General features: G+C 40.7%; 2 protein-coding genes and 1 long non-coding RNA gene across 8 annotated transcripts; 2 read left to right on the forward strand and 1 right to left on the reverse strand.

The window, feature by feature from the left end:
• Positions 1–5,572: 5,572 nt before the first annotated feature.
• Positions 5,573–52,582, forward strand: RPRD1A (regulation of nuclear pre-mRNA domain containing 1A). Of its 4 annotated transcripts, none has more exons than XM_068396480.1 (7): positions 5,573–5,950; positions 17,231–17,360; positions 18,070–18,176; positions 18,257–18,351; positions 19,329–19,455; positions 19,554–19,729; positions 48,027–52,582. In XM_068396480.1, exons 1-7 carry the CDS (start codon positions 5,800–5,802, stop codon positions 48,174–48,176), a joined length of 936 nt encoding a protein of 311 aa, XP_068252581.1. In that variant the 5' UTR covers positions 5,573–5,799; the 3' UTR covers positions 48,177–52,582. The 4 variants fall into 4 exon arrangements, with proteins under 4 accessions (XP_068252581.1, XP_068252584.1, XP_068252582.1 ...); XM_068396483.1 differs by lacking the exon at positions 48,027–52,582 and adding an exon at positions 20,904–22,941; XM_068396481.1 differs by lacking the exon at positions 48,027–52,582 and adding an exon at positions 22,847–22,941.
• Positions 52,583–54,393: 1,811 nt separating this feature from the next.
• Positions 54,394–59,683, reverse strand: C3H18orf21 (chromosome 3 C18orf21 homolog). Of its 2 annotated transcripts, XM_068397099.1 has the most exons (5): positions 59,558–59,683; positions 59,287–59,309; positions 58,259–58,458; positions 55,015–55,223; positions 54,394–54,587 (listed from the first exon to the last, which is right to left on the reverse strand). In XM_068397099.1, exons 1-5 carry the CDS (start codon positions 59,635–59,637, stop codon positions 54,434–54,436), a joined length of 666 nt encoding a protein of 221 aa, XP_068253200.1. In that variant the 5' UTR covers positions 59,638–59,683; the 3' UTR covers positions 54,394–54,433. The 2 variants fall into 2 exon arrangements, with proteins under 2 accessions (XP_068253200.1, XP_068253201.1); XM_068397100.1 differs by lacking the exons at positions 59,287–59,309; positions 59,558–59,683 and adding an exon at positions 58,747–59,282.
• Positions 59,480–71,826, forward strand: LOC137661522 (uncharacterized). Of its 2 annotated transcripts, none has more exons than XR_011047872.1 (3): positions 59,480–59,678; positions 62,342–62,626; positions 71,440–71,826. It is a non-coding gene; the product is annotated as an uncharacterized lncRNA (long non-coding RNA). The 2 variants fall into 2 exon arrangements; XR_011047873.1 differs by lacking the exon at positions 71,440–71,826 and adding an exon at positions 70,938–71,064.
• The last annotated feature ends 72,353 nt before the right edge of the window (positions 71,827–144,179 follow it).

The raw sequence follows: 144,179 nt of genomic DNA on the forward strand, positions 1-144,179 counted from the left end.
TGCTGAGTAAAGGTGAGTAAGTGCCTCCCTCAACCCTCTGGCTATGCTTTCAGTAGTACAGCACAGTATGCTGGCAGCCGCCATCTCCAAAACCAGTGGCTGAGTACACAGTAACAAAAATACAGTGTCTGCCTCCTACAGTTGAATGGTTTCTGGGACATTGTGTCCTCTACGTGATCACAAAGGTGAATCAGCCCATTTCCTTTGATTTAAAGTCAAATTTAAATTTGCATTTTCAGAAATTTCAAGAAGGTTCTTCACATAGTATATCAACACGTTGCAGAATTTTCCTTTTCCTTGCAAAGATAACATTATTTATTGTTAAGAATGTGCTTTATACTTTTATGCTGTGACTAAGAGCTATATACACTCTAGGGCACATATTAATGATCCATTAATATATTGCTCAGATGTTTAAAATTACTCAGCCTAATGATTCATGCCTTTCTGCACACCTGAGTTAATACATACCCTGGAGTACTTTCTTGCACAGTTACAGCACTCTCTCTGCTAAGGAAAACTGAGACTTGATTGCACCCATATATTAATCACAGTGTATGTTTACATAGTATGACTTCACTTAATAGCATAATGATGAAGAAGCCGGATGTACATAGCTGTCTGGCTGAACGCCTGACTTAGGAAAAAAGGAAGGTTTTCTACAAACATCTTTACATCTCCACAGAGGGCCAAAGAAATCACAGAAATGCTAGAGATATTTTTTTTCAGATTGTACAATCTATCTTTCTCCATAAAATATGGGAATGCCTTGCTGGATCATATACACATATCTCAGTAAGTGGTTTTTGTTAATCTCCTGAGTAGCAAATAATTTCTGCCTTTAATGAATTACATTAAAAGGTGAAGTGCTTAGTGGCGGGAAACCATGCAAAAGAACAATTATTCACCCCGAGGTTCTTGGCTCCAGTAGGCAGCTCCTGTAAGCTACCTCAGCGGGCTTCTTCCTTCCATTTAAGCTTTCTTTTGTTCTCTGCCTGCAGGACTTCACACCAATTCAACTCGATATTTATTTATTTATTTATTTATTTATAATTTCTGCTAGGGATATGCCCCCATGTTATACAGGTAACAAATGAGATTTAATGTTTCTGAAGAAAATACACAGATGAATTACCACCTGTCAGTCAGGAATCATTTTACAGCTATATTTCAGGGTCTTCCATCATTTTTCATGCCCTTATTGTGATACAGAAGTAGGATCATTTACACAGAATCGGGTCATGAGATGCCCAAGCATATTGTGATAGACGGAAAAATATTTTTATGTAAGAAACTTCAGAAACTGTTATACTGGGTGGACTAGACACTTGGAAAAATAAAAAAGAACTGATATGCCAGTGTTGTATTTTTGAGATCCAGGTAGCAATTGGTATGCTGACTAACACAAATTCTCGGAGAGGAAACAAGACTGGAGAAACCTCACTTCTCCTTTAGTATTATTGCGTCTCCTGGGTGGGACTACTTGAGAAAGAGCCACAAAACAAAGATAAAAATGACAAAAGGCCAGGCTCATACAGAGAAAGATCTGGTCTGTTCTGATGCAAGAGCTGGTTTCAGCTCAAATCTCACGTAGCTGATGAGCAATGTTTAGTCAATCAGTAAACCAGTATATATATACATTGTTTTGCTGCTCTATGTAATGGTGTAAAATAAGGGTTCCTAATCAATTCCAGTGAAGCATAGAATATTACTAAGGAAAAATAAATAATACAGTTACATCTCTGGACTTCAAGAGAAAACGACTTCTAAAGGTGACAGCTGTTTGGGGGGAGTACCAGACTGCAGTACCCTGGAGGAAATAATTAAAGTTAAAATTGACGCTGAGACTAAGACACGTTCATATCAACAAACCATGCAACGAGATACGTAGGCTCAGTGGACAGCAAAGTAGTCAGGTGGTGCATATTTTTAATATAGTCTGTACCTCTTGGATTTGGCAGGTAGAGTGCTGTTCTGTAGAGCAATAGTAGCCAATTCGCACTGAACTACGTGATCACTGGAGTACAGACAATGGCCAGTTTCACTGGGGCTTTGCCCATTTTACCTCTCTGGGCACTCTGTTAACCAACACAAACTGCCACTCTTGCCATTCCTTTGCCCTATCTGAAAGATGAGAGATAGAGACTCAGTATAGACAATCTGCCTTATCTGTCTTAATGCTAACCTCATTTTAAATTTTGCCTTTTCTTGCTCGTTTCAGAGAAAATATCTAAACCTGTATTATCTTTTGTTATCTTACTTTTAAAATGCTTAGTAATAAAAAATCATGCTCCTGTCTTATGGCAGTTTCATTTTGATCATGCCTTCAAGAGTACCAGGAGTTAATAATCCCAGCTTGACTCGCTGAAAGGCGGAACAAGAAACGGGGTTCAATGTTCTGACGATCAGCTGGAGTGGTTCAGGCAGAGAAAGAGCGCACATACAGGTCTGTGGCTTGCAACAGTTGCCTTTGAGAGAGCCCTACAGTACAGTCAAGATGGTGTGTGCCCCAGCACCTCAGTAGAAGCAAGCTTTCTCTTTGAATTAAGACTGGATAATAGAAATGCTCTGATATTTGGCAAAAAAAAAAAAGTAAAAGGCAAAGATGCGGACTGATGTGTTTTGGTTTTTTTTATCCTTCCCACAATGCACCATAAGCACTTCTATTTTAAACACAGATGAGCCCTTCTAGTGCTTAAACACTTCCTAGGATTCCCTCAAGGGGAACAGAACTTAAAACTCCCAATTGTTACTAGGGTTAAATTCCCCTGTTACGAAAGGTTTTATGTGGATGTCCTTGGGTGAGGGGAAAAGAGAAACAAAAAAACTGCGACCAGCACATGAAGTGTAAGGATGCTGTACGGCCTCTTGCTGACTGCAGTCTGAAATGTAATTACATCTTGGAACTACCTAGAGCTTCCCAGTCCCATGTTCTACAAAAACATCAACCAAGTAATTTATTCACAGTCATTGTCTGACACTTGCATGGGGCTCCTTTCTCCAGGAGTGGAAGAACACAGCGGACTACCACTAACCCACAGCGCTCAGACAGAAGGGAAGCAGTGCAGAATTTTGTTCTTAGGAAATTAGAGGAAAGATGTTGTTATGATTTGAACACAGGAATGGGTGGAAGAAAACTTGCCATCTGTTGGCAACTCTGCTCCTGTGGATGTGGGTGAATTTTTTTAAAGGCAGGTGAATAATGTATAAATTGCTTCTGAATGAAAGCTGAGGTTTTCAAAGCTCCACAGCAAATGAACGCTCCGTTGTGCATACCTCCTGTCTGAGAGTCACTTCATTTTGAGTAAGTCTCATGGTAAATTTCCATTCACAGACTGGATAAGCATAGCTTTTAAATTTAGATTACTGATGTAAACATTTACGATTACAAATTTAAAATGTGCTATAAAGATTTATGGGGAAAGTAAAATCTCAGTTTGGCTGTGTATTATATTATACACTATATTATACACAGATGATAAATCACTCTCTTGGTATTTAAATATATTTATTTACAGAACAAATACCTATCTCAAAGGATTTATTCTTGTTTGTGAAATGTTCTAATAATCTGGGATGAAAGATGCAGAGGAAGCAGTACTAAACATTTCTACAATCATTACTAAAATTCTCTACCAATTTCCTGCTCTTTTTCCTTATCTTTTTTGCTTTAACATCTAAATTGCACTGTTTGTTGCTAGATACTTTTTAATCCAGTCTTGTATGTGAGAAAAACGTTTCTTTTTCCATAGTTGCCCACAAGTTTCTCCTGCTAACACCAGAATAAATGCCTTCAGAAAATGGTATTTTAATGTTACTTACTAGATTGCCATTCGTATTTCATTTTTCTAATGCTTCCATCTGTATTAGCTGTGTCTTTATTTTACTTCACTGGCAGGTTCTACTTAATGCCAGAGTGTCCTCTGCTGTACATAGCAAAAATAGCAATACATTACAGGCTCTTTCATTAGTGATGACCAAAATGGAGTGAATTGGTAGAAAAAGAGACTCTATAGGGATCTGTGAAGCTTCTCACTTAAATTTCTCTGTCAAAAGCATTTTTGCAAAATCCTTTCAAGTTCCCCAAAAATCATTCATGCTACAGATGATTTTGTAAATAGAATTCACATTAAAACCTCCTAACACTCCCACCTCACCCTCACCAATGTTTTATGTTTAAAGGCAAGATTTCACTAAGAAACAATATTAGGAAAATCATCTGAAAACAATCCTCTGGGACATCTCTGAATGTCAGACATGAAATCAGGAGAAAACTTTGTAAAGCTCTAAAAATACTCTACAGAATTTTTTTTTTCATAACTAGCTTCTGCTGTTTGGTGAGGACAAACTGGATGTGTGAAAGGTTATAGGAATACCCCATTTTAAGGTTGGATACCTAACCCTTGCCAGGATGTCGCAAGAGTAAGGTATATGCATATTTTTCTAATTAATACACACACAATTTTATAGAAATATTAAAAATACTATCTGAGAAAGATATTAACTGCAGTCATAATTATTTGCTACAGAAAGAGGATTCAGGGTAGACCTGTAGGAGTTAAGGTGGACCATTCTCTGCAAATGTCAGTTAGTTGGTAACGTTTAAAGTAAGAAGTGATGTCAGGTGTTTTTTAGAAGAGAAGCAGGAAGGCTAGAAATGCTCACATTAAGACTAGAAATGCTACTCATGTTCAGCAGCATAGAGCACCTGCCACATAATGAGAACTGACTTGGATCCTTCAGCTTGAAAAATGACTGAAGATGATACAACGCAAAATCTATGAAAGAACGCAAAGGTGAATAGAAAACCATTTTTATTCACTATTTCCAAAACAGCAGCAGTAGCAAGGATTCAATAAAAGCTTTAAGGGAACAAGTTTTGAAACAATTAAGAAGAAACACTTTTGCACATAATCTTGTCATTGAACAGCAGAATTCTGTCACGTGATATGGTCAATGCCAGGAATTTAAAAAAAAAAAAAAAAAAGAGGCAGCTTTCAGGAATGAGGCCAGACACATTTGTGGAGTACGTGTCCACCTGCAAGTACGAAACACCATGCACCCTGTGTCACAGTAAGTTCCCTAACCTGCTAGGCAAAATAAACCCGTAGGCTTGGCTTGCCTTGGGGCCTTATTTGTGTCTGGCTTTTTATGTTATTTCCCAGGGCAAAACGTTTATGTATCCGGCCTTTTGTAGTGACGGCCCCTAACTCTGCTTCTGCTCGCCACATCCTGCGGCCTCCCAGAGATCGTTAGGAAACCTTTCCAAAGCCGCTGTGTAAGCCACGGGTGGCGCACGCAGACCTTGGGCGTGTGCGTACCAGCAGCGAGCTTAGCCGCCGAGAGACGGCTGACGGTACCCGCCGCTGACGGTCCCCACTGCCGCCGCCAACACCGCCGCCGCCGCCAGCCCCGCCCCCCGGCCCTGATGGCCGCGCGAAGGCTGCTGGGAAAGACAGGAGAAGGGAGCGCGCTCGAGGGAGCAAGAACCGCTTCAGCATCCGCCCCCCCCCCCACCTCCCTGCCCCGCCTCGTTGTGGGCCTCTGCCGGAAGTGAGGGAAGGAGGAGAAGGGGGGCGGGGCCGGGCGGCTCTCCGGGAGGGTCGGCAGCCGCCATTTTGTTAGCGCCGGGCTGCCGCGGCGCGCGGAAGTGGCGGCCGGCGAGGCGGGAAGGGACAGGGCTCGCCCGGCTCCTCCCCCGCTGGGGCGGAGAGGCGGGGACTGCGCGCGGCCGAGCCGAGCCGAGCCGAGCCGAGCCGGGCCGGTGGGGGCGGCGGCAGGGCCCAGCGCGGCCCGGCTATGTCGGCGTTCTCGGAGACGGCGCTGGAGCGGAAGCTGTCGGAGCTGAGCAACTCGCAGCAGAGCGTGCAGACCCTGAGCCTGTGGCTCATCCACCACCGCAAGCACTCCGCGCTCATCGTCAGCGTGTGGGAGCGGGAGCTGCGAAAAGGTGAGGCTGGCACGGCCGCTACCGCGCCGCCGCTGCTCCCGGGCCTTTTCCCGCCCTTGGGTGCCGGTGGGGCCTACCTCAGGGGCGGCGGGCTTGGGCGAGGCGGCGGCCGCGCTAGGAGGAGGCCGGCGTCGGGTATGCGGCTGCTGAGGGGAGGGTGGCAGGGCTCCTCGGCCTGTCGAGATGGGGAAGGAGGGAGAGAGGGGGAGGGCGGCCCGCCCCGCCCCGGCGCCTGGGGAGAACAGAGCTACTGGGGCAAGTGTTGAACCCCAGATCTCGATTTCTTGATGGCTGTGGGCTGGGAGGTGCTTCTCTTCCCTCTTTTTTTATCCCTTTCCCTGGCTCCTCTCTTGTCCCTCCCCCATTCCCCTTTCGTCCCTCAGTGCGATGCCTCTGAGGAGGCTACTTCTCATGTTTTACTACCCTTCTTTGTGGAAGGAGAGGAGAAAGTGGGAAAATGGAAGGAAGGCGGCAGGCACGAGGTTTAGGGCTTTTTGTTTTAATGTTGGTAGTTACGGCTCTTCCAAGACGACCCTTTTTAGGCACTTTCATCATCTATAGCTAGAGTTAACTGTGATACTGTTTGAATTTCCTGGCACGGGGGCTTTGTCCATTTATGCCAGCAACTATTATTTTAGTGCAACTGAGGATGGGAATACGCTGAAGGAGGAGCAATTTAAAGTGTCCAAAGTGTTGTTTACTTCCCGTTTTTGCCAGATGGCTAATACTGATGTTAGCATAATAAAGATGTGTGTTTCTTCAGGTGTACTGAGTATTTGATGTTGAGTGTGCAGACTTAAATTCTTATGTGGCTTGCCTTTTAACAGGAAAGAACTTGCAGTTATAGGCAGTGGTTCAGGGACTGAAAGGAAGAAATGGCATGTGAAGATTTCTTTGACCTGACTGGAAAATAACTTGATCTTAAGTTGACTCATTTAAGAAAAAGAAAAATCACTTGCTAGAACTGTGCCTTGCTTTAGGATATGTTCCTGTGTTGCAGTAGCTTCCTTTGGAGTCCCATTAATAAGTGGATCTTTATTGGAAAAAGTAGGAGGCTAGATTTTTAAGAGGAGAGGAAAAATAGCACTAAGTCATTACAGGACTTAAGACAGAGAAACCAATACCTTAGTTTCGTGCAACTAAGAGGAATAGTTGGCTTTCAGAAATGATGTGTAATGGAATACAGAGTGCATGGCTGGCTCACAACTGCCTCTTGGTTAGGGGGCATGACTTCATAGCAAATGGATTGAACCACCCTTAAAATAGAAAATTTTGACTATAAAGTAATACTAAACTGTACAGTATACCATGGAAATATGTTCCTATGGACTGTGTAGGTCTTCACATGACTACTGTGTTTCTGTTTAAAATATGCTTTTTGCATGAAATGTTATCTTTAGAACTTTCAAGTATAAGTTAGATTCTTTTTTTCTGCTGCCTAAAGACAGACTTATTTGGTGGCATATTTCACCTTCTGAAATAAACATATTTTCACTATATGTTTGTTGCAAGCTTTCTTTCTTGTTCTGAGAACAAATGAATGGATCTCCCATCTGCATCTGATGCATTTCATGTTTCTGGGCCTTCTAAACAAACAACTTGAATGTTTGGTGTTCTGAATGATATCAGAAAGGTATCTTAAACTAAGTGGCACACAGCCAGAGTTTTGGTTGCTTGTCTTAACATGCACAATAGCAGTTCATAATAATCTATAATATTAATGGTCAGTCCTTAACTTTAGTATTAGCATAACTTTCCTGTTGTGCTGTTTGACTAATTGGAAAAATGAAATGTTTGAAACATGGACTACATGTTTGAAGAGATGATGATAATGATCTTAAAAACTCATGGGAATGCTTTGCTTTTTCTCAGCTTTCAATGTCTGGCTTCCACTTTTAAGCCTCTTTTGAGGATGTAGCTCAGAAGCTTTGGATGAACATAGCTGCTATAATTGGTTTTATCTTCAGTTTGTTGTTATCCAGCTTTTGCTGCTTCAAAGTAAGGTTTTTCTTGTGACCTGTTTTTGGAAGCCAGCCTTCAAGGGTCTGTGGAAAGCGTGTGGTGGTCTACCTCCGGTAGGAGTAGGTTACTTGCTTTTAAGGTCCTGCACCTTTTCTTCTGGGCTTTTAAGCCTTATGTGAAGTGTTTCTTCTTTTGTATGTTCCTCTACCACTTCATTTGAAGCTGACATAGAAAAGATACAGAGGATGTAGTTTTCTGTCTCTGATAATAACACCTGAGTCTCATAAATGTTAGCTTACATTTGCCCAGTACTAACTTTTTGCTAATTGCAGCACAGAATTGTAAGACGGTCCCTAATCCCCAAAGGGTGGATTTAGTGGTCTAAGCAGACGGCATGTGGAAGATGAGAAGGAAAACCAGTATGCTGTGGTGAAGTGACTTGCATAAAATTACATCACAAAACATAATGCTGGCAATGAGGTTATACATAGAGTAAGTTTAAGGCTCCTGACTTGCCCACCAATCAAGCTGTAAAAACACTATTTCCTCTACCTGAGAGGAAAATTATCTCTATTTGGGGAACAGGGACACAAAAATATTGGCACTGTCTGCTGCTATTGCTAGCCAGTAGTGTCCTGAAACTAAAAATTGAACCTTGCCTTTCTAAATCTTATTTCCTTTCATTGTATCCCTTTTTTATTGTCACCTTCCTCTCCAGGCCTTCCTTCCAGCCTGCTCCCTTTCAGGCTCATGGAACATTGTATAACCAACTGAGTTGAACGCAACACAGTGTGATGCTACATTTTTTCTGGATGCTTTCAGTTTTGGTAAAAGATCCCTTGTGTCGGATCAGCTTGCATGAACCTTTCTGAAGATGTCTTTAGTTATTCATGAGAACGAGTGCTAGGATAACAGCTCTTTTGTTCCTAAATGTTTAGTTCTGATTCTTTTATTTTTAAAATAGTAATTGTCTGTCTTTCATGTTGGAGTAGAAGCGAAGAGGCAGCTTTTCAAATGTGCATATAACTTAGGCAACAAAATCTTAGTCCCTTTCTGTTTACTTGGATTCATTGGTAGTGTTCAGGTCCCATATTAAGGCATCTCTACAGACAATCTGTTCCATACACCTTCATCTACGGGTTTTCTACAGTTGAACTTTCATTGTTTCTCTTGGTGAATTCTTGCAGTTGGATGTAGACTCAGGGAATGGGCAAAACTTGCACGTCTTTGTCATAACTTGGAGCACTTACCTAATGTTGGATTTGTCTTGCTGAACTCCAATGTTGCTCAAGTTGTATCAAGACAGTTGATATAACTGATTACTGAAGGAGTATGCATATATGCTTTTTCCCTAATACTAGCATAACTTTTATATGTAGTTCTTAAAATACTGGCATGAAGAATTCATAGGGTCATTCTTAGAATTAATAAACAATTGGAGGAAAGCTAGTACAACGTGTTCTAGAATTGACTGTATTGTGAATGTACTGATAGCTCTGAATTGTCCAGACACTCCTGGTAACTGTCACAAATATTTAAGGAAAGGATATCTTCTTATACAACCAGTAGTTTGATGAAATTATGATAAGGAGTTGCATATTATATATTTCAAGAGACTGTGTAGAGACAGGCTGTTTAATGACTGACCTTAAATATGTGCTAATGGATGAGTTGTGCCACTGGGGTGGGGCTGTGCCAGAGCTGGTGCTCTGCCTGGGGTATTAAGTATTCATGATTCTACATCTGTGCAAAACCGCTCAGGTGGCACTCCATGTACTCTGCATCTTAGTGTATATAGTGTTTTTTCTCACTGTTACTATGATTAGTGGAGAACAGATTCTGTAGTTCATTGATCTTTTATTCATTGATAAGTAAAATGATGAGAAAGGATTAATAGAATGCCTTTAACTTAAATGACAGCTGTAATGAAATAACAAAGATTTCTCCTGTTTTGACAGATAAGCAGACATCTGCAATGACAACAGAACAGCTCCTTTTCCAGTCTTCTGTTGGTTAAATATGTCTTTAAATATTTCTGATTTTTTTTTTTTTTTTTTTTGCTGGCAGTGTCTTGTGCTGTGCTGCTGCTGAAAATCCAGCAAAACAAATAATTAGTTTTGAAATAGATGAGTTCCCTGATGGAAGGCTGGTGCTGGCACAAAGGAGACTGAGGATAGTGTCACCCCTTCAGGCCCCAGCCTGTGTTAGCGCTGGCTTATGCTGATAATGAGTCTGCATTCTTTTGAATTTCATAGTTGATTTGTGGAATAAATAATTCGGTAGGGAGGCTACTCTTTCAGTACTTCATTTGTAGTAAATGTCTTACTAACATGAGAATCTCATGCATTTTGGATTTTTATTCTAGAAAAGTGTGGCTTTTTTTCTGTGGTACTTGTGATATGGCAGCTTCATGATTGGTTCGAAGTAATTGTGTGGATTAACTTTTGTGATAATGTTGCCACATAACCTAATTATTTTACAGAGACCTTTTAAGTGGGGGTTAGGGAGAATTTTGTAAAGGCTTGAGAAGTGTGCACTGAGGAAAATGATCCTGCTTCAGACAGACTTCAGATATATGAAATGTAACACTCAAAGTTAAATAGTTAATTACTTAGTAGTCTTAAGCTTACTCAGTATTTAAGTAGTAGTAATTAATTAAGTGTAATGTGAATACATCAGTCATTCCCAAAATGCAACTGGTGAGCTTGTTAAAACTATTTAATTTTGTGTATCCATAAAGGGATTGACTTACAGGGTTTTTTTAAACTAAGTAGTGGCATTATACATACCACTTTGTTGTGTAAGCCTGCAGCCACTGAGTGGCTGCTGAGAAAACCCTTAGGAACCCTCTTGAAGAGGCTCTTCTGAGATGGAGGCTGTTGAGACTTATTTTTTATTTGCAAATTAGGTATGTTCTCTTGCATACATCTCTTGCTCCCTGACTTCAGGATTCTCTGCAACTGTAGGGGTTTGTTGTTTATTTGTGTGTTTTGTTTTGAAATGAAAAATATCAATTCCATAATTCAAAGCATCAGCCTTCAAGGGTGAATAGTAAGCTCTTGTTCAGTAGGCTCCATGTGTATTTGCTATACTGTGTTAAAATGTGTTCTGTTTAAAAGGGGGAAAAATAAAATTGCTAAATGTTTGAGTTTGGTAACGTGGGACTTTTTATTTCACGCTCCAATTAGTTGTCTGTAATATATTCTTTTCCTGTCAACTCACTTTCTGTTAGCTTTTCCATGTCCAGCTCTGTCACTTGTTAGGTATTTACATCTTAGTGATATTTTAATAGTTGTCATGTTGTATCTTTAAACCTAATTCAGATTCATGTGTCTATTTCCTTAGAGCCTAACATGGCGTCTTATAGATTAGTCAGTCTCAGAAACTGATACTGAACACTGGCCCCCACCCCCTGCCCTTTAATCACTTAACCTCTTGTTTTGGCTTTCATCTGTCACCCCACCCGTGTCACCCTGATCATTGTCTTCACTGCAAAGCTTATCCCAGTTAGCAGAGCCATTGTATATAGTATTTAAGACAGCCACAATTGTGTAAGTACATCTGGACTGCTCCAGAGGGACATATTTTTAGCACTCAATTCTGCCAGTTTACCTGCTGTGCCAATTTATTATGCTTGAACTTTTTTTTTTTTTTTGTTTTGGGGTGTTGAAGTCATTCACTGGTATAAGAAGCAACTTTTTTTTGCTAATTTATGACTGTCTACAGATTCTGCTGCTGGGACATATGCTAGTGTTTGGGTGCTCACTCGTTATAGCTGTTAGCATTACTGCAATACATTTTTCTGAAGCTAGTGGCAGTTTTTCAATGCCTCTGAAAATTGGAAGATTGTGGATTTTAGTAGGCAAATTGAGAAGGCCTAGCAACGTTGAACCCAGATTTGAAAGTTGTACTACATCTGAATTATACTGATATTCACTCAACTGCTTTGGAGCAGAACTACAGCCAAAAGTGGAGGAAATAGATTGCCCTGCAGATGTGAAGTGGATTTTAGGAAACAAGTTCCTGATTTAAAGCAAGTATTTTCTGTACTATGTAGTGTAGTTTTTCTGCCAAGAGAAGGAATTTTTCACTACTGGTGGCTGTAAGACTATTTTACTTAATGGTGATATAGTGTCATTGGCCAAAGTGGTACACTTGAGGGAATAAATAGATTTTGTTTTATTTAAAAGAAATAAAACTACGGCTTACAGATTTCACTGGCTAGTAGGTCTTCTTCAGGAGGCCAGTAAGATACTTAAGATGGAGGTGCTTGTGAGTACCTTCCTGCTTATTCACATGAATCTTCTCATGTATGCAAAAAGGTTTGGAGATCAACAAACAGCAGACAAAACTTCAAGTGAATGTGAGTTGTTGAGTCAAGTTAGAGAAACATGCTACATATATGACTTACAAAATAACTAACAGGAGCAACAGATTAGCAATATAAGAATCTTTCACTTAAAATAGTCACATTGGGATTGTGTAATCCAGCCTGACTAGTAAAATAGTCACATTTGGATTGTGTAATCCAGCCTGACTAGTTGACTCTAATATTAGTCTTGAAAGTAGGCAGTGTGTACAAATTCAGTAATTGTTGTACCTCTCATGACCTGGTATCTTCCCTGTACCTGCCTGTCTTTCATAATTTGGTTCGGAACACTGAAGTTCAGTGTCTTTTTCTTATCCTAAAGCTGTTATTGCTGTCGATTCATACCTGTCTTGGCATTGTACCAGCCAGGCCATGAAAGGAATTTGTTTCATGTGATCAGTTAATTCCAGGTATGCTAAGTGCAGTGGGAAGCTTCTGCAGAGTAATTATGTTGGAATGGTTTCCTTGGTTTGTGACCAACTTTCTCACATCCCCATGGTAATATGATGCTGATGGCCTCTTTGCCAGCACTGGCTGTGTGCTGTGTTCCCTTTGTCTACTAGCCTTCAAAGTCAAGATACTTGAACTCTCAAACCTTGAACACGCATTCTGTGGGCAGTCTCATTCCCCTCTTTGAAAATGAAACACTTGGTAAAATTCACCAGGAGAATCAGGTGAGGTAAAATTCACCAGGAGAATCAGGTGAGGTAAAATTCACCAGGAGAATCAGGTGACTGTGTAATGTTGAACACTTAGTTTAACTTTTTCATAACAGAACGGTAATTGATTTTAAGATCAAGTGCTCATTGTACAACATGCCTTTTATGGATTATATTATCGTTAAATGGTCCTTTCTGGTGGTAGCCTTTCAAGTGACTTTTTGCAGATATACTTTCAGTCATATTACCAAAGATGCTGTACTTACTCAGCTTTCATAAAAACTCAGGTTAGCTCTCAGTGTGAAGGGTCAGTGATTGTGCACTCAAGTTTGTGCTGTTTGACTGAAAAAAGATGAGTTTGGTCTTGTAATAAAAAGCTTGAAAGCTTGTCAGATGTGTACAAAGATGCCATGTAACTTCTCGTGCAAAGGTATGAGGCATGCTATAACACAGGAAGTGTCCCAGGGATTTTGGGAGAAGTGCTGACACTCAGATACTCCGCTGCATGTATGTAGACTAATGTAATTCAAAAGCAGCTGAGTCAAATCTTTATTTGAATCCATATTAAGGAGCTTTAGTAAAAAAGAGTTTTTAGTGGTGATAACTCTTGTGGGATTTTAACCTACTGATGCTCGCTTTCTCAAAACTTGTTGTTAAATGACATTTTCATTCAAGGTCAGTGGGCATAGCAGAGCCAGCCTGTAGAAGGGTAAAGCCTGATGTAACGTTTTCAGATGGGTCAATAGTCTATATACGCTTGTAGTGAGATGTGAGTGAAATCCCGTATGCATGAAACATGAACAGCGTGAAACTAGTGGGCCTGTTTCTAGCAATCTTCATAGCAGCTCAATTTCCAATGCCAGGAGGTAAACCTGGAGAAGACGAATATGGGTGATCATGCTGGCTTTGATTACAAGAGTTATCCTCAGTGAAAATAACATGCTTACTGCCTTCCGATGTAAAGTACTAGAGTTTCTTGCACAAAACTGGTGGCTCTTCAGTGTTAGAGTTCTCTTAGTATTACGTACTCGAGCATACAATGTCAGGGTGTCTATATTGGACTGGTAGAGAACCAGGAATACCCAGGTCAGACTAACAAGTATGTGTTCCTAAGTAGTATAGATTGCTGAAAACTAAGACTTGATAATGAGGATGCTAAGTCTCTCTGCCGTAGATGCCTGATTACGCTAGTTGCAGGTAAAATACAGTTAATACCTGCAGAATACTCATTGGGATTTAAATATGTCAGATACATTTTTTGGACAGACTTTGTTTCAGTTGTAAGGTGCCAATCCCAGTTAGTCTCATTGTGAATGCTTTAAGAGCAATCTGCTTAATATGGCCCGTATACCAGCCAACACCGTTAACCTGTTAAAATATTTCAGAAACCAGCACTTCAGGGAGTTGCTTTGGTGAGTAAATTTTAAATCTTACTGAAACAAGCAGGAGCGTTACATGAACACCACACAGAGCTTCTTAAAAGATGACTCAGTCCAACATGGATGCTTTCTTAGCAGTTTTGTGTTCACAGACTGTACTGTTAGTGTACCAGAGATACTGTGAGCTAGCTGCTTCTAACACTACACACTCTGGCAGTATGTGCATTTCGGATCCTTCTTTAACCTAAGATCATACCTTTTTTCTTTCATTTTCTTCTGCCAGTAAGAGTGCTTTTTGCTAATAGTCTTGCCAAGCATTGAGGGCACGTTTTTGTTTAAATAGTCTAATTGTTCTTTGACCCATTTTGGTGTTCTGAGGTATATCAAAGCCTAGGGCTCTAAAATTAGTGTCACTGCTACTGAAGAGAGATGCTTTAAACAGATGATTTTTTTCAGAACAGATCTATCTGGTCTGGAATTTAATTTTGTATTTCAGACTTCAGTAGGTAATTTGCAGTCATAGTAGCAATAGAACACTGGGTTTTTTCAGCTCAGAGTTGCTGAGAGTTTCAACCTGAGTTGCTAAAGGTTACATTGCATTTCAGTCTTGTGTGTAAGGCAGAGTGGTAGTAGGCCAGTATATAAATCCTGACGATCTGTGAAGTGAAAGGGAACGCTTCGCGAGATTAGGCATAATTTTTAGCTTTGGAATTTTGCTCAGAGCATTCTTACAGCAAGAGGGATTAAATTTTCCTTCACAATATATGTTCTTCTACTTCACAATATGTTCTTTGTGAACATAAGGGTAGAATATTAGTTGAATTTCTAACCAAAGCCACAGATAGCTTAATAGCATTTTGAGGATTTTTGTTCATTAAATGCAGCTTTGATTCTGTTGAATCGTAGTGGTAAGCTGAAAAGGTAATACTAGAGGAAATAAGCTTGAATGTGACTTTCTGGGTTTTAGCTTTTTCCAAATATGGTATATTGATCTGTTTACTGTAGTGAATAAATAAAGTCTAGGCTTGTGAGAGTCAACATCACCTGACTTCACTTTTTTTCCTGTGAAATGGATGGACAAGGACCTATCCTGCATGCAGTTCGGAGGATGTAGTACAGGGAACAGTCTGCTTCATTAAATTTTGAGTCCTAATTCTGGGTTCCTTTAAGAAATGGGGGTGGGGGGTGGGTCAGCTTTGGTAAATGCTAGCTAGTTTTGCTGCACACATGAGACAAGATGTGTTTTCTAAGATTCTATCTCTTTGAATAATTCAAAGCTTTCTATGTGCCAGAACTATGATTTACCTGAAACATAGGTGGGAGATGTGTTGCTGTATTGTCAGCCAGTTTTTAAGATAGAAATTAAGTAACGTAAGTCTATAAAAATCTACCTTTTAGACCAGATTTTGACCCAAATAGATGAATTTCCTGGGTTTTTGCATGTGGTGACTTCACTGTTTGGAGCAGGCTTCTGATAGATCCACCTTGTGTCCAGCACTTCCAAACTAGCTCTTTTTTGTCACTCCTTAGTTTGCTGTGATTCTAAGAGATGCATTTTTACTTTTAATACAGGGTTTTTTTTTCCCCACTTAATCCAGAACTCTCTTAAGTTGTTGCATATGTCTGTCCGAGAAGATTGGAAAAATTCAGTACTCCAAAGATAAATCCTTCAGAGGAGTCTTTCTGTAGTGCAAAATTTATTTTCAAAAACATTTCCTTAGAATTGAAGCGTATCAACATTGAATTTTCTGATTGTATGTGAGAGTGGTGGTTTTGCATATTTGAGATGTTGGAGTGGAAATTAACAAAATCAAATCATATTGGGATCTAAGCATGAGTTTTAAGAAATCCTGGATTGGCTTTACCACAGTGCTGCTTTCCTCGAGAGGGTAGAAAAAACTTAAATCTTGTCTTTCAAGAGAAACTTCTTTTTAAAGTCAGAGCATACATACTGAGTCTGTGTGGTGGTAATGGATATTGAAAGTTTTTCTGGTGTTAAGGTTAGAAGTGTTATAGTAAGAGTTGCAGCTCTGAGAAGTCTGTAGACTAATGAAGATTAGATGAAGTGTGATGGTAAATGAAAATACCTGAATAGGAACACTTAGAAAACATGGAATAGATTTTCAAAAGCAGTTTGTAAATTGGAAGCTTGTAATCTACTGCACGTTAATGATAATGGGGTAAAATACTTAAGATGCTTGGAGAAGAGAGACACCACAGCAGCCTGAAAGTGATTTTTGAAAATGTTTTCTTGATATTACAGCTGTAGGCACATGAGTGTGTTAATGATGAGGAGATGAGGGAGGGGAGTATCACAGTGATACAGAGAGGTTGACTAGGGATTGACTCTTCAGTTTGCTCAAATAGAAGAATGGAGGATGGTTATATAAGACTGAGTGAAATTCAAACTGAAAGGAGGAGGTTCTTCACATGAATGATTGTGGATCTGTGAAGCTCCTTGTCAGAAGAGTTCATGGGTGTAAGAAATTAATGCAGGCTCAAAGGGAAGCTGAAGTATGTGAAAGAAATCCATGAAGGCTACCGAACAGACAGATAGCACCAGGCTCAGGAAAATACCTGAAAATAGTGGAGAGCTGAAGAACACTTTGGAATATCATGGGGTTTTCTATTTATTTTTGGAGATGGCACTAGAGGGAACTTGTGTCATATTATGAAGGAAGAAGAATCTGAGCAAAGAGTTACAGCAGGAAACAGAGAAAAGCCAATGGGTGACCAAAGTCTTTTCACATTTTTAAATACAAAATTAGAGTGAAATGTTGTAAGCAGTAATGAGAATAGGAAAAACACATTTGATTTGTTTTTTTTGTGTTTAGTATAAATGTTGATAAATAGGTATTAGTTGGAGGAACTAAAATTTCTAATTATTCTTGTTTATCACTCTTTCTATTAGCAAAACCAAATAGGAAGCTGACATTCCTGTACTTGGCCAATGATGTCATACAGAACAGCAAAAGGAAAGGACCAGAATTTACGAAAGACTTTGCTCCAGTAATAGTGGAGGCTTTTAAGCATGTTTCAAGGTACAGTAAACTTAAGTGCAGTGTCCATCATACTGTATTTGAGGGGGATTTAGAGAAGTCCTCAGTTCATCTCTTCTGACCCAGCTAGTCTTTGTGTGCTATTTCTGTACTTGAAGTCCTGTTAATTTAATTTATTCAATGTTCTTTTGATCTTGGATAGTCTTAACGCTGTTGGATGAAGTTACATTGTAAATTCATCTGCATTCAGTCCCTTTTGCATTAGAAAGCTGGTAACTATGCCTCAGATTAAGACTCGCTTTCAGTCTGTGTTTATATGCTACAACAGTTTGATATGTTTCATTACTAGTGTTGCATGATTTGTTTTTTCCCAGCAGCCATTCATCTCATTGCGTGAGGATCCTAGAGTCTTGATACAGAATTATTTTTACACGGTGCACAGCTGTTGAAGCAACACAAACCTAATTGCAGTGTTTGCATAATAGGGTTACAGACCTACAGATCTATGGGTTGAGCAAGCAAACAGAAAGAGGGAATTGGGCGTTGGCTTTTTTTTATGTGCTTGCTAAGACATCCTGAGCTGGTCTTTGCTTTCTTTTCTTTAAAACATGATTTTATTATTTTCTGAGATTATTGGACTTCTGATACTTTGATATTGATAAAGTATGCCAAGGTCCTTCTGTGAAAGATGATCATACAGCAATGCTGTACTTTTACCTAGTGCTGATTTTTGCTTTTTTTCTTGTACCAGTGAATCTGATGAGAGTTGTAAGAAACACCTTGGCCGAGTGCTCTCTATCTGGGAAGAAAGGTCTGTTTATGAAAATGATGTATTAGAACAACTTAGGCAAGCTTTGTGTAAGTATTTTGTGTGTGTATGAAGATTCAGTCTCTTGTTTGAAATATTATTTCTCTGACTCCTCTGTGTTTTCTTTTAGATGGAGACCGAAAGGTGAGGAAGCGCACATATGAACAGATAAAAGTTGATGAAAATAACTGTTCACCTCGAAGTTCTCCCACTGACCCTCCACAGGTAAAAGCATGTTTATAAAATTCTTTATTTGCATATGGTTTGATATAGATTTTTTCAGTTACTCTTGTTTTTGAATGGTCTCTGTTTTTCTTTTTAATGAGGTGCTGTTTCTGAGCAAGGGTGAGTACACCTGAAACTTTTCTTCACAGTACTTTAGGTTACAAGCGGAGCTAAGAAGTTGAGTACGCTGTAACTTTAGTCAGTTTGACACTAAACCAGAATGTATGAACTATATATCCAGCTTTGTTCAGATCAGGATTTCAGCATTAGTTTCTACAGTGTTTTAGTTTCTCATTTGGTTTCCAGGGCGGTAACCAGTAATATATGTATTAGAATAAGTTTATTATCAGTTTGTCAATAAAATATTTCTCAATGTTGCAATTGTGATGGTCGGGAAAAGTTCTTGTCTACCTTGCATTGTTATGGCTTTTATAATTCTTGTGGATTTTTAGTTATGGTACTGCCCCATCTCAAAAGGCTTTTTGTTGTGGCAAGGAAAGACTGTCCTCAAATAATCACAGTGTAGTATGTTTCTCTGTAGCAGACATCTGGGCTTCTATGAACATCAGCCCTACTTCCAAAAGAAGCGCACTGATGTAGTCTGATGTAATAGTGAAACAAAACTACAAGAAAAATAATTTCACAAATGTATAGTAAAATGAAAGGTACTGTAAAATAATCACTACTGTCAAAAATAAAAGATTTGTAAGTAGTCCTATGCCAAGAATTTAAATGAAAAATCTGTTTTAGGAAGGTGATGTTTAAAACTAGCAACACTGCAATGTTGTTCTGAGAATTAATGTCCTAGTTTTGTTTTGTTTTCAGTCTGAGAGAGGATAGAATGTTGCTGTAATGCTGATATCATAAATGCTTTTAAAATTACCATCACATTGATTCCATAAGCTTATTGTGAAATACTGTTTTGTACTAGGATCTGTTTATTTAAACTAGTTCTCAATCTTGCATGCCTTTTTCAGACCACAGATCTCATTAGAGCATTACAAGAACTAGAAAATGCTGCCTCTGGGGATGCAGCAGTTCATCAGAGAATAGCTTCTTTGCCTCTAGAGGTCCAAGATGTGTCCCTGTTAGACAGAATAACAGGTGAGGGTTGGGGATCCAGTAACTGAAATGCTGTTCTGAGAATGTAACAGTGTATAATGAAATCATGCTTTACTTGTTTTTCTCTGCTTGCTTTTTAGATAAGGAATCTGGAGAGCAACTTTCCAAAATGGTAGATGATGCATGTATGTTGCTGGCGGATTACAATGGCAGGTTGGCAGCTGAAATAGATGATAGAAAACAGCTAACTCGAATGTTGTCGGACTTTCTCCGATGTCAAAAAGAATTCCTTGCAGAGAAAGAACATAAGCTGGAAGTGCGTAATGTTTTGTTTTAGTCCATTCTTCACTAAAGCTTGTTCTTGCAAATGTTTTTAGTTTGTCTAAACAAATTTTCTCTCCAAAGGTAAATGTTTAATCGCCACTGTTAGGTCTTTGCTTCCAGCACATTTTTAACAAGATTTGGTTCTCGTGTTCTAAATCTATTAAACCAGCTCAACATTAGGTAATGTTACAACTGTAATCACTTCAGTGTTTGTCTTTCTTGTTTTTAGCCTATTCAGTCTTCATTGTATGTACAGACTTAGTTTTAGTAGTGTGGATAGAAAGTCTTATCCTGAATGGTACAAACTTAATTCATCATAGAGTAATTTTTTTCCTGTTCTTTTCATTCATTGTTGTCAGTCTTAGTTATGTGTTACATTGTTTAATAATATCCTCTTTGTGAATAGAATAATCTTTCTGGTAGTTGTAGGTTTGTGAAGCCACTTAAAGGATAAGAATTTAATTACTGGTTTCAGCACAACTTTTTAACATGACTCAAGCATCTGTTAAACCCAGTAAAATGTAGTTTTAGGTTCTACAGCCTCTAACACAGCTAGTTAGCAGCATTTGTAGCACGAGCACCATTAGGACAGGACAAGTCACTAATAAAAGAAGGATGCAGAGTGAACAGCTCATTATGAGCAAATGATCCCCTAAGTTATTCCGTTCTTTGCTATTACCAGTCATCTGTTTTCCTTTCCTACCGCATAATACTGTCAAGCCTCCTGTTGAACATCCCCCGTATCCTAAATAGGTCCATAATTTCATGTCCATTGCTTCCCAAATCCCTTGTCTCAGCTTTGAGACATAGGTTCCAGCGCTGACTTGGGTATTACAGTAATAGAACTGAAGCTGCATTCTTTTGCAAGGGGAGATAGCTGAACAGTTGTGGTGTCCTGTAACCGCAGCATATGCGTGTAGTCCTTACATGGTGCACAAATTAATTGCTGTTCAGGTTTCATGTCATACAGGCCTGTCAAGAACATTTTTTTCACTCTGTGGTTTCTTTACCCTTTTATAACTTCATAACTTGATTTCAGATTTTGTAGTGTCTTTGTGCAGGAAAATGCTGTTCACAGTGTATCTGAAGTGATCATTCAGATCAGTTCTGTCATTCCTAGATTACTGTTATTTCCTGACTTCCTTCCGTTGCTCTGTGCCTCACAGAAAAGCAATTGATGAAGGTTCTTCCGGTCAACTTTGCTGTGTTTATCCTGTGGGAAGAGTATCGACCAACTTCACATAAGATAGATGGTACGCACGGTAGTGCTGATTGCAGTAGCAACTGATCCAGCTGCACAATGGGACTTGGAAGAGTAAACAACAAGAAGCCTTAAGCTTTTAATCACCTGCCCTACCTTCCCTCTGTGTGTGTGATGTGTTTGAAGGACAAGTTCCCACAGTACCAGTGTGGGACTGATTGTCTTGAGACACTCCTTTTTGTAGATCATCACCAGCAATTAGACCCTGTTTAGTTATAGTAGACCACTGGGATACTGAGTTGCTCAAAAGGCAGTGACTTAGTCCTTCAGACAGATTTATACTTCTGTAAAAACAAAAGAGCTCAATTAATCAGAAATTACAAATGGAGTGCAGCTATGAACAGATTCCACTCTTGTTGGTTGTTTTCAACAAATACAAAACAGTTTAATTTCCCAATATAAATAGATCAAAGAGTTCATAGCTGTAAGAGAAAGCAGTATCTTGTTGCCAGGCTGTCATCATCCTTAAAACTGGGTTTCTTGGCTGAATTATTTAAACTATTAAAGAACCTCATTCTAATACAGCACACTCCCAGTTTCAGACTGGTTTCAGAGGTCTTTTTTCAGAAAGCAGGAACCAGTCTTCAGTATCTGTAGCACTCTCTTTTTAAACAGATGAACTCCTAGGATGTTGAGGCATACTGTAAGAATGTTTTTAGGTTGAGTAGTGTGGTATAAATGCAGGTTAGTAAGAAAGAACTGTGAGCCAAGATGGTGTCAACCCAAAGTACTAACAAAGCTATGAACCAAGAGATTATGAAGAACAAGAACCTTAAAATCAAGCTTCTAAACTTGTGTTAAGATGAGTGAAGTGACTTTATGCTCACTACCAGTAGTGCCTTTTGGTTTGGGAAGTGCAGGCTGATAAACATTCTGAAGTTTTGAAATGTAAGATCAAGATATCTTCATGATACTGTTTATAGGGCCAGCTGACTTAGTTTCTGTTTTCTTTCTTTTTTTCTTTTTATTTTTAAGAAATGGCTATCTTCTGATGTAAATACCAAATACATGTAGCCAGATGCATTTGTTTTCTGAAGCAAGGACTCTGTTTGTACAGTCTTGGGAAATACCATACCTCAGATTGAGCCTTGCTTCTTGGTTTCTCATTTTGAAATAACATTGGGAAAGGGCCTGACACCTAATTCTTTGAGAATGTATTTCCTGAACTGTCTGTCCCTAGGTTTTGCTGCTCAGGTTTAATTTCTGGTGAAATTAATTTGTTTTAGACAAGCTTGTTTCCTGTGTTAAGACTTCTGACTATTGACTTTTTTTGAGTATAACATGGTCTCTGGGTTGTAACATACCAAGTCTTCATTTCTTTGTGAATTAGTATCACCCATCTGTGAGTATATTGCTGAGATTCTACCTTATTGCTTTGTCAAACACACAGGTATGGTCAGAAACAAGTGGTTGTATTCTCAGTGGAATCTGGAAATGTTACCTGCTGTTGATCTGGTTTAACAGTATTATAATTTGAATTCCCAGTGAATTCTTGCTAACTTCAAACTTTAGATGGGAGCTTTAGACCTAAATTTGCAGATCTTTTATCTTCTGAAGAAAATTTACAGGTAAGTAACTTTGAATAACCAATATTTCCATGAGTACTTTCTTAAAAATAAGAGTTTCTCTGATAGTTATTTCTAAACAGAAATCCATGATTCCCATCAAAGTCAAGGTAATGTATGCATTAAATCTTGACAGGAAATTTTGACAACAGATAAATAATATGAGCTATCATGTTTGCATCAAAAGCTAACTGTGCTGCTTAGTACGTGACTTTCTTAAGTCTGCTTTGGGTAAGTAGTGTCGTCTTTAACTCTTAAATTGGTTTCTTTAACATCTGTCTAGCTTCTGTTGCAGGTGGTGGACATGGACCTATCTTCTAATGATGTCACCATCCATTAGTACACACATCCTGCTAAAAATAAATTTAAGAATCAAAATCTTGTATTGTCTGTTGTTTTTGAAAACTGAAGAGGAGGAATTCTGTAACTACTCATACCCAAACTCTGCTATTTTCATCTATATTCTCACAAACATTACTGAATTTATGCCTGAGGTGGATAAGTACTTATCCAGTGTCATTCCTTTTTCTTGAAGATTAAATCTTTCACATGGTTGTTCCTAAAACTCACAAGTCCTTTTGGTTAAATCAGTTGAAATTCTGAATGCAGAAGTTTTGGTGTCACTTGCTTTGAAACTGCCATTACCAAAAGAGCTGTGAAAACAAGAATTTTTCAGACTTTTCACTTTTTAACTTACACTCTAGTTCTTGGGTTTACATGAACATCAGAAATGAGAAGTGATGGATGTAGAACTTCTCCATCACAAGCACAATAAAGAACTTTCATTTTATTAATGTACATCTATCTTAAATTGTATATAGGTGACAGATGTATAACTGCTCTTATGCCCCTTTAGAGCCCCCCTCAAATTTAGGATTGTCCTAAACAGCATTTTCCCTTAACTTTTGTAAGTTTTACAGTAGTATAAATATTTAAGGTTCAGTGTACTGTAGCTGTATCTGGAAACTTGTATAGGATTTATAGGTAGATGTGATTATATCTGTTAGAGAAAATGCAGGTTTTTGCAGAAATGTTTTTGTAGGAACCCTTTTTTCCTCAGAACTTTGAGAACTATTACGATTTCCTGGTCTACTATGGCTGACTCTTCCCTCTCTGCTTCCTCACTGTGTCCCCCTCCTACCTCCCTGCCCATCCCCTAGTTTTTCAACAGAAATGTTGATTGGCCTGTTGATCTCACTGAAGGCAGATAAAAAGAGCTTTTTATGTGATGCAGGAACAGAGAATTAGGTATACATAAATTAATAGCCAGGTGTGCTCATCTCCTTGTGATAGACTGTCCTGTAGACTTTCTAGAACTAACGTGGCCTTAAAAATACACGGATGACATGAACAAGAGGAGTACTTGATTTACTGTTTTTTCATATTGCTTTGCTTTTGCCTTTTCCACAATCTCATTGATTACAGAGTAAATAGACTCTTACTAAATTTTAAATAAATTCTTTGATAGTTCAAAATCTTACACGACTTATTAACCAGTGTGGGCAGGGGATCGTATGACCTTTTTCTAGAAAAACAAGACAGCCTTCTCTCACCTTCATTTTCATGTTATGGGAAAATATGGCATTGCTACATTTAGTGTGTACTGGATGACCCAGTTTCTTACATAGTGTTTCTGTCAAGTTACCACTTTAAATTGGGGAACATTCTTGTCACTAAATCCAAATTTTTATGAAGGAAATGCTACTCTGGGAAGCCTGCTGTGTTTTAGCAGCTTGCATTTAATTAAGATACTTTTATTGATGGTGTTGCCATCTTGCATTCCTTATTTTCTTCAGCTTTATAAACAATACTCATATCCTTACACTCACATCTGGTTATAATTTTGTGGTTTCTTAGCATGTTGAGAGAATATTATATGTTCAATACACTTTTGTTTCATGATTGAGCTTTATAGCTCAATATAGCTTAACTTGTCTTCCTAAAGGGTTTAATTTTGTTGTGGCATTTTACAGGTAAACAGCAAGCAGTTAGTCATCCTAGTCTGTAGCTCTGGAGTCAAAGGCTTTTTTTTTTTTTCCCCTGTTCTGTTCCAAGCTTAATCGTTTTAAATGCAGACATATGTTAAGTAAAGAATTTAGGGATGGCAGTGATATAACAGGCCTCTTGTGTTTAGGTTTGGTTTCTCAGCACAAGACTGGATTGATACTGTTGTCTGCTGTTTCCCTCCACCATGGCCTTCATGTTATCACAGGGTGTAGTGCTTTCCTTGCTTTTTTTTTTTTCCTTTAGACCCCTTATACTTACCTAGTACCTTAGAATGCTAGCTTATTTGAGTGACAGATGAACTAAGAGTAATACATTCAGTCATGCTTCATACTTTTCAAGTCCACTTAAAATAATTGGGATTAATTTCTTCATAACCTTGCAGCTGAGCAGCTAAAGTATTTTGCTGAGCTTTGGTTGAAGTTGAGGAAGACTGATTTGTAGTGTGAATCCTGCACTGCTTTTTATTATAGGGTGGAGTTCGCAGCATTGTAGGTGATCTACAACTCCCTAAATGTGGCAGCAGCACAGTAACTCAAGTTAATCTTGAATTAGAACTGAGTTGTGCTGTACCAGCTGCTAACAGTCCAAGGATTACAGAACTGGTAGCTGGGAAATATCAGGAAGTGGGCAATAAGGTTCATCCATACTCGTCAGGATTGTTTTGAGTCTTTAAGATCTTCTGATACATGCTAGGCAGCAGAAGACTCCCTGTAAGTAGTGATACCAAACAGACCATGTTGTGTGGTCTCTTTAGACATTATGAACCATTGCATTCATTTCTATTCCAGATTATAGCTTCGGAAATTGAAGCTGGGTTTTGACAGTACTTCCAGTTCAGAGTAGTATATGACTTCTACTGAAAGAGGTGTTTGAATTGATCCAGATATTCTTGGGCTGAGGGGAGCATGACTGTGGATCCCTTTGTAATAAAAAAGGGAGGAGAACCTTTGCCAGAATTATTTTCTTTTGTGGGCCAATTTTAAGTAACTTTCACTGTTTTTCAGAGAAATGTATGTAGCTCTTAACCATCAGGAGGGAAAGGTAGGCTAAGGATCTGTAATGGACGGATTCTCTTAATTCTAGTTCTCCCCATCCAACCCTGTACAAAAGGGAATAGGATTCAGAAACAGGCCCCTACGCTTAGAGATTTATATAGATTGGTTCAAAGCCTTTGCCTGTAGGTTGGCTTCGAATGGCCATTTGAGGTGCTTTGTGTAGTATAAATGCTCTGTTGATCTTAAAGTTCAATTCCACAGTGCAAGTCCTTTAGTGAATACAGTCACTGGGGTTTTTCTGTTTGTGTGGTGTTTCTTTTTTTTTAAAGAAAAATAACAAAACCAAAACCCCTGAAAAACCTACCAACCAAAGTTCAGTAAACTCAGTAGTTTGGATTATCTCCCTGAAGGTGACTGGGGAGAATTAAGCAATGACTACAATACTCATCTCTCCTTAAGGTTTATTAGATTAGAAGTTAAAGAATGTGAGGGGATCTTTCAAATGAGACACAGGTTGCACCTCTTACCTGTAATAGAAGTAGGCTTGCTAAGCATGCTTACAGTTTGGTAGCCTATCTTTTAAATGTAGTTGTTCTTCTGTTTCCATGAGTGGTTTTTTTTTTTTTCAATACCAAAAAGTGGCAGGAGATACAGTTGTATAGGTTAAGTTATATAGAAGTAATTTGCTGGACTGGAGTGGAGAACAGCAGCCCTTACGTCAAACACAGCAAAGCAAAGTCAACTGGTCAGTGCATTTTGTTCCTCTGTGCTGTACCCATTTTATGAGAATAATGCTTATTTGCCCCATTTCTTATGACAAACTTATAACCTCTCTGTACTTGACCAATAAATATCCCTTTTTCATATTGTGTCTTAAGAACTGCTGCCTCAGATACCATGGTATGTAGTTTCTCAATCTGTACTTGAAAGAGTAGTAGACATCTTTCAGAGCTCTATGTTGTCATTCAGAGCAACAGAAATGCTTGGAGACTCCCACTTTCTAAATTGAATTACCAGATATTTTGAGTATAAATCCTAGCTTTTCTAATAGAGCAGGTAGGTTGTAGGTTATACTTTGCTCATCCTTGTAAAGTAAGGATAACCTTTTGCTTCAGTTGAATGTTTTAAAGCATTGCTTGTCACATTGAAGATTCTCTGTTTTTGAAACAGGGTAATAAAAATGTTACAACTTTTGTGTTTATAAAACTTTTTACCAATTTCACCCTTAATATTTGTGAAGAGTTCTTTTCAACCTTCACTCTGCAGCTTACGTGTTACTTTTTATTTGAAAGGAGGAAAAAAAAAAAGATACCACGTACTTTAATATAATACCCTTGAGGTACCTTTTGAATTCCTCATTATAAAAGTACCAAGAGAAGATGCTGGTCTTATCTAGGTAGGACTTGCTGTTCGTGAGACTTTTAGATAGAATGTTCCTGGCTGTTGCAAGCCATCACTTGATACTGTTAACCAAAATGAATGGATCTATTTATGTCATCCTCAGAAGAACAAGTTTTGCAGGTATGTAATGGATTCAGGTTTTGCGCAAACATCTGAGAGGAATAATCAGTGCTCTGTCTAGAACTTAAGTTTTTGAAGGACCACTGTAGACTGGCAAGTGACTTAGTCTGGTGCTTTCTGCAGCAAATGTACCCTTTGCTTTGATCAGATGTTTGCTGGAAGGAAAAAAGTCGCAACTGGATGGAAGATATATTGATGCTGTAGCAACTCTTTATGTCAGTAGTAGCAATCTAGTTTTGCAAGTTAAGACTACACCTTTGCTACAAACCTTAATTTCCCACAGTAATGCTGTTGCTGTTTAGACTTTTTTAAAATCCTGGTTTTCGTGTCACTAGACCTATTGCATTTTAAGAATGTATTTTTTTAGTCTTTATTGTGAATACAAAGTCATCAGAACTGTAAACCCTGCTTGTATCCCTCCTGCAACTAGAAACTTGCCTTTGAATTGTTATTTGTTGAAGCAACTATAAACTCTACATAGAAACAAGACTACACTGGAATGACAAGCAGCTGTTGGGTAAAACTCACTGCAAAATGTAACTACACAGACTAGACACTGGGCTTTCTCACTCAGTTTGAGAGTTACAAAGGAAACAATCTAGTTTCAAAAAAGAAATTGAACATTGTGGATGGAAAGGAAGAGGGAAGGGAAGCTATCGGAAAACTGCTCCACAACTTGAGATGACTTGTATAAACAAACTGAATAGAAATCTGTTGCTTTAGCTAATGTCTTCTGATACTTTTGTTTACAGGAAAATAAGCCCATGTGTATTGGAAGATAATTGTGTTCACCTCAAATGCTGGGCTCCTTATTGTTCTCTTTAAATTGTGCCGTAATTAAAGCCTGTGTCTGATTAGGCTGATACTCAGAAGTTACACTTGGAAAATTTTTCTGCCATCATTAAGATCTAGAAACTTTATTATAATTTTTTTTTGTCTAACATGCTTCTGTGTGAAGTTCAAAGGAAGCACCACACAAGTTACTCTTTACTATGACCTATATCTGTAGTTGGATTTTTTTTTTTTTTTTTTTTTTGCTGCACTTCTGATATGATTTGACTGCTTGGTTGGAAGGGCTGACAAGGAGTGCTTCTTAGGAATCTCTGACTGAAGAAAGATGAGAAATGGCTAGAACATCAGCTTTCTTTTTTCCTCAGCCTTGCTGAAACAACACAGCGTAGATTTCGTTCCATCTTAGTTACAAACTTTTGATGTTTCCACTTAAAACCAGCATAGTGTTAGAAAAAGTGATATGTGTAAAATCTGATGCAGAGTGTAGTAGCACTCATGCATTTGTGGACAGGGCTGATACCTTTTTGAAGAATTTGAATGTGCAGAGCAAGGAAATAGTCTACAAGTGGACAACAACTAGTTGTTTATGAGACAGCATTGGAAGAAAATTTAAATCCAGTGTAGTTACTGTAGATCTTGGGCAGAGTGCTCGTATTTACCTATGTCCTCACATATACATAGGAAAATAATTTATCTGCTTGTGGGATAGTCTGAGCTGGCGAATAGTTTCAGAGCCTGTTAATGAAATAATATATTACCTTTTGTTATTAGTTGTACTTTAATATCAGCATAGGGGAAGGTGAAGTTCTTACTGGAAGAAACGTTAATTGGTGCAAACTAATTAGTAAGTATAGGTGATGTCTTTGTGACAGAAACCTATTTGCATTTTAAAAAGCTCTATTAGGAGTTGAAATATTCTTGTTTCAGAATACTTCAACGTTTTGTGATATGTAAGGACAGTGCACATTGCATGTTGGTTGTTTTTTTTTTTTTTGAAACCTGGAGCTGGACTTGAAATTTATCTGTTACTAAGTCCATCAATTATGGGTAAAATATCACTGAAAATAAAAAGAATACTGAAGAATTCATATGAAACTTGCATGACCAAGATAAGGATCATTTTTAATAATTCCATTGTCAAAATTATTTGAGTTCGTATGAATCAAAATGAATGAGCTCATAGTTGAGCTGCTTTAATCAGGCACCAAAACTATTTTGTTTCCCTAGTTTAAATTCATGATAATCTTATGCAGTGGTACTACTAAACCAGTCACAAGGTTTATTGTGACCATTTCAGATATCTTTTATGGTCTGTATGCTCTTTTCAAATAGCTACTGATGGTCTGAAGAACACTTTCATCTTTTCTGTTAATTATAAATTCTCCATGTGAACTTCTTAATAAAGGTACAAGTAAGTAGACGAACACTAGCCAACAGGTAGAGTTTTAACACGTCATGGTAGTGAGGTCTTTTTGTTTGACCAGTAGCTCTCCAATGTGCTTTTTTTAAGTAACCTCTGCTTAAGTAGCACATCATGGAAGTTATGAACTTCCATATCTTTTCAGCTAAGGCTAAATGTAGAGGGCAGAAATACTGTTCAGTAGGACTCAAAGTGAAACTGAATTTTATAGATCAAAAACATCACACACCAATGTCTAAGTCAGTATAGTAAACCTGGGGAATTTTACTTCAAAAAATAAAATCAAATCCAGACATTTTATAAAATCAGCTACTCCTGGTTTTAAAGAGCTCAAAGAATAGTAGGCCACTTCATGGAGCAATAGAGCCCCAGATGCGAAGAGATGTAAACCGTTAGGGAAAATAATGCTTCTCTTAGCTGGGCTGTTGCTGGAAAATTCAGTTCTTAAAAATGGTCTTTATGCTTCTGTTAAAGCATGCAGAGGAAATGCAGAGTTTTTAAGAATGTTTCTTTTCAGGTAGTAGCAACTGCAGTTTAATTAATACTGGCCTGGTTCTGAAGACTAATCTCCAAGAATAATTATAGTCTTTTTCCCTGGAGAAGCCAATCTGGAAGGCTTACCTCCATACCGAAACACATGCAATGTATGTACTCTGAATCAAAATGCTGAGGAGGGGAATGAGGAGGAGAACTGCAGGGCTTTTACATGGTGCTGCAGCTACCTGGTAGAAGTGTTCTTTCATGCTTTGATTGGAATTAGAAGCTGAGATTTATGATCGTGTCTATGTTTATACACACACAAACTTATTTATTTTTTCTAGCACCTTATTTCAAAATTTCTTGTCTAAGAAGCTGGATTATTTTCTTCATACCTAGATTTCCCTGATTGAGAGGAGTATGGTACAGATGTCTGCAGGGCGGAACAGCTTGGAAGCTATGAATTAAAACGTGGTTGAGGACAATGTGAAAACACCAGCACTCATTACTGGCTGTCTCTTGAAGCTGTATGCATTAGTTATTCTGGGGGGTGTAATGGAAAAGTGAGAGCGCAACTGGGAGACCTATTTCAGCAGCAATAAGGAAACAACACATTCCACATCTGTTGTGCTTGCTGAGAAGTAGTTTCTTAGCTGTGGAAGGGGAGACATGGAAGAAGTTCTTTGTCACAGGAGTGCTCACCATCACCTGGTAGAGGGGTGTAAAGTGGTCCTTACCCTTGCCCTAAAATTTAATTGTAGACCAAAGGAATGGCCAGAGTACATTTATTCCTGCATTCAGGCTGAAACAGTTGTGATGTTTTTCAGTTCTGCTAAAAGTAAAAGAATACTGGATTAGTCATCTTCAGAGTTGTTGGTAAAGTTTTTCCACTGCCAAAATCTGGAATGCTGTGGTCTAAAAATGGTGGAAATAAGGAGAAACAATACAGGGAAACAATTCAGGATGATGTATACATCCTGTAAATGAACTCTGTTTTGTCTTGGAATTTCATTCTACTAATACAGTATGAAGATGCAGCTCTGAGATAAAAAGTGCATTAAGTTGACTTGATCAGAGAGGGCCAAACATTTTTCTAACACTTCTCAGCTACTGCTGGCAGTGATTCACAGAAGAGGGGAGAGTGAATTGCTATTATAGAAGGCTTATAGGTATTGTGCTAGTCTAATTTCTCAGGAGACTTGACTATTGCAGTCGTGCTGCTAGTCTATCAATTCTTCTTTCACTTGACAGGGAAACAATCTTAAAAATAATTCAGTTTTTTAAGTTTGATAAAATTAGTTTTCTAAATAAGTGGATAGAAGAGAGGCCCAAAGGAATGCTTCAGTAGCTCTTCTCCCCTCAGTCTGCTATCCAGTCAGCCTGTGTAGCGTGCAACCAGCCGTGACCTCTGCTGCTCTTTGCCAAAACAATAGTTGGGCAACATAGAAGACGTCAAGGGATATTGGGATGGGGAGGGGAGAGTTGGAGGGGCCACACTGGGTGGGAGTTACTGCGGGGTGGAGAATTGCGCTAATTGTGGGATGGTGTTAGGAGATTTAGCTGTTTCTTTACAGGAATTAAATAGCATCACCATTCTCTGAACATCCTTTTACCACTGTGCTGCCTCATCTTGAATAAATGGTACTACTGAGGGTGTAAAATATTTGCATATGATAATATGATTGAAACAGTATTTCTCTGAAAGTATTAGGCTGAAGAGCCAGTGTTTTGAGTTGCTCTGTCCAACATCACTAACTGCTTTATTTTCTTGCCTGATTCACTATTAGACTAAATTCTTGTTTGTTTTTCATAAAAGAACATTTCTGTTTAATTTTCTTCATCTGTGAAATTGACCTCATGGCAGGTTATTAATTCTCAGTGGTTTGGTAATTTAGAAATATATTATTAATTCAAATTGATTTTAAAAACCCTTTTGCACGGTTATGAAATAAAGTACACTGCTCCATCAAGAAAATGAAGAAAAATCTACTGTCATAACTTTTTCAAATTGAAGAAGAGCTTCAGTATTTGAAATGGGATGGTACATATTTAAATGGGGATATTTGGAACACTTTGTTTTCTAAGTGTCAAAAAGGAATTTTAGTTACTTGTTTTTCCACACTTTTACACTAACAAAAAAAAAAACCAAAATTTTTAAGCCAATGAGAATAGTATTTTTGAGAGGCATAGGCAGGAGAAAAATATACTGTGACTTTTTAGGCAGAAAATTTAGTGAATGTAAGAGGCAAATATGTTTTGTGGTTTTATTAGTGGGCAAAATAAGGACTCTGAGGAAATAAATTACTGTTAATAGCATTATCTGGCCCCAGCCTTATCTCCCTGCATCAGACTGGTTTCTTGGTGCAAAAGATATCAGTTCTCTCTCCATAGCTGGGTTTGCCATAGCATACACATCATTGGGAAGCGGGGGTGAGGGAGAAGGCTAAGTAGGAAGAATGCCACATGCTTTTTAAAATAATTGTAGAAGTTACAGTATATGTGGACCAGAGGGCTGGAATATTAATAAGTATTTTGTGATTTAGCACAAGTCCTGAAGTATTTGAAGCTGTTCTGAGAGTCTTTGATTCAAGTGTAGGCCAGTGTTAACTAATAGATAGAAATCACTGTAAAATTAAGCCTTTGATCTGCCAGCGAGTTTTCCTTCTCCCCATGCATCCAAACCAGACTTCTGTATGCTGCTGCATCTTTGAGGCCCTGTAAACCAGATGTGGAGATTCAGTTTTGCAGTCAGCACATGCAATGGTTTTAACGCTCTGCTGCATGCAGAGTTTGGGGGTAGGAAATGTGTAGTGGCTGCTCTGTTACTACATTGCAAGAGGGAGAGTGTCAAGGTTTGAAAGACACAGAATTGAAAGCTGGAGATAAGCATTTGAGATTTTGAGTTCCACCATTCAGAAGATTTTTGTTTTGAAGTCACTTCTGAAAATAGCACATTAACGACATGTCAAAAATAGCAATAAAACAATGTGAAGAAGGCTGGGGAAGCAAGATTTACATCTGACTGTGGTCCTAGAGGTCAAGCAGATACTTACTTTGCTCTAGTTCCTCAAATGTTAGGTTATCATTACCCCTTTCCATTCCTAATTATGTGTTTCTTTTCATGCTTTGTTTCTCTTAAGTCAATAGCATTCAGATAAGGTTCATTTTACTCTAGCCCAAATATTTCATTCATCAGACAGCAAAGGAGGTAGAGGGACAACATCAGTTGTTTGTTCCAGAGTTGTGCCTGTAAACAAGTTACTGAATTTTATGTGGAGCGCTGAGCTCCTTGTAACTTCTTCAAAAACAAGCCTCAGAGCTATCCTTATCTTAATAAATGTGAACCCTTTGATCGTGAAGACAGTAGAAGGCAGAAGACTGAGCAGATGGTATAACTCCCTCGTGTTACCCTTGGCAATGTTTCAAACACACAAAGTTTTAATGTGATTTATTTCTAGGTTGCTAGTAACTACCAAAGTAGGAGGAATGACTCTGCAAGGGCAGGAGATAGGAAATCAGTCATTTCCTGCGTCACATCCTAATTCACTGTTTGTAATCTGACCCATTGCTTTATCTCATCTTTTCTGCACTATCACTTTCTCCTCAAACCATGGTCACTAAGAAAACACTGAGAACGTTGCACTTGTATAGAATCTCTTCTTCCTTTTCCTCTCTCCACTGCATCTTTGCTATCCTACACATCAAGACTCAACAGTAAAGCTGAAGCTGAATCTGGTGCTATTCGTTGCCTAAGAGTTCAGAGTATCAAGGTGAAACCTGGTTGAATTCTAGATGTATTCTAGAAACATCATAAAATCTCCCATTTTAAGTTACCTGTTTTCTGATGGAGATAATTGATATCCATGAGCCATAGTGAACTGTGGTCAAAAGGTGGTGGCTCCTTTATAAGGTCAGTATATTGATAGATAAGTTGAGCAAGTTGTGCCATCATTGCACCAGCTTTATTCTGGAGGACTTGGCCTCCCAGATACTGATAATAATTTGGCATCCAGAAAAAATCAGGAGTTTAGTTAAACTGATATTTGATGGGTAGTATCCAGCCATATCTTTTCAGTCTTTCACTCATCTATGATTCCATAATAACCAATGTAAGCGACAGATACTTCATGGGTGCCAGTAAATTGTTTTCCTCTTTCCCCATTTTCTGCCTTCTGCCCTAGGAAAACTTCCTTTTGGTGGTGGTGGTGTTGATTTTTGTTGCTGCTGCTGTTTTTAAACCAGTGGTACATTAAACAACCTTTAGTTTTAAATGATTTAGATCTAGAAGCTGTAACACTGTCATTTTTTTGCAATGTTTTGCTAAATACTGACTGTTCAGCAAAACAATTTAGCATGCCATCGTGAAAGCCAGGTGTTTCTTGTGCTTGCTGTCACAGGTCACGTAGCGAATTGAGTGCCATTTTCAGTAGAGAAACCCATCATTTGGCATAGGATGATAGTAGATGCAACCTCTGGGGAGAGAATTAAATTCTGTTCATGTCTATACCTATTAATTTGCCCTCTTGACCATAAAACAATTACCGTGCTTAGCTACGGCATTATCTGAAGATGTAGGAGTAGAAAGTCCCTATTTTTAATATTCTTATCTGTAAAAGAAATCAGGTGTCCTTGCTCAGCAATGTTACCTCAAAGCCTTTTTACCCTAAGGCTGAAAGATTGTGGTATAAACCACAAACAGTGATGCAGGTACAAACCAAAAGCAGAAAGTACAGTCACTGCACACTGGTTTGGTTCTGGCAAACCTGCATGAACTTTTTTAGACAGGTTCCTCTCAAGAACTAATAATTCCTGATTTTTCTGGATTTCTTCTTGTGCCATAGTGCTGACTTAGAACACAGCAACGAGAAATTTAACGTGACTAGGCTATCCTCTGGAAAGTAATCTTTAAAACCCTTCTCCTTTTGTTTCCTAGCTAGCTTCTCACCTGTAATTTATGTGGGTTGTCAATGTATTCTCTTGCTGCAATGCCTGTAAGTGAAAGTCATCCCAATGCCATTGAAAATGTAATGGGCTGTTTCTTCTGCAGCCATTCTGTACCCCTGTTCTCAGCATTTCTAGAACAAAAAGCACCTTGAAACTTCTTTTTTTTTTACCTCCTGGCTGATTAGTATCCTTTGTCTTATGTGGAGAGAAGAATCCAGGCCAGTTTTGTGGAACACCGAGACCTTCCTTTATTCCCAACCCACACTCCAGTAGAGCTGTTACACTTAGTGCTAATCCTTGAGTTCTAGAGGGGTGCTGCTTTATTATCAGGCTAATCAGTGTTACTAAGATTGGACTCCAAAGGATCACGAAACTGCTTTCAAGCCAGGTAGTTGAAAATCTGTTGGTTTGATGTATGTGCAAAACATAAAATGATTATTAGCATAACTTTTTTCAAATCTTACATTTCAAGATAGAGAAGTTTCCTGTCACTGTGCTGACTAGGAGCATCTCATTTATTCCATTCGTGTCCTTTGCGCTCTGTGTATGCATGTACAACTTGGCAGATATCCTAGCCTCAAATCCTTGAAGCCATGCTGGATAACAGCCACCATAGTCTGTGGAAAATTAATGTTCTTTTCATGCAACATGATTAGAAAAATTGTACACACCTAATAGCAGCTGTAGGTTTTAACTTTATGCTTCTGTTAAATGGTAAGCGATATTTCTTGGGCTTCTGAAGGTAATTCCCTATGTGGGCTGTAGAATAATCCTGATCACTTGAACTTCAGTTTTGAAGTTACCTGTGAGTATTCATTGTCTTCTGGTGCCAGATTAGCTGACATCCAGTTAGGTAATAAGAGCAAGAGAGTTTACAGAAGCTACTCTTAAAAATACCAAAAGTAATAAAGACAGAGATGTATAATCTAGGTTTTAGCTATCTTCAATTATGAAGTGCTGAGCACAAACTCCAGATTTGCATCTTTCAATGTAATTGATAAAGGCTTAGCATTTAATTTAAGAAATCATAATTGTATTATATGGTTTAAGATTTAGAGCAAATTTATGTCCTGCATGTGAGCCAGTGCCCAAGTTTCAGTAGGAGAAAGTTGCTGGAAAATACTGAATTTCATTGGAGCTCCAATAAAAACAAAGCTGTTGGTGAAAAACACACAGATGAACTGTTGTGAGGGACAGCAGGCAGGCTCTCCATGCTGCACTCCGAGGGAGGGATACTGTACAGTTCTGACAACTCTGCAAGGTCCACACTTGCATTAAAACAATTTCCACAGGAGACATGTTCTACACAGTCTGCAGAAAGTTTAATGGCAGAAAAGCTTTCTCTTATGCTGCTGCATACAGACTTATATGTTAAAGCATGTTGCCCCCTCTTTTCATGGCACGTATGTGTTTAACAACACTTGTTCTTCCAGTAGTTGAGTACCTAGCATGCTTTATGCTACGTCACACAGCTTTTGCCACGTTGCACAATGAACTTTCTCCTCCAAAGTTCAGTTCATCTGGAAATGTAATGAAATATGCCTGACGCAGTTGCAGATTTCAACCTGTGTATGAATGACTGTGGGGAGGGGTTTTTTTTCTGTTTTTACTTGGCCCTGTTGTGTTGACTCTTGATAATGTAGCTGCGAGTAAGTCGCTTTCCCTGAACAGTGGCAAAAGCAGGGTTTGTAGTTTGTTCTTTTTAGTTGTGAAGGGGGATGGGGGGGGGGGGGGGGCGGGAGCAGGCAGGTGTGCTCTCTCTGCACCATCAGCAGTTACTTGCCCTCTCAGTGGAGGCTCTTCTTGCTATGTTGCTCCCCTTGCTATATCGAGGACATGCTAGAGCTGGCTGGGAGTCACTGAGGGACTCATTTGGGCTACTAAGGCCCCTCAGTTTGTGGTGCCTGGCTAGCTTGATTTTTTTACTCGCAGATCATAGAATCATAGAATGGTTTGGGTTGGAAGGGACCTTAATCTAGTTCCAACTCCCCTCCCACGGGCAGGGACACCTTCCACTAGACCAGGTTGCTCAAAGCCCCATCCAACCTGGCCTTGAACAGTTCCCAGAGAGGGGAGATCCACAACTTCTCTGGGCAACTTGTTCCGGTGTCTCGCCACCCTCACATTAAAGAATTTCTTCGTAATAGCTAATCTAAACCTTCCCTCTTTCAGTTTAAAACCGTTACCCCTTGTCTGCAGGGTGCCAGTAGAGAAATTACTTTTTGCTTTACAAGGCGAGCCCTGTAAAAAAATTTTTTTTAAAAATTTGAATGTATGATTACTTTTACGGTCACTCTTTAAGATGGTATCTTAAGTTTGGGTGCAAGTCTTTATATTTTATTATAAGTCATGGTTAAATCATAAATCGTTTAACATAAGTGTACTTTGGATTTAGTGCTGTTCATTATCATATGTTTCCCCTCCTACATGGGGGAAATGTTGCCCCTTTTGCATGACAGTTGCACTGCAGAGTGAAAGCGAAGTGGCATACCTAGGCCTGATACTTGAGCCTTCTACCTCATAGCAGGCTGGAAAAACATACCCAGAGGGCATTTTACTTGTTCTGTATAAACACTTGCTCTGCCCCACAACTGATCACGTTCAGCAGACTAGAAACATTAAAACATGTCCTGGCAGGCTAGTTTTGCTGTGCCAGCCCGTCGATCCAGTTCTTGCCTGAACTTCAACTGCAGGTTTAGACTTGCTGGTTTTGTTTCCCTCGATGGAAGACGCAGTCGTCAGATGCTAGGTGTAGTTTATTTTTATTTTTTCTTTCAAACTTCATGTTTATGAGAGATCTGGAAGCATGAGCTTATGGACACACCAGTCTTAACAGTTTACAGAACAAGTAGGGAAGAGATGGACAAGTATTTTAAAAGTTCTTAAATTGCCCTACAGGCCACGTATATTCAATTTTTATTCAATTCAGTTTGCCACAATGGTAAGACCTTTTCTGCAGCAAGAGTACAGTCTCCATTGCTACTTCAGGTCTTGTTTTCTCAGGGAATTTGAAGCAGCTCACCAACAGAATGAGACATATATAATTATTTTGCAATTTGGACATCAAATCTGGTAAAACCCACATACCCACATACTTCCCTGCTTTCCTGAGGTATTCTAAGGAAAAACAATATTTTAAAAGATGTTAGGTTCTTATTTTAGGCTGTACAAATGGAAGTAGAGCCCAAGTTTTTCTCTGGAACCTTTGATGCAAATTTAAAACAGTATCAAGTTTGTGAGAGTGAGGTGTATGAATAAAAGAGAAATTCGGAATGTCTGTCATACAGAAAAACCCAGGGTAATGTACCTGGTGAAAATGTACCTAAGTGACTTGCATACTGAGATGCAAGAAGCACATGGCAAAACAGGGAATTTAAGTGATTTACTGCTTTGTATAATTCCATTTTTTTTCAACACTGGAAACCCAAATAACTAGTTTAAGACATACAGTAAAGGAACTGATGAAGAAGAGTAACTGTGTTTAGATATTTTGTTACTACCTCCTGATTAGTCAGAAATCTCAGTCATTAGAATCTCTATAAGGAATATCTTAAATGCTGTACTTTGCAAACAATGATTCTTCCCTGTATTCCCCTCCATTCCAAAATTACACATTTATTAAAAATTGAATGAAAATTGAAAGAATGAAAGAATTTTTTACATTATTTGCATTTTTCCTCTGTAACACATCTACTGAATTACTCGTGATTTCATTTGTAAGTATCTTAGTAATAAATTACTTTAACAACATTTAACTTACTATGTTCTCCTGATGACCTGATCTTCCAAGGTCACTTCATCCACAACTGGATAGAAATATAGACCTACAAAACAAGAAACCCCACAGATTCTCTTAGAGCTTCTATATAAACCAGGATAATCATTTTAAAGACCTTTTAATGAAATATAGGTGGCTTGAATGGATGAAAGATGCTTTAAAAAGCTAAGACATTTCAGATAGAAATGATTGCTAACCTCTGATACATGTGTTCTTTTATCAGTAGATCACAGAAAGATGTGTGTTAGTGGGGTTATTGCAAGCTGTAGGCTTTTGGGAGGAAAATAGTTCATAATGGGAAAGAAAACTTCAGGAAAAACACTGTAAATGTCTTCCCTTGTTCTTTTTAATGTTGTTTACTTGTTCTGTGTTCTGCTTTCTCTCTATAGTTTTTCTTCTCTGGTTGCTCATCATTTCTGCCCTGACAACCTCTCTTTACACCCTTTTTATTATAAAATAAAACTAGCTATTTGAGCAATTCAGAATTGGGTAAATAATGTCAAAAATGGGTGGGTCTGCCAAATTTGCTGCCTGAAATTGGTTGTTTGATAAGAGGCTTTTACATTCTGAATTTCTCTTGTAATTGCTCTGTGCTCTCTATTGGTATCACTTCCCTTATGCAAAACATTCTCATCATAATATTTTAATACTAAAGCTTGAGGGTAAGCACTGTTTTTTTTAAATGATAGAACTTGTATCTATGTGCATTGTTAGGAAATTAAGATACTGCTCCTTGTTGGCTGTCGAAGGGGTGCGGTTGTTTGCTTGCTTCATGAATGGTAGAGTTTTCATTGGAGATACTCCCACAGGACATATGAGGGGCAGTTTCAAGAAGTAAGTCAGAATATCTAAGACTGCTGTGTAGTTCCCCCTTTCCAGCTTTTCCTTTCTCACACTCCCATCCCCATCACTGAACACTGCATTTGAAGTATCTATTTCACACTCATGAAAGGAGAGAAAAACAAAATTACCATGCAGCATATAAACAGTTTGTCTTACACAGATAATTATTCTCATTAGTCACGTAAACTATAGTTTCAATTCTCCAGTGACACTTAGCACTTTCAGCAATCATTAAAGCAAAGCAGGCTTGTGAATGCTTATCTTTGAGCTGTAAATAAAGCCTGTTCTTTAGAATCCATGTCTCTAAAATGGATGTTTCAACCTACTTGATGAAATTGTGAGAATAAGCTGACAAGTGTAATATGAAACTGTCTAGCTGATAAAATTTATTACGAGTGTGCACACATTGGATGACCCCCTGGCATTTCTTGGCTTATTTTGAGAACCATTCTTTTAAAATCTCCTTAAGAAATAGCCACGTGCTCTTCAGGTAACACTGTTCTGGAATTGTAAGGTAGTTGTCCTCACAGCTGTTTCTTCAGGTTGGATAGGACTAATTTATGAACCAAAAAATTAGTTTTAAGAGCTTGTTCAAAATGTCCAAGACCATTTTTGCACAGATAGACCTGCATGGATAGCTCACTTAAATGAACAAGGTCAACAGCCTGGGCTCACCTGTAGCAGAAAGTTGAGGTCCTCTATCTGTATTACTTTTATTTATTTCACTTGAAATATAGCTAATACCCAATCTGAGGTCAATAAAACACTTTTGATTCAAACACTTCTCATTTATTTTCTTTCTTGCTCACAGGTTAATAGTGAGTGGCTCTATACTGCAGTTGCAAAAGCTGTATACATTAGCCTGCTTTAAGCTCTCTGCTGCTTGGATTAGACAGCTACTAGTACTTAGCCTTGCTACAATAAAACTAGGTCTCACGCTTCTACTCAGTGTAGACCTGTCTTTGACAAAAGGATGTGAAACAGTTGTCTCTTGGCTAGCTATAAGTAAATCCCCTACCTAGTGACCTACAGTGTCACTTTCATTCTCAGATTTGCTTTTCATCTTCAAAATAGTTGCATGTAGTCTTGGCTTTACAGAATTTTCATACTTTCAGATGTCCATTTATCTCTGTTAAATAATGAACATCAAAGTCCACGTTTTTGTGGTTTGACACCCACGGCATTAGCTTTAGAAAGATGAGTTCCACATGTGGAATCTGAAGTTGGAACTGAGACCATTGTAATGACCTGCAGGCAAGGGTTGCGTGAATGAGGAATGTGCGTCTGACATACACACTTTTTACAGTTCAGCTGTTAGGTAGTCAGTATTTGAGCCTGAAGACTTTACACGAAACTGTTCTTAAATGCATTGCTAAAGGCATGTTTTTTCTAATAGACCATCAAAAATTTTCATTCATATATTCCTTTACAGTTGAACCCTGATATCCTTTAATTTGGATTTCCTTCAGATCATTTCTGAGTAGGTGAAACTTTAAGAAGCTATTGCTAAGCCTGCAGCCACTTAATTTTTTAATTTTCTTATTTTCAAAACTGTTCTGCTTTATCCTTTCTATCTGTATAGAGTATCAACTTGAATATTTGTTTGAGCACATTTGCTCAGGATTGTTCTGAAGTGCCTGATTGCTTGTCATCAGAAGTTCTCCAAAACTTCATTGTCAGCCAAGATTTTAATCTTAAGAATTAGGTGTAATTTAAGCATCTCTTGGAAATGTGTATCTTTGAGTTTATTGTAATGCCTAAATTTTCAACCAGTTAAAAATGCTGTATCAGATAATAAAACACAAGGAGACCAAATTTAACCTCGAGCAGGCATTTTTCATTCGAGCTGCTGCTCATATCTGCCATCCTGAAATGCTTTAAATTAAATCATTGTCCCGTAGAGATTCTCTAATTAAATCAGTCTTTTAATAGTAATTTATTTTATAAATTAATATTCACCGCTGTGGACCTTAATGATTTAATGGAGGTAAATATAAACTAAGTAAGCCTCGTAATACTGCTGGTAATTAAGCTTATAAGTCCCTGTTTTCTTTTCTTTAACTTTCCCAAACACAGACCAACTTTTTGCCAACACAATCTTGAAGAATAAAGCTAAGGACAAGTTTGTAATAAAACGGTCTTTAAAAATGACCTTTTCTTTGACATGAGGTAATTCATGTTCTTTCTCCAAAGTATTATGGAATGAGGAAATCCTTCTTTCTGTCAGGGGTATGCATTTTGATATACTGATGAAAATCAACCTGAAATTAATGAAATTACAAGCCTTTGGAAAAAATGTTACTTTATATATGCTCATCAGAGATTTCTTAAAACGTTACTAACTTCCGTGAAGAGCTTCTCTGCCACAGAGTTTTCCAGCTTGGGCTGAAGAAGACTTCTCCTGCAATTGCAACTGTATACAGTTGTTCTCTGGGCTGACCATAGGCCAAGCACCTGATGTGAGAGCAGAGAACTTCCATGGGTGTGTTGTCCATGGCTCCCATGAGTCTAAGTAATGGGGAGGTGGAAGGCAATGGGTTTGAATGCAGAACTTGGACAAGTGCCCATGGAACTTGGCACCAGAGGCTGCAGAGATTAAGAAGGGTTCCAGCACTAGACATTACAGTAAAGAATTGAATAGGAGATCAGCTGGCTGAGAAGAAAGGGAGTGACTGGCCAGAAAAGCATAACATCATATAGGGCTGAAATGAGAGGAACTGGGATTCCTTTGGACTAAGAATGGAAGCAAAAACTGGTATAAGGTGATAGAGAAATCTGATGGTCATACTATATAGGCAGAGAACAAGGACAGGCTGAGTATAGGACTGGGTAGAAATAGGTGAAACTGGAACCAGACGCAGCCAAAACTATAGACAAAGTGATAAGTTCAGACCAGGATTGGAGAGGGAGGAATTCAGATATGGAGCCAGAAAAATGCTTTGTTCCTATTTACTACTGCTGCACTCAGGAATTTATCATTTGAAGATCTGCAGTGTATTCCTGTCTGTACCACAGCATAACAGTTGAGGTAGACAAAGTCACTTAATCAAGCTTTCCCTAGAGGGCCACTAACTTAGTTTGTGAGTTTCAAACTTCTGAGTTCGTTGCTTCCTGTTGCTTCATTTGCAGATAAGCTGAGGAGTCCCTAATGTTTTAACTTAATTTAGAAAATTTGCTTTGAAGCATTAAATTCTTGGTAACGTTAAGTACTAAGAAAAATAGGATACTCAAAATTAGAGGATGCGTTTCATTTTGATCTGTCAGCTCAGAGAAGTTTTCTGAAGAATAAATTATGTTTTGTAATGGTGAAGTATGCCTTTAGAAAACCTATGAGAATATTAATAAATCTGCATATAGAGTAATGCATACAGTAAGTAATGCGTGGGGCAATGCATAGAACAACGAGGAATAAACAAAGCAGTTACTAGGTAGGTGCTCATTGCTTCGGTGCTATTCTGCCCTAAATGTGGTAAGACCTAATGGAAAACTGATGGATGCTAACATACTGGAAAGCTGAAGCTTTCTTCCAAAAATCTGTTTTCTAGTAAACAGGCAAAATGTGTAATGGAAGGTTAGCCAAGTCAGTCCTTTCCTAAGCTTCTCATAACTGTCCTTGATTTTTCAACCTTGTGTGCATGTGTGATGCATATAGATGTGTTCAGACTCTGTTCAGTGTCTTAAACGAAAGTTATTTCACGGTTTTGTTCTTCCTTAACACTGGTAAATAGGTTGAGCCTTTTAATCATGCTGGTGAAGAACATGAGCCATGCCAAATTTTTAAAGGCAGCACAAAATGTAACCATGCTCATCTGTTTTCCAGAGTGATCGTGAGGCTTATCTGACTCCTTCAAGTCTAGTTGTCAGTCTTCCTTGCAGAAAAATACCCAGACTGGGTGACCCATTAGATTTTAACAAGGTGGAGTCTATAAACAAATACTGTGTTTCTGAACTTCAAAATCTAGAAATCAGGGTATCACATGCCATTTGCCTTCATCTGAGCCTTTGAAGCTTTCTAGTGGTTTCTGTCCTGTTGGATGTAGCGTGTGAGAAGCCTTTGCTCTGTGACACAGCCTGGATGTGTGCATCTGAAACTGGAAGCTTGGAATGGACCTAGAAAGTCAGAGATCTCGGTTTTAAGTACAGTGTACATACAGGCCATGGATGCTGATGTACACACATGCCCTCAACACTTTAAAAGCGTTTTAAGCCTTCTGGGTTTTGTTTTTCTGTATTGAAAGTACCTTACCTTTCTTTCTGTAGCTAACAAGGATGCAGACAAAATATTTGAGTTTTCTGCAAACCTTTTATTCTTGCTTTGGAATCAGACTTTGTTTCTTTTGCTTTGCTATACATTTTCTGCCACACAGTATTTTGATGCATGCCATAGCCTTAGTGATCAGATGAGGGTTCAAAGTCATATTAACGTTGTAAAGGGAAGGCATATCCGTGAAGTTCAAAGTTGTTTTAGCTGTAGCACCTCTCTACAATAATTGCAGAAACTCTATATTAAGATCTATTTCAGCCTATTTCAGTTGGAAGGGAAAATATCCTCTGTAGTGCACAGCCTGTTTGGCCTGCCCACATTTTTGTTATTTGTGATGATTGTAGTGTCTAATCAAAAATGATTTGGCTTTCTTTGCCTGGTACTTATTTGATAGAGAGTTACTGTTAATCTAGGAGGTGTGGAATCCATATGTTGTTAGCATTGCTTTCACAAAATATCCATATTCTACACTGTTGAGTAATGGAAACTGGAGTAATCAGTGGGATTCTAATGAGCAAAATAAGTTCTTCTAATTATATCATAAATCTACTTTTATGACTGGAAGTACAAAAAATTATTGCTTGAAAGTAGTGTTATCTTAGACCACTGAAGAAATTGAAGAGACTTTAATTCCATACATCAGGTTGCCCATAGATCCCAAGAGTAAGGTTCTCCATAGGAAGCAAGCAATGCAAATTATGCTCAATGTAGCAAAACTAAACATGATACTTCTCCCTTTCCTGGACTATTTGAAGTAAATAGCTTGAATCTTGCCTTGTTTACATGGGGGTAATTTGAAGTATATCTTAAAATCGAAATAATGAAAAGGAAATTGAAATTTGCCGTGAGAATTTCTGCAGTTAGACGTGTCAAAAATATGGGTAAATTGTTACTCGGTTGTATAGTATACAGCATTTCTAATAGGGCAACAATACCAGAAATAACACCTAGAGATCCCCATTCCTGCTCCTCTGCTTTAATGAAGTCACACTCTCAACGTATAGAGAGGAGAAAGGTTGTAGGTACATGTGCATGCTATTATGATAAAATAATAAAGGCTGTACATATAACGAATATTGTTGATAATGAGTATTTCACACTTGTATTCCAACAGTCCAGGACTACTTAGGTAATGCCAGGACTATATTAGCAGCCTTAAAAATACATAAGCAAACCCTTTCAGAAGTGACTAGTGATTGTACATAGAATCAAACTGTGAAAAGCAGCCCCTTTGAAAGTGCCTCAAAACTGCTAAGCCACTGTACTTGAAAATCTGCCCTCTTTTGAACTTGCTAACCAGACATGAAAAGTAGACATTTCCAGTGATTTCTAGAATGGTTTTGGGAGTGTCATGGAAAATGAGGTGCTCTGGGTAAGGTGAATAATATTTCTACTTGTGGGGAAGGATTGTCATGGACATCTAACCTGTAGTTGCAGATCTCGCATATGCTTTGGATTACCAAAATTGTATTAAAATTGCATTCTGTAGCTTATACTGCATCAATAATATAATGAACTATAAAACCTTCTGTAATTTTTTATTTACTCTAGTTTCATATAAAAACCTTGAGCAAACTTTCTCAGAGGTCTCTATTTCTGGAAGGGCACAAGGAACAAGTTTTGACTCCCTGGGCGTGTGCATTATGCTAAAGGTGTTGGCAAGAGGAAGAAGACTGTATTATATGAGAGACCAAATTTATGAGAACATTTTCCTTAGTGAGAAAAAGGAATCTACTGTCAGTCATATTGATCAAGCTGATATTCACTAGGCAACAAGTCCCAGGCAAAATTTATGTGGAAAATGCTGGGTGTCAGAAATGTGATGTTACTATGGAAATGATTTACTGTCAGTGAAAAGGAATCTTAATGAGTCAAGCAACTGGCAATCTAATTCAAGGCACATTTCAGGTTTTGGAGTAAAGTCTTGAGAGAATATAGCTGCTAAGTGTGATCTGTGCTTATTTGCCTAGCATCACGCTTCAAGCTTATGAAAGGATACTGATTTGCTACTTCACATTCTTCATTGACAGAGAATAAACTTAGTCAGGATTCAGCTGATTCAAACAGCACTTACAAGAATTAACTGCTAGAATGATTTTATAGTTAATTTCTTTTACTAATTTGGGACCTTTTGAGTGTTTTGATTCTGCTTACAGTTCTACTCATCCTCTTCTGTACAGCAGTACGTCTCTCACAATGGAGGCCAGGTCTCCTAGCTTCAAGCTTGCTCAAAGCCCTTGTTGCCCAATGCTCAATTTCCAGCCAGCCTTCTTCTAAAATAGTGATTCTGATTAACTAGTGTTCTATATATTGCCAAATTTTTTGTTTCACTAAACAATGAAACCTATCTTTTCCTCTGACATTAGAATCTATTCCCTAAAATAATAGTCAGGAGTGTATCTCTGCAATCTGGACTAAAATAGATAGTGTAAAGGGCAGGAAGTATTCTGTTACTGGCTTTTTACATGCTGACAAAGGACTATGACTCTTGCACAGAATCAGCTCACTGAGGCCTCTGAATGCTGCTGTGATATTAGAGATGAAACAGTAGAGTATTTGTGGCCTTTGGGCATTACTGTAAGGATACCGTATCAGGACACAGCCCTTCATTTCCACAGCCACGTCCTGAAGCCACTTGCACCAGAGAGAATGTTTTGGGCAAGTGCGAGCAAGTGACAGTTTTCCTAGGACGAAGGGACTTGCAGTTGTAAGACTTTTTTGGTCGTCTGTATCATAAAAGAAATGCTGCTTTGCCCTGTGTACCGTCACCAAGTGTTTACAGTTCTGCTGACTAGGCATCTTTAGTATTTTTACTGTGTTTAGTATCTCATAAGACTCTGAACCATATATGATATTTAATTTTTAAATATAAATTATATCAAGGAATTGGTGATCCTAATTCAGGGACACTTTTTTCTCTCTTTCTATGTAAAGATTTAATTATCATATTTTTAGCTATGAATTACCTTCTCATTAAGAATTTAAGATTTCTTGTGGTTCTCCTACTGCCCTTGGTAAGAAGGCCACACTGCCACTAATAGTCAAACTTTGTTTTTATGTGTGTTGGACCTTGTTCAATAATCTAGATCATGCCCCAGGTATTTAACATTTGTACTACTGTATTTGGTTCTACTACTAAAAGGTCTTTTCTTTAGCCTTCCTTTTTACTCCATGCTAACAGTATAGAAAAATGTTTAAAATTATGTTTAGACCTTGTAAATAGCATGATTGTTGCCTTTTATAGACATTTGCACAGTGTTTTTATACTCGTTGGAACTTTCAAGTGTTTATATTTGGCACTTTTACAGGATGTTGTAGATTTTTTTCCCCACTATTATTTAGAAGTGGTTATAATCATGAGATCTTGATTATCCGTGGGCTGATTATCCAAGTTGTAGGTTAACTATTTCTTATTTCCAGCCATTCCCAGGCTGCAGCAAAACCTGCAGCTGCACTAGAAAGCATCTGCATTTGATGTGTTGTGAATTACAGTATATTTTAATGAAGCACTGCTTTGCCTGCTAATGCTTAATCTCTTCTGCTCTCGAAAGAAATGTGTTTCCAAGCTTTTGAAATGTAAATATTCCTGTAAATTGTACCTGAATCTCCTTACATTTTGGAATAACTGTTTTTATTTTATACAAGCTGATATTCTTCTCCATTATGTCTCGTATTCTTAATAGGTGAGCTCTAACTGTATTCTAGTGCACTGGTTTAAAATGTTAAATACTTTATCTTGTATAATGATGTTTCATGTGAAAAGTGTCTCATAATCATTAAATATATGAGTTGTTTGACCTGTATTCCAAGACAATGTGAAATCCTAAAAGTCCACAATTCAAAAAGTTTCTGAAAACTCTGGGTTAGATCCATAAATGTATTGATGCAATATGGTTTTTATTATAAAAGTTAATACAAAATACTTATTGGTCAGCTTGGTGAGGCTGATCAGGAGGCCTTGTTAGGTGGTATTTGTTTGGTTTTTATCCTTTCATCAGTATGAGCTGAAAGTAACTTCTTTGAGATCAGTAAGTTTATCCTCCTGTACTCTGTGAGTGGTACTTGAGTATGTGTATCGACTATCCTTAATACAGTTTCTAAGAATAACCCCATTCTACTAGTCACATGGAGAAATGTGTATAGTTGTGTTAACTGAGATTGCCTTCCTTGTTTAGCATTTATGTACTTACAATTCAAAGCAAAATAATCCCATGGCTCTGCTTCTGAAGTCAGATGCTGAGAAAATGCTAGAACTGATGCCTCTACCTCCAAAATAGCCAGTTCTCTGTGTTCTCACCTATTAAATGATGTTTAGTCATCTAACTCACAGAAGGAATACTTTCTTTAGAAAACGTCAAGTGCAGTAGATAGTAGGGATGATACTAGCAAAAGAGTCTCACGTTGAATTCTTCTGCGTTACAGGAGTACAAACACAAGCTAGCCAGAGTGTCCCAAGTACGGAAAGAACTCAGGTCACGCATCCAGAACCTGCCTGATCTCTCTCGACTTCCCAACGTCACGGGCAGCCATGTACACCTGCCGTTTGCAGGAGACATCTACAGCGATGACTGATTAAAAGAACATCCTTCCATAACCTCTACTTTTCTGTGAAATGAGGGGTAGGTCAGACAGATTGGTACTCTTGTAGTATTATTTTTGTATATTCTTGGAGATTGTCAGTAAAAATACTCTAATAATTTATAAAAATGGTTTAAAAAGTTGATTTGTTTACTATTTTATTGGCGAGTGAACATAAGGGTACATTTATAAAAGTGGCATCTGTGTCTCTTACATTGAAGAATCGATAATTATCTTATCTTTTGTAAAGATTTTAGTTGGGTACCCTGTAAAAAAACATGCTAAGATTTTTCTTATGTACCCTATATTTAATGTAGATCAACATATAATCAATGCATACTTCTAACTTGTTTCAGTTGCTAGTGAGGAAGTGAAATGTGGAAATCACAAGCTTATGTTTGCAAGGAGGCTGATGCAATTTAATGCAAAGTTAAAAGTGATCTTACTGTCCATTACATTTAAATTACCCACTCTCAAAACAAGTCAGGTGTTTTTTTGGTTTTTTTTTAGTAAATGTTAGGAACGATTTTGTATTGGAAAACATAAATCATTTTACACTGAGCTGATCTTTAAATGACTCAAAATACAGCTGCTTAGTTTCTAAATTGAGGGACCATTCATTTGTACTCTAATCCCTTTCTGGTACATCTGTCTCCATGTAAAAAGGTTAATCCAGGAAATGTGAAGCCATTTTACAGCTTTAATTAAATTGAAAGGTCATTCTTTAAACTGTCCCAATTGTTAAATGTCCATTATTAAAATTTGACGATGCTATGTACCATCCATACATGCAGCAACACAATGATACAGCCACACTGTATATCCTCTTCCACTGAGAACCCCAGAGGCCAGCATGGGCTTCCAGCCCCACACCTCCACCCACTCCAGCAAATATTTCTAGGTCTTGATCGTCTTTTTCTCACAGAACAGGAGGACACAGTTCAGTCCTGTGTATAAGTTAAATGGTGGAAAATTATTGCTGAGTGTCTGTTTTTAAAAAAGTCCTTTGCATGGCACAAATGTGGTATTTGTCTAAAAGTAGCTGAATTGGTGAAAAGTCCTTGTTACCATACTGTGCACCAGCTTTTAAGTTCACTTAAAAACTTAAAGATACAGATGGGCATCTAGCAGATTGCCAGAAAGTTTAGGCTTTTCAGTCAATCTGAAGTAGGCCATGTAATTGTTGAGGAGTGATTTAAAAAATGCCTGCCTGTACCTTTGGCATTTAGATGACCTTTAAAACCTGAGGTTTGAGTGTTTGAGTTGGATAGGACATCGGAGTATTTAATGATAGCATTTCGTTCATGGGTTTGCACTTGTCAGGCGTTGTTTTGCATCAGTTAAGTTCGCAGTTTACAAGTTTAACACTCTTTCTCACGTGAAAGCGTGTTAAAAACTCTGGTCTTCCTTTTCAAAAACCACAATGATTCAAAATAATCCTGGAGTGAAGTTGTTGAAGATAGTGATCTGTCACTTGTTATTGACTTCTACAAGGTTAATCACTACAATACTTGTTGGATGTTAATTGAGAATAATCTTTCTCTTTAAAATAGGTACACTTGGACATAAGCACCTTAGTCCAATTATCTTTTCTTATGGAAGTTGCCATGAATTAGACCTCAGTTAAGTAGGGAAAAACTCCCAAAAGATAAAAATACAAGCTGTTGACATAGCATTCCATAGCATGCAATGTAGAATATTAGTTTCATCAAAAATTTGGACTGACAGGTAAGAATCCTGAAAATAGTTCATCAGAGCTCACTAGCTGTCCAAAGATTTGTAAGTTTTGAGTGGCAATTTTCCACTCCATAGGAAAAAAGAGCTAACTATAATGAATCCAGAGGAATGTTTCTTTACTTTAAGTCTAATATGTAAAATTAAATAACACTTATTGATATCTTTTCAGTGTAGATTCTTGGTAAGGAAATGAATGTTCAGGTACAATTTTGATATTTTAAATATTTCTGTTCTAGTACATTAAACAGCTCATAAATTCATATATGCATGTATGTGCATTACAGTGACAGTTTATGTTCAGTCTTGAAAGAATAGCACCAAATTTCTGATAAATATTTAAACAGCTTAATCCATTAAGAATTATAAAACAATAGTAAAACAAGAAGTATAATCAGTGAGTTCATGGTTGAAACCCATCTATGGAAAACTTAATTTGTACCCAGAGGTGATTGTAAGTGTGGCGGCGTGGCTTGAATTGAAGGATCTAAGTCTTGGATACTCGAAGCCATAGGGAATTAAGCTTGAACAGTCTTTTGCTTCCTTAATTATAAATAATTATAATAGTAAAGTTGAATGCTGACTTTCCTTGATCTCAAGAGTATTAAAAAAGACACACTACTAGACTTGTTTTTCCTGTTCATGATTCTTAGTGATAATGTTGCTTATCTACAGATAATGTAGAACTGATAAAAGAATGAGGAAAAATCTCAACAACTTCTTGATGTATATAAGTTTTAATTTTGAGAGACTGCTATTTTCTGGATATATTTTTCTTTATTTACTGTGAAATAGTTTACTTCAAGGTATATTTCGTAGCTGGGTTTTTGGAAATGATCCCTCAACATTTATTTGGAAAAGAGGACTCGTGGAAGGTAAAGGTCACTCCTATAGGAAGTGTCATATATTAGTGGCTGAATGGTATACTGTTTTTTATTTATATGGGAAAGGCATCAGGTATCAACTAGTTAGGAGATTTATATTGTAACTGTAATAGTATAGCAGGAAATAACATGGTACAATACAAATGCAGCCCTGTAGTATCAAAAAAATACCTCCAAATTCTCAGGTTCCAAAACTTAACATACATACTTCTGACGTCTCAGGAAGAAAAGAGGCTGGGTGGGGAAGGGAAAGGTGCCTAGGAGCTAAAAGGGAGAACATGCCCAAGTGGAAATGAAAAGCAAAACAAATGTCAACTTTTGCCAAAACAGAAATAACAGTGTGAAAGTCTGGGCAGCACAATGTTTTAGCTGCAGACAGGATTACACAATAGAACTGCTTTGGGGTGTTACCACCGTGGGAAGGAAAGTGCATGGGTGTACCCTGCCTGGTCTGACTCTACTCGAACCAGAATGCCCACCCTACAAAAGGCACAATTATAAAATATCTGAACATTTTTCATCTAATAATAAAAGCATAATCAGATTATTTGCTTCCCTATATTGCACTTTTATTGAGCATTCTTTGAAAAAAAGCAAAGACAATCCTGCAGCTCTTTGCCATATCAGAATGCTTAACTTGGAGATCACTGGGACTGCTTGTATGTTCTAGTTTTTGCAGGCTCAGGCTGTGTTTTTGCAGAATGTTTTGAAAGATATCAGGAATATTACCCCACTTCTCTGGTTTTAAAAATGAACGGGAAGACCTTAGTTACAAAAATTACCATTCTTGGAAATTGTGTTTCATTACTCCTTTTGAAAATTAAACTGCAGCCTGCAGTAATATTAGCTTGTCTGTTTCACTCAGTTAATGTTCGTATTAATATATTAAAACACCTCAGTTAATCCCTAGGAACACAGCCCAAACTACATGCTTATTATGCATTTTATCTGAGTAGTTTTCTGAATGTCAAACTGAGGGCTTTCATTGTGATCAAATTACATTCTGGTTTTCCTGAAGTTTAAAAAGGCAGTGTGTTAGGACTTCCACAGACTAATTAATAGTGCTCTCACAAGTCAGTGGTAACTCAGTCTGGTACTTCAACGATGACTCAAAATGCAGCCGTACGATGCAGCAGCCCCCTGCGCAGGTGACTGTGGAAGACATGGAAGTCATACACAGGCTACAGAAGAGCTGGATTTCAACTTTTTGAAATGTAAGCAAGTAGATTCATGGGTGTGGGTTTTTTCAGTGGAAAAATTAGTGAACTAGAAAAGCAGCATGTCTAAAATAGGATGGTTACATTTATAAATATTTAGGGCCAGTTCTGCTCGTTACTCATGCATATAATCACAGTGACTATTCCTGCAAGTAAAGAAAGCAGATTCAAATGTAGTGTCTGAAGTGGAATTTTTTTTAATGAATGACCAATTTTGTCTCGGCTCCTATTTCAGTGTGTCATTTATCTTGATTAAGTAGTAAATCTCTTCCATCTTGTTATTTAGAAATCTAATTCTGATTTCATCTTTACAATATTTAAAGTATCCTACTAAGCATGATGTTTTTGTGGGAATTTGCAAAAGTTCAATAGCACTCGTTACTTGTTTGCAACAGAAATATGCTCATTTGTTAAAAGCTAACAAGAAAACTTTGAAATGTAAAGATGTTTCATTATTGTGCTTTTTCTGACAGAACGTGTAATCCGTGTGTAATTTATGTCCTCAAAAATAACACCTGTATGTACGCTCTTTCATATTTAATAGAATAAAACATTGTTGTAAAAACATCTTTGAAATAATTGTTTATTGCTTGCCTACTCAATCTCACGGTGTGAAATGGCTTTAATGTAAACTGCTCCCTATACTTAGGAGGCAACCAAAATCTCATAGCGATGCTGAGGAAATGAGCAATGCTAATTTTGAAGTTTACTACTCTCTGTATTTGTATTTTGTGAGACAATTTTCAGTGAGGAAGCAGTGCATTAAAAAGTCTGCGGACATATATCTCTAGAACTGTAAATTTCTTAAAAAGAAATACTGTCGATACACCATCTAGTTTGGACTAAGTTCATGTTTCTTCAGAGGTGGGGCTGGGTGTGAGGGAACCAGTTGTAACGTGCCAGCTTGAGGTTCCCAGTACTCAAAAATGGGAAAATGGCTCAAACTGATATTTCAAAATGAAACAACACTTTAGCTGAGCTGGTTATATTAAGACATGCTTTGTAACATTTTCAGTATGTCAAAGATATACGCACCATTGTGTAAGTAGAGCTGGGAAATAACTCTTAATCTATAATTAAACAAACACCTCTACGCAGGGGTGTGTGCTTAACAGAGAACCTTCTTGGTCTTGATTTATGCAGTCTGGGTGAAATTCTGGCCTCACTGAAATCAGTGAAGCAATTTCCTCTCTCGAGTTCTTTCAGCTCTTCAAAGGCAAACCAGGAATGCTGCATGGCAGGGATTTGGCAGGGAGGCTCAGCAACAGTCTGCTGCAGCCAACAATTAACCTTCAGTGTTTCATCGAGTACAGGAATGGAATATATTCTGAAGGGAAGAGTGCATCAGATGCGTGCATGCGTGTGTATGGTGCAACAACTTAACTACTATCCAGGGCAAACCTGGTTTTCCACATTTGAAGTCCAGGAATAAAGCAACTGTGAAGCCTCACTGATGCCTGACAAAACATTTAAGAGACATTTAAGAAAGAGGTTCTCAGCCATTTTTGAACGACAGAAGTGACCCACTTTGATAGCACCAGAGCAATTAGAAAGGAAGCATCCTGTATTCTTTATGACTGTGCCACTCTCATAGCAGTAACAAACTGGGGTGGTGACAGTAGTCTAGCATGGAGCTGTTGGTCAGTATTGAGAGCACCCTGCATTAGAGCACAGTCTTACAAGGTTCTCTGTTATCCCAGGAGCAGTATCGTCTGTGCTCCAACTGAGAGAGAACATCAAGAAAATTAAGAAACTTAATCTGGTGATACACTGTTTTATCTCTCTTTGTATATGAGCACTGTCTTAAAGAGTAAGTTATTTTGGAACCTTTGCAAAGGCTGTGGGAAGGGCTGTGCTTAAATTACCACAGGTATCAAAAGACAGTGACACTACAGGACACTACATTAGACCCTTGAAAATAGTGTACCTGCAGAAAGTGCCAGTGAAAGTCTCTTTGTTTTACTCAAACATGCAAAGCAGGGATGAGATCTTTTAAATTCTGTTGTGATGCATTGTCTTAAAAATAGTGTGAGAGTGAGGTGGAACAAACTGCAACCTCCCCACCCCCAAACTGCTTTCAGGTCTGCCAGCCTATCTGTTGGTCCTGCTGGACCCGCTGATGCGCCCAGTATTGATGATCCCTCAAAGGACAGATCCTGGCTTTTAATTCTTGGGCCATTAAAGACTGCAAAACATGTTCAAGATTCCCAAGCGTATTAGACTGGCTCTTTTCTCATCTCCCTCTTGAGGACAATCAGTCCCCTTACAAACAGAGCTTGCTTCTAAAAAATACGGTTTATGCTTTCTCAGGGTACATGCTGTTAGCTTGAGTTTTAAAGAAATCACTTTGTTGATTTACTAAAACCGGAACAGTACTTATTGCTGTAATCTTTTATTACTTTGAAATAATGAATAACTAAAGTAAAGTCAAGAAGGTTTCCAAATCTGCCTTCTGGCTTTTCTCTTTTTCTTCTAGGTTAAGCATACGTTTTAGCTTAGAAAAGTGCAATTTGGCATTTCGGGGAGTCTTGGAAGCAGAGCTGGTTGTTGCCTGGCTGGGTACACGTGTTCTGAAAAACAAAAGACTCAAATGTCTTAAAGGTAAGGAAGGAGAATTAACATAAGTAACTATGAAAGTGCACATATATATAATTTGAGTGAAAAATTTTGAACATAAATAGTGTATTTTCATGTGAAAGTGAGCAGTCAGAAGTATAACTTTATTATGCAAATTTTAAGCCAGACATTTCACATTGATGACAAAAACATAATTGTGCATTCTTTGCACATAGTTGCTTTTCATTAGAATCTTTGATTTTAAAGGTTGGAAAGTTAAAATTGATCTCCTCAATCAGACCACTAAAGAAAAACACTTAGTTGTGAATTTAAAGTTTATTAAGTAAGTGATCTGAAATCAGTACATGACGCTCTTTCCCAACAAGATGTAATACACTCTACTCAGCAAAGTGCCTCTTCAAATAGGAGAGAAACAGGTACCTGGGAAATGATGAGGGACTGTTCCCTTTAGATCCCAACCTACTGCAGCTTACAGGTGTCACTTTGTTTGCAGACTGCATTTTTACATCGGGTGTCCTCAGGCTAGATTTAATACTTGGAGTGCCAGAATTGTGTGTCTTGGTAGCCAGAAAATCCCTGCTTTTACCATAATGTCTTGTTGTTTTGTTGCATGAGTTGCAAGTAACCAGCTATGGAGAGAAGAAAGGAAATACCAACCATTCTTTCAGTCTTTCCACCTTTTTGTTATAAAGCCTTTGTAAGAATTATCCAAGCTATTCTCCAAATATCATGACATAAATTAAATATTTGCTTAAATTAAACATGAGATATTAAAAAGCAACATATACTTTACACGTAGTATTTTCATTCAGACTTCTTAAGCCAAAGACATCCTATGAGTTTATCTAGAAATGACTCCAGTCCCCTAGCAACTAATTTCAGGAGACCTGTAACTCTGAATGTAACATTGTACAGTGAAATATGGAAAACAACCCTGTCAAAACAAAAAGATGAAACAGCACCTGAGCTGGATGTGTGTTATCTTGAGTATACATTAGAGGTATTCATATTTTGCTAAAAAACATGACCTACAGTGTGATCTAAATTCATTAGCACATTCTACCCCTGATGAAGTTATATTACACACTTTCCACGGAGCCTTGAGACAAAATGTTTAAATTACCAAACTCTCAAAAATTGTCATCCATAACTAATAATAGCAAGTCTTGGTGAACAAAGAAGAGGCTTTCTATTAGTGCAAAAATACTTATTACAATACGGAGGAGGTTGTAGACAAAGGGCACTTTCTTTTCTATCTGTTTACTTCTAGGCTGCAGGGAACTTCCAGCAGCACAGGATGTTGCAGAGGTGGATCAGAACAGATAATGTCAGACAGTCACAGAGACTCTCAGATATTCCTAATATCCCTGACTGGCATGGCAACTACTCTCATTAAGAGACATGACAGTAATACAGCCACACAACTTTTTAAGGCACACAACTGCACTGACTGAAAAACACAGTTACGTGATGTTTCTGGTTAAAAAAAAACATACTCAAAAGAATGTCACAAAAATGTCTAAGCAGTTTTGAAAACATCTATACCAAATCATTCTTCATTTCAAACTGTAAATTTACCTAAATTCAGATTACTTAGAAAAAATTACATTTAGAAATGCCGAAATAAAACATTTTCAGTTAAGTGTTTTGACTATCTCTAGACATTATTTTGTCAGCCTAACAAACTAAAAAAAAAAGAGAAAGATCATTAACTTCTACAGCTCAGGTACTGATGTATTTTTAGTTCTTCTAAACGAAATTCAGATGGGAAAAAAAAATAGCATGACAAGTTCTACTTGCTAAGAAAGGTATCAAAGGCACACCCTGTCACATTGTTGCTTGGTTTAATTTTCAACCACACAGATTTATGAAAATTAATTTTCATTTTCACAAGTCTCAGGTATTAGATTACAGGGATCTACATTGCTAATTCTGAAAGCTGTCAGTTCCTGACAGTATTTTAAAAACTTAAGACCAGAAATACTTAAATCATAATCCACAGCACAAATGCAAACAGAACTGAGCAGAACACAAGTGCAGCAAACTCTAATTACATCCCAAGATTAGAATATTACCCAGAGTTCAAACTGAACCTATTTAAAACTGCATTTTATACTACTGATATGAATGCACAGTGCATCCTATGAACCTCTCCAGCTACAGAATAAACGTAAGAATCCATCAAAATTCCCTAGGACACTGTTCACTGGTCATCTACACAGACAGTTCTTAACATACACTAAAAGTTTGTGATCCTATAGCAGAAAAATAAAGCAAAGATTCCAGCTTCTCAGATGCTTTTTCTCCTGGTGTTTTTTGCTGCTCAACTATGATCTACAATTTGGAGAGAGTAATAGCAAGTGTGCCTTTCTGGAGTGCCTTTTTCTGCCCTGACAGCTGACAACCTGTGATACTTCCTCAGTTTAATTTTCTGTTATTGACTCTTTAATAATTTTTGGTTTTGCAAATTTTACTCCCCAAACCAGCAGACTCTCATCTAAGAAAACACCAAGTGTGCCAGGAACTGCTGGGCACAATAGGGTGCTGTCTCATTTATTAAAACATGCATTCACATAACCTGTTTTAGTAGTAGTGCCTGCCTTGTCAACACTAGATTAAATGTATACTATTATTCTTTAAATAATAGTAATTAGTATAAAAATAGTAATTAAATCTTATATTCCCGAGTAATTTTAGGAAAAAGAACTGAAGCCCCAAGAGCAGCATTAACTTGTTTAAATTACGTATGTGGTTTAGTTTTGAAAGACTTCCTATAAACAGTAATATTCATACAAATGTAAAAAATTCGATTTTTACAGAAGGTAACAATAATCTGATACAGCCGTGACAGTCTACTGAGATAAATGAAGTAATGCTTGTAAGTTGCAAATATATCTATTTTTAGACAACTGATTAAACTGAAAAAAACACGACAATCTATCAGTCACTCAAGCCCTTCTTCAGAGCTGAAACAAAGGCAGTAAATGTCAAGCTATGCATATGGGCAAAACAGCCTGACTTCAGTCAATGGCATGTTTTTCTTCTTAGGTATGTTTTGGGGTGTTCTTAGCAATGGATTTCTGAGGATTCCAATGGATTTTAGCATCTACACAGCTGTATTAAGGCTCTGCATCTAGTAGAGCTGCCTGGTCCTAGTTCTGCCACATTCGTAAGAAAAAAGGAACAGACAAAAATCTGCCACTCTGGCCATTTTTTGCAAAGTGACGCAAAAGATAGAGTAGCTGACAGTGGAAATGCCAGAGCTTCCTGGCAGGAAGAAATTACTTAATTTTCAGCAAGATCTTAAGACATCTGCAGAGTCTACCCAGACTGCTGCTAAAGAGATGAGAGGGAGAGTAGAACTATTTGTGCAGCTTCTCTGACATGTGGGGTTGTTTTTTTTTTTTGCGGGGGGCGGGGAGGGCGCTTACTATTCTTGTCATGGTGCTCATGATTTCTCTATTGCGGAAGGTAGATTTTAAAAATTTTGATTACAAATAGAAGTTATCCCAAAACAAAGGAAGAGTTATATGCTCATGAAAAAAGAAATGTGTAGGTGTAAGCTCCACTTCTAAGAGAAAGATGTCCGTATCTTCTTTTTTATGCCACTGAAAGGTTTCAGGGAAATATCAGGTATTTGGCAGTTCCAAGTAAATATCCTTACCAGAACACTTCTTGACTCCCTGTACTTTTTCAAAAGCTTTGTCTGTTTCATATTAAGTTTATGGTTCTTCGCCTCTCGTTTAAGAACTTTCTCTATCTGTGGAGTAACTTTCATCTTTGGTTTGAGACGCACCCGGTGGCTATCAGGAACCAGGAACTGGAAGCAGTAAGGACATATCCTTTCTAATCCACATTCATTATCTACAGATTAATAAAGGTAAAAGAGTAAAACTTAAATGACATAATTATGTTTTAGAGGCAAACATTAAAATGGTGTGTTTCTATTTTAACATTATCTAGGTAGATCTGTTTTTATTGAATGTTTCAGATACATCTAGAACACAAGAGGAAGCGGAGCACCAGTATGTGCTCAGCTGAGTGCAATTCATGCCAAGTTTGTGCACAGCAGAAGTCTGCACAATAGGTAACTGTAAATTTTGCTGGAAAAATGCAATTCCTTCCTAAAAATCTTTAACGACGGAGGCTCACAATTCTGCAAGGAGATCCATGCGGTCACACTCTTTTGCCAGATTAGTGACACCAAAGCCTGGTAAAGCTCTTTGCCCATTTAAAGTGCAAGACGATGGTAAGTGTCTCAGCCTGGGATGAAGACATGCTTTGAGATAAATTTCAGACCTAATAATAAGAGGCGTGCTCCTGCATCTGCCTTATTACTTCCTTCTGCCAGGGCCGGACTCGGGCGTCTCTATCTAAACCCCCGCGGAAGCACCCGGACCCTGCTGTCGCGCAAGCACGTCATTTCTGCCAGCAGCCCCGAAGCACACCCTGGCACGTTTTTGTGGAGGCAGCGCGGGGGAATGGGGAAAACAGAGGCAAAGGGAAAGCCTGCCCCCACTGCTGGGGTCACGCCTCTGCCCCTCAGCTGCCCGGGCAACCCCTGTGCGCCGCTCTCCCACCGCAGGAGCCCCCGCCGGGCTGCGCCGGGCTCACGGCGGGAGCCCCTCTCCTCCGCCGCCTCCTGCTGCAGGGCCGCGGCACCACCGCCTGCGCCCGGGCCCCCTCACTCGCCTCGGCAGTTGCGGAGCGTCCACCTGCGTGGAAGAAGGGCACAGCGTCACAGCGCGTCACCCCCACCGGCCCCGGCCACGCGGCGGCGCCCCGCGGCAGGCGCGAGGACGGGGGGCGGGGCTACCCACGCGCGTCACCGGCTAGCTCGCTCCCTCCCCCCGCCCCCGCCAGCCAGCGCGCGCCGTCCCTCGCCGCTTCGCTTCCCGCCGCCGCCGCCCGCCCCGTCCCGCTTCGCCGTGAGGGCCGCCCCGTCCCGCCGCGGGGCGCTTACAGCAGGAACCGCGCCTGGCCCGGGCAGGCGCCCACGAGCCCCTCCGCTGCCGCCTCCAGGAACCGCCGCTCCCGCCCCATGGCGCTGAACGCCCGCCCCGCCGGAAGCCGCCGCCAGCCAGGTCCGGCGGCCGGGGGCGGGGAGGGGAAGGGGGGCATATGCAGCGTTTCGCCGAAGCTCGGCGGGTACCCGCGGCCGCAGCACCATGGTTCCGGGCTCGGACGGGCCGGCCGTGCCCCGTTAAGGGCCGCGCGGCGGCTTCTCCCGGGCCGTTCGGTCGGGTGAGGGGGAACGGGCGCGGCCCTTGCCGCGGGGCGAGCGGGGTGGCAGTCGGTGGAACAGCTCTTGTTTTATCCCTGGCCGGCCCGTCGCCGCCGGGGTGGGTTGCGTTGCCCAGGGTTTCGCGCCCGGCCGGCGGCGGCCGGTCGTAACCGGCGTGTTGCCGCCGCCGCCGCCTGCCTTCCCCGGGACGCCGCGGGCCGGGGATGCGTTGGGGCGGCAGCGACGGCTGTGCGCGGGCGTTGGCGGGGGCCGCTGTGGGGGCGCGCGGGCGGCGGGGCCCCGCTGCCGGCCCCGGTGGGCTGAGGGGACGGGGGCCCTGGGGGGACCGGAGAGCACTCCCCCCCCGCCCCCTCCTGCGTTGCCGCCCGTTGGAAAGCGGCAGGGAGGGATACAGCCGTGCGCAGGAGCTGCCGGTGTGTTCGGCGGCGTTAGAAGTTTTTGTCTATAGGAAATAAACTTTTACCTCAGGGAGAAAAAAAAAAAAAAAAAAAGATGCGTCTGTCAGGAGTTGTCACCGGAAAAATTTCAGTCAGCAGCTCCCGAAAGCTGCTGGGTGTTGGGAAGTGCTGAACATCAGCCACCTCCCGCTCTTATTTAGATGCCTCTCATGAATTTTGGCAGCTGCGTACTTTGCTTTATCGCTCTGCAAATGTGCTCCTATTAAAAAGAAAAAAAAACCCTCGGGTTTTCAACGTTTGATGTGTGTTTTATTAATTCCCTCGGCCCCATTCATTTGCTAGACATTCTTCTTCTTTGATCTGTTGGTAATGGTGTTCATTTAGGAGAGGTATTCATGTGAGCAGGCTTCAAAATTCTATCAAGGAATTTGAATAAATATAATTATTTCTTATTTTCTAACATGGAGTAGCCAAGGGCTTTAGAAGTATAAAAGCATGGGAAGAATTGCATTTCTAGGCTTCCTTTAATAGGAGAGCTGTACAGTGCAGTCAGTAAATCAGGGCTTGTTAATGAAATCTTCATAATAGCTACAATTAGGACCTCTGCTGACTTTTTTTTGTATTAAAAACACATTTTTCAGTGGACCGTTCAGTATGACATTTTTTGTTGCCGAAACAAAGTTGCTGGCTTTGTTGGTGATACTTTTTGTGGAAACTCTACCTTTCATGAGTGGAAGAGCAGGGATGTCACACAACATCTATTTAAAACACAAGCAGCATTCATCAGTCAACAGATTTTTGGCAAATGAAATATTCCCATTTATTAATAGTGGTGGAAAACGAGTGAAAGTATTTTTCAAACACAAGCAAAAATGATTTCAACACTTTTTTGGGAGCTGGGCTTGGTTTTATGATTTTTAACACTGCGAGTCTGTTTTCCCCTTAGGGGACTGGGTTGCAGAGGAGGAATGGCGAGGCGAGGCAGTGCTGTGTTCTCTCCCATCCCATGCCTAGCAAACAGGGTGTGTGCTGGGGAGCTGCCTGTTGCCTGGAGCTGGGACCCGGCTCCTACCTTTCCCTGGAGTGCTGCAAGTGGGCCAGGGCACTGGCACCAGCACCTCGAGGTAACTTTTTTTGGTGAGAAAAGTGCTTGAGTGACTCAGTTAACAAGCACTGTACTAATGAAGCAGTGAGTAATACAATACAAAGGATTCATTTTTATTCCCTTCCCCTCACCCTGCTCTTACACTCTTCTTATCCTTTTTTTTTTTTTCCCCTCAGTCTCTTCCAGTCTGTCTGAAATGCTTATAAATTTTTTTCTTCTACTCCTGAAAGTAGGCTGGGCCATTCCCTTTTTTATGTTAGTTCGCTGGTTTCTCTTTGCATTATAGTCCAAAAAGCCGTACAAACGGCACTGCCCAGTGCCATTCATACACGGTGTATCATGTGTCTTGTCCCAGTAGCTGTCTCACAAGGCAGAAACTATGTTTCTCATGTTAGGTGTGGTGCTGTATGTGCTAAACAAGTAAAACTATAGAGACAAGGGGAAAATGACCAGAAACTATGGCCTCCGATTAATGGCTCTCCATGAGCCCCTTTCTGCAGAATTCCCATCAAAAGTCAGTATTCCTGTGCATCCGGTGCTGGCAGGACCAGACCCTTAAAACCAGATAACCCTCAGCTCCCTGGTACGGTATTTATGGCATCAGTGGGGTAAATTCACCCGCATTTCAAAGCAGAATGCATTCATCTCTACTTTTCCCTGGCTTTTGTTCACAAAAAAAAAAATGCATTAGCAGACCCACGTTACTAACTGCTTCCTGCTTCTGTTGTTTAGTGTTTTGTAGCTACCACGGCTGACCAGTGAGCTGTAAATCTCGCCTGGTGTTTTGTAACAAAGGAAAAAATAGAATGATTTGTTTTGACTTTTGGTCATCGTGTATCATTATTGATTTGAGGGAGGGCGGCAGAGGAAAGCGTACTGGGTATCTGTTGCTTGCCTTTTCTCAAGGAAGGCAGTGGTCGCTAGCAGTCAGTAGAGGGCAATAGAGAAATACAGTTTGTGATACCTAAAGGATTTTAAGCACTGATTATGTGTTTACAGAAAAGAAAAAGAAGAGCCAGGAGGATAGGTTGTTCAGTTTACTACTGGAGACCTGACTGTGACAGACCACTAAGAAGACAAAATTTTCAAAGAGAGCAAAGAAGACCTTCTGCAGCATCTGCGAGTCTCTCCTTTTTTTCTTCAGAGTTACGTAGGATAACTTAGCCAGAACTTATTGATGACTGCATGTTCAGTGGGACTCGGGAATGGACTGGGCGATGCGGGAAGGCACTCTTTGGAAGGAACGGAAGAGGAGGCATTTCAAAGATCCTGCAGGTGACTGAGGTGAGCAAACTCACAGCTTCTCTTTCAGGTGAGATAATAGGTGTTCAGTCAGCTGTATAAAAGTCATGAGCAAACTGAGTGATTGAAATTATATGAGAATTTTGCTTTTTCGGGCATGCTGGTGCAAGACTAATTTTATCTTGGAAAAAAAGGATAATGATGCTACAAGGATAAGCATTTCTAAGCATACGTTATTTTGGAGACATGCTAAAATTGGTGACTTGTTTTATGTGTAATATACTGTATTATAACTGTTTGAAACATGCTCATCATTTTACAAGGTTTATGTGTTATAGTTCCTAGACTCTAGTTTACAGAGAAATATATAAAGAAAATGTGACTATTGTTGTTCCTTTTAGAGGGTTTTTTTGCTAAGCTTTTGGACAAATATGACTTGGAGAAATTTATTAAGAGATTTTGGATGCATGGTGGGAATGCCCTCAGATTCTTCAAAGGCTTTATTATCAGAAAGATACTGAGAAGTGATAACAAAGACTATAGCAATAACAAAAGGAGTTAAGCCACAGAAATCAAGGGGCTGACAGAGGGTTGGGAAAGCAGAAAAAAACAAGGGACTAAGTTAGTAAATAAGCATATGAAACACTTTTCTCTTGCCAAGATCTCAGCTGGTGTCACCATAACACTTGGAAAATACCCTCAGGATGCCGGGAACCATTAAAGCAGTACAGATTATCAGAGGATAAACTTCCACTTCAGCTGCTGCTGGTGCCAGAAGTGACCAATAAGAAACGTTTGGGAAATGAAAGATGAAGAATTGAAGCATTGACATTCTGGGGATATCACAGAGCAAGTGCAAGGGTATCTAGAGGTCAGTCAGACAGTACCCATATGAAACAAGGCAGGCTGATAAATAAAACAAATAAATCATATTCTAAAAAATACTATCAGCTTTGAAAAGCTAATTAAAGGAAAAGTTATTTAGTGTTCCTCCTGAGCCTGGATTTATTTTCTAAGTGGTATGATAGGTAAGGCTACAGCACAGTGATTTATCTGTGCTTTGAGTGCCAAAATATGTAAAAGATTAATATGATGATTTTTTCTTTCAACCTTGTTTAGAACAAAGCTTTGTTGCAGTATGTACCTGAGGCAAGTGAAAGATAACCTGTATAAAACATGTCACTGTTTTCCATGGGCTGGCAACATCCATCTGACAGGGAAGAGACTCAATGAATATCAGAATCCCCCTGATCTTGAAAGCTACAAGTTCCAGTTCCAGTCTCTAATTCTTTCTTCCTTTCGTTCCATTTCCAGTGCTCTAGATTTTGTTGTATACCTGCAAATCCATACTCTCAAAAGATAATAGAAATTAAAGATGGTGACATCCCTTGACAGGACAAGGGGCAATGGGTGCAAGCTGGAACACAGGAGGTTCCGCATAAATATGAGGAAAAACTTCTTTACGGTGAGGGTGACCGAACACTGGAACAGGCTGCCCAGAGAGGTTGTGGAGTCTCCTTCTCTGGGGACGTTCAAAACCCGCCTGGACGCGTTCCTGTGTGATATGGTCTAGGTAATCCTGCTCCGGCAGGGGGATTGGACTAGATGATCTTTCGAGGTCCCTTCCAATCCCTGACATTCTGTGATTCTGTGTATCGAACAAAAACCTCGGAGACAAACATACCTGCAGTTTAAGGAAATCCATACTTGTGTACCAACTCTTCTTTAAAGTAGTCTCTTGTACAAATTATTAGTTCTTTGTCTAAACTGTGAAGCTCTAGGGCAATAAACATTCTCTTACAGCTGATACTTATTTTCCATCAAATTAGCATGACTGCTTGTTGGTGTTTGCTGAAGAGTTTTCTCATATCTCTACAGGTATAATCAAAGGGAATTTTGTAGTGGGGAGCCACACAGGTCAGCGGCTGGGGCTGAGAAATGGGAGGTACTGCCTGTTCAAGTCCAAACTTTGCTTTGCCTCTGTGTGACTTTGTGGTATGTTAGGCCTTTTTATGGTCAGTTTATGAAGTGTCCAGCCTGGCGTCTTGCCCGTGCTAAGGGCTAGGCTTTGAATGGCAGGCTGCAGATGTACAAGGAGGCCCTCCTTGCATAGAAGTTATGGGAAAGGCCATCGTTTGGTTGCTGTGTCCTTCTGTACATAGACAAATACACTCCTATGCCAGTTCTGGATATGAGTCCTTGTCACCTTGAGTGATAAGAAACTGTTCCTTAATTTTCAGTCACAAAACAGTTGTCTAAAAATGTTGAAATCTGAAGCTGAAGTTCCACCTGTGAAACAGACGCTGCTAATTAATGTGTTAATTGTCATGTAAACCTTTTGCTTAATGAGATGTGAAATAGCCGCTACTGTTAGGAATATCAGTGTGCACAGGAGTTTGTCCCAAGCGCTCAGGGTCATTTATTGCTCTGCTGCAGCACAACCCAGGGCTGCTATTTGAGCCTCTTGCCAAAATAGGAATATTTTACTTTCTGATGAGTCATCTGGGTTTCGCTCAGACCTCATAAGGTTCCCCCACCCTGTTCTTCTTTGCTGTACAGTCCAGCCCCTGCCCTAGAGGCCTTGCTTTCCCAGCTGAAAGATGGGGTGGAACCCTCTTCAGCAGCTGTTGGCTCCGTTCCTTAGTTAACTTGGAGGGGACTGCTAATGAATGATACAGAGCATTTTCTGTCACTGGAGCTGAACGTCCCACATTCCTAGCCTTTTCTGGCCTGGAGTGTGGCAGAGCAGTGCTGGCAACTGAGTCGGAGTTTGCCACATGCTGTGCTAAATGTTACCTGTATCAAGACAGAAAGGGAACTATGTCAACCAGAGGAGGCAGCTGTAGGTATTTTCCATATTGGTCATGTTTACTTATGAACAACACAGAAGAGCTAGATGTTTCAGGAAAACATTTCTTGCCTTTTTTTTTCTTTCTGTTGTAAAAAGGGGATAGGGGAAGTCTTAATTTTTTATTTCTTTTTGCTTTAAATTATTTTATTTTCCTTTTAATTCTGAGTGACCTGTTCTAAGGTGGCACTGGTTTGAGCATGAGGTTGGACTAGATGACCTCTAGATGTTTCCAACCTTACTCTGTAATTTTCAACATTCAGGCTCTTATTTTGGATCCTTCCTGACTCCAGATTACCTGGGAGAAGAAAAAAACCATGACTATTTTAAGATAATTCTCTTTCCCCCCTAAGTTATTATTTTAATTCATTTGAAAATGGACCAGAGAGACTAAAAACCAGGTGCCTCCAATAAATAACTGTGTCATGGAATAGTTCTTTGCATTTGTTGGTTTCTGGGCTTTGCGTTTCTGGGTTTTGTAATAAATGCTTCGGCTATCACGTTTAGGCTGCTAAACAGAATTGCTGTTATGCAGAAATTTAGTCAGCTGAGGGCTAAACCGTTTGAGGGCTGTACTTCCTGCTGCAATCGAAAAGTGGCTTCTCACAACCGTTTATAGTATCCAAAGTTGGTCTCATGTCTGAGAAGCTGGCATCATTGCTGATTCTTCCAGTTTTATGCTTGGTGAGTCAGATGGCAAGAAGGGGTGGAATATTTACTGCTAAATTATGGGAAATAATATGAACTTGAAAAATTCATATCAGTTTTTAAGTAATCAATTATGGCTAAATTCATTCAAAATTAAACTGTTTGCCCAGCTGACATCCTTAATTCGTCACCCTTGCTAAGACTGAGGTCTTCAAAACCATTTACAATAGCTAAACAAACATATCTTCCATTAGATTTGATTATAAAGCCTGATAAAGTGCACTGAAGATCTGAATCTTTAGAGATGGCAGTGATGGATATAATTTAGACACAGGTGAGGTAACAGAATCAGTCTGATGCTTAGAGTGAACTTTAAGCCAGAGTTTCACAGTTAAATGTGGGTGGGTGGAGCAGCACTCATCTGCTTCAAAACTGCTGCTGAGGAACGGTGGTAGCACAGTGTATTTTATCTGCATTGGGAAGAGAGCACTTGAGTCTTCATTGGCTCGTGATGTGGCATTGCCCCCAAAACGTACTCCTCTTTTAAAAGAAAAACTGGAATGGAGAGGATATAACTACTTCATAAGACTGAAGCAGCTACTGTAAAGAGGAAAAACTTCACATGACAGTAATTTAATTAGACTGCAGTATTATTGTCCCGACTAGTGATGGAAAACAGGAAACTTCTTCAGTGAGGTTTGTATTATAGCTGCATAATTCCCCAATGCTGAAAGGAGCTAGCCTTTCTAAAGTTGGCCTGCATGTAAGGCCCTCTGCTTTCCTGTGCTCCTCAGAGATTTTGTACAGGAAACAAAACAGCAAGGGGTAGATGATTCAATAACATGTTTTTTTCTAAAACCCCAGAGGTCTCTGCTTAAGCATCCCAAGTCAGAAAAAGCTCCGAGTAGTTATATGCACATATGTTAAACAAACATCATCAGAGTTGTTGTTAACTTGCTACTTGTTTGAAGTGTGGGGAGGGGTTGATGCAATCTCCAGACTTCTCCAAGAAGGCCCATAGGCATGTGTTTTTATGTATTCTTTTCATTATTATTAGATAATGCCAACAGTAGTGTTCATGTATGGTCTGCATCAGTGTCCTGAAAGGTCATTTTGGCCCTCAGGGAGGGAAAGGCTTGTTTACCCTCTTTAGAAAAGTCATTTTAAAGTAGCCAGGCTGATGGCATGGCAGGCATAACAAATTTTGTCAATTCATAACTTGCCTTAGTTTGTGCAAATTAAAAGTATTTTTTTTCTTTTCTGTGTCCTTAAGCAAAGTTTCCCTGATTAAAATATATGTATTTTGAGTTTTTTTATTAATCTCACCCGTCCTTCTAAGCCAGTCTGAGATCTCTGCAATCCTTAGCACTGTTTGGAAAAAAAAAGATCTGGTTATTAAGAGAGCGTGGGTAAAAGATAGGACAGTGGAAAGCCTGAAGAAATAAAGGTCCAGATAGAGATGTACTGGCAGGTCTATGAAGAGCTTGTCACAGTGCCTGTTGGCTCTCTGCTTCTGTTTCATTTGCTCTGCTGGTTAATCATTTGCTTGAGTGCTCAGGTACCATGGTGATGGACACACTACCAGTGCCACAGACCCAGCATGCTGCATATTCATTAAAACACTATTTTTGAAAGGAAACCCAAAATAAAGATAACTTTTGAAAATCCTCAGCATAGCTAACATTGCTGTTGACTTTCCTCTCTAACAGTAATTAGCAGTATAGGCTTCTTCCTCCCATGTAGGTTTTTCATTCTGCTGTTGATATCCACAGCTTTTTCAGGAAAACATAAGTGGTTTGAAAGGCTACAAACTTCTTCCATATGTTGAGTATAGCACATTTGTGCATTGGCCTTTCTGTGCAGCTGTTGAGATGCTTGTTCCATTGTCATCAATATTAAAATCAGGGAAAGGGCCTTGAAATAAGAGCCAAATGCATCCTTGGTCTATAAAGCCCCACCAGTTTACTAGTGTGACCTTGGTGAAACTAGGGGTATAAAGTGCAACTTTGAAAATCCTGGCCAGCAACTAACTGCTGGAATGCCAGTTGGCAAGCTGTTCTTCCTTCTCCAAATACGAAGCCTTCTGCCTGAATAGCTCCTATGCAGCGTCTCTTCTGCAGTGTCACATTTTGAGGGCTGATCCTCACAGGGACCTCTCTTGCTATTGTTACTTTTTATTGTGCAGTGCTATTTATATCTCTGAATATTTATAGTGGCCACCACTGGAAAGTTAGCACTGAGCAATAGTTTCCCACAGAGGGCATTACTGTGCTAGCATGCCTCCAAGATAACTGCACAGAACTTAGAAACAAATGTTACCTCTTTATCATGAGTACCTTATGAGTTTGCTCCTGGTTTGATATCTTGAATTGCTTCACAATGCTGCGCTCTGAACGCTGGTGCCTGGAGCAGATTGAACTAGCGTACTGGCAGTCTGTGAACCTCCAGCACATAATGTGCCCAGGAGGCAAACTAAACCACAGAGGAAGGAATCAAATAGAGCTAGGTGTAAGGTATGTATCCACTGGAGCTGGATAATTGTTCTTCAGACTCCACTGATTATAAAAGCTTGCTTTAACTTTTGTTGCAACCCTCAGGAAAAGACATCCTTTCCCTCTTACATTTCCCTCACATGATAAAAAAGTACCAAATATTTTTTTCAGGCCTATCTTACCATCTGCTCAGACAGCAATTGGCTTACCAATTGGTGTGGGCCAATTACCATTAATGTATGGTAAAAGCGTGCAGAAGAGCTCAAAACTCAGACAGTGATGCAGGGATGCTGTTTATGTCTCCCTGGCATGAGGTAGGAAGGGCCTGTGATGCACTGCTTGCCAGAAGCTGGAGACACTTACAAGCAGTGTGAAGACAAAGCAACACCATTTGAATCTCCCATATTACTGATACAAAAAAACCCCCATAGTAAAGACACTAAATATGACAATCCTGTTAACATGTCTGAGCAAAGGGTGAGTGAGATTTGTGGGGACTTTGTGTGTCAGGACAGTGGTCTCCTCCCAAGCCTAGTTCCTGTAAGATCTGAGCTGATGTTGTTGCAGGGGTGGTGGGAGAGAATGCAGGACTTAGCCTTTAAGGATTTAATTTGGAAGGCATTGGAAGTGGGTTCTCCTCCTCTCTGTCCTTCTGCAGTATGGGACTTTCCACCTTGGCACCATCCAGTTCTTGAACTCTCTAGGATCCACAAAACCTTGTAAAATGTACAGGTACAGCAACTCTGCCCTGCTCTGCTCTGGTGTTTTCCTGTGGAGAAAGACCAGCCCTTGAGGCAAGTGGAAAATGAGCACTGTTTGCCTCTTGTGCCTCTCCTGACTCCAGGAGCCAGTGCAGGTAGAGTCACACCCCTCTCCCAGGTGGAAGTTGGGCCAGACTGCCCAGGGAGGCACCAAACAGGGTGCAGGCTAGTATTGTGGGGCATCAAGGTAATACTTCAACAATCCTGGTGACCGTAGTGCATTTGCAAAACTGGGCTGTGGCATCAGAATATAGACTACTACTATTGAGATGGCAAACATGTACAGTGCAGAATCTGTGAGTTGTCCTGTAAAACGCCTTTGTTGCTGTGATCCTGCCAGTCATGCAGGCAACCCTTCCTGCCAACCGTTTCCTCTGTTTCATTAATCTGCAGCAATTTCTTTGGTGTTCCTTTGAATTAAATCTGAGAGGTATTCATGACATTCACAGGTACGGCTCAGTTAACTCCCTCTTCCTTCCCTTCCCAAGGGTGTTCCATTTTTGAGAACCACCGTAGGAACACCTGAGAGTTGAGCATGGATAGAGGCATTTCCTGCCAGCAGATCTGTGCAATTGTGGGTTGTATTTTTTTCATGGACTGTTTTCTGGAGCTTGGCAAGCCTTTGGAATCTTTCCTGGATGTGTAGTTCTGGATTATTCACCAAATTTTATGAGCTGAAGTGAGAATAAACATGAGCTTAGGACTCCGAGCTCAAACTCAAACCCAGGCTTTCCCAATGTGAGCCCAGAACTGAGAGTTTTAATTTGGCCCTTTATGGATTATGATCCAGCAGCAGAATTAGGTTGTGAACCTGAACGCATCCAGGTTCTGTGATACTCATGTAAATGTACTTAGCTTAGTGCTTGCAGTATGTTTACAGGCCTGCTATTCATTTCTAACTAGTGGCGTTTTCCTTTTCGGGGCTACGGTGGGAGAAGCTGTGGGCTTTACCATTGGTATCGGTTTGGTACCTTATGATGGTAACAAAATCTGCAGATGTAGAAACATGATAATGCTCAGATATGAGGGGTCAGAAGTGAGTCCATTTTTAAACAATCTTAATGTCTGTTGGAATGGGCAGAGAAAGAGTTTATGTTGCACAACAGCAGCCATTGACTGTTTACTTTCAGAAAAGCAGATCTGTGATTTTTCTGTCCTCAAACACTTGGTAATTTTGGTTTAGAACAGTAGGCCCAAATCCAAACTGAGTTCAAGTTTTCCAAATGTCTAATTAATAACAGGTATTGGTATACCTGGAATTAAAAGTATGTAAGGAAAGGAAAGCAATTACCTGGTCTAGTGCTGAAAGGGTTAATGAGGAATTAAGCAGGAAACAGAAAAGGCTACTAGAGTTATGTTTAGTTTTTTCAGTTTTGTTGCCGTCTGCCAGTCCTTTACATGAGTGCTAAAAATGTCATTAAAAAATTAAAAATATATTTTAAAGACCAATTTAAGAAACTGAACATGTAATACTAACTTTGGAAAATTGCAGCTCTATTTTCTGACACAGTCTTACATTTGTGACTAAGGGAAAACTTGATTATTTCAGTGGATTTCTGGAGAAGTAGATGTGAATCTCAATTTATCCATTCTCATTTTAACAGATTGACTTGGAAACCTTCAGTTTCAAAGAAGGTAAAGGTGTCAGAGTGAGTTCATATGGAACAGATGGGTTTTCTGGAAAAAGCCTCCAATTTGATAAACTTCCAGAAAAAAATTACATGACTGGCAGGAGACAAAGTACCTTCGTTGTGAATGTTTGCTGGTCCCACTGAAGTTGATGCTGCTTTGGGAATTGACTTCAGCTGAGATTAGGGATGAAGATGCTGATCATTAAAGCTGTGTCAGCTTCTCAACAATGAACTGATGTTCTTTTTGACTTAAGTTCAATGCTCTTTGAATGAGAACCCTTGATTTACATTAAGTGTTTCTCAGCTGTTCTTGTGGGGGTATTAAGCTGATGTCTTGCTACTGTTTGTGGAGCTGCCACAGAAACAAGCAAAAAGAAAAAAAAAAAAAACAAAAACCAAACAACACCTCCCTCCAGAAAATATTGATTTAAGTTTGGTGGCTGGGGTTGAATGTGCTTGTCCTTCCCTCTTGCAGCTGCAGAACATACTGGCATTGTCGGTGGGTCTTCCGACAGCTCCCTTTTGGACCATTGCCAATCCTGCTTCATGGATCAGCCAACAACTGCCTCCTGAATTATGCTTGCACCTGTTTCCTCTTCTTCTGGAATAAACAGTTTTGTCTGAAAAGAGCATTGACAAAGGCTGAAGTTGCGCACCCAGCCTAGTCTACTGATATAAAGGAAATCACATTTTCTTGATGCTTGTAGAATGGAAGTGGCAGCTGTTACCATGGAAATAGTCAATTTACAAAAGAAGAAGTTTTGAGAAGGCTGAACATCACTACTAATCTAAGAGACTGCAGTGAAGACAAAAGGTTAAAGTTGAAGATGTGCTAATTAGGAGATAGCTGTGTTTCTGATAATGTGAGGATGGATACAAATGAATTCTACTTGATAAAAATACTGTTGTCCTGGCTAATCCCTTGAACCTATTAGTTTGAATACAGAACATGGATTAGATTCATCCCTAGTATAAATCCACTGATTTGTGTTCAAATAGGTGTAAACTTAATGGGTATAAATAGTCACTGTGTCCTGGAAAGGTGCTTTCAAATACTTCCTTAAAACGTATTTTAAGAGTTATTTTTTCACATTGCCTTTTTGGAGACATTTTCCTGGGTTTTGTTTCATATTTTGCAAATACTGATGTCCTCTCTGTCCTTTTCTCTCTGCTCAACACATTTTCTGAGGTGCAGAAATTACTGTGGTTCTTCAGATTTCTCCTTAGATGTGCTAAAAATGTTATCAGCAAATAGAGAAAAGGCTTTGTTATTTCCACTGCACTTCCTCTGTTGATTGACTCTGCCAAGACAAATGAATAATAGAGTAAAATCATCATCTGCAAACAGGAACGTTTGGGCTGCTCATACAAAGTGCCAAATCTTCACTCTCTTCAGGAGAGGTGCATCTCTCCACAAGTTCTGAAAATACAGCAACATACTATTTCTGTTAAATCTTTCAGTTTTAAAGCACTGAAAACCCATCTGACAAACTCCATCTGAGCAGTTAATAACAATTTTAAAAAAATTCCACAGTTTGCCCTGGATTATTTCCCAAAAGACATGTTCTTAATTAAAGGTCCTGTTGATTATATTTGTGTGGGCCCTAACTATTCAAATAATTGGGCCCTATATTCTTCTGTTTATTTATTTTCACTTACAAGTAGCCGGCATTATCGCAAAAGGCTTTATCTGTATAATTAGCTTTACATGGATTTTGTAATGAAGACTGTATGTGAAAAACGGAATGGTAAATGTTGTTGGATATGTCCCCCAAAATGACACCAGTAACATCAGAGCAGTAAAAATATCACTGCTGCACCATTCATGGAAGAGCTAAAGAACATTCTGTGACCAGTGAACGCAAGCAATGGGTCTTTATAAGCAATTGTAAAGGGCGTTATAGCACGTGATACTTCCAACTGTATCTCAAGCTCCAACTTGAAGGCTGTAATTTTGCCCTAACTCTTCTCTCTGGGAGATGATTTGAGAAACTCATAGGCTTATTGCAAGGTCCTTTCTTTACAGCCTAGATGAATGTGTGGCATGTATACTGCCTTCCCCCCCACCCCATGCTATTGTTGCTCTTTAATTTAAATAACACTTCTCCCACCTGGAGGTGTCTTCCTCAAGGCATTTCTAGGCAGCAGTTTTATCCTTAGCACTTTTATTGCTAGGCTAAACAACTTAGTTAGTATCTTTGGATAGAGAATCTCCATTCCTTCACTCATTTTATAAGCTATTGTCTGAACTTTTTCCCCATTTGAGTTCATCTTTCTTAAACGTGCATAGGATTTCAGGAGGAGGTACCACCCGCACTTTGGACATGATCACAGATGTCTCCCAGGTTCTGCTGAAAATCTCTGTCCTCATGTCCTACAGTTTCACTTGCCCTTTTCATCATGTTATCCATTTAGTCATCCTCTCATTGGCCACTATGGTTCTCCTTTGTCTCTACCTAGTCATCTCCCACGTTACATTTTAATTTTCTGCACATGACCTTGCTGTTTAGCCCATTTCTATGGCTCCCATCTTCAAGCTGCTCCATTTGTGTAGTTTCACCACTTTTCTGTATTGACAGTGCAAGACTGCCCAGGTACTCTTCTTTGGGGGTCACAATGATCAAGAGCTATGAAAGGACAGCAGAAGCCCCAGGATGGTTCGTGAAGACCCTCACTGCTAATCTCAATTGACTTGATGCATCCCTTCTTAATGGCACTTACCTGTTACTACTTCTCCTTTAGCTGTTTTTTAACCACCAAAAAAGTCTTCTCCTGAGTCCTCAGATTCCTTAATAATGTATAACATGGTGTCAAATGCATTCCTAAAGTCCTGGAAGATGACATTTATTACACTTCATCTGTTCAGAAAATCGCTTACCTCATCTAAGAAAATTATATGGATAGTTTGTATGGTGTCCTGTTGGTAAATTGCTGTTGCATTTTATCTTATTTTTCATTTATCTCTGTGTCTTTATATATTGTCACTCTCAAAATGTATTTTAAGGCCTTTCATACTAACGAGTTCAAAGAAATAGTTTGTAAATTCCCAACTGCATTCTCCTCTCGTTTTTCTTCACATATTTTTTTAAGTAAAGAAACCATATTTACTGTTTTTCAGTTTCACTTCCAACTTGATGGTGCTATTAAAAATATTTGTCACTGGACCAGCATTACACGTGTCAGAAATTTTTAGAAGTCAGAGAGAGTGATTAACCAGACTTCAAGCTTGATGTATGTAACTTTTTGAGTCGAGCTTTTGTGTTAGCTGTGGTAGTTTCTATTTGCATACTCACGTTCTCATTATTCACCCTATCTTTCTCTCTAAATTCAACTTAAAACTTCTTATTGAAAACTGTGGCAAAATTCAGGGCTTTTCCTTGTGTTGTCTTTAGTCTCTGCTCCATCCTTCTTCCACAGTGGCACAGCACTTTTCCTTTTTTTTTTTTTTTTTTATTTATGCTGCCAAGGAGCCTTTTACTATTTGTTTTCATATTCTTTGCAAGATACAGCTCAGTTGGGTTCTTGGCAGTTCAGACTTTATCTTTGTACTTCCTGACTTCTCAGATGTTTTTAGTTTGTGGACAGTACCTTTGGCATTCTGTGTGGACTCTGCTTATTTCCAGTAACCTTCTTTTTGACATGGTTATTCGTTCAGGTTAGACCTGGGATCTCTTCTTACAAAGTCCCGCTAGTTGCTGGCTGCAGCTTTGTAAAAGCTGCTTGTTCAGTTTACTGTCCTTCTTCTGTTCTACAGAACAGGCATAACTTGAGAGGGCTTAAATGCTATTTTTATTGTCATTTTACAATGCTTTACTATGCTAGTGCAATTCTTAAGTTCCTGTGCCTACCTTGCTTCTCTTACATAAATAATCCTACTCATGTCATAATCAAAGCTATGAAGATTATTTGAGTGAGAAAAGGCTTGCAGATCAGGGTTGGCATTCCTTAAAGTACTTGCACCAGGTGCAGCATTTTCTCACAGTGATGGCTTTTTTAGCTGGACTGTGAAAGCTGTTTAACAGATAGCGTGCCGTATCAAAAGAAGAGCAGAATATTTTGGAAGATGAAATTGCTTGGAAACCAAAGGATGCAGGGATTTGTCCAGGTGCCCAGTATTTCTCTAATAGCCTTTTTGCCACTTCACTCAGGTTTTATTTCTGTCTTTTTAAGTATCATCAGATTTTCTTTTGGCACCCTGGTGATTTGCAAATGTACGAGTACTGTTCTGAGTGCTCAGGAAAACGGTCTTTCACAGAACTAAATTGTTGCATGGAGAAAGTTCCTTGGTAACTACTTATTACTGGCATTTTTGTCAGGTCTCAAAATATATCATGGCTGTGTTACATTAACAATGGAAAAGCATATTCAGCATCAGACTCTGCCCCAAAGAGCTTGCAACTGAAATATGTAAAATACATTCTGGGCCAAAGGAAGCAAACGTTTTTTTACGGTCACTGTGAAATGTGGGAAATAAGCCAGAGTCACTCATCTAGGGCATGACCAGCTGAACCCAGTCTCCTTGACTTGTCCCTCTCTCTCCCAGTTGCAGGAAGATTTTTCCTATTTTCATCCACTACAATCATTAATAGGAGCAGGAAATTTCAGTAGGATACTGGGAATGGAAAGAGACAAAATTTCATTTATTTTCCTGCTGTTTCACTTACTTTAATAATTGTCACTATATGACAAAGTAGTTGGTAGAAGGAGAAAGCATGCTATGTTCTCTTCTGGCGCCATTGCATTTTTTAGCCAGTCCAGTAGGGGAATACATATTAGCTATTAATCTGTTACAGGCAGAAGGCAGAGTGTGGGTCAAAACACGATTTGGCTGTTAATTTACAAATTTTGAGCAATAAGCATGAAATGACTGAACAAAGAATTAGATGACAATGCAGAAAATATTTTTTGGTATATAAAATCTTCCTTCTAGATTGAGCCTATTCATAAGTAATATTACACACAATTCTGAGAAGATACTAGGAAGTCTCCGTGCATTTAGATTTTCAGATTAGCTGGTGAGCTGCACAACTGTGATCTGAATTATGACTCTCCTGTGGCTTCTACTTATAAATCCTGTTTCCACGACAAATAAATTACAAAATACATTTAAAAACATGAGTTAGTGAATAAGGATTTTTTTTTAAATCTAATGGACACAGCTAATTTGAATAGTGTTATGTTTTGCTGTGGGAATGAAAAAAAAATGCTCCAAATTTCTTCTGTGTATGAATACATCCATTTACTTCAGCAGCATCTCAGTGAATCGAAGTATGACCAATAAAACCTAGCTGGAATGTCACTCATCTTTGTGTCAGAAGGATTCAGGAGAGATTAATGAGGAATCTGTGTGTGATTCAGTACTTACTGATGTGTTAACTTCACAGCAATGCAGGATCCTGGGTCATAGGAAAGAAAAGGAAACAGAATTTTGTTTTGAAGGGTGTCATCTCATATACATACAAAGCTGTTACGTCCCTCTCTGGCAGCGAAACTACATATTCTATTTACCAAAAGAACAGCAACAAATCTCATAGAAGTGCTCACATAATGTTATATTAAGGAATTTCAAAGAAATTCTGATCAAGATGTTACTCAGGCTATGAATGCCTACAGAATTGTCAGGTACCAGCAGAGTGCTGCGAAGAGCACTGCAAGAGGGCTTCTGCTGGCACCAGTGTCACCCAACAACTCTTGTGCTCAGTAATTAATCTCAACAAAAAAACAAATCCAAATAATTTTACCACGGGAAATGTTTTTTCCCCAGTCTCTTCTAAAATAGCCAACACAAATCTTTGTTTTGTGCTCTTGTTCTGGTTTTTTTTTTCAGGGAAGAGGGAGGTATTCAAACATTTAGAAACTTTTTCATCAAGAATGTGGAGGGAATAGGTTAAACAGGGATGATAAATCATGGTAATGGAAAGCTGCCCCTTCCAGTATATGTGCTGGCTTTCTGAGCAATATTTTCAGAGAACGGGATCTTAGCCTTAGGATTTGTACTCCTGCATGAACTTTTCAGGAAACAATTCTACTATGTACATCAAGGACACTCCCTCTGTTAACAGCCTGTTAGAGCGATGGGTGTTGATTTAAAATCCAGAGAGATAAAAATAACCTGTTTAATTTTCAGACATATGAAATGTACAGATCACTAGTTGAAAAAATGTATAATTTCTTTTAATGTTTATTTGTTAAAAATTATGCATATTTTTGCGTTCACTTATACGTCTGTGTTGATTTTTCTTAGCTTTGGAGAAAGAGCTACAATACAAATAATGTGGCATAGGTATTTACTCAGCAGTCTGTCCAAACAAACTGGCCTGATTAAGGTGAAAATTTTTCATTGCAGCAGTTTTCTGTCAGTGCATTAGGAGATTTGTAGTGAAAGGCATGTTGTTTTTGCAGGTTTATGTTAATAAAAAACAAAACCACCTCAAAACCCAAATATTCAACCACAAAATCATATTCTTTTTAATTCCAAAAAGGCTCCATAATACCTTTCGAGTATTACAAGTTAGATGCTTATTGCTCCTGTTCTACTTAGGGGCCTGTTTTCCTGTCTGGACCTAATCTTCCATGACATGCCACTATCTCTGCTTTATGACTATGGACATAGCCTATTCTCTGATGAATCAAGGGAAATACAGTCTAATAATGTACCTACATGAGGGAATGAGAATATGAGTCACTCATACTTTAATATCTGTGAGGCCCAAAAGCTTGTATTTAAAGCTTCCCAGGAAAATGGAATTCTTCTCCACAAAGGAAAAAAACACAAATATTTTTAATTACCTCTAGACACCTAGTTCTCATTAACTGTTGAATACGTATGGTGACTTCAGTGAAATTAGTTCACAGGAAATGAGTTTAGGATTTGAGCTGTGCAAAAACCTAGCGATGCACATGAAAGGCTCAGTCTGAATTTATACACAAATGTCTTCATCTGATAGGAGGAAGAGTGGGGTGATGGTGAGTTAAGAGCATGTTGTGCTATTGGTATTCTTCAGCCATACTCTCTTTGTACAGAGAACTTTTTTGTTGATGGCCCTATTAATTCTTTCTCTCAGTTCGTAGCATATGAGACAAAAAGCATTTTTTACACAAACATTGTGCATGTGGCATGGCCCACACAACTGAAATCCATCTGTGAACTACAGTGTCAGCTTGACATCAATTACTGTCTGTGGCTCTAGGATAGGTATCTTTAAGCGTCGAACAACAAGCAGAAGTAGTATTTCAGAGCCTTGAAACCAGCTGCTGGTCTGAAAACTCTCCAATTTGGATCGAATATTCTCAGCTTGGATTGCTTAATCAATGCTGTGTTTTCACTTCATCGGCAAAAACTAATATAAAAATAAAGCTTCTCTATTAACAAATTGTTTGTCATTTCCAAGCTGGCTGCAGAGGTCTATGCAGTCATTTCTACTGAGTCGCTAAATCTTTATGCCTTCTCCTCTTTGGAGGGTCATTAAGCTTAGAAGCATTAGCCTCTACAGGGCTGATCAGGATGGCTTGTTTTAAAACATGTCAAAACTGTTGGACAGCAACTTATTAAAAACTTCCACATTCTGACTGACTGGGCATAAATTAGTGCTGGTTCTGTTGTTATTATTTTTAACATAAGTTGCAAAGATACTTATACATCAAAATAGAGCCTTTAGGCTGGGGTTGGCACAGGTATTTAGTGCATCTGAGCTCTGCCAATTTTTCTTTTTATTAACCCAAAATCTTTTATATGGTCTGCCTATTAATTAGAAATCTGAGTAACTGTTACTCAGTGCTGCTACAAGACTGTTGAGACACTGATTTTCAGAAAGGCTGTTTGCCCACATCTTCATTGGCTTTAGCTCAAGTCGACAGTGTCACTGCTTCTGAAGCGTGGATTTGTACAGTGCACACCACAGCTCTGCACTTAACCTATAGCTCTGCAAGAGACTGTTAACTACAAGCCAGCTCTGCAGATTAACTTCAGACCAAACAGGTTTGCCAGTGGTTCATGTCCACACACACAGCAAATGATGAGTGTGCGTATACCTACGCCCACCATGACTTCCATCAGGTGACCTTCAGTGTATCCCATTTGTACCCTTGTGTTTCATCTGCTCTAAGATAGTGAGTGACCTGTGACTTGGAGGGGGTATGAAGATGCATGTTTCAGCTGACATGGCCTCTGTCAAAGGGGCAGGTGGGGGCAGCCTCTTGAAAACATCTGTGCCAGAATTCACTTGAGCTTGTTCCTTTGGTGAGTACAAGGAGGGCAGGAGATGGAGGAGAGGGGAGCAACCATCCTCCTTTCCCCCCTTGTATTTCAGGGGCATTAGTCCCTATCAGGGAGAAAGAAGGGAACAGTCCCTGCCCACAGGGAGAGCTTTTCGCGCGCTGCCTTTGTATGCCTTTGTATGTGGGGGTGTGAGCTATGTCTTTCCTCTCGTCACCTCCATTATACCACAGAGACAGACTCTCCTCCTCTCCTATAACTAGGTTTTCAGAGCTCAGCAGCAAAGATGCAGGCCCATGTTCTGCCAGAATATGACTTGACATTTTGTTAGTGCCAGAGAGAATTGGACTCTATAGTATCCAAAGGCAGATTTTAGGTCTTTTTTTGAAGACTACACTCCAATTTAAATCTTTGTGTCATCTGACCAATTCATAAGGAAGAATTACATCTCTATTTCCTGTCTTGTACGCTATAAATACAATTTGAGTATATTATATTTGTTACACTTTGAACTTTTAAGTATTTCCTGCAATTTCCAGGAAAACTTCCTTTAAAAAAGCAATAAGCTACTGACCAATATGTAGAAATGATTTAGCAATTTATTTTTAGTAATGGAGAAAGTCCAAAGAAAAAAAATCATGGTCTACTAGGACAATTTATAAAGAAGAAAAAATAAGAGGAAAATCATCAGATAAATGACATAATATAATTCACGATGGTCTAATTTGTGACTTTCAGATTTTGAGCATTTCTTAATTTGATTTGCAGGTGATGATCTTCTGCCAGAATAAATAAATCTTGAAAAGTGCCGAGACTGCTCAGCCATTTGCTGTGGTATCATTCCCACATGAGGAACCTGTACCATCATCTTTCTTCAAGTATCTTGTCTCCTGTGGTAAGTTTTTCAGACGTACAATCTTCTTCTGTGTCAGGAGTTTTAAGAATAAGGAGTAAGGTGAGTTCTGAAAAGTTCAGCTCTGGTCCTGGACTTTGTTGGCAGAACTGGAAGCTATAGTCAGCAAACCTAGTTGTACTCATGTTGAACACCTGTAAGGTTTGGTAAAGCTGTGGAGTATAGTAAATACCAGAGAACTAAATTACAGGTATCACTAACCGTGGTTTGTATTTCCCTCGTCCCCATGAACTGGACCACATTTGCACAGTGTGTAAAATTTCTCTATTTGTCTTGTTATCTGAAATGAATTTTTTAAATACTGGCATCTTTATTTGCAACTTATGACTTTCAAAGTGATGTCAGTCCCTCTAAATAATTAAAAAAAAGAGCCTCTCATCCAATACTAAAAACAAACAAACAAAAATCCATTAATAATTCTGACAACTAACTTTTGCAATGGAGACCTAATTAGTACTTATTGAGCTTGGTCCAAAGATCATTGAAGTAATTTGGAGTCTTTCCATTAAAGTTAATTGACTTTAGAGCAAAGTTCTTTCTCAGATACACTGGTTTAGCAACATAGGGTAGCAAACAGTCACCCTGTCACCCTCCAGCAACATCACCCACAGACGGGGTGTGTTAGCTGTTCTATTTGACATTGTTTCTGGTAAAGATGTTGCCTAACTTGATGATGCCCCTGTGGGCATGTAGAGGACATGGAAAAAACTTTGTGCCCTGAGTACCTGTTTATTTGGCAGTCACCAAAGCCTGCAGGTTTCACTTGTTCCAGCTTCACTGTGGAGCTTTCATCAGAAGTGTCAACATTAACAAGATTTTAAAGTGCAGGCGAATATAGAACATCATTTGATCCTGGCAAAGAACTGTTTGCCTCAGCACTTGTGGGATAATGTAGAGTAAGCAGCAAATCATTGATGAATCTGTAATGCAACACCAGTCCCAGGAGTGCTCAGGCAAAATTGCTGCAAAGAAGAAGGAAAGACACCAAAAGTGATTAAATGCAGCGATAGATTCAGACTTCGGGAGACCTCTAGGGAGACTCCTCTTAAAAAAAAAAAAAGAAAAACATAAAGGAAAAAATAAAAAGGGGTACAGAATTATGTGCTTAGCCCTTTCATTCTGGCTTAGTAAAAACCATAAGGAACCCATGGATGCAGAATGTTTACTGAACCTTAACTGGCCTGGAATCATCCTTGCAGTTACTGTAGTTTTATGCTTGTGGTAGTGTTGACTTCTGGCCATTATCTACGGGTTTTCAGTGAAACTTTTGCATGTTCTGTCATGCCATTAATTCTCATCACTGTTAAATACCTTATTTGCTTTTGCTGTCCATAGAGATAATTAATAAACATAGGATAAAATTTGTATAATGTTAATAGAGCAAGGTATTTAATCTTTCTTTTACATTTTTAAAATGTGGCAAATTCACTAACGACATCCAGCAATAGTTAAATGGTGATTAGAGAACTTCAGTGGAATTGCATTGTCAAAATGGTACAACACATCTGTCAACACAGACAGTTAGTTCTTAGACTAGCATTTCAGTGGATGCTTACTTGCTCCCCATCTCTGATTATTTTGTATCTGGCTGCCATAGTTCAAATATAGATCCAGTGGGGTCAATGCAGGTTCTTCCATAGTGATGGCTGGGACTTGTACTTAAGACCTTGGCACTTGAGAGATCCCTGCTCAGTTTTCATCTCTGTTATGCATTTGCTCTGGGAACACAGGTGAGTCACTCTTGGGCCAGTCATAATAGTGTTGACAGAGTTTCTTTCTTGTGCTCCGGCTGCTTGGATAGTCTGTGTCAGGACTTTCTTTCCTACTATATTTCTGTACCTAGGAAGTAGGGTTCCAATTCCATTTGGTGCCCCAGGTTACTTAACATAACTAATTTAATTTAGTCAGTTTCAAATAATGGCATCAACATAAAAAACCCCTCCCTAGCACATTAATTATCCTCAGAGTATTTCACTCCCTTTGCAAATTTATTTTGGAGACTAAGCAAGGTTATACTGCAGTATTAAATACAGTCATCTGTTTGGATGAAAGCAGTTGCAGAGCTCCGGCTAATACTCATGTGAAGTTTAGATTAAAGCATACATTCCACCTACTGAAACCAAAAATACCGAGTTCATGTACCAAAAATAAACATTTATTTAAAGAAAACAAAAAAGCTTTTAAGTGATCATTCTGAAAATTTCAATGGCATTTTGCAGTCATTTGCACTGCATGATTTATGCCTGAAATATTGTTTCCTACTTTCTCTTAAATATACTTCTCTGTTATTTAAAAACTAAGATGCCTTTTACTTTGCACTGGCTGTTGATTTAGGCAGTAGAAGGGATGGTTGTTAGTCTTTTATCATTTGCAGCAGTGGGGATGTCACTTCAGAATATATTGGCCTAAGATGATGTAAGGATCTTTAGCTTCATGTTTATATCCAGGCCAGTGGACATCCAAAAGAATTTTAGTCTCCAAGGTACCATCAGCGTAGTGGTGGGCAGCGTAGATGGGCAAAGAAGCCAATATGTGGGCAGTGAAGTCCTTCCTGTTCCATGACAAAAGGGCCCCATGAGGCTTCTCAAATCTGTAATAAAGCACATGCTCAAGGGATTAGGCAGGAGGGAAGAAGAGAATCTACTATTTTTTTTTTCTGATCTCACAAAAAAAAAAGAAACGTTCTCTCTCAGGCATAACGAAGATGGAAGGCAGTGTCTTCCTGATGGAGAAATATATATTTAACACCATGATTTGTTGGGAGTGTTTGTACTTGTTTCCTGAGAAATACGTGAAGCCTCTTGATAATGCTAGATGATAGCAATCTGCCCTGTGGGCAGATGTGCACATAGTAGATGATTCCTGAGGCATAGTTGCCCGCATCTGGTGAATTCTCCTTTTGCTTATGTTACTATATGGTTTAGTTTTATTATATTAACTGTTGAGAACAGTATCTCCTTAATGTCAGACATCAATGCCTTATTTATAAGTATGCAGATTTTAATAATGCAGTAACAGTAATGATTTTTTCTAAGTGTATGGTAAAAATAGTGTGTCACTGTTTTCCTGTGGTTGAAGATACTTTAAAATTGGTGGACTGGTCATAGTTATTTTGAAATAATCTATTTTTGCTGTTGTTCCAGATGATGTAAAATCTGATGATGGAAAAGGTCTCAGAATCTGGCTAGACAATGCTTTTGCTTGTTTGAGAGACCATGCACTATGTATAAGAGTTTTGCTGTGTTCTCTCAGCTGAGATTGAGATGAGGTCATTTTCCTTGAAGTTTCGTTGTTAAGGTTCTGGACCAATACAGGACTTATGTTTGCATGTATTCAAGTACACAAGTAGTCCTTCTGGAATCAGTGAATAAAGTTCTGACTTCATTGATGTCAATGCCAAAACTCCCACTCACTTCAGTGAGGCCAGAACTAATCACGTTTTTCAATGGAATAGTTTTGGGGAAGGGGAAGGAAGGGTTGTTTTGGTTTTTACCAGTGAATGAAGGGTAGTCAGTATTTTAAGATTTTATAACAGATGTGGTGCATATATCCATGAAGAACTGTCAGAAATAATTTCAGTTTTGTAAAAATCTTCTGGTTTAATAATGCCAGTTCCTGATTTTGTTCTGACTTTTACATTATATATTAATGTTAACCATATTACTATGACGACATGAAATGTAATCTAAAGTGGTTTAGATAGCATTTAGATACAATTGATGTAAAGGTTATTACTACATCAAGCTAAAACAAATTAATCATATAAAAATAAATTGTTTTGTCATTACCAAAATGCTTTTGTTTTAGATTCCTGAATATCTTTTTTTCAAGACATTTGTTTAATGGGAAAATCTGAGCTAGTGACATTCATTCTGGTTTGGAGAAGAATCAAATTCTGAAGGGTCAGGATTTCCTGCAGAATAGAAATTCCAATTTTGACCATCTCTCAGTGCAGCGAGTACTTAATTCACTGTGACTGTTTACCAACTCAATGAAAAGCTGGGTACTAAAGTGCTGTACAAATTTGGAGCTTAGCAGGCTAATGTTATTCCTGATCAAAATGACATGAACATATGGTCATACCGCTGGTCAAATACATTGTCTGTGGTGTCTTGATTTTTCAGAAGATGGTGACTATTCTTATAGTTGCTCTTACTCAGACATTCCTCCCCATTTCTGGTTGATGAGATTTTTTAAATAGAACCCAAGCTTTCATAGAAAGTAGCATATTTGTTTTACCTTCCTTCTGCACTCAGAAAACAACTTTATGACCTACAGTTAGAAATGCCATAGTCACAAGTCGTAGTTTTACTATTAAAAGCTTTTGCAATAGACTGACGTGCAGTATAACCTCTTTTATTGACCCTTTTATTTGCTTCTACTTATTTCTTAATTTCTTGGTAGTCTTAATTTCTTGGCAGAGCACAATATACTAACAACGACTCTTTATCCACTTGGTAACTTCATCTACAGAATAACAGTGTTGCTTTTATTTTACTGTAATGGTGATTGGCTGGGATTGACTCTGTCTTTACACTATCATACAAATGTAGTGTCCCTTAGTTTAAGCGGAATGCATCCCAATTTATACATGTGGCTGCGAAAAAGGACTTTTGGACATTTCATCACATATTGAAAGTGCTGAACTCTTGGGTAAATACAATGCCTGGCTGGTGGTAATATCCTCGAAAGGTTTCTGTTTGTTTCCTAAAATATCTGCATTATCAGAAGTTTTGTTCATGGAAAGTCATGGGAGTCCTTTGTTCAAACAGGGCTGACTATGGTGTAATAAGTATCCTCAGATGTTTGATGGGAACCTTTCACATACAGACAGAGTGACAAGTAGCCGCATAAATCTTCCTCCACTGTTGTAACGGACCTTGAAAATCTGCTAAGCCAGGGGGACAAGGGAGGTCAAGGAGAGGCAGGATGTAAAAAAATAATATTAACACATCATAAGCGGAAGCAAACATAGTGAGAGTTTTGCATTTAAATGAAATTTTATATACTCACAGGAAGCATAGTCCAGTGGTTAAAGTATAGAATTGGGAGCTGAGTAATGCCGCTTCTATTCTTGAACATGCTGCTGCAGGTTTTGTTCCAAATAGAGAAGAGCAGAGGTCAAAAATATACCTGTATAAAAGAGCTTTCAGTTTTTAATAATAGCATGAGATAAGGCCATATCCCAGAGTATTAAAGAGAATCAGAACTTTGATTGTAGATAAGATTTTTATGAAAACCAGCTCAGAATTTCAAAAAAATGGAAAAATGAGAGTTAAATGAGAATGGGTATGAGAGGAAAGTCATATTCAGTCTGAAATCATGTGAAGAGAGGTATGTAAGTATAGTCTGGGGTCAGCAAACGTAGAAAGCACCAAGGGTAGCAATGGCACAATAATTAGTTAAGGGGTCATAAAATGCGTCCATCTCATACACCCATGAAATTTCAATAGCTGCCTAGCATAGGATATTAAAAGCCTCCTTTTGTATGAGTGTAAAATTACTTATATAGAGAGATTTGTGCAAAATTCATGGTAGAGTTCATGGTCTCCACAGGGTTTGTGCCTGCAGTTGAATGGGAATGGATTCAGACAAGCTCGTGCCCAGCTATGCTCATCTGCCCAGGTGGTGTACACATGTGAAACTGCCATATGAAAAAAACAGAACTTCAACTGAGACAGCTTGGAAAGTTTGACCCCAGATACGCAGAGCTTTGTCCTCCTTTTCTATCTCCTAGCACGCCTTCATGCCATCACCAGCTTCTCCATGTATCTGTAGTGTCCAGGATCTTATTGAACAGTTAACTATTAATTTACAAAGCCCAAATCAATGTATGCTAGATTTCTTTTCTGTTTACAGCCTGTTGCTCTGTGTTCTAGATTTGGAAGCTGATGGTGCTTGGACATGCTGAAAGTGTGAATGTATATATTTCCAAGATCAGAAAATATATAGGTCTTTGCAATCACTTATGTGCAGAACCACTTGTCTCTGAATATCAGGTATAGTCTAAGTGTCTAATGTTAAGATGTTCCTGATGTGCCTTAAGTCTTGCTCCTCCTCATGCCCAGAATGTCTCCAGCCTTGACATTGCTGAGCAGTTCAGCATCTGTATTGCACCTCAGACCTGTCAGGATTTCAAACTTAGAAATGGATGGCTAACCTGCAGGATCCAATGTTATAGATATTCTTTGAGCATGGCCTTGACACCCTCAGTCTGGTCTAGTGGCATTTATCCAGTAATTGGGAGATCCCACTTCAAATCCCACCTTTGCCTGAGTAGATATGAATTTGCATTTTCTGCCTCACAGCTTAAACACCAGGCTATAGAGTAAGCTTTGAGAAAAGGTGATGGGACATGGAGCCAAGATTGTCCTTCCCTCAGTTGAAGCTCTTCCAGTTTCTAGGAAGTCATTAAATGTTCATTGGATTGGGGGCGGGGGAGGAGCATGAATGAACTGTACCAAGGGACAGAGGAGAAGTGGCCAAACACCTTCAGACATTTGAGGATTTGAAGCTGGGATTTGAGATCCCAAGTGAAAACTCCAATGAGGTTGGAGAGGATCTTGTCTGTATTTTGTGAGAAAGGGATGGCTTAAGTGTCCATCTTCAGGAGAGGGTTCATAACTATGAATTGCAGGAGAAGAGAAGTGCCAGCTGCAGCTCAGGATAGCAGCTATGATGGGGAGGAGGGGGAAAAGAAAGGGGCACCTCCATCTCCAGCAGTGCCACTTGGCCAGCCTCAGCAGGTTGGCCTTCCGTGTATCCCATGCTGAGGCACATAACTGTCCCCGTGCTCTGTCTAATAGCGTATCAGTATCTAAGTCAGGATATGGATTATAAAGCATCAAAGCATGAAGGGATATTTGTCTTTCTGAGGATATAGTCCATCATACTTTATACATCAATAATCCCAGTGATATCTAAACCTCTTTGTAAAGCTCTTTAAAATCTCCAAATGAAAAATGAAATGGCAGTAGTTTTCCTATTCAGAATGGATTAAAAAATATAAGAGATGCAAGGTTTTAGAGGAGAGATTAGCTATTATTACATCATCTGCTATACTTGGAAGAAGCAAGCCAGCTTTCAGGCATGAGTGTTTTCATTGTAATCTTGATCACCGCTCATTACCACCAGGTGTTGCAAAGTCAACCTCCTAGTTTGTCTCTATCTTTGTATCTCTTTCAAATTTTATTGCAGGAAGTTATTTTTTCCTTTCTGTTGTTGGTTTCGTGATTATTCTAGTTAGTCATCTTGCCTGAAGTGTAATTTTCAGAAGCTGGACTGTATTACCTTTTACAGCTCCAGGGACTTCTTTGCAGCAGCAGAATACCCATCTGCTGTGTTCCATCTGGTTTCCACTTCTGCCTCTGCCACCTGAATTCAGAGAGACAGAGAAGTGAGCCCAGCATTTTGCATTTTAGCATGCACACATGCAGGGAGTATATTTAATGATTAAATATTGAATAGTTAATAACTTTTTTTAAAATGGAACTCTAAAAAGAACAGCTGGTGCTTAATTTATTGAAATGAAGTTACTTACCTCAATGCACTTGGGTTCATGGTTAAAAAAAGTTAGTTCCTTGAGAATTAGAAAGAAGAAAGAAGCTGGGGATAGAGGGGACATATAATGACATTATTTTTTTCTGTATTTCCAAAATGACTGTCACCTTTCTGTGGAAAGTCGATCTGCAGTGTCAATCTTTGTGTCCATTCACCTGCCTTTCTTTGACTTCAGAGATTCTAGTCCAGCGTCCACTAGTTTCTGTAAATGCTCTGCGGAGATGACTGAACTTGTTTTCTATTTTCTCTTTAAAATCTTCATTAAGCTTTCAGAATTTATACATGGATATGCATTCATGAGAAATCAGAAGATGGGTGAAAAAATGAACTAATTTTTCAGTGAAGTTTGGCTCTAGCATTTGCCCCCAGTAAACTGAACACTCTGTTGTGCTCTATTTAAAGATGTCCCTGGAACCCAGTTCAGTTTTCCATCTGTCCAAATTCAAGGGGTTCTGAGAGAAGCTTTTGTCTCCAGCTGAGTCCTCAGGCTGGGGTTCAGCTACTGAAGCACTAACGTATCTCTGTATTTTTTCCTTGTAAACAGTTTTCCTAAAATTTTGGTTGATTTTTTTTTTTATTTTCAGCTTCGAAAGACAAGTAAGTCTTCTCCCAGTCCCCAAGGGTTCATGAATATACTGGTTATATCCATATGAGGCTAAACTGTGACAAGCTAACACCTGTACCTTATGCTATGAGGAGTTCAGGGAATTATTATGGAGCAAAGCATTATTCACACATATGAATAAGGGTACTGACACCCTGGCCTTTTGTTTTCCCCTTTTCTTCCTGGTCCTTCTAATAAACATATAAAATATAAGGAGGACTTCAGGAAACTTTACTTTATGGGAGGAGTCAAAATTAAGAATTGTGATGATACAACCTGAAAATTGCCAGTGAGAATAACAGGGCATAAAAAGTCAATTACTTGCAAGGCGTTGGGAGCTTGGGAAGAAAGTATCATAATGATATCACATAATGGCTACATTATAAAACTATAGATGCTTTGCAGAGCAGCATTAATGAGCTCCTCTAAAACTTTGGGGAAGGTTAAACCAGTCTAAACTCGCTAGCTGCCTTGGTCTAATTTAGGCATACATTAATGTCTCTACAGTCACTTGATGCTGAGTAGTGGAAGGAAACCTGCTATAATCCACTAAATATGCAGTCCTGTTAACAAAACTATCAGAATTAATAAAACACTTTAAATATGTCACAAAAATTAGTTAAAATTGCAAAATAAATTATAATACATTAAAACAAAATAATAGCAAATGCAAAATAATGGCAAATGCAAATAAGTAAATAATAAAGTGAAATATTACATTTAAGAGTAAAAGGTACTGAAGCAACATTTTATATTGTTTCGCTTTTTAGAAATTACTAAAATGATGATTTAGGATTTGATGCAAAATTTATTGACAAAGAATTGTTTCTGGAGCAAGGCACCACTGTTTGTTCTAACATCAGTAAATTCATTACAAAGAAGCATGAGTGTACAAAATTTCTTGGTATTACTGGGTGCTCTGAGCTCAGATAGTGTTATTAGTGGAGTCCTCTTTACCCATTCTTCCATCTCCACCCCTTTCAGCATTGTAGATATGCTTCTGCATGTCACCAGGGCACATTAAAATGTAGCACATTTCTTAAAAGCTATTCTGTTCCTTCTCTTTTATGCAGGTGCATGAAAAATGCTTTTGTTGGCTCAGGCATTGATAAAGTAATAGCAATTTTTGCAAGCTTGACTATTCAATTTCATTATTTATTTGGAGAAATTTTATGGAATAGGGCAGGGGGTGTGAAATTGAGGGAAATTTATTGCAATTTAGAGTTGAAAGAATGTGGTAATTAGCATGAAATAAGAACTTTCCTGGATTTAGTTACTGGTAAGGTTTTGGGTTTTTTTATGAAAATGTTCTTTCCTTCCCCTTAGCAGATGTTTTCACTGTATGACCCATACCTATCTGAGAGTGTGAGCACCAGTCCTAAGGTATCTGTAGAACTTTGCTAAGAAAATCAAGTTTATTGAGTAAATTTTAAGGAGCTGCAAGCAAAAAAGGTTGAAAACTAGTGCTATATGATAGTACCAGTACAGAGGTAGGTATTTTCTTTCTAATATCATTATTAAGCTCCTAAGGTCTTATCCTAAAAACCTTGAAGTCAACAGGAAAACTGTTACTGACTCCCAGGTACTTAGGATCAGCATCTCAGTTTATTGGAGTTTTGTTCATCTTTAATGTCTAAAATGCAGGTAAGAAGATGCTGGAATGGCAGTGATTGCAATTTCCTAACTTGGTCATTCAGCAGACAAGTGTAGGATGCTAGAGTTTGGCACTACTTGTGTTTTATTGATGCTTTTCCATTGACTGGCTGTATGGCTTTTGCACGCTGACTTGCCCCTTCAGCTCACAGTTAATTTATTGTGAAGAGTCAGAAAACATGAAAAATCCATGTTTTTTTCCTTTCAGAATCCAGCAGCTATGAAATTTAAAGTAAAGTATCTTCTGGGATTCTTGGACAGGGAAGGAGACAGAATGCTTGAAGGCAGCAAAGCAGAGGTTTCTATGGCTGCAGACAGATCCACAGTGGCTGGTAGCCAAAAAGAGGAAAAAAAATTGCATGTGAAGATACCTGCACAAAAAGATTTTTCCTCATAATAATAATATATTCTTCCAGGTACAATGGAGTATAGAATAACGCCACTGAAGATGATACTGTTACTGCAAGAACAGAGCTGAGTCTGGCCCATGAGAAGCAGAGATCTTTCCCCTTTTCCCTTGTGGAAACTGCCATTCACAGGAAGACACAGGGAGGAAAGAAGAATGATGTTAAGGAAAAAGGAAGTTACAGGAGTGGGAGGCTACCATGGTGATGACCAACCTTCCACTGCTTTAAGTCCTGATGTATATTATGTTGTACGTTCTGGGTTTAATTATGGTGCTGGAATGTAGTGCTAATAAGGCTGCACAGTTTTGTCTTCTCCCTCTCTCCGAGGCAGAGCTAATTAAAATAGGCATTAATTAATATGTGCTTTGAGGTCCCTGAACTTTAGGTGATTAAAATATTATAAATAATATATTATAACTTATAGCACATGGATCACTATGAAATGTCACTGACTGTAAAATGTGACTAATCTTTAATGCCCTGCATGGTAGGGAACAGAGCAGTTTGAAGTGACCACCTACATCTCCATGTCCCTGGAAGAGGTCAGTTTAGCTGTCAGTCCCTGAGCTCCCTTCTCAAGCCAGCCATGAGGGACATTAATGACAGAAACTTTCCATCTTTGATCTCGCTACTTTTTTCTGATGCAAAGACTTTACCTTTTAGTCAGGTGCTTAACAGGCTGTTAATGGTTTTATATCTGCTCTAGATAAGTTGCAGGGTTTGAGTAAGGCATTTTTTTATGGCTTTGTGCTTTTAGTTCTCTAATTATCCCACAACATCTTTGTCCTCTTGTTGTGAGTGCTACATAGGAGATAATTAATTAAATATTTAAAACATTTTTGCTAGCTTCACAGTGGCTCTTGTAAGTTTCCTTTTTGCATCCATTGCTGCATTTTTATGATGGTTATGATCAAGCACGTGCACTGTCAGCAAAATAGACCTCTTGGTCTAGAATACTTATTTAGAATGTAAATTCAGTGGGCAGTAAATGTGGCAATGAATGTTAATAAACTCTGTTAGTGCTTCATATATGCAAGAGTCAAGACTACCTTATTGCTAGATAGGGAAGGTCCTGGTCAAACAGGACAGCTTTTAAATGATCAGCACTGTGGTGCCACCCTTACAGCCACCTCAGGGATGACGATGCCTTCTCCTTCAAACCCCCGCTGAGAGGATGAGGTTCACCTCCCTGCTGGGACTGACCTGCTTCAGATCTCCTTCAGACAAATCAGTAAGTTAGACAGTCCTCTCTCTTTCAGGAAAAGGGTTAAAGATCTGCTTTTCAAAATGACCTCTCTGCTCCAGCCTTCCACCCCCTCCATATACACAGTAAAAGCCTCCTGTTAGAAAGGACTCAAATCAAATACCCTGGCTACTGAGGATTTTGACTCTGTATCGAGATTTCTAGGCTGCTGTTTGGTGCTGATTTCTTCTTATAATCACCATGGCAGCAATACTTAACTCATTCTGTTAAAAAAAGAAGCTTTTTAGACACTTTGTCTATGAAGCACCATGCCAAAAAGAAAAAAAAAGGAAGATAATTTTTGTAATTTATTACATGACAACACAAAATTGGAAGCCTGCAATCAGTGGGAAGTAAAAGCTTTCAAAAATAAAGCTCCAAGGTGATAAGTTAAAATTGCTGGTTGTCACATCTATCCTACTGCTTTTATCCATAACTGCCCTGTTCCTTGTATAAAAGCCTGGCTTTATTAGCATCCACTTGGAGGTCTTCAGACACCATAAGTCCTTGTGGCTGCCAGGTTAATGACTGGTATTAATTACTACCAATGTGTAAATTTCTACGTCTGCATACCAGTTGCTGTGCTTTATCTCAGGTGCATGTAAAAATCCAGTCTCTTACTTGATTTAATGTCACTGGCTCCAGCACTGAGCATTACTCTAACACAAGGCCACTTAGAGGGGCTAAGAATAACTGGATTTGTATTTGAGTGTAAAAAAGGTCAGAGTTTATTGCAGCAGAATGAGCCTTCACACAGGTTTCAAGGGGAAAAAGGGAGCTGCTGCTTTGGTCTAACCTCCTCTCTGAATGCACAGTCATTCCAGATCTTGGTTGATCACTTATAGAAAGGATAAGGAACAAAGATACAACTTTTCAGATTTCTTCCTAGTGGTATTTGTCTTGTCTTGTGTTTAAAATACAGCCTGACTCTATATTGCTCTTCCTGAGCCGTCTGCAGTGCTGTGTTCACAGAACCGCCCATTGCTGGGAAGGTCTGACACAGCCGTGGATACCATCTCCCTGCAGGTAACCCAATAGGTCGGTCCAGCCTACAGGCCATCTTCCACGGTCTCTAAGGTTTGCAGACAGACACCTCCATGCTTTCTCCTCTGACGTTCCTCATGCTGGAGGACTATGCTCTGCAAATAACCATCAACATCTACTTCATCATCAAACTTCAAAACTATTTTCCTCTGTAGTTCCATTTATGAGTTACCAACAAAGTACATGATAACATTGACAGCCAGTGGGCTGACACCAGAACTTCCCACTAGCTAGGGCTGTCTCATTCTGTTCTTCCCATGACAGGTAGATGACTTGTGAAACTCCTTGCCAAAGGATATGGTAGATACTAAAAATTTACAACGGGTGACTGAAGCTCATGAAAATAAATCCACTGAGCATTGCAAAATACATAAAGCTCACATTCAGAGAAAAATAGTCCTGAGCTAAAATTAAAGGCAGAAAGAGTATTAGCAAGAAGTTTTGTATATGGTTGTCCTGTTCTTACTGTTCCATAACCATCCACTTATGGTGATCATCTGGGGTTTTTGTTTTTTTATCAAGACACCAGAACAAGAGATTGTCAACAGTCCCAGGAGCAAAACTGTGTTCAGAGATCACTTAATGTCAGTTCTATTAAAAAAGGGTGCTCTCCTGGAGTGGACAGACCTTTGGTCTAGCCCACTGCAACCATTGTTAGGTTTTGCTTTTATGTGTCTAAAATGGGAATCAAAATCAGAGTATTTAACTCTCTGTTACCCTTTTTATTGTTTTTCCTGTAACACAACTAAATTAATCACACACACACACGAAATATTAAAACATTGGCACCCAGGGCAAAAAATCCCAAACCTTAAGCTTTAACCCCACATCACAATGACAACAGAGATGCTCTGATAAGATGTGAGTTGAAGGCCAGTGACATCTTGAGCCACAATCTTGTCTTGGAGAGCTGTTGTTTCCATCAGAAGAGGGTGAAGCAGGCTCTAGTGCATCTTTCACAAAGAATTTTGTGATAGTTTCACTGTAATTTCTTCAGTAGCACAGTGTGAGAAGCTAAAACCCTCTGTGGGTTTTAGGTGTTTTGTCCAGTGCATTTTCTACCAGTAGAAATTTAATAGAATCATTTCCTGCCTTTGAAATAGCAGATGCCATATTGATCTTTCTCTTATAAATGCTGTTATTATGGATTTTGATGCCTCCCTGCTTATAACAAGACACAGAGATTTGTTGTAGAGCATGTTTCTGTATAAGTTTTGTAAATTAGCATAATTTTGAGTGATGGAGATTGCTTTTCTTTTTTACTTAGGTTTGAGCTAGAAAAACAATATTTACAGGAGAAAGAATTTTTGAACATTTGAACCCCAGGGAACGTTTTTTTCAATAGCTAATTTCTCCTTTACCTGCATTCTTTTATGTGGGACTACAAAGGTAAACTGTCTGTCTGAATACTAGAACAGCTACAGGAGCTAATTTTACCTGTCTATGGCCTCTTAAGGAGAAATAAAAGTCCTCATTTACTGAATACTAGTATTCCCTTTGTTGTAATTTTTTTTTGTTGCTTATACAAATATGTTATTTTGCAAATTTCCCAGACCTCCACCTTCTCCCACCTCTACAAGCAGTATTTCCCAAGCTGGAGATGAAGACTTCCCCGGGTGGATTGACAGGTGACAGCAGTAATACCATTATATACACAAATCCTCGAAGATTATTTAAGCACATATTCTTCTGTTGAAGCTGACAGGAAGTTGGTGCCTGGCAGATTTTAGTCCTGCTGCACCAGAGTGCTGACAAAAACCAAAGCAGTATGGCTCACCACCAGCTCCATCACAAGAGTCGCCTCTCAGCATCACATTCCCCTGCTGTATCATACGCACCCACAATCTGCGCTGGTCACCTCATGCTACTTCTCACGCACAGACAGTCCAGACTACTGCAAACGTCCCACTGAAAACTACCAGTTACTCTCGCTGTCTCTTGTGTATGCATAGCTGTAAACCTTCTCCAGCTCTGTCCTCTCATCTGACTGACTGTAGAAAATACACAGAGCTCCAAGTTCCTGTCATGTCCCACCAAAAATTTCTCTGCTGTCCCTTGGCATCCAACTCAACTGTATTTGCTGTCACCGGACAGCCTCTGCTCTGGAGCTCAGCCCACACTGAACCAAGCATTCTTAGCATGCTCTGGTCATCATTTACTGTATTTAAATTAATTTACAGCCAATTCACTTGAATTAAAAGTGGACCACAAACTCTAATCTAGATTTACTTCAGAGGCGCTTTACACAGATGGCACATGCACTTGGTGTAAATGCATGATGCAGGTTAATCTAAGCCATTTTAATTAACTTAAATACAAAGTCCAACCAAAGTCTTTTTTGTTGCTGCTGTTTTTTATTAGCAAAGTTGCACAAGAGCTAGTGACACCTGTAGCGACCAACGACTATACTGCTGAATGATTCCCGTAAGGAATGTATAGACACTTGATTCCTTTGGGTTTTGTTTCCCTTTTACCATTTTCACTCCCACAGCTATCTTTGGGAACCTTCTGTTCTGTCATCTGTTCATTTCATTCCCAGTATTGAACACAATGCCCTCAAAGTTGCCCAAAATTTGAAGTTTTCCACTCAAAGCACCTTTGACCCTGGGAAATGGGGAAAGCATTAAATAATATTAAAGAGAATCAGTTCAGTGTCTTTGATCTATCTGCAGCACTTTGAAAGGGTTGTCTCCAGAGCAGGTGGAAGTGTAATGTCCTTTGCCTCCTCCTCACCTCCTGCCATGCGGCTGCCTTGGAGGCAAGCAGTGGATGATGTGTGTGAGCAGGCTGTGAAAGCCATGCACTAATGTGCTGGTCTTGCTAGGGCACATGATCTGGAGGGCATTTTCCAGCTGTACCAGCGAATGTGCTTTCAGGATCACCCCTGTACTGAGGATATGCTTAGTTTTGAGGATATTTAAGCTTTGGCACTGCCTTTGCCAGACATTGTAGCCACGGTCTTTGTGACCTCGGACTAGTTAGTTACTTACTATTTTTGTGTGTCTGTTCTTCTTCTTTTGCAGCTAGCTGCAAGAATAGTCATTGAAGTATATGAACTGCTTAAATACTGTACTTCAGTAGTCTGAACTTCAAAAAATGCCTTGTATGTTATTCCTTCCTTAAGTGAATGCTTTTGTTCTCCGAGAGGGCTGGGTACAGAAGGGCATCTATGGACAGGATGGTAGTATAGTCTTTTATGTTCTTAAGAACTGGAACAGACATACTTGTGCTCGTTCGGAGTCAGAAGGACTTTGTACGAAAATTTCACTGAATTAAAGAGTAATCAAAGACATGGAGAATACTCCAGGATGATTCTCTGGTAGCTGGTTTCATCAGGCTGTATCTGCCTACATCCTTCACTACCAAACAAAAGCAATAAAACAGGAGGTCTGTGCTGAGCAGAGAAGGTACCAGACACGTCCAGTGCAATTTCTTACTGACTTTACCCCTTCACCAACGTGGTACAGTGGGACCTGTTCAAAAGCAAATGCTGTAGGCAGCTGTAGTGTAGACGCTGTAGTAAATGGTTGAGTCCATCACTTACTACAGTCACAGTTACAGCCTAACATGCCTAAGCAGCAACTAAGCTAGAGCTAACATGTGCCCTGTGGGTGGAATTCTAGGTGCAATACTTGTATAGTGTAATAATTTAGTATAATTTTGTATGTTCCATAATTTGATATGTTCCCACACAGTTCAGCATAGCTAGCACTAATGGAGAACAGAGGGACATGAGCTAATGGTGTTAGAAGGTGTGGCATGGGATTTGGTAGCAGGTATCTACACGGGTTTGCCCTTGCGTTGCTGGCAAGTCATTGTGGAAGCAAAAATTTCCAGTGGGGTGTTGTTCTTAAACGTATAGATTGATCCATGGGTAAACACACAGCCACAGTCTGAGATGTCACTGTATTGCTGCAGTGGAAGACGTGACTGGGAACATGTACACAGCAGACCACCGCCTTGGCGGGACATTTCCAGCTGATACACATTTCACAGTCCCAATCACACTTTCCAGACTGGTGATGGAAGCAGAGCTTAGAGAAGGGAATAAGCTTTTTTTTTTTTTTTTTAATCTTGTCTTTTCCTCTTATTTGTGAATTTCTGCAAGAAAAGTGACTGCAGTCCCAAGTTCTGGAATGGATCCAGCTATCAAAGTTCAATGGTGTAGTGGCAACTAACTACTTTAATTCAGTTTGAAGTCGGAGTAATTTAGCAAAAAGGGAATGTATCGCAAAGAGCTATTCAATCCCACACATACATTAGACAGCAAATGGACTGTATATTATTATTATATCATTTCAAATTTCTGTCAGTTGTGCTCTGGGGACAATTTTTTCATATAGAGTATTTAATTCTGGAAGCAATAGTCAGTGCTTAGTACTGGAAGGAAGTAGCAGTGGACAAAACCACCTACGGACTGGCAAATTTAGAGCATCTCTAAATCCATCATCGGCTCCATTATTCACCATGTTTCAAATACGTACCACAGGCAGTACCGACAGGGGCTTAACAGTGAATATGGAAATCAGTTTCTGGGGAGGTGAAGTTTACAGGCTGTATTTGCACTTGGGGTCTGGAGGCTGTCTGGGAGGAGCTATGTGGCAAGTGCTGCTCGTGGCTGACGGCACCTGGGAGGCTTGTTTGTGCACGTCAGCGTGGCATGCCAGGCACGCTGTCTCCAACCCTATTTTCTGGTGCCCTCTGGACACCAGCTCAAAACCTGCAGAGGATTTTTACATACATCAGCAGATGCCTGTTCAGTCACAGCTTTAAGATCTTATTTTCATTGCTGGTTCTGCCCCGCACTTTCCGTATAACCATAGATAAGCTAGTGAGCGGCAGCACTCCCAGACACAAAATGTCTGTCACAGCTGCTCAGTTCCCGAGGAAGCAATATTCAGTGGCATGTCTCCAGCCCATGGAGACGTTTGTCTGAGGGTCACTGTATCAGTGAAGAGTACCACTAGATGAGACTTTTCTGTCAGACCACGGGTATAGCCACGTGCCTTCCCTCCGTGCTGTTTCATTTAATTAATTAGGTCAGTTTTAATAACGGGCTGCCTAACTGCTTTGTAAATTGGAACCCAGAAAGCAGTGGAAAGACGGTGTTAAGTGCGCACAAGCAGGACGCAGATGCTGTTACGCAAGTGCATTTCTGTGGGAGAAGGACAGCTGAGTAAGAAGTGGGAAAAAAAATTACGGCCTGTCATAATGACAATGACAGTCTCCTCGTGCGTCCTCACCCCACAGGAGCAGGGAGGCAAAGGAGCCTGAACTGAGCAAGTCGCAGCATCCCCGTCGGAGGCTGCGCACACGCGGCAGCAGGCATGTGCTGGTGGCTTCCCAGCAAGGAGAGCACGGCCACACAGAGCAACCCCACGGGAGGACAGCACTGCCTGGCGAGACAGAGCTTGTGGCAACAGCCTTTCTCCCAAACTGATGCTGATCCTGGTGTGAGAGATTTCTTCAGCGGTGAGTAGAAGTGCTGGGCCAGCTTCCCCTCTCTTTTCCTTGGTTTAGGAAAGAGACACTTTTTGTTAAGGAACTAATGCGTGGCTCAGTTTTGGTTTTGTCTGTGGAGATGGGCTTTCTCTGTGCTACCCAAGCTGCTGGATAATGAACTACAGCCCCTTCACAGCGTAAACCAGCTCTGCCTAAGGAGGGAATGCTTGCACAGGGGCAGGTTTGCTAAATACTGATGCTGGAGAATCTCTAGCACATTTTCACCTTGACCCAGTGCTCCACCCTTCTGGGCTCCTGAAATAGGTTGTGATCTTGATTGATCCATGCATTTTATGCATGTTTGCTGTACAGCTGGAAAGTGAGCAACAGAGCTTTTGACTTTCAGATTTCCTTTGGAGATTGATGCAGAATTTGGACAGATTGTCTGGAAACACAGTGGCCAGGGTGATTGAATCCGTCAAGCATAACAACACGAAGAGATATCATGGGGATATGATGCAAACTTTCTCAGTTCAGTGGTGAGGGCTGTCAGCAGAAGCCTCAAAATAAATGCTCCATTTGTTGAGACTGTGGGCTTATTTTGGGCCTCTTTCCAGAACTGAACATATACAATGGAAATAGTCAAGCAACCTCTAAAACTTTGCAAAGTCACAATGTATGAACTGATGGTAAAAAATGTGAAGGCTGACTTAATAGAAGACAAAAGACAGATTAAAATATTTGGAAAAATCATAATGGACACAGGAAAGAAAAAGTCTTTCCCAGAAGGGAAGACGTCTAAATCGGCATAAAACCAGCAGTAGCCTTTAGTATGTCTGGTAGTGCAACACCAGCTCAACGGAATGTGAAGCATGACAACCCATCTGTGGCAACTGCAGGCCATCTCCATACCACAGTCTGTATGCTCTAGTAAGAACAAGACTTGGTATCTCCCAAGTTACTGTTGTGCCACAACTCTAGAGTAACCTCACTGTCCAACAAGACATATCGAGTATGAAGCATGAAGGGAAGCTCCTTAAAATAAAGGCCAGAAGAGACACTTACCCTAAAGCTTCAAGAGCCATTGAAATAATTGCTAGCTCCTTAACCTTTCAAGAAAAAATTAGCTGAATTGTAAAAAATGAAGTATTAAAAAGTGAGGTGGGGGGGGAGAGAGAGAAAACTAGGAAGAGAAAGACACTTTTAATTTGCAACCTGCTCTCTTCATCAGAATTACTTTAGGTTAATCAGGCAGCCGCGGATGTTTTCTGGAAGGTAATGCTTGAGTGGTGAAGGTAGAATGCGACGGTTGGATAAAACATGCTTGCAAATTTGACAAGTTACATTATCTTTTATTGACATCCTAACAGAACTGCCAGACTCTGGAGGCTTTATTTTTGCATCAGCCTCTTTTTTTTTATGACATCTGCCACCTTTAGAAATTAAACAAAGTTTTTATTGCTGAGTTTTAGCAGATTATCTCAAGCAGTCTTGACTGCTTCTTGGTAAATTGTGTGATATGTGATGTGCTTCTGACTTTAACTTGCATTTTTTTCTCCTTTTTTTTTCTGTAAAATCATTCAAAATAATTTATGAAATTCACTCTGTGTTGTAATCTAACTTTGATCTGGAGAGACAATACCAAGGCGAAAAAGAAAAAGATGGATTATAGTTCCTACATTAATAGACTTGCACCAAAAAAAAACCTTCCAGTTTATGAAATGAGAAAGATAAGAACATGAATTAATAATGCTTTAACAGCAGTGGCACAAAATCCTTGAACGGTAATGCTCCAAAACTACACATATTGATTTAAAATCTATATTTAAGACAGTTAGGTCTAGAAGTCCCCCTTCAGCCACATCAGATATAGACTTTCAATTTACAGGATTATTTTAAATCGCAGTCTTTAATTCAGAAAATATCGTATAAAGCTTTCCATGTTTAAAAGTAATTCCTTCCTTTCGCTCTCTCAAATCATGCTAGTTAAAGTTTAACAGTCACCATTGATAAATGCTTGTGCACGGCCATGTCAAAGCAGAACTGCCACATATCCCGCAGAGGCCTTTTCCCAAGTTGCACGGTTATAAGGCTTTGGAGTCTGAAATGAGGGAAATCCCACAGTGAATACAGATTAGAAGAAGATTGGGATCATGGAGAGCTTAAGGTCACCGAGGGCCAAATCCTGCCTGAGGTGATGTGTACCTATTGAGTACAACAAGGGTTTGTGTTCATGCAAGGGCAGAGTTCATCAAAAATGTTTTACTAAAAATAAAGAGAGATTGATGTTCTTAAAAATAAAGTTAGGCAATTTTTTGCTTTATATTGAAGTAGCAGCAACAAGAGAATTGTTTATTGCTTTCTTGCATTCCAAAACAGTTCTTGAGGACTTTTCTGGAAGTGTGCACTGTTCATTCAAAGCGAAATGATTACAGCCTGCAGCTACATTAATGTGCTAATATGTAATTAGTACAGTGTCACCTTAAACAACAAATTAATTCACAGTGGTTAGGTAAATTGTAACACATACTCACATTTATTTTTCTATAAAATGACTGAAATCTTTAGTGTGCCCCAGCAAGACTGTCCTCTCCAAAGAAAAAGGTGAACTGGTGTGGAACAGATGTGAAATTTAATTAGAAGAACAAAAGGGTATTTGTCACAAACTCAAAAATAGTAACAAAGAATGGGGGCTCGGAAAGAAAATTGATTCCAACTGTGGCAAGAAATGTCTCCCTTAACTAATAATAGTAATGGGCAGAGAAGGCAGTATCCAGATCCAAAGGAAAGTGCTAGTTTACATTTAACGGCTTGAAGATGAGAACAAATCACCCTGGCTTGAGTTCAAATTCACATTCTGTGGCTTCAGTATCCCTGTGATGTGTTTCTGGAACAGGAAAATAACCCCCTTCCCATTTTGGGAGCAGCCACATCACCAAATTTTAAAGGTGGGTTTGGTGGTGGAAGTTAGAATTCCTCTCAGACCTACAGTTTAGAGGTTTGATTTGATGGCTGGGGCTGGAATGGTAGCTCCTCACCCTGGGGAAGGACCCCTTGGGCACCTCTGTAGTCATATGAGCACATTATATCTGTTCTTGCTCCTTATGCAAACCATAGAGGTAATGACTGTCTGGCTAATGATATTGCCACTGATTGTTCTCGAATGGCTCACTGTGAAGATCACGCTGACCAGCTCAGCTGAGAGGCCAAATTTCAATGATCATTCGCTGCAGCTTGCTGTACCAGCTTCCCACACATGTTGCGCGAGAGGGGAGCGAAACACCATGCAAGAGGTGATTTGCAAATCTCTCCTGTGTTCGTGCAAGCTGGAACACAGGAGGTTCCACATAAATATGAGGAAAAACTTCTTTACAGTGAGGGTGACTGAACACTGGAACAGGCTGCCCAGAGAGGTTGTGGAGTCTCCTTCTCTGGAGACATTCAAAACCCGCCTGGACGCGTTCCTGTGTGATATGATCTAGGCAATCCTGCTCCATCAGGGGGATTGGACTAGATGATCTTTCGAGGTCCCTTCCAATCCCTAACATTCTGTGATTCTGTGATTCTGTGATTCCCTCACCCTTCATCACATCAGTATTCTTCATGACTCAAAGTTTATAGCCATGGAGTGAAAGATGATTGTACTGTTAGACTAGGGAAATGAATCCTGAGGAATGAGCAGGTTTTGCATTATCTATAAATCTTCTTACCCCTGTTGGTAGTATAAAACAGGTAAAAAGATGCGTTGTATAGAGCCTGCTGCAGTGCTAATGCATCCTGCTTCCTACTTGAGAAGCAAGTGGAGCCTGCATGGAGCAGGCAACGGGACCGTTCCAGAGAGGCTTGTGAACTCAGAGTAACTTCTCTTGGAAATGCCTTCAGTGAACAAAAATGAGGAGACACAAAATAAGGAAATATATACTAATTAAGCAGAACCTTCTCTAACCCCAATGATTTTCATGCTTTTTCCACAGGGCATCAGCAAATCTTTAAGGATGCACTTTCAGCTGTAACCTTGAATTTCCTTGCTGTAATAGGGATGGAGTGAATCTTTTAGCTTTATCTGAACATAATTTTTCTGTAAAAAGCAGATTAATTCTGGGTCCCAAGATTCTAGTACTCTGTGTTTTGATTTCCTTTTAGTGCCTATACAGGCACGGTTTAGGGAATTGGTAAGACAGAAGGAGCTTGGCATGATTTTTTTTTTCATGCTGAATGTAAAAATGGTTGGGTTTTTTTTTTTTACTATGCAGCTGAGATAAGAAAGGCAGGTGTCTGGAAAAAACTAATTTCTAGATAAACTATGTAATTCATAGCAAAAATCTCAGAATACATACACAAAAAGGTTTAGGGGTTCTTCAAGTTGCAGATTAATGACTGAAAACTGTTGTTGCACTCGTCATTAGAAACCTTAAGAGCCATTGTCAAAAATACTGATGGCATTCCTTTTGATGCACTCATATGGAAAGATCTTTTAATTCATGGCTTTGTCCTTTGCTTAATCTGAGCTGTGACTGGTTGAACTGTACTTTATTCTGTGCAAGATAAGTCTGGAAATGACCAAAGCTGATAGCTGTGAGTTTTATTTGAAGTAGATAGGAAAGTTAAAAAAAAAAAGAAAATCTTTTGAACAGAAGTTTGACATTTTAGAGCAAACAGCTTATGTAATTTGCTAAATTCTATTAATGTGAGTACTTATCATCAGAGTGCCTGAACAGGCATTCAGTGGGTCACCTTCATAAAAATAGCAGCTAAGTACACTTCATTTTCTCTCTTGCTTCTTTGAGTTTGTTTGGAGAAGCAAAAGTACCAAACGAAGTAACGACGGCATAGAAGAGATATGTAGAGAGTCAGGGACAAAAAAGCAATACATCTGCCAAAGATATTTTGAACAGAGATAGCAATAATCTTGTCTTGTATACCTGACTCCAAATTGCTGATCTTTATTGTAATGCACAGCAATGTACTGTACTGGATTGACATTTATGAGAAAAAAAAAGTCTATTCAAGCTCTGCCTCTCAAAACATTTCAGTTGGGAATGAATTGTAAGTCCATAAGGAAAAGAACACATACAAGTAAATACTGTGCTCATAAGAAATTCAACAACAGCTCTGAATATTTTCGTTAGCATTAATTTATGACTTGAGTTGAGCAAGCAGCAAAAAAAACATGCTGTCCTATGAATATCTGCTTTGATTCATAAGTGAATTTCAATTTAACTCTTTGAACCATTTCTAGGGGTTGTTTTCTGTGGATATTTGGCACGGAGCTTTATTAGCAGGAACTGTTCTCAACAGTGCCCATTTTAAATTCAAAAGTTTGAATGTTTACCAAAAGTGATTTCTTAAGCTGCATATCCACAGTGTCAGTTAGTTAATTAGACAGCTAACCTCATCAGGAATGTGTCTTACATGGCTTATATAATTAAGAAATGCAGTGTGATTTGCAAATGTTCACAACTCCTTATGAGTGATCTGCAGACCTGGAATTATTAATTATGAAGGCATTCATAAATAATTCTGCATAACAAATTTGGAAATGTTGTGATCCATGTAAGGGCAATTTGCAAACAATAAGCAAAAGGCAGAATTTGTTTATACATGATTAGTTGCTAATTATTTGCTTAGCTTTATCTGCCATTGAAAGCATAGGTGCTGGCAAAGTTGCCAAAGAAATGTCTTCGGGCTTCAAGTTTTGGAGATCATGCTAGAAAGACAGTAGGGCTAATTCAAACTGCTGTGAGCTGGCGTGTCTTTGCTGAGGTCAACCAAATGACAGCTTTTAACTGCGGACCTGAATTTCACCTTTCTGACCCAGGTTGGCAGCTACTTGGGTCATTTTTCCATTTGCAATGTTGACAGTAGCAACAGCACACAGTGTTATCTGCGTGCTGTCCACAAGCACCTGATTTCCATTCTTCTCCACTTCTCTTTTGCAGATTGACACATAGGTTGAATTCAAAAGTGCAGGAAAAGAGCTCTGCCAGCGAAAGGAGCCTGCACTCCAGAGGGTTTGCTCTAAACTCTTGTGAGACCTCCGGCTACAACACAGGACATGGGAGCTTTTCTGAACCCTCGTGTCTTGTGTTGCAGCCAGAGGGGCACATCTTTTCAACCGAGTCTGAGACAAGCAGAAGAAACCAACACGAAAGAGGTGTAAAGACAGAGTGAGAGATGGGTTACAGGCATGGGACTTCACTGAACATCTGCAAGAAGCAGACTCAGGAACGTGATCCTTGGCATTAGCCTTTGAAGCTTTCTCCTAGATCCAGAGGAGATGTCAGATTTCTGCCTGTTCTTGAATGCAGACTGAAAGATCTGAATCAGGTAGTAAAAGTTACTGTGCTTACAATGCCACTGGCATTGGTCTTTTTGTTTCTTTCTGCAGATTTGACTAGAGTCACTGAATTAAACACTAAACAGTTTGCAAGTGTCTCATGATCTGCCCTTTTGAAACTCAGCAGTTTTGTTTCTGTACTTTAGCAGTTGTAGGTGGGAGCTTTCAGTAGAAATAGAATTAAGTAGCCTCACATGTTTTGAGCAGAAAACATGCCTATGATTAGCATTGCATTTTTTTTGTTTCTCACTGGGACAAAAGTTTCACTTCTTCAGCAGCTGACTTCAGCGTGAGTCCCAGCTTGAGTAGGAGCTGCAACACGATTTCTTTGTCTTGGCTTAACTTTGCCACTTGTTTAAAACATTGCATGCCAATAGGTCCCATTTAATAAAGTGTTAAACTATACTCAACTGAAATCTTCCTTTTCAATGCTGCATTAGGCTAGATATACTGGAATATAATGTTTTAAATATCTTCATTTAAAAACTGTATATGCCACTGAAATACCAGAAGAGGACTCTGGATTTGTATTTTGAGTTGTTAAAATAACATGGGTGATTAAAAATGTTCTCGCTCCGATCCTTTCATTTTGACATCTTTTAGGAAGTTACAAAGACATGTCTCCTCATGTGGCAATAAATATGGGTAAATCTGGGGGTAAGATCTAATTTAGAGTATGTTTCCAGACTGTCTATGATCATTCAGACTTTGCCCCATTCATTGATTTCAGTGGCAATACACACAAAACAAAGCTCTGCTCAAGGGATTAAGAGTAGCAGGAGCTAGTCCTTGGATCATCACAAGGCAGGTTTTTTTAAAGATTCCCTTACCTAATAAATGTTGTGGGTTTGTAGTCCATTTTAGATTGGTATTTCCCATGGGAAAAGGTAGTTATTAGAAAGGGAAATAAATAATCTCACCTTCACTTCTCTGATCAGGCTCAGTGTTTCCTGCACACTATGTGTAGCTATCATTTAAATGAGAGAGTGCTTTCATTCAGAAAGTGGCCTTCTGGGTCAGTTCTCCTGGCTTAGTTTTCAGTGCCATTTACAGTATTCAGTTTGTCCTCCTGATCTTTCGTGCAAGTCAGCAGAAAGAATTAGCAAAATAACCCATGGGAGACTGTCCTGTTTTCGGCTGGGGTAGAGCTAATTTTCTTCTTGGTAGCTAGAATAGCGCTATGTTTTGCATTTAGTATGGCATTTGGTATGAGAAGAATGTTGATAGTACACTGGTGTTTTTAGTTGTTGCTAAGAAGTTAAGGACTTTTCAACTTCCCATGCTTTGCTAGTGTGCAGGTGCACAAGAAGCTGGGAGGCAGCATAGCCCGAGCAACAGATCCAAACTGGTCAATGGAATATTCCATATCATGCAACGTCATGCTCACTATATAGGTGAGGGTTGGCTGGGAAGTTCTCTCTCTCTTCTGGGACTGCACTTTTGGGATTTTTTCTCCTTCAGGATCGCTAGCCAGGGACAGACTGGGCATTGGTCAGCAGGTGGTGAGCAGTTGCACTGTGCATCACTTGTTTCTATTTTCTATTACTGATATTATTATTATTATTACTATTTTATTTATTTCAGTTTTTCAATTTTTTTTATCTTGACCCAAGATTTTCTTTACCTTCACCTTTCCGATTCCCTCCCACACTCCTGGGGGGGTGGGGGAGAGTGAGCGAGCGGCTGCATGGTATTTACCTGCCCGCTGGGTTAAAACCATGACAGAGACTGATGCTCCAGGAGCATAAAGCCTGATAATTTGAAAATTTTTGCTAGAGAAGCTCCGCCTCTCAGTATTCTCAAATACAAGTCATGTTTGGACATTTTCTGAGGAAAAAGGGAGTGAGGAAAACTTCCCAGTCCCATTGGAAGACCTTGGAGGAGACAACACTTCAGGAGAAAACAGGGACGTGCACTCGGATAGAAGAGCGGAGGTCTGGATATAAATCTCTGCAGTTGCACCAGTTTACTCCAGCCTAAGCATTTTACCTAGTGATTTTCTCCTTTCTAAAGTATCCCATAAGGGCTAGCAAAAATTCCAAGAACTTTCTAAAATACTCAAAGTGAAGGATGTACTTCGGGGTTTTTTCAGTGATCTTTATTCAAATTCTTTGCTTCCTATTGCATACGTTAAGTTTTGCACTAAAAATATAAAGCAAATGGTTCGACAGAAAAATATGTCTATACTGTGGGAGAGGGGTATTTTTTTGCTCTGGAATCTACCAGCAAGACTGTACCAGTTGAGAAGATTTTTGCAAGTAGTTAGCCATCAGGCTGTAGCCAAACCCCTAGCTTAAAGAAAAAAACCCCAGCAGTTAAGTATAGTTTAATTTTTTTCCAGGAAGTATTGTTATTGTAAACTGTAATTAGTGGTTTTATCTAGGTGATATTTCATTTCTCTTAAAGGAGAAAAAGCTTCCTCACTGAGCATCTTTGTTAGAGATGTCAGTGTCTGCACTCATAGAAGGAAAAGAGCTGTGATCGAAAACGGGTAATTTCTTGGCAGTTTAGCTGCACACCCCGCCAATCAAGAAAGCCAAGGCCTCCTAATGATATTAAAATAACATAAAATGGAATTTTGTCAAACATTCAGGTGTTTTTCAGAGAATCTATTTGCTTAAGTGAGAAGTTTATTTGTTGGCGATGGCTGAATACTTAATTACAGTAGCTGTGCTAAATATCACTGCTGGCGCTTGAGATATATTTAGATTCAGCTCCTTCTGTCTCAGAAAACACAGCAATTAAAATGCAGCACTGTGACATAACGTAACTGATAATAGGTATAGGGCTGAGGAAGGTTTGAGATGTTGCCAAATCTGCTATGGAAACCATAGATGAAGCATGAAAATAGTGGGAGCTTTTTCTCCCTGTATTTGTCAGAGGCCTTACTCCACTCCGTCAGTGCCGCATGCAGCAATACAGGGATTTTCAAGGGAATATGAAGGAGTTGGGTGCCTTTGACAGTAACAATCATTACAGCATTAGTCTTACTGTCTACAATTTATCTGCTTCACAAGATTTGCTCAAAATAATGAATCAAAGCTTAGTCCTGAACAGACCTAAAGTATTGCTTTGAAAGGCTCTTTTCTCTCTCCTCTCCTTTCACATGAGGTGTACACATCCTTTGGGTCCTGAATCGGAGCGTGTGATTCCCACCTGGCCTCTTGCACAGATCAGCACAAGTCATCCTAGCTCTACCCACAGGGCTCTGATTTCATCTTGTGTTCCCAGATGGTGATAGAGAAGGAGACTGAGTATGGGATACAAAATCTAAAAGTTTATCGCAAGCATGCCTGAACCTTTTGTGATTTCATCTGTTCTCTGCTTCCCCATTCTCCTCCTCCCCCTTCTCTGAGCACCCTCAGCCCCCTCTGATTTAACAAGCGCTCAGGTTGTTGAGTCCTATTAAGGCTCAGACCCTCAGACAGTCCCAGCAGAGAGCATGTAGTAGAATGCAAGCTCTAATACGTAATTCCTGACAGTATTTTTAACACTGTCATGCCATGTGCAGGAAATCAGGCAAGGCACAGTACATCTTGAAGGACAAAGTAGAAAGGCATTGTCTGCTTGGCGCATACTGTTTGACTTTGCTGAAGCAAACCTGCTTTGCAACACGTATGGGAAAAGCCTGGACTCTTACCGTCTCTGAACTTTCCAGGAGTTGCATTAACTGTGAAAAAGCAATGGAATAAAGAAATATCCTTGTTGTCGTTTAAGCTCTATTTATGCTTTGAAAGCCCCACGCAGTTCACTGAAAGAGTTTCTCCATCCCTCTTCAAAACGTTAACTTACTGACTGTCAGAGCTCCATACTGACAGGATAAGGAGCTGACTTAGCCTGTTTGTCCATAAAACAGTGGCATTATATAAGTTGTTTTAGCCAGTGAGTTGCTTGGAAAGCAAAGGGGCCGTTCATATTTGCAGGCTGCTTCAGTCTGTGATCACTATGTAGAGCATGCGAAAAAAAGTGGCAATTCACTCAAGAAAAAAAAAATTCTTACCTGTCATTTATAGCACCATTCTTTAAAACTCCTTTCTTTCAGTATGCTTTTTAAATTGAATTATTATATTTATGGTGTACATGTCTTTGTTTCACTGAGAATTTAATTGACAAAACCCTCATTTTAGGCTGAAAAAGGCGGCTTTGCTAGAAGCATAATAATCCATGCACCATTAGCCTTGGTTATAGTCAAAACGGAACAGTAAAAATGTCACCTTCTAGCTCAGGTCAGCTTCCTGAGTGGGTCACAGGTGGTGTTTGTTCACTTTACTGACTAAAATAAATCTTATTTCCCTCAGCTGCAAGAACAATGCAGTTAATGGAGATTGAGGTGGGCTTCAGGCTGCGTCGCATATATTCAGCAGAGATTAATTTAGTACTTTAATGAAGAATGTTTCTCGGTAGTCATGATGCAGGGGAAACATCCATTAAGAGCCTTGGGTGAACTTCCAGTAGTCAGGAAAGAGAGTGTCCCTGTACATTAAGACGAGCTAAAGAGGTACAGTAAGCACGGTGGTCCCCGTAGCGCTTCTTGAATGGGGCCAGGCTGGGCAAGGCAGGCCAGTTGTGGGACATCCCTCCTCCCGGCAGGTGAAGGGAGGGAGCAAGGCAAGATCTGGCAGAGCAATCCCATAACTCTGATGCAGGGTCCACTCAGAATCCCAGCGGGAGTGATGGGGTGAGTCAGATTGGTGCCTGTGGCAGCAGGAAAGCAGGGAGGAGATTTCTTCCCTCTTCACACTGGCCTGCAAAGCTAGCTAGCTGTGGGAGGACATTTTTCAAAGTCACCTACCTTTTTAAAAGGCAGAATGGCTGCCGTGGCAGTACAAGCCCTGTCCTGAATGCTCCTGCTTCCTGCTGCTGGCCCACGTGCTGACACTGCAGCAGCATTGCTTGTCTTCATGCACGCGGTACCCAACCGTACCGGAGTCGCTGGGTGCCCTTGCCTCAACGGCGGGCTCCTGTCTGGCACCACTGCATTTCTGGTGCTTTTCTCCTCTGCTTCTACCCTCCAAAGATGAGGCAGAGCCAGCAGTAGCAGGGAGGTCCGTGGGGTTTCCTACGCAATGACAACAGTACATCTTTTCCTCGCCATCACCGTGACAGAGAAGAGCTCCGAGACACACAGGGCCAGAGGGGGTCTGTAGGTCATGCGGTGCAGCTGGAGCAGGAGGGAAGCATGCTAGGATTAGGGCATCCACAGCATGGGAGTGGGCAAAGGCCCTCAGCACAGGTCATACTGCTCTAAGAGGGCTGGGAGGGAGAGAGGAAGAGTTAAGGGCTGAGGGAGTGAGAGAGGAAGAGGAGGAGACCCAGACCCCTCCTGGACCGCACTGCTGCCTCCTCCAAGAAGTTTTGCAATTTGTACTTGTACTAGGCAGCTATTTTGTTATCAACTTTATGGTTGTTTTGAATGCCATTGTCCCTCAACATTTGACACAGAAATGCAAAACCATGATTTCTGCTTTAATTAGATCAATAGGCTGGGACTGTTTTGAATTCTGAAGCCATGACAATCAAAAAGGTTTGGAAAGGAGAATGGTGCAGAACAGGAGAGAAAAACAGCGCATGTGTGGATCCACGCATGTGTACTCTCCAGACCACAACCTGGGGAGAGAAGAGGTGCAAACATTTGGGAGACTATGCTATAGATGCCTGTTACCCTTGTGTTCATCCAGAGCAACTCCTTCAACTTCTGCTGAGCCATCTGGCTTCTCCTTAGAGTAACAGATAGTGAAACTTTGCTTCCGGTTTTGCTGCACGAGCCATTTCAGTTTTTCAGAAGAGTTGCAAACCTGCAAGCTGAACTTGAATGTCATTCACAAAAGCTGTCCCCTTTACCTCTCCATCCTGTGTGGGCATATCACACCAGGTTACTCAGGCAGCACTACAGTTCAGCGTTCTCCATTTGAACTTGAAAATAAACACCGCAAAAGGCAAACAGGTTTCCTTCCACTCTGCTAGCAGGGGAAAAGCAAAGAGTGGAAAAGGCACTGAGATGAAAGACATAACTATAGGTGGAACGCATCCACCAGGTGATGAACAAACAATACGCAGAATATATGGAAAACACTTTCGACACTGTGGCAGGGCAGGGCAGGTTTCCCTGTTCCCACACGTGGTGTGCAGTTACAACTATGGCTGTCACGGGCATCCTGAAGAAACATAAAATCCAGCTGGCAGAAGGTTTCAAACTTTCCACGGCATCAGCCTCCCTCCCCAGAATGACTCCATTGTATGTACTGGGGCGGCGCCAGGCAGGGAGCCGCTGGGTTCCCGTGGCAGCCCTCCAGCTGCACGCCTGCTGTAATTGAGCCGAATATCCACTGGGCACCACCTCGCTGCAGCACACCGCCCTGCAAGGCAGCAGATTTCAAGGCCCAGTCAGTGGTAGCAATGTCCTCCCTACTCGCTCTGTGCTGGTAGAAGCCCCTGTGTGCCAGGGACCGCAGCTCCGTCACTGTGCAGCCTGCATCCCTCTTCCTCTGCTGGTGCGAGAGGGAGGAGAGGAGGAGAAATTGGTTATCGCCGCCAGAAGGTTGTCACCACCCAAAACGCTGCTCCCAAAGTGTTGCCCTTCTGTGCAGGTGCCTCTTCCCTCTGTGAGGAGTGGGAACTACACAGATGCTGGGGAAACTGGGTTGAGTGGAAGCAGCTACCTTTGAAGTGTTCATGGGAAATTTAAATGCTGGCCATCTCTGACAGGCTGTCTCCAAAGCCCTTTCCAGGCTTTTTTACTTGTGGATTACCGCCCCCCCAAAAGCATATGAGTTCATGCAAGAGAAATTAACATTAATGTGACCATTGTTAATCTAATCTCTTCCTATTGCTTAGTTTTGTCAATGTTGTAAAAAGAAAAACAAAATTCTCTTTCACCACAGGCCTTGTATGGGCTCTGGTCTTTATTCAGCAGTGGACTCTAATATAACCAAGTTAATTGGCCAAAACATTTTAACAGCCGTGTACACTGCTGCACAGGGTAGGTAATATAGTAAGGGCTGAAGATAGTAAGGACTAAGAAAGGGCTTGCAAACTATTTAAGGGGAGAGTCAATAATTCTTGCTACGTGCCGCCTCCTTCTCTGCAACGGATCCATCCACACATACTATAAGAAGAGCTGAATCACTGCATTATAAATAGATTCACTACGTATTTTTTCTCCCTGAAAATAATTTCAAACCGAACATGCCTACTCTCTTCACTTTGAATTACTACTCCTAAGAAAAGAGAAGACGAGGACATTTTCTAACTCTTTCTACTTTCCCTATTAGTAGTCTGACTGTTAAAAGCCTTGACTGTTAGCCTTTGGGATGCAAACCTGCTCCCATTTAAGTCAATGTGAGTTTTATCATTGACTTAATTGGAAGTGAGGTTGAGCCATTGGGCATGTGAATGGCTTTGTGTAGAGCTTGAAAAAAAATAATAAAGGAGACTGAGGCAAAATGTAATGCCAGTTTTTTCATCACAGCAATAACCTAGCTTTGCCTAGCCTGCCCATAGTCATGCTAAAAGGAAAGCCTAGCCTGAAAGGAAGCACTCATAATATTATAGCTTAATTAGTTTATGGGAGAAAAATCCTGAAGGGGAGAGGAGCTCCCATTGTTAAATATTTTACCATTGCAACGCTGACTAATATTGTCTGCTCAACACTAAATTAGCCTGAGTCCTTGCCCTGCTCCTCTTCAGCCTGCCCAGGTTTCTGTGCTCCTTCCTCAGGCCTCGTTTTTGATTTAATGACAGTCATGCTGGGTACCTCTGAAAGCACAGAAAACATTTATTTTCTGTGTATCTAATTTGCCCATTATTAACATTATCCCCAATCTTTTAAGTAGCTGATTATTAAGCAAAGAAATAGCAATGAAGCAAGGAAAGAATGTGATAGGGAGATTTACTGTGTGGGAGGCAGAGATAAAATTAGATTTCTTTAAGCTATGTAGTACAGTTATTAGGAAGTTAGGCTAATTTTTCAAGGAGCTGTCACTTAAATAACCTCATCTTATTATTCACGCTGAGGTATTTACTACAGAAATTCTTTCCCCCAGGTCATCATTTTTTTCCAGGAGCAAAAGTTGGGAACTCAACAATTGTTTGCATGCCCAAATAATGCAATGGCATATTATGGTAATGCAAATAGTAGATTATTAAAGGACACATTTTAAAAACCACTCTGCTGGTTCTAGTGGAATTTGTTTGTTTGGCCTCTTTTAGTATTTTTATGATCTCTCTCCAAATTTTCCATCCACAGTCTCTCAGTAGAGACAGCAGTAAATTTTTCCCACCTTGATTTGTTCTTAATGCTGTTTCTCATTATCTGCTGCCTTTTCTTAAGGTGCCCCAGCATCAGTCCCACTGAGTGCTAATAGCACCCAGGATGTCCACCACCATGGAGCTCCAAAGTGTATTTTCTCTTGATTGCTTTCTTTTTTCCCCAGCTCTATTCTGCTGCTCCCACCTCCATGCTGCTCCCAGTCCTGGCCTGTGTATGAAATAATCAGACTGACTTTTAGGCTAACCTATGGGCTCTTAGGAGCATGTGTAACTCTTAACACAGAATACATTTTCCAAGCCATGAACTGAGTCCCACACTGCTTGGCAAAAATTTACAGTTACGCTTCTTTCAACAATGTGTCTCCAGCTCTACTCCTCTGTTTTGTTTTGCCTTACAGGACTACCTCAGCATGTACTTCTCAGCTCCAGTTTGCTGGCACACCACCCTGAGTGCTCCTCCTGGCCTTCCCGGTGAGCCAGGAGAGCTCTGCATAAACCCAGGTGGCTCTTTACTACAGAGTCAACCTCTCAAACCTCAAGGGGACTCTAAGTCTTCTATAAATGACGAGACTGGTGGACAACAGCAGGTTATTTTTTTTAATGCCAGAAAACATAATAAAGGGATCGAGGAGGGGAAAAAAGCATATACTTTTTATCATGCTTTCATTATTTATAGTCTTAGCATGATTTCTTGCTGCTGGTGGTTTGCCAATAAAATGGGTCCTTCCTTTTTCAGAGAGGACACTTTTTAATCATTGCCCTCTGCTGTGTAGTTGGCCGAGTGCGACCTCACATGCCAAATGCTCACGGTTTGGAAAAACAGTCAGCACACCATACAGAGCTGTGCTAGCTGTGTTAGGCTGCTCACAGCACACGTGATTTTATTTGAGCTCAGGAAAGCTAGAGATATTGAAATGAAGATCATTTAAAGTCCCTCAAAAATGGCTAAGATTTGGGAGCCTCCTCAAAGTTGCAAATCCATGTGTGCCCAAGACCTCTCCAGGTTAGGCAGCGAAGAGACGCTCTCGCTTCCACGGGGTATTGGCTGCTGATCTTCTGCATCAGAGTGCATGTAGCTGTTCCTCTAGGAGAAGTTTGGGAAAGTTGGGGCTACCATAGATTTCATTTTTTCAAGACAAATGCTTGCTTGTTTAAAATGAGGTAGATAGGAATGTGAAGGTGAGCAAAATGTGTACTTAAAACATAGACTCTTTTCTAGTAGGGGAAAGGGAAGATCCTAATCAGCTACCAAGGCTGTTACTTCCAAAACAGCCGCGTATGAGAAAAAACAGCCTTTAAAGCAACCACACTGATTCATGGAAATAGGTATAAAAAATGCTGAGGAAGCTCCGAGGTAAGATGGAAAAAAATAAATATGACTGGTGGAGACTGGGCAAGGACAAGATGAAAATAGGGTTATTGGGAGATGTATTTATCTCTGAAACTTCAGAGACCAGCAGCAATTAAGCAGCACCAAGGAACTTATTTTCAAGGCAGGTACAGAACTGGTGGAGCACTAACAGACGGGGCAGCGTGCTAGTGAGGTACATACAGCTTTTCTCACCTCTCCTGCTAACCCCTTGCGCCACTCTACCTGCACAAGCTTCTTCCCTTCCTCCTTCCTCTCTTCGTATCTCTCCTTCTCTCCTTTCTTTTTCTTTCTCTCTTTTTCTTTCTTCAAATGAGGCAAATACACATGCTTTTTATTAGCACTGATAGGTGAGGAAACACAGGTTGAATCTGCCTGGTAAATTTACATGCCAAATTCACAAGACCATCAGGCTCCTCTCATTCTCAGAAATATCTCTGCTTAAAAAGACTTGTAACGGAAGTGACATTGTAAACAAGACAAGTATCCCCAATGAGCAAATGAAGATTTTCAGAATTAAGTTTTCAGTAATATATGTCAGCATTCTGTCAATTGTTTTCTTAACCTGATTATGGCATTGTGCTTCCTGTAACAATAAACATTACATTCGTTTTGTTCTTTTATAGGAAAAGAAAAGTGGGGGTAAGGAATTATAACTTGGGAGTGCGAGGACAGGCAGGAAGAGCGTAACTGGGACATGGATTCAAGGCTGGATGTCTTGAAAACATCTTTCAGATTTGTTTTGCTCTCTCTTGGTGACCTTATCCAGTTCCTTTAGGTTTCTTTTGCTGCAGTACCTGTGACTGTAGGGCAGAGAACAAACTCCCTTCTCCATCATGTAAGAACAAGAGACAGTCCCCCCAGTCTCCAACACTCACATGCATGCATCCCTGCGCCGGACTCCACGTTGCACCGTCACCAACACGTCAGCATGCGCGGCGGAGCACAGGCCTGCTGTGACTTGCTTTGCTCACTGCATGCAGGTGACACTAGCCATGTTTGCACGTAGGATTTCCAGTGGGGTTTGTGCTGTGACTGCCCTGCTGGGGCTGATACCCTCTGATGGGTGTGAGCACTCCTCTTTTCTAAGAGGAAAGAAGGACCCTAAAACGGATTGGAAATGATCCTTATGATCACACTGTCCAGGTGCCTTTGGCTCCCCAGGGCCTCCCAGCTGCAGGGATGGGGTGGCTGTGGTTTTTCTCCAGTCAGCCCCAGCCCTGAGAGCCTTGGTGGCCCACCGTGAACACACAGCACACAGTCTGGGGCTTAGCAAACATCCATTGGTGTTTCAGGCAACTGTTCATTTCTGGTCTCCTTCTCCCCCTTTGTCTGGCTCTCACGGTCCCCTGGGTGCTGTGGGATTCCTTCCCCTGCCCCAGATATTCCTTTATGTCCCTACACAACTCCCGAAGACCAGGCGCTCAAAACTTTGGGCTTAATTGTTCTGCCTTTGTCCGAACCCTCTGTGAAATATGATTAGCACATATTTACCTAGCTGAGAGGCACCTTGTGAGACCTAATGAACAGCTCCGCAGTACTTGGTATGATGTAAAAGCCTAGAAGAGCCTGATAAGAAGGTGAGCTTTACTTAATTAAGTTAATCTTCAGATTAATTGAACTGCTTTCTAAAAAGATGCAATGTAAGAGCACGCAACTCCTACAGGGCTCCGGTCTCATTTCTGGGGCTGTCCTCATTAGATACAGCCAAACGCGGTATCTGTCAGAGGGTATGTACATTGCTCAGGGAGCATGCTGATCCTCCCTGCTTATTTCTGCTTTACAAAGTGTAAATTTCAGAAATAAATAGTTTGTCTACTCTGCATGCAGCAAAACTTTGCCCAAGGCTGGGCTTTTTTTTCCTGTGTGTCTGCTTGCTCCTTTGCATCATGCCCACATGCTGCTATTTCAGTTCCTAACCTAGCAATTATCCAGCTACGTGTGTGTGCAGCAAGCGCACCAAACGCAGCTGCCTCCCTGGTGAGTTCAAGGAAACTCAGGTGTCTCTTTCCCTCCTTTTGTTGAATTGACCCTTCGCACATTACCCTGTAATTCTTTTTCTTTAGCAATTTATAGTTATAAAGGTATATCCTTTTAAATCCCTCTTTCCTCCCTTGACAGATTGCAATTCTTTTTTTTTTTTAATGACTAATTAGCCAGGGGCTTTGTGGATAAGCTGTTGGCTTTAGTGCCTCATTTCAGGGCCCGTTCCCGTTCAAGTCTAAAAGACAGAGAGGTCGCAATAGCAGTGCTCAGCATAAATTCAGTGTGTCCCTCCCCCCACTTGGAAATCTGTCACCCACCTCTTTAGCTCTTGACATGAATAAAGGAAGGAAAAAAGCAATATGTGGGAGAATCTCTGTGGTGTGTTGTCTGGCAGTCTGACGTGCTAATGTTTCTTTCACTGGGAAACACCTGAGAAGAGAAAGGGCTTGCTGACTCTCCTCTCTTGCCATCCACGGTCAAGCAGAAGGAGCAGCTGAGTGGGAAACTAGAGCTGGCGCAGCCAGTAAGCAGTGCAGAAGCAGTCATAAATCCTCCATCAATGTACAGGTGAAACTCAGTCAGCAGAAAGTTTTCAGAAGATGCTGGATACTAGCCTGGGTGGAAGAAGACAGATAACAAACAGAGTCACCCAGTGGAGCTGGGGCAGAGGGAAAGGGAGCCTTCAGTGATGGAGTGTGCGATGCGGGGCCCCCAAAGAGCCTCAGCACAAGCCCAAGAGCACTCCTGAACAGGGGACTGCAACAACAAGGGCCCCTGCCGAGTCTCTGTTAACTGTGTCTAATGGGAAATTTTTCAATACTGCATAGCAGTGTCTCTTGGGGGAGTTTCTTTCATCTTCCTGGGGCGAAAAAGGTGAACGGAGCCAGCACGATTCTAAACAGTGGTACCTGGTGTCATCAGGAGCTGCTTCACATGTAGTGGAGTTTTAACTATTTAAACCTCTTGACTAAGCAATAGTTTAAACATTAGTTGAACACAGTTAGCAAAAACTACTGGGTTTTTTTTTTTTTCCTGGGAAAAAAATAGAATTCCAAGTAATGATGAAGACTTGCTTGAGAGTTTATTTGAGTATATGTGGCTTTGGGTGATCTATCGAATCCCAGAAAAAAACAGCCTTAAAAAAACCAGAGGTATAATGGAAAAGTAAGTGTTTTACCTTTAAAGGAAGGATCTGTAGTCTAATCTAGCATAGGAATAATTTATGTATGCACATCTTTATGAATTTAAAGATTATTTCCTCCAGTTCATATTCATAAAGCTTGTAAGATATATTTCAAGAGACAGAAAACATGTAAGCAAGGAAAAAACCTTAAGCCATTTCTTTTATGTTGCTTTTGATGGCATCAGCTAGGAGGAAGAGTCCTTAGAAAGAAAGCTACCAGAAATATTCCCAGTGACATTGATGACATTGCCCACCCTGGGGTTTGGCTCAGGCAAGTGAGATATCCAGACAAATCACTTTTTCTTACTGGAGAAGAAAAAAAATGCATTGAAAAGTGTCATTTAATACATTCTATAGCAGTAGAAAGATGTTTTTTGTATCGGGGGCCACTGATATATTTTCTTACAGACAATATACATCGCTGTAAGCCACCCTGCCTGTTTTGTTCTGTGTATCTGACTTTACAGCCACTTCCTATTCTAATTTAAGTTCAAGAAGCTGAACTTCCATAAAGAGATTTATTATGGGTGTGATGATTTCAGACTTTAAAAGGGAGCCACAGGTGATTTTCAAAGATGAGATAAACTTTCAAATACATCAAATGTCTCATTGGATGAAAGATTAAGATGAGCTTGATTTTATCCGGATTTCCTGCAAATGCCCAAATCAGCTTTCACACTGTCTGAAGGGACGTGGAGACCAGGGGTTTGCATTTGTGAATCTGAAGGCTGGGGCTGGCTATCACTTAGTATCTGATGGGGAACTGTATTTTTTTGGCTTTGGATACAGCCCAGATTTCTCTAGAAATATGCTCTTTTTCCATCTGGAAATTTTGCCCAGACACAGTTTGGAGACTTTGGTTGGTTGTCAGGAGTTTCCAAGTGCTATACAAAGTTTGTCGGGGGGACAACACCATACCTTGCGGTGCTTCACAGCTGGGGTGTGGGTCTGTGGCTTGTTTTTTTTGCTGCATGCGTGCCCAGGCACCAGGCTGCGAGCCCCAGCTTAACCTCTGCTTGGAAACTGTCTCTTGAAGCCATGCTGGCTGGAACTGGGCCCTGTTTCCCCTCTGCCTCTGTAAGGATGGCCGCGAATGCCTGCATGGGAAATACTCATGCTCCCCGCACAAAGATAAACTATCCGTTCCCATTTCTAGCCAAGATTAAGTGACAGCGTCACACACAACTACAAAAGGAAAGTATCCAGGAGGGGGTATGTGGTCTGTCACTCCCACCTCAGTTCTCTGGTGCTAAATCAAAGCTACCTCTGCAAGAAAACAGGCTACCAGGAACTTAAAGGGGCAGCTCCAGAGAAAACCTAGTCCCCCACTTGCTAGTTCTTGCCGTTTAGTGGTAAGGTTTGTGATATCTGATGTTTTCTCCAATGCTCCAGTTCTTTGAATCACACAGCTTGGTGAGAACTGTTTTATCAAATGTTAAGTTCTAGAAAAAAGCCTGAAGATGTGACCAGAGTCCTCCTCTCACAATGAGAAGTGAAAAGAAAAAGGTTCGAAGTTATTGTTTTAAGCAGTCTCTAGATTTTTAAGTTAATTTCAAGCTTTTCTGAGATCTAGCTTGTGGTTTTTTAAAGCATAGCTGTGACAACACTGCTTTACGATTATGCAGAACAGTATAATGATGCTCAGGGCTTGCTACCGCCATCACTACCTCTTTCCCTTGCTAAGACTGGCAAATCCTTTCTGCTTCTCCATCTCCTTCCTCCTGCGGTTACTCCAGCCCCCAGCTCCCCTCTTCCTTGCCTCTCCCAGTCTTTCCTCCCTCCTCACCACCTCCCTGTGCTCCTCTCAGTCACTGCGAGCACCCAGTGAGCTCCAGCAGGGCTTTAGTCCCTTGGTCCCCTTCTTGTGTCCCCTCCATTGGAGTGGCACTTTCTCACCCCAAGCTCCTGGTGGCTTTCAGGGGTGTAGAAGACAGCTAAATAACCTGTCACTTGCTCCTTCCTTCCAGTCAAACACAGATCTGACATAGGGCAGTTTTGGTGCTGAGGGTTGCAGGGGTCCCCAGCACATCCGTAGAAGCTGGGGGTTGCCATCGCAGAGGGTGTGCAGCCACAGCAAGAGGTACCAGAGGGTCACGACTCCCAAAATTGACCCTCTCAAGGTGAAGGCACCTTATGTGACCTACCTTAGCAAGGAGGAAGATACATATGATGGTGGTGGTTGCATAAAAGGAACAGAAATGGGAAGGAAGAACAAGGTTGGATTTCAGACCTAATGTTTTATAGTGTTTTACAATTTAGGCTTCATTTTTTATCAAGTTGAAGGTCAGCCTATGGGGCTGTGATTGCTGTCTGTGGAAGGCAAGTGAGGCAGCTGCACAAGGAAACTTCTGTCTGTGGTGACCTGTCTCCCTGGGCTCCCCTGACACTAAAAAGCTAAACTCCTCTGCAGGGCAATTCAAAGCAGAAAATTAACCCCATGTTCTCCTTTTTCCGTTCAAGGCCAAAGTTCCCCTTTCTGAATAATGCCCTCCCTGCTTTTCTTAACACGTTGCTTTGTTGGATTAAATGGGGCTCAGCATGTGAGTTGACCTGGAGAACTGTTGGCGAACATGTATAAAAGCTACACCTGCAAGAAACAATTGCAAGGAGCGCTGTCATGCAGCTCCGCAGGCTGCTTTGGCTCTGAGTAGAAGAGGATTGGCAGTAAAGAGTGATGGCTTTATTTGTACACCAGTTTCAGATGTAAACAACAACTGCTTTATGCAAAACCTTCTGTCCATAAAGCTCTTCTCTTGCCTATGGATCCATTTAGCAATCACCAAACCCTGTTCAGGTGCAGATGCTGGTTTTTATTCTGAAGAGAAATATCTATCTATTTACTTTTGATAACTTACTGTTGCTACCAGCAGCTATCACCAACATCTGCTTGAAATAACTCTTCTGGCCTATTTCTCTTCCCTGCTATACGTGTTCCCAATCCTACTGAATTTCCATGTAACCATGGGCAGTGTTGGCTCTGGACTAACTGTGAGTCAACCGTGAAAACATGCCTGTACGCAGGCAAGCAGCAGTCACGCATGCCATCAGGTGCAACTGCAAAGGAAAATTAGCTCTGTGTGCTGCCACCACAGGAGAGCCTCTGCTAGAACTCAGGTGTAACTCCCAGAGGTTGCTGAGGCGAGGTGCTGATCATCTTCAGTTCCCAGGAATTCCTATGGCTGGTGAGGCCAGGAGGCTTCCTTCTCCATGGAAGCTTTACCCCTTGTAGTACCCTGCCCCTGCTCCAAACCTCTTCTATGCAACTTTTGCAAATCACTCTGAGCCAAAGGCAGCAGCTCCAAAGGTGTACTCACTGGATGTGCAAGCACTGCAGGACTTACTGGTGCTATTACGCAGGGCAGGATTTTGCATTTTCTTTATGCATGCAAAAAGTGCCACCTCCACCAAGGCCCATTAAGGTCTCCCTATCTCCAGCTGATGATAAATCTACCATTTAGAGTATTTGTGGCGATCTCAAAAATATAGCTTACCTCCTGGGCAATTTCCATAAGTATCCAGGACTCACCAGGAATCATCAATTCCCCCTGGCAGCATGAAGCCCCTGAAGCACAGATGCAGACTTGCTTGCAAACCTATCTCAGAGCAAAACATAAGCAGCCCAGGAAGAAGATTCGCACGCTCTGCAGAGGAATGCCCATGCTTATAGGCATTTCCAAGGGATACCAAAGCCAGGCACAGGCTACACAAATGACTGTGGGAGAATGAGGGCAACTCAGCTGAGTGCTGGGAGCCCTGCGTTCAGCTACCAATTCAGAGAGTTGAGTTCAGCTTGCTTTGGAGGAGGATCTGAGACCACCTCCAGAGTGAGGCACCCCACCCACCAGCCTATTCGAGAATCTCCAAATCACATTTATTCACACCGTCCTCCTTTGAGCACATGAGGAAGAGCTTGCCAGGGCGTTTTTACTGTTCCAGAGAGTGAGCTGGTTATCTGATTAGCTTCTCTTTCTGGCTGTCCCGGAGAAGACAGAGGAAGGGTCTGAGCTCATTTAGCTTTGAGCAGCAGGTTTTTGAGGACCCTTCCCCATGCCACCTCACTCTCCCTTCGGTTAGGGGTCTAACCCAGAGCTTTGCATTCCCATATGTGGTCAGTGGCCACTGCTCAGCGTGGAGTCCTGGCCAGATGGCATTGGCAGGGACTCATTCAGTAAACCCCCACAGTGAGAGGCTATTACCAGCCTTCTCCCCCTTCTGCTTTCTCCTGCTGGTCCTGCCCCCAAAGCCATTTGCTATGTTGTCCCTGCAGCAAAACCAGCACGATGCATCTGAACACCTCCCAGGACAAGGCAGCTTCTAGTAAACCACAGTGTTTAAACTATGGTGTAAACACCGATGTGGGTGAGGAGTGGGTGCCCCATACCCTTTTGTCGGTTCTGTGAAGGTGAAGGTAACAACTAACTGGGGCTGGATGGTGGGAAGTAGCATCTTCCATGATCACAGTCTTAAGCTAAGTGAACAGGAGGCAAAGCCCTACACATCTCTGAGGTTTAGGCTTAAAGTCCTTTACAGGCTCCTGGGAAACAAATTTCCTGGTGCTGTTGGCAAGTTTTATAGGCAAGTTTTTAATCCTTGTTCTGTTAATGAGGCAGCTAATGCTGTGGGTGTGATCTTCCCCTCTGTTGTATGATGTACCAAAATGTCCCCAGACCAGCACGGCAATGTCTTGTCTGCACCTCTGGCGAAGACACATACAGCAGGACACCTGGTGCTGGATAACAGAGGCCAGAGAGATGCAAAGCCTCCAGGGATCACACAAATTCTTACTGATTTTATTTGGCATGGGGTGCATTCAGGAGTGATCCGCCCGGGGCTACAGCACAGTCTGTGCCGGTCTGTCTGAAACCCATGACCCGAACTCAGGTCTCTGACCCCTGATTCTATGCTTGGACTGGGCTCTGCTGCTTTTCACACAAACAAGGGAGCTCAAGAGGCTCTATCATTCCATTTCCCTAAGAACCAAAAAATTTAATGCTGGAAATGCTGTTTTTTGAAACGTATGTAATTGGCAGCTCCTGCCAAGTATTAGCAGGCCAGTAAAATCTCTCTACATAAATTGTGTTGTAATTAGCGTGATTTGTTTAATGTCACCTTGTTTGGCTGTCTGAGAAACTGTCTCAAAATGCAAAAACACCACGTTTTTCAGTTGAGGGAGTAGAGCCTGACTGCACCAAGACATTTTTATTTCTGTTATTTTACAATGGCCTTTTCAAATCACTCAGGCTGGTGAACCTAAGCCAAATTAATCAAGAATTCCCAGGTGAGGAAAATTACAGCCATAAGACATAGTAACAACAAGCATCAAAATTTTCATAATAAAAGTAATATGCTAATAATAATTAATGGCTATTGCATTCACTACACAGGACAATACAGTAAAAACATCCTGATACCCTAAAATTACCTGGTATGTATGCAAATAAGCCATTTTAGGGGGACACAATAGAAAGGGTGAGAGGAGAAAGTAGTTTGTTGCTGGCAAGGGGCGTTAGGGGCTGACCAATGTCCTTGGTGTCCCTCAGCTCCTGCACTGGCCTCCCTGAGCCACACACCCAGGTCCAAAAGGCAAACACAAGTGAGTGATGGCAATTTTCCCACCAGGTGGTAACAAGAAGAGTAATAGGAAAGCAGTTGAGGGGCACTGGTAAGACTGGAATGCAACTGGGGAGCAGCACTGTGGCTTCCCAGGGGACACCAATACATTAAAAAAGCCCCAGCTTGAATGTGGTCCCGTTATTGTCCATTAGTGCCCAGAAAAACCTCATAACAGGCATAGCAGGAGGAAAACCGGTCAGATCTTACACGCACCCGGGTGCTGCAACATGATAAAGTTACTTTTATCTTCCCCATCCAATGAACATCACCAGCAACCTGAGAAACAGAAAGAGAAAAAAAATATCAGGGAGCCTTTTCAAGCATGAGAAATGTTTCGGGGTGAGAAAGGTGCAGGAGAAGCACTGAATGCCCAGCTCAGCACCAGCATTTTTCAACTTTAATCTTTCTTCCAAATGTTCTGCTTTTATTCCAACTAATTGAATGAATGTCTTAAAATTCACAACACAAACTGAATTTGATTAAATCTAACTTGGTTCATATGATAAAGCACTGCAGTTAGAATGCAGCTGGAAAAATACATTATGCTAGGACAAATAAGTACGGTTAACTTCAATAACAGCAGAGGTAAATTGCTTTTTGCGCGAGATGTGCAATATTACCTCAGTACGGCTTTAATCAAAGTAAAATATTATAGGGCAAGGGGAAAAAAAAACCCTCACAATGTAACATTTTGTCTACTAAACACTTAGTAAAACTTCAAGCTTCAATTGTTAAATAAAGCCAAGGCTGTATGTTATCTGTCCCCAGTTAGTATGTAAACAATTAAGTTAAAGCAATATCTGTCTATGAACTAATTTATAACAGATCAAAAACCACAGATAGTCAATGTGAATGCAAGCTGTCCATCGGAAGTTTGTCTGCCACCAAAACTTTCACTGGAAGGGGAAGAATGGAACTAAGTACGGGTATTTAAATGGAGATTGCATTCACACTTGTGCCAGTGTTTTCACATCCAAATGAAAAAGAATGTAAATTAAGCACAGCTAATAAATGAGATAGAAAGTATTAACCTTGCATTTGCGGGAAGAAATCTTGCTCTTTGCTCTTCAGCGTTCTGTAGTTGATGTTATGTTTTCTCCACTGGGTGCTTCAAATTCCTGCTTATGGCTCATTGCAGCCTACCTTCTACTTGGGGAGGCCCTGCTCTTTTTTGGGGGGCTGACATTGGTATGCTGCTGCTGTCCCCTGCTTTGGCTATATGGATGCCTGCCTGTGGAAGAGCGGGGTCACATGCAACTCCTTTCTCATGAGACCGTAGCTGGAGTTGTACCACCATTTAGGACACAGCAGGAGGCTGGGGTAGCTCTGACACGTTGCAGCACAGCCCAGATGCTGGGAAAAATCTTGACCTTTGATTGCATCTGGCACTTCCCTGTGGCCAGAATGGGAAGCCACTGACAAGGCAGCTTCTGATAGAGCCTTGAAAGGGTTTCATACTCCCACATTTCTGCATGCTACAGGAGTGTGCTGCCTAACGCGTAGTCAGGGGGAGACCCAGACTCTCCAAGGGGACACCTGACCGTATTAAAAGTGGATGACACACAAGACACAGGCTTCCTTGTTCACTGCAAGACTCCTTTCGCTCCAGCACACCCTCCCTTTGAAGGTTTCCTCCTCAGCTTGCCAACTGGGCACCACAGCCAGCCACTGTAACTGTAGAAGAGGAAACAACATTGGAACACCAGCATCAAACCTTGTGATGGTGAATCAGCAAACTGCAGGCTTCTGAGACCAAAAAAACCCCACCCTAGACATCTATCTGCCCTGGAGGAAACTGAGGGAAGTTTTGTGACATAATTCATGATCCATATCGTGCTGCCCATGGGCTGCCTGGCTGCATGGGGAGAGCTGACCTCATTTCAGACCTGAACCTGAGCAGAGGTTGTGCAAGGATCAGAGGTGCCTGCTGCCCTTGTCACTGTGGTCAGTGTAACCCTCCTGTTCCCTAGCCCCCAGTCCAACCAAGGGAGGACAGGGGAGGTGTGTTTCAGCCACCAGTTCTGAGAGGATCTGCGTTGTGGGTGATGTAGCAACCTGGAGAGACACCAGAAATGCCTTTAGAAAACCAGTAGAGTAGTTCTCTACCACACTGTGTCAGCTGGAGTAAGAATAAACTAAAGCAAATGTGTAAAGCCTGGGGTTTAGTTAAATGTATGGTAGAGGCAGAAATGAGAGTTCATCAGATAGAAGACAGTCTGGACAGTTTAGCACCAAGGACCACATACAATCATTTCTCAGAAGACATAAGATATTTGGGGACAGACCTGTTGGAGAGCAGTGGAGGGGAAAGGGACCTGGGGGTCCTAGTGGACAGCAGGATGACCATGAGCCAGCAATGTGCCCTTGTGGCCAAGAAGGCCAATGGCATCCTGGGGTGTATTAGAAGGGGTGTGGTTAGTAGGTCAAGAGAGGTTCTCCTCCCCCTCTACTCTGCCCTGGTGAGGCCGCATCTGGAATATTGTGTCCAGTTCTGGGCCCCTCAGTTCAAGAAGGACAGGGAACTGCTAGAGAGAGTCCAGCGCAGAGCCACGAAGATGATTAAGGGAGTGGAACATCTCCCTTATGAGGAGAGGCTGAGGGAGCTGGGTCTCTTTAGCTTGGAGAAGAGGAGACTGAGGGGTGACCTCATTAATGTTTATAAATATGTAAAGGGCAAGTGTCATGAGGATGGAGCCAGGCTCTTCTTAGTGACATCCCTTGACAGGACAAGGGGCAATGGGTGCAAGCTGGAACACAGGAGGTTCCACATAAATATGAGGAAAAACTTCTTTACAGTGGGGGTAACAGAACACTGCAACAGGCTGCCCAGAGAGGTTGTGGAGTCTCCTTCTCTGGAGATATTCAAAACCTGCCTGGACGCGTTCTTGTGTGACATGATCTGGGTAATCCTGCTCCATCAGGGGGATTGGACTAGATGATCTTTTGAGGTCCCTTCCAATCCCTAACATTCTGTGATTCTGTGATTCTGTGATAAGGGATTTGTTGTCTCATTGCTCAGCATGCTTTTTAATGATTATACACCCTAAAACATCTTAGCCTGGATTTTATGTGAGAATTTTAACTTCTTGGAGGAAGAAAAGGAGGGGCATGACACACTCCAGTCTCTGCAAGTACAAAACTGTTTTGCACAGAAACTAATTCTGGCATGATGGAAAGGTGAGGTATGCTCTCAGGCATCCTTTGCACTCAATGCAGAGCTCAAGTGAGACTTTTGCGTGGCCTAACTTTGGGCACCCAGCTTTAAGCCCGAGGTGAAAGGCTGGTTTGGCTGTGGAGCCAGTGGAGACAGACAGGCACATCCTTCCAGGGGGGTTTTACAGCACTGAGGGCAGGGTCCTCTGCTGGGTTACTTAGCCAGCCAGAAGCTCCAGCCTGGGAATCAGGCATCCTCCTGGGCAGATAAGAGGATACAGAGGTATGAACAAGCTGGTGCCTCCCACTACACAGAGAGGTCCTCACCAGCTGATGTAAACCAGGGCTTACAGCCTTGCCAACAGGATGCTGAATCTCCTTTATCGGTGGCTAGCCCTGGAAAGAAAATGTGTAGGGAAAAGATGACCAGCAGTCTCTTTGCAGAGGTAGGTGAACAGCTCCAGTTACTTCTTACCGTCCTCCCAAGCTGTGGCACAGGCCTGGGGACCCTAGAAGTCAAACCCACTCCAGGGGTGGCCTGAGGTGAGGCCACAGCCCACTTGAGAAGTGAGGAGAGCACTGAGGGGAAGTATAGCCAATTTCTGCTTTGGAAGAGCCTCTCTCCTCTGTTGGGATGGACCTAGTGCCTCTTCATATGACCACATGCCCCGTGATTTCACAGGGAGCTCTGGATCAGCTCCCAGGAGGGAAATGGCATGCAGAGGTTCACGGGTGGTAAAGGCTGAGACCCAGCTCATTTCCTCTGCCTTCCTCTTCCTCTTCCCTGTGGCATCATCCCCGGCACATTGTGAAGCACAACCCCTGCCTCCCTGTGCCAGAAGCCCAGTAGGAAGGGGAGGCAGGAACTGCAGGAAAAGCAGGGTGCTCCTGGGACACAGGCTGAACACATCCCACTGACCATGACCCCTTGGGCATGATCTCTGCTACCTTTACCTTTACCTTTACCTTTACCTTTACCTTTACCTTTACCTTTACCTTTACCTTTACCTTTACCTGGCCAGTACCTTATCTTGAGGCAGGAATGCCTCCCACGCCAAGGGAAGCATTCTCTCACAAGGACTTGGACTGATGCTTTAACATCCCACCTTGCTTCTACTATTTTTGGAGACTGTCTAAAGGAGTGAAGCACGTGCATCTGACTCCAGCTGAAATTCAGCAAATCTCACTAGTCTTCAGAAAATGTGTCTTTGTGCATATGGGATAATTTTTAATCCACCACATCCAATGACCCGGATACTCATGTCAGGACCGGGAGCTCTTGAGTGCAGAGATGGATGTTCCATTCTACGTAGCACCTCCTCCTTCTCCTCAACTGCCTTCCTTCAGCAAAGGATCTACCATCTCTGCCTCTTGGGGATCCACCAAGGTTTTTTGCTCCATGTTTTCAGCTGTGATTTCATTCACATCCTTCCTATTAGACTCAGAAAGTCAATTTTTCTCTTTCCAGCCCCTCAGTTTTATTAGTGCTCAAGTGCATTGGCTGCACAGAGCCTTGCAAGTGATGGGATTTAACTGGGAGCATTTCACTCACCCAGATCAGAACCTACCTCTTCTTGGCTGCACACATATCACTGCCTCAAAATGCAATACTTCATGTAATTTTGATTCTGTCAGTAAAGGCTGCACTGAAAATCTCATCTGGGCTTGTTAGTGATATAAAGAAAGCTAGGAAAACAAAGCAAGAAAAACTCAAATCTCTCAATGAAAGCCAGTCCTTTCAGGAGACAATGAGCAATTTGGGGAATAGAAGTATTTTCAGTCCAAGGGAGACAGGTATTGTGTATTTCAACAAAGTCAAAATATTTCTGGATTATGTAGTCTTAATAATTCAGTTTTTAGTAGATGTAGTTAGTGCCACAGTCTGAAACTGCATCAGTGAAAACTGACCACTCACCTCAGGCTGTCTATAACCAGGTCTTTGCTGAAGCCCCGAAGCAGTTTAAGCTATGCCAGTTGTAAAACGACTTAGGAGATTTCTCCAGTGCAGGCAGACTTGAAGAAGAAGAGTCTATTGCAATTCATGTAAGTGAAAAACCCATGACATTAAGTTGCTCCCCGGAGCCGTTGCTGAATGAATAATGGGTAACCAATGCCAGTGACTCCCCTTGCAGTTCAGCCCGGTGTGAAACTGCCCACCAGGAGGAGTCCCACCCAGAAAGAGGCATCTGCCACTGCTTTATATGCAGATTACTTTCCCCATGACCACTCACTCCCCTGTAAATTTTTCCTGCTCTGTGGATTTACACACTAAAAGTATGTAATAGGGAAGGAATATAAACCCTCACTTTGTGGTATCGCTGGCTCGCATATTGCAGCTCAGCAGGCATGGAAAGCATCCAGCATTAACGCTCAAAGGGAGCTGCCATATTTATGACTTCTCCAGCCTCACAAGAGCAAGGAAGGCTGGTGAGCAGTGATTGAAGCACAGCTGAATGAAATGCATAATATAAAGAAGGCAAAAATCAAATATTTTTTTGAGTCTGAATTCCTAAAGAAATGAGGTTTATACAATCTTGCCTGTCTGGGCGAGGATGTGTGTGTGGCAGGTTGCTCCTTCCACAAACCCCACACCAGAGTTTGATCCCACTGACCTGCTGCGAATGACTTTTGACAGGAGGGTCAGCAGTCTTGGAGGCAATTATGTTTGTCCATGCTGGATGCAAACAGATGCTTATGCCTCACAGGTGGAAAGGCTAATAAACTCACCCATTATTAGGCATCAGACTATGAAGAGAGGGCAGAGGTTTTTGAAAACTTGTTCTGCAGCCCACAGAGGTTCCCTTCCATGGTTTAAACTGGATGTTGCCAGGCTGAAAATAATCTCTGTGTGTATTTCAAATGCATTTGCCGGCTTCTTCAGAAAAACATCTCTGATGTGCAGGTCACCTGGGAAGAGGTGGCTACAGTCACAGAGTCTGATTCTGCCACCCACTGGTTTCTCTGAAGCTATCTGCAGATGCAGATACTCCATGGGAGCAAGGCTGCTATCACCCAGCCCAGGCTTCACTGAGGGCGTTACGCTTCACATGGGGGAATATTCTCTTCTCTGACCAGACGGCACAGGCAGCACTCACACTGCATGCGCTGCTTCTTGTGAATTACACCAGTGCACGTGCAATGAAAAGCGGGTGCTTGACTCTAAAGTATCTGCTCTTTAGTTTGTGGTGGTGAAGTTCAGTCTCCTCAGTAAGAGGAGAAAATGAACATCGGCCCATCTGCAAGGTGGACAAATAGCATTGGAAAGGTTTTCCAAGCCGTGCTCTGCCACGTAGTGAATGATGTTTGCATTTCACAGACCCATAACCGGCAAAACTGGGTTTTGGGACGAGGGAAAAGTTTTCAGAAATCTGTGGTTAGAGGACTGTTTTGCAAGATCTATGATTTTATACATATCCAAATGGCACTGCTCCCATTAAGAAGATCTCCAAATATGCTGATTTCCACAGTAGGCAGAGAAATACATAATAATGAATGCAATGACATTAAAGACAGTCAATTACCTGTGTTTATAACTAATGTGATCATGGTGCAGCAGTGATAAGTGGATATTCACTGCTTCTTAGTGCAAATGATAACAGCGCTCAGGTTTTTGCATCCATGTTCTTAACATAGTAAGAGGGCACAAATTTCAAAACAGTGGCTAATGTCAAATGCGTCCATCCAGAGAAGGCTGTGAGCACACCGTCTGATGTTCAGAGGTGAAAAAGCACTAGCAGCTTTCATATCATGGCTTTGAAAATCAGATCACTTGCTTGGGGGCTGCTGTGATTGATAATGCCAGTGCTTGCTTCAGAAATGTCCGTGCTCACACCTCTGTGAAGAATATCCAGAACAGTAGTCCAGGACTAGGAAAGAAGTTTTGGCCTACAGTGCGTCTGAACAAAGTGGAGCTCACACTGGGGTACTGATTATTTCGGGTCTGTGGAATTGAAGAAAGCCCTCTCTCCCCACACGCGGTATCAGCTTTCACTCAAAAAACCTCCCAAACAGTAAAAACTTTTGACTTGGTTGCAGCTGCTAAAGCAAGATTAAACGGATAACTAATGTGTAAACTGTGATCCCTTTGACTCTGAAGAGAGCCTGAAGCAATGATTCAAAACTACATGAACTTTCAGCTTCAGCTCACTCGGGACTGGTGGCTCTTCGGTATGAAGCTGTATTTTTAAGAGATTTTCTTTTTTTTTCTTTCTTTTTTTTTTGTTTCAGGGTTCATTATTTTGCAGAGGATGGGTCTTTCTGCCCTGCAGGGATCTATCTATCACTGCTGACTCTGCGCATCTTCTCCACATGGAAGAAGTAATTGGATTGTATTTTCTGCACATGACCAAGACAGCAGGAAACCCAGAGCTATAAGCCGGAGAACTAAGCTGTCTAGAGGGTAGGGAAGGATCTGATGCCTAAGAAAACTAAATGGCTAAGTCTAACCACAAGATTGTTCCTTTCTTTCCATGGAGGAGCTGGGACATGCTGAACTGTACTCACCAGACTGCGCTGGAACTTGGGAAGGTCTGTGAAGCTTTCAGGGAGCAGTGAAAAACATAACCACCCAATTAATCCCTGCCAAAAACCAGCTCAGGGGGATTAAATGTCTGTGAATATATGAAACAATAAGCCATGCTATGGGATGCTAACAGTTAGGGACATTTCTTGAAATTACAATACAGAGGCATTACTGCAAAATATAGTGGTGTTTTCACAGTATTAGGGACTCCATGTGCTACCACATAGCTGAGGTGTATGATTATGCAGGAGAAACTGCAACCCTTCAATCCAGAAAAAAAAATAATAATACAGTTATTTCATACATTTACAGACAGGGTCAGTCTCACCAATGTGCCTGGCAAGATCATGGGGCAGATCCTGCTGGAAAATATACTAAGGCACATGAAAATCAAGGAGGTGATTGGTGACAGCCAACATGGCTTCACTAAGGGCAAATTGGCCTGACAGAATTTTGTGGCTTCTACAACAGGGTTACAGTGCTGGTGGTAGTGGGAAGAGCGACTGACGTCATCTACCTGGACTTGTGCAAAGCATTTGACACTGTCCCACACAACATCCTTCTCTCCAAATTGGAGAGACATGGACTTGACGGATGGACCACTTGGTGGATAAGGAATTGGCTGGATGGTCGCACTCAAAGAGTTGCGGTCAATGGCTCAATGTCTAAGTGGAGACCAGTGACGAGTGCCCTTCCTCAGGGGTCAGTATTGGGACCAATCCTGCTTAACATCTTTGTCGGTGACATGGACAATGGGATTGAGTGCGCCCTCAGCAAGTTTGATGACGACACCAAGCTGTGTGGTGCAGTCAACACGCTGGAGGGAAGAGGGACCTTGACAGGCTTGAGAGCTGGGCCTGTGTGAACCGCATGAAGTTCAACAAGGTCATGTGCAAGGTCCTGCACATGGGTCAGGGCAATCCCAAGCACAAATATAGGCTGGGCAGAGAATGGATTGAGAGCATCCTTGAGGAGAAGGACTTTGGGGTGATGGTTGACGAGAAGCTCAACATGAGCCGGCAATGCGTGCTTGCAGCCCAGAAGGCCAACCGTATCCTGGGCTGCATCAAAAGCAGCATGGCCAGCAGGTCGAGGGAGGTGATTCTGCCCCTTACTCCACTCTCGTGAGACCCTACCTGGAGTACTGTGTTCAGCTCTGGGGCCTCCAACATAAGGACATGGAGCTATTGGAGTAAGTCCAGAGGAGAGCCACAAAGATGATGAGAGGGCTGGAGCACCTCTCCTAGGAAGACAGTCTGAGAGAGCTGGGGTTGTTTAGCCTGGAGAAGAGAAGGCTCCAGGGAGACCTTCTAGCAGCCTTCCAGTACCTGAAGGGAGCCTACAGGAAAGCGGGAGAGGGACTTTTTACAAAGGCATGTAGTGATAGGATGAGGTATGATGGTTTTAAACTGAAAGAGGGTAGATTTAGATTAGATATTAGGAAGAAATTCTTTCCTGTGAGGGTAGTGAGACACTGGAAGAGGTGTCACAGAGAAGCTGTGGATGCCCTCTCCCTGGCAGTGTTTAAGGCCAGGTTGGATGGGTCTTTGAGCAACATGGTCTAGTGGAAAGGTGTCCCTGCCCATGGCAAGGGGGGTTGGAACTAAATGATCTTTAAGGTCCCTTCCAACCCAAACCATTCTATGATTCTATTATTTATTATTATGCCATTACAAAATGTCGTCTTGTAACCTTAAGCTTTGTGCTGTTTCTTTATTCCTAAAGACACCAGAATCCTGACATTATCATGTTCCTTGGAATAATTTGGGGAAAGCGATAAGATTGCCAAGACTTTATGCTGTAAGTCTTTAAGAGTTTAGTAGATTTATTCTTTTTCTTCAAACGAATGCCTGCTTGTCATTGTCAGCCCTCCACTGCTTGTTCCCCCCTCCACCCCCTTAGATCCAAGATCAAAAAAAGAAGCTGTTTGGAGCTTGATGTGTTGCTGTACTATTCTGGGAGCACTCAGGCTTCTCCAAATCGCTCTTCCAGCTGTAACATGTGTGGTTTTCATCTCAAACTGTAAGAAAACTTTCATTGGTCTTCTACCAAGCCCCACCAGCAAACCCAAGTGCTGGCTGATCTTCTGCAAGGCCTAAGGAATGTGTGCAGGTCTGTGTGTGTATGTGTGTGCATGAGGTGTGTGCACATGAGTGTATCCACACACACTCATTATATTGCAATGAAGCAGAGGTTTAATTGTCAGCTTTGAAACCCCCCCAACCCCGTTAGAGAAGATATTCATCCCTGCTGCTCTGATTAGAACTGGTGGTTGGCTTGCGCTAGCATAGAGCACTGTGAAATGGATTCACAGACCTGAACTTACCTGCTGAAAGGTTTACCAATGGGATGTGTTGCTTTGCTCTGGACAAAGCCATCATCTCCCTCTGTCCCTGCAGTAGAGGCAAGAGGAGGTGGTACGTGCCTGTATGAGGTTTGTACCTCAGAAAAGCCCCCACCTAGGCTGTGCCACGTTAGACTTGCGTGAGGACTGCTTTGCACAGGGAAGGGACTGCGCCACACCAGAATTGCACCCCAAAACTTGCCCTCATCAGCAGTGGCAGGGTTTCTTACACAGGCTGATTTGTGCGTTTCTCCTCACTAAATATTGTATCAACCTGACTGGAATAAAAGCACTGATACATGGGGAAAACTGTCTGCTATTTATCTTCCACTTATAAGAACAAAATCTGCATGATGAACCAGATTCTCCTATTGCAAAGATTATTTGTTACATGAAACAGATAGAGCAGCAGAAAGAAGCCGTTCCTGGAATTTACGAGGAAAAAGATTTTTCTTTACAGCAGCGAACGCCACCATTGTCCCACTCAGCGTATTAACATTCACAGTAAAAGATGGCGTTGCAAAAATGTGTGGGAGTATGATCAAATCAGTATTTCTTAAACAGTTTTGGAGTGTGCAAGCTGATATTTTGGAATAAATAACAGAGTGTACAATATTCTGAGCTGTCAGAGTTTCTGAGGGGGCAGATTCAAAGGTCTGCATCACTTAATGCCTCCTAAACTCCAGCCGAATGGAAGATGAACAACAGGACAACTCAGGATGTTTGTACTTATAAGTTGGGATAAGTTATGTTTTGTTTTCTTTTTTCAAGCAAATCTATTATTTAAATGCTGCTGTGGATGGAAAACTACAGTTACACACTACCATACACAGATCTTCTTACAGATAGTATGAGCTGCCACATTATGTCTGTGCGTGTATTTGTGTTGTAATTTAAAACATAACATCATCCCAAGCTAAAAAAGATTAGGGACCTTCTCTGAGAGAGTGTTCACCTCAGAAAGAGGGACCTGTGGTAACAAGCATCAATGTGGCAGTCAGAAAATAGCATTTAAACCTTTACCAGCAAGATATGGCACATCAAGAAATTAAATTGATCTTCCTGCCTTCCACCGCAAACATCGTTGCTCCAAGACCAGCCTCCCTTTCTCTGTGCTGACAACTACACAGTGTTTCTTATCCCCATCAGCATACTCTGCATGCCATCTTTGTGACCACCCTCTCTCTCCATCTCCACATGTCTGAGCTACAGCCAAAGGTTTGGATTAACAGGAGCAGAATTTTGCACAGGCAGTGATGCTGTGAAATACAGTGAAATCAAAGAAACATGGACCTTTAGCTTGTGAGCAGCCACAGACACTGGGATTTTAGTATGCAGTATGGCTGAGGCTAAACTTAGTATCATAACAAAGTGTAGGTCTAAATAAAAACTGCTTTAAACTCCCAGGAAGTTTGCTGCTTCTACGCGATGACAGTTGTTAGAGAGTAGCTCTCCTACAGAACCACCCATACCAAATATAGCATGCTGGAGTAAATGTAAGAGGCAACACTAGAAGAAAACTAAAAATGTTTTGCTTGCTCTTTGAATGCCACCCTGTTTCTGCAAGAGGCCATGGATGCCATATCTGAATGTATTTGTCCCTCTAGCTCTGTGATTCCCTCAATTATTAACACAACACAGTCATTTTCAGAAGCTCCAGGTCTTTCTTGAGGCCATGCTTTGGGCTGGGAGACTCCTTCATGTGCCAGCGCCAGAGAAGCTTGTGAGCAATTTTCTCTCCCAGATGACTGCCAACTGCTTTGAAGAGAGGCCACCGGGACACCCTATTTATGTCACGTTTTCTACTGGTCTGCTGTTCATCAGTTGCATAGCTAGTCTTGATTTAGCTGTGTATTCATGCAGGCAGCAGGATGCAACTAGGAGAGGAAGCAGACAAACACAATAATACAGATGTTTGCCCACTTTACCACAACGGTGTATTTTCTGGCAACTTCTCAGCTGCCTCATTTCTCCTGCTCTGCTCAGGGAAGCACGTGGGTCCCTCACACAGCTGCTGTGACCTGCAGGAACTTTGCAGGCATGTACAAGCTGCAGGACCTGGAAGACAGCAAAGTGGTGACCTTTCCTGGAAGCCTAGATACACCAAAGCCAAAGGCAAAGCTCCCCCTGCCCTCAGAAGGCCCGGATTTTCACCTGCGGGTTTCAAAGCACAGCATGCAGCGGCACTTGCAAGGGCACTTCTAGGAAGATTCATTCCTTGGCCTTTTTATTCCACACAGGCTTCCTCCTCTGCATCTTCTTTTTGGATGTTTTTTTATGTTGTGTTTGGAGATGTTCAAACTTCAGCACACAAAGCAGAACTCAGCAAAACCCCTTGTATGTAAGTACAAAATCCTAGCTAGAAATGGTTTGGATTGAAGCCGGGCAAGCTTTCACCTGCCCTGATCCATAACCCTTTCAGCTACCCTCAGGAGTGATCTTGTGGGAAAATGCTGCAACAGGCTGAGTCTGGTGCAGCTTCTTGACAAGCCAGATGAAGACACAGCCACGCTGCTAAATGCTGCTGCTGGGCTGTGAGAGGGGTAAGATGTCCAAGTGCTTTTGTGTCCCCAAAAATTAAGTGTTTCCACACTGCAGGATGTGGGTCTCGCTTGCTATGGGGGCAGGGACAGAAACTGCCACCCTGGTGAGCAATACCTTCCCTAATGACCCTTGCTATAACACAGCCCTATGGGTGCCAGTGGGAGTTTTGCGTAAATAAAAGCTGGACTTCAGACGGCTACAAAACAGAACACGTCCTAGGGAAGTCTCCACGCCTCTGAGTGATGGCTGGGCAGTTTGTGCTGCCTGTGGCTGCCAGTGCTGTGGAGCTCGCCTGACCCTTAAAACGCAATCAACAGTCTAGGCTATAAGTCCACACATTTCATTTTAAAATTAAAGTCATTTTCTGAGTAATAGGAGCACATTCGTGCTTGGAAACCATAGAGTACTTAGCATCTTTTTCGATTTCAGTGCTAGAAAAAAAGAAGGGGACAAAGCACCAGGAAATATTGTTTCTTGTCTGAACTCTTGTAGACCAAGTTTCGTCCCAGAGTGGGTTTTTTGCGTGACTCAGTGGTAAATTTCTGAACAAAGAGCTTTATGATATAGAGTCAATACTGTAAAAAGTGTTTAACTCTAACTGTGCTGGAGGTGGTTTTGAAAACTTCTGGCATCTTTTCTTTCCTTCTCACAGCAGTGCTTGTAAATGGATTGAACCTTCCTCAGGGATTTCTGTAACAAAGTGGGTAAAAATTTAAGTGCTTTGTAATCTCTATGGGAAGACTTAGTATCAGGTGGAGTAGATAATTTGAATTACTTAGAACAATCATGCTTTTGAAAGCTTTACTTCTTTCTTGTGAAAGCTAGTTTGTAGCAAAATTACCTTCCAAAAGCTTCTTTGCATGCTCCCCTAATGAACTTCTGATTTGCATGTTACTTTGTAGATATGGCTTCTCTCTCCTAATTTAGTTTTCTTCCATTTATTCAAGGCAGATTTCTCCTTTTAGGGGGAAATATTCTATAGTATGGAAAGGCCGCTGTGGAGGAATTACTGCAAATATCTCATTCGTAACGCTTTTGTTCTTCCACTCAGAAACCCCACATCTCACTCCTCCATGGAGGAGAGGATATTGTGTTTGACTTATTACAAAGCCTAAAGCATTCTTAAGATTGACTGCAACTAATCTCTAAAATATGCCTTCTCATTTCAGAACTGTTGTTACTCTTCAACACCAGAGAAGTGCTTCCTACTTCAAAAGCTATTTCACTTTTAATTTTTTTCCCCCAAAGGTTAAGCCTGGGCCTGTATGCCTCCCTTATCAGTGTGCCCGTTAATGTCATCAAGACTAAGGACATGAGGAGGATGAGGCCTTCGGTGCCTGACAGTGAAAGCATGGTAGTACAAGGCTCGAAATCAAAAGAGAACAGACTTCAAAGAATGAGTAGGAAAGCTGCTGAGGTCTTCACACAGGTGTCTGACACCAGTCCCACGAAGACGGATATGAAACCATCTCACAACTCAGCCTTTTCTCCCCAGTCCCTGAGGATGCAGTTTCCACAACAACACATCCCATCTTTGCCTCTCTAGGTAAAGCTGGGGTATCAGTATGAGAGTTGGGCAATTTTTGTCGTCTTTTGACATACAGTAACTTCACTATTTTTTCTATTCTGATTTTTTTTTTGTCATGACAGCTGCCACACTCTTAAGATCTACGATACAGGTTATTTGTGTAGTGTTTTCAGATTATTCAGGACTATGGGCTGGAATGAGTAGTTTATTGAAGGATAATGCTGAAGAAAGGGATGTCAGATACTGCGCTGTGGTTTAGAAAACTGACCGCTAATCTAATGTTGTTTTCCAACAAGCCACTCTGAGTTACAAGGTGGAATAAAAGTTATCTCAAAAAAATAAGTGAAATAAACATGTGCTTCAGGGCATAAACAAGCTTCGTAAAAGGTTAGGATAGGAATAATATCCCCTTCTGACACATTACTTTATAATTACAGAATATGGGACTGCTTGCATCTTTCTCTGAGGGGTCTAGTGCTGGCACTTTTAGACACTAGGTAAGTAATTTTAAAAATTTATAGATCCTTCAACTTCTTTCTGTGGAAATACTGGCTTTCAAGGACATTTTACACAGGTCAATTGCTATGTAGAGACCAAGAACTTCATTTCCTCAATCACATTTCATGACCGCATTAGAGGTAGTCCACAGATGCCCAGGGACCGATGAACCACATGATGAAAACCACAAGCCAACTCAGACCAGGAATCAGATTCTGTCTGACAGTTTTCTAAGACCTGATGTCTTGCAGAAGACATGCTTCAATTCAGCTAGAATATACGAGCTTGAGGAAAGATCTCAAAAGTCTGCGGCAAGCCTATAAGGCCTGATGTACAACATGACTGTAATGTTTAATTGCAGAATGAAAATGAATGAATCTACAAAGTTCTATATTTCTAAGAAAACAAGACATAAATCTACAGCCATGTTGGCAAATGATGTGCAGACTTCTCCTGGGGAATATCTGCAATGAAGCCCCACACCTGCGGTAAGAGTGTTCCCAGGATGATGTCACCTACATGTATCACGAAGGAATTTTCTCCTTTGCTGCTCAGGTCAGGGTTTTTAATGATTGCCTCCCATTTACTCCACAAGATTTCATTGCTGAGTAACTCGAGACTTCTTCACATCGTTTGAGTTTGATGGCATGTACAAGTAAAGTAGAGACCTTTCTTTCCTGGGGGAAATTAAGAAAATAATTCATTCTTTCACTCAGTAACTCAACTGAATCCAATTTGCATTCATTCTTTTAGGAAATGTGTTTAGCTAATTTTGTCAAATTAAAATATGAAAGGAAAAACGTCAATAATGCTGACCATCTTGACATCATGATTCTTAGTTCTTTCATACCATTCTTCCTCCACTGACCGTTTTATTTTGCAGAGGGAAAAGCTAGCATAAAGTCGTAGAAGGATTAAGTCGCATCTGCAATTCCTGCGTATTACTAAACACTAGCATGTATACATGTACATGAAACCAAACCTCAGCAATTCACTTTTCATGTTGGTTTGTTTTTTTGGTTTCATTTGTGAGCTTTTATTTTGATTTTTTCTTCTCATTTACTTTCGTGTCTATTTGCCAGATGCATTGTATGCACAGAAAAAGGCGTAATAACAGGACAAGAGTGTCAGCTGCACTCTGTGTCCTTAAGAGACAAAGAACAAATATTATTTGGAAATTTCTATGGCACAGGGCCCTCTTGGCAGCTGCTGATCTCATTCCTATCCCGCACATGCAGTTGTTAACACAGGGACACATAAGGGAACAGCCGAGGACTGGAGAGTCCAAGACAAAAGTGAATATTGATTCCCTTCTTCCTCAGTGTGACTGGCGGCTTGAAAACATTGATCACTGCTGCAGCCTTGAGAGAAGGCTAGATGAATTCATGGAAGAGGAAACCCACTGAGAGCTACTAAATACACAGAAAACGAGTCTGGCTCAGGATATGTCTGGGCCACAAATGGCTGCAAAGTACTTGCAGGAGAGGGGAGATGGTGCTTGTGCTTGTCTGGTCTCATGCTCCTCCTTTCAACATCAGCTTTTGGGTGTTGGCATTAGTTGTTCTTATTTCATTATGCTTTTATTTACTGTTGGAAGGAGGTGAGGACTGGAAGCCGCCCAGGACGCTGGCTGCAGCCTGCTGAGAGACCCCTCTTTCCCCAGGGCTGGCTGCAGTACAGAGTATTGACCGGCGTTGCAGCTGCGTGGTAAGCGTGCTTCACAACCAGAACAAATTTTCCAAAGTGCCTAAATGGCTTGAAACTGCAGGTTCTGTTGGCCAAGCTCAAGTGACTTGCACATATTGGAAAACTGCTTCCAGTTAACTTTCTCTTTTTGTCTCCTTGTGTTTGTGCATTTTCAATTATATGGAAATATACCACTAAGCTCAACTTCTCTTTATTTAAGCAGGTGAGGAACAGTGAGCTTTGAACTTCTACAGAACTGCACAATACCTTGAAATATTTTAAGTCAAGGCACTCTTTTTCTGATAGAAAAGCACATATTTCCTTGTTAATTCTCCAAGTCACATTAACTGGTGATCCTTTGTCCCTGTAAGCATAGCACACTAGATGGATAGACTGCAGCAAGATGAGTTATGTGTTGCATTTAGAGGCAAGTATTACCTTTAAAAAATTTACCTGCCTGTCAAAACTTGGCAAAACAAGAAGGTAAGTTCAGCTCAGTACACACAGTAGTTCCTCACTGCCTGCCTCTCCTCCTGGCTGCCGGGAGTGCCTGGTGTGTCAGGGACCACAAGCTGAGCAAGAGCCAAATAGCACTTTGTTGCTTGTAAAAATGAAACAAACTCCTCGTTGATAAAAAGCTATTTTCAGAGGTACTGCAGCTGTGGACAACTTGTAGCCATGCTGCTCAGCCACCACGCGGAGCCCAGGTGCTCGGCAGAGGCCAGCTTTAAGCAGTGTCAGTAGATAGGTGTGTAACAGGGACCTTTGCAATCCCGAAGAGGCAGCTTCAGCTACCTTGTGCCAGAGCATCCTCTGACTACCTTTCTTCACATCTTCATTACCCAAGGAACAAACATTAACATGAAACAAGCAGTAACAAAATATACCTATTTAATTTTTCACCACCCATAATTCAGGAGAGCCCCTGGGATATCATGTGCTGTTTTGACCTGACTCAAACAGGTTCTTCCTGTTTCATCTTTGTTGATGTTCTTCCCTGACTCATCAGCAACTCTCTTTTGTCACATAAACCTTTCAGTTTTGGCTTTGCCCTACTGGTAGCATCCATAGCACAGATGCTGTTCTCTCCTGGTTGGACTGCAGCTGGCTACCCCCTCATGGGGGTACTGATTTTTCAAGGCTGTAGTGATCTGGTGCTACAAGTGCTGTACAATGTCAGATAGGAGGTCTCAAATAGCAGAGTCTCCTGTCTCTTCAAGATGTTCCCAGTTGAATCTCTTTGTAACCTTCATCCTCTTGGGGTTGAAGATGGCATCAGCTGCTTGGGCTCTTTCACACGAGAAGGTTTCTAACATCTGCCCAAAGCCATGGGTTGTAACAGTAAATGATACTGCTTATAATAAACACCTCCAGGATTTTCTTGGACTCTTCAATTTCTAAATGGTTTTCAGGCTTCCTGTGTCCTGTATCTGTCTATACCACCTTAGAAATTACAACCCTGGTGATTTTGGCATTGAGGATTCCCGTGAGGCTGGTGCAGAGGCTGGTAGGAGGCTGCCCTGACCCTCTGGGACAGGGAGCGTCACATCGTCTCTGCGTTCAGACTGAAACTGGAAAGGCTTTAGAAGGGTCAGACACACATGCACGTGATCCTGCTTTCTTCTTTGTGTCGTGGGACTTTGTGCATGACTAGCAATTACAGATGTACCCCTAAAACTCGCACCAAGCTTCTGACCTGTTGTCGCACACTATTTTACAGTGTATCATGTCCAACGTGACTGTAATGTGTATTACGTCTTACCCAGATCCAGCTCTATCTCCTGCTATTTTAACTCCTCTCCCAGGAATTTCTGTTAGGCAGACTTTTCTTTCCATTATTCAGGCTCAAATCACATTTCACCACTTTTGCCCCAGATTAAAAACTGCAACCTCACTCCCTTTGCACCTATGCCTCCCAAAAACTAGAAAGGTTCTCCGAGGCAGCTGGTCTCCGTAGAGCTGGGGCAACGAGTTCCGGTGGCTGTACATGTTCCTGTTATTAAAAGCAAACAGACCTGTCCATTTTTTTTTTCCAGGGGTCAGGCTGGTCTGCCTCCCTGCCAGTTTGCTGCTTTCCCTGTCTGACAGTGTTCACTGTGGGCACTCATGCTTGGCTGGAGGACATGCTCCATGGCTCTGCTCAGGCAAGCCTGTCTCCCACGTGTTCAGCATATGTTGGATAAACAATGTCAGATCTTCGCTGGAAGTACTGGGTGGCTATTTCAGAAAAACACTGGGAGTTCAGATAGGCACCTCCTGCAGTGCTCATTGTGGGCAGTAAGTTATAGCAATTGCCAGAGCCTTCCTTCTGGGCTGTAAAGGTTTTGCAAACAGGTATCTGTGTGGTACTCTGCACAGCATGCCCGGCTCGGTATATTGCCAGAGACATTGCTGGGCAGTACCTTTTCCTCACCTGAGAGCTTTGGAGTCCCAGTGACATGTGTTATAGTTGTCTGAGCACTCAGCAGTGACTTCTTTGTGATGCTGGCTAATTTCTCCAGGGCTGGATCTGTTTCTCTCAATAATTTCACTTGCAGGCTGGAATCCCACAAGCAACTCTGTTTTTAATTAGGGGCTCCATAATGTCTCCAAAGATACACATAGCATCAGAGATCTTACATCTGAAACATGAGGCTCCATTGACCCTTATTTTTATTCTTGGTTTTGAACACAGTTACTGCGTACCTCTACGGTCTTATTCTGTCCAGGTCAAGTCTTCAAATAACTTTCTCAATGGTTCAATTGTTCCAAGTATTATTTTGAAAATAGTCTCTCAGGTCACTTCTTGTCCTCCTTGCTCAGGGAGACAGTAAAAAGTTTTACTTCCATGTTTTCTCACTGTCTTTCATGGCCAGCTCCATGTATCGATTCAGTTCTTCCCTCTGCTGAATCCATGCTCACATGGAGACATCAGTCTGGCTTTTTGAGCTCCCAGTGACCAGAGTCCCTTCTGGCAGCTTGCCTGCTCTGTTTCCAGCTGTCTGCCTGGACGATGGGGCAGTTCATTAGCAAGGCTGCTCCCGCAGTGATGCATGTACCACACTGGCTGATGACATGAGCTCTGTCCCACCTCTTGTAAAAGGACAATTTATCTCCAGCTGCAGGTCACCCACTTGCTGTATGCTTCCTGATGCCATCTCCCAAGGCTTCCTGCATAGACCCTGTGCCTGGCCCTCCCTCCTCCGGAACTAAGCATACAGAAATACTTGAGTAAAAGAACTCGAAAGCAATTTCTACCATCCCTTATGGAGTACCACTGTTACTGGTGTTAATAAGAAAGAAGTCCTGTTAGGGCCTGTAGCAAATACCCCTCATGTAGCTGTGGCAAATGGGAAGCATTTAAAGGTGGGCTATGTCCTAATGTCATCTGTTGGCAAGGACTTTATGTTCCATATATTTCATATTATTGCCTTGAAAGACTAAATAAGGAAACACACTACTTATTGAAGTGCTTATGGAAATTAAATCCATGTTTAAATGAATTTAAAATCTTTAATGCAAAATTCAGCAGCTAGAAATTTTGCACCAACTTCTATTTAATTAAAATTAATAAGGTTTCAAAGAGACCAGGAAAGAATTTGGCCTTAAATGTGTAATTAAAATACAATTACATTGAAAGGAAGTAATTACTGAGGTTGTACCTCAAAAGCATACCTAATAGGCTATCAGGAGAAAAGGTTTATGCATTTAGTACACCAACTATATAAGATATAAAAGGATGTAGTCACCGAGAGAAAGAGATATTAGCAAGATCATTTAGGTAGATAGTAACAGTCTTTTTATGGTCAAATCTTTCTGGCTATATTCAGCAAGAGATCTGCTTCATCTTAGGTTGGGATGTACAAGGCAACTCCACAACTTCTGGCACATTAGTGTTTTCCCAGCCCTCTCCTGGAGCTGTGAGCGAGAGAAGCATCTTTCAAGCAATGTCAGACATCTCTGGACGAGGGAAACATTAACACCGAAAGAACTCCATTGCCTGATTTTGGGAACCATTTGACAAAGGTATATTCAAAGTGAAGGGCCTAATCCAACCCTGGTTAAAACCAAGGAGGGAGCTCTCTTGGTCCCCGCACCTGTCTGCATGAAGCCATGAGCGTAGCACCCAGAATTACGGTGTTAGAGTTACGCACAGCTCTGCATTTGCAGGTTTTGTTATTACCTTATTCCTATGGCAGAGCTATAAAAAAGAGTTTAAGAAATATGACATTCCACAAGATGCATGAAACAAGTTTGGGAGGTAAGGTGGAAGTGTGAGCATGAAACTGAAGCCACTTTGTGCTCTCTGGAGCCAGAACAACCCATCATTAATTTGATTTTTTTTTTTTGTTTTGCTTTTCTTTTTTTTGGTAACATGTTTTGGTTCAAAGCCCACTGAAGTCAGTGGCGAGGTTCCTGCTCTTTTCCAAAGGTTCAGAGTCATGGATTGATTTGAATGATCTGGAACACCTGGATGTAACCTTGAATTCAAGTCGCACCAAAAGGATTTGCTTGTAAGCTGTTGATGTACCTTTGTCTCTTCACGTAACTTTTTGAGTTTTTTAACTGTGATTTTTACAACTACAAAGAGTCTTGCAAAAGAAGTGTGGGAGAGGTAATGTGAATCTCTCGGCTGCACAGTGTCCCCTTTGATACAGTATAAAAACCAGTGTAAGTAGCCTAATGTTTTAATGAACAGAAATATGTTCCTGACAAGGAATTGAATTTAGCACTCTGCTGAACTGGTGACATTCAGTTCATAATAAAACTTCTATTGTTAAAGAGAAATTGCGGTCACACCCTTCGTATTGAAGATTTAGTTCAATAAAATAAAATTCTATGACAATAATTTATCTCTACCCTTAGATTCCCTACAGCAATGCTTGTTAAATGGATAATCACCTAGCCTTTCTCACATCAAAGTCTGACGTCTTCACTGACTAATACTCAACAAGGATGTTTCCAAGCAACTTTTTTTCATTTTTAATGTGGTATCGAAGATGTGCGACTGTCAGTGTTGTGGTACTTCATCATCTAAAACAGTTCCTACATCAGAGCTCCCAAAGAAGCCTGCAAAGTGGTGATTCTTCTACGACGTTAGCAGTGCTTGTCAACAGGGGAGGA

Source organism: Nyctibius grandis, chromosome 3 (assembly GCF_013368605.1).
Source record: "Nyctibius grandis isolate bNycGra1 chromosome 3, bNycGra1.pri, whole genome shotgun sequence".
In the NCBI taxonomy this organism is placed as follows: Eukaryota; Metazoa; Chordata; class Aves; order Nyctibiiformes; family Nyctibiidae; genus Nyctibius; species Nyctibius grandis.

What these genes read in the sequence shown, in the direction of transcription:
- RPRD1A (XM_068396480.1), top strand. Translation starts at nt 5,800, where the DNA reads ATGTCGGCGTTCTCGGAGACGGCGCTGGAGCGGAAGCTGTCGGAGCTG. An exon ending in ACAACTTAGGCAAGCTTTGT is followed by an intron (nt 18,177 to 18,256) that starts GTAAGTATTTTG and finishes GTTTTCTTTTAG; the next exon opens with ATGGAGACCGAAAGGTGAGG. An exon ending in CTCCCACTGACCCTCCACAG is followed by an intron (nt 18,352 to 19,328) that starts GTAAAAGCATGT and finishes TGCCTTTTTCAG; the next exon opens with ACCACAGATCTCATTAGAGC.
- C3H18orf21 (XM_068397099.1), bottom strand. Translation starts at nt 59,637, where the DNA reads ATGGGGCGGGAGCGGCGGTTCCTGGAGGCGGCAGCGGAGGGGCTCGTG. An exon ending in GGCCAGGCGCGGTTCCTGCT is followed by an intron (nt 59,310 to 59,557) that starts GTAAGCGCCCCG and finishes TCTTCCACGCAG; the next exon opens with GTGGACGCTCCGCAACTGCC. An exon ending in GACGCTCCGCAACTGCCGAG is followed by an intron (nt 58,459 to 59,286) that starts GCGAGTGAGGGG and finishes ATTAATCTGTAG; the next exon opens with ATAATGAATGTGGATTAGAA.